The sequence below is a fragment of the Malania oleifera genome, chromosome 10 (assembly GCF_029873635.1).
Source record: "Malania oleifera isolate guangnan ecotype guangnan chromosome 10, ASM2987363v1, whole genome shotgun sequence".
NCBI lineage: Eukaryota > Viridiplantae > Streptophyta > Magnoliopsida > Santalales > Ximeniaceae > Malania > Malania oleifera.
Genome location: NC_080426.1, coordinates 29004018 through 29148196, shown reverse-complemented (window position 1 = coordinate 29148196; position 144179 = coordinate 29004018). Strand labels below are relative to the sequence as shown.

Here is a 144179-nt window from a genome sequence, read left to right as displayed (position 1 = left end):
TTATGGTCTGTTAGAAAGAACCCTTGCTAGAATTTTGTAAAAAAATTCTAACTAGACTTGTTGGCCTGAGGTCGTTGATGTTTTTTGCTTCGCCCTTCTTTGGGATGGTGACAATGAAAGTGGTATTTAAGCTTTTTTCAAATCTTTCTTCGGTTTGAAATTCCTTAAAATCAGTAATGAAATCTTCCCTTAAGAATCCCTAGCATTTCTGAATAAAGGAGATGGTAAACCCATCTAGGCCAGGTGATTTATCCCCATTCAACGATGATATGGCTCTCCATATCTCGTTTTCTAAGCAGGGTCTCTCGAGATCTTCCTTGTATCTACTTGACAAAGATGCAATCCCGTCCTCTTTTGATCTAGGCCTCCACACACAGGGCTCTTGTAAGAGGTCATGAAAATATTTTGTGATCTCAGAATTTATTTCTTGTTGGTTTGTGCATACCTTATCCTCAATGACCAGCCTTGTGATGAAGTTCCTTTTCCTGCGTAATGAAGCCATTGTATGAAAGAAACTGGTATTTTTGTCACCAACTTTCAGCCATATTTCTCTTGACTTGATTCTTTAGGACGCTTCCTCCGGATCTAGCATTTGAAGAAGCTTTATGTTTGCTTCCTCTTTTGCAGCTTTGTTTTCTTCACTTAGCTAGCCTTGCTTTGCCTTTCTATTCCAATAATCCACCTGTGATAGTCCTGAAGTTTTAAATAGGTGTGACTTAGATGTCATGTACTACTTGCTCTATTTTTTCATAAGAACCTTCATGGTCTTTAATTTTTTAGTCAGCACATACGAAGTTGTGCCACTAAAAGTCATGGCCTTCCACCAAACCTCCATTTTCCTCCATAGTTGTTCTATCAATAACCAACTATTATCAAATCTAAAAGGAGATTTTCCCCATTTCATGCCCCTGCAATCTAACATGATATGATTATGATCTGATCTGCATCGAGTCAAAGCCATTTGATAGGGAAAGTTTGTTAGTTAGTCCGGAGTAATCAGGATTCTATCAAGTCTAGACATAAATACAATCATTTTAAAACATGTATTTGATGTAAGATGTAATAGTACAAAATTATTTAATATTTACATATGATACTATTTACAAAACTATAAATATGAACATCTTTCAATCTTCTTTTAATAGTCTCCCACTAATTTTACTATGTACTTTTTAAAAAATACAAAAAAAAAATTAATATGTAAATAAAAGAATCACATTAAGATTTTTTTTTTTCATTTTTAATGTGAAGTAATACCCTAAACATGTATTTACAAATAAGACTTAATCAAATAAAAAAATAGTATGATAGTGAAAGAAGATGAAATGGAATTTAAAAAAAAAATTAAATGGTAAAAAGTTATCCAAATTCAAATAAATAAATTAGATAGAATTATTGAAATTTTAAAAAAATAAAAAGTTAATTTTAAAATTATTATATATTAAAATAAAAAATGATCCTCATTTAAACAAAGAAGTTTATTAAAATTATCAAAAGTTGAAAGAATGAAATTATCTATATTAAAAGAATGAAAAATTGAATTTTAAGATTAGAAGAAAATTGGACATGTTAATAATTTTATTTTTATTTTTGCAATTTTTAAAGAAAAATATAGTAGCACTTTTTTAACAGAGAAAATAGTAAATACTCACACACGAAATATTTCAATTATTAAAAAAATTAATTAAATATATATTGTGAAAAAGAGTAAAATACTCAATTGTTCTTGCAGTACTCGACCGGAATGATAGGGGATTCTCCATGGCTGCTGGTAACTATGCTCTTCTCTAGATCTCTGACTTCCCCCACGACTTATATAACAAAAAATATAGTTGAAATAAATTAAAATGTAATGGAAGAAAATATACCGAGTGTAAGTTGATGAAAATTAGGAGTGTAACAAAACTGATCAAAACTGATGAAATCGATCGCACCGAACTGAAATTAGTCGATTTTGCAGGTAAATCGGTTTGATTCTGTTTAGGGAATGGGAGAATTGATACTTTCGGTTTGGTCTTTGATTTGAATATTTGAAAAATCAGCAGAATTGATTCTGATATTGGTTTGTTACAAATTAAATTCATTAACTCAAGTATGAAGTATTCATTAATTTATTATTTATAATGAATTATAAATGCAAATTGCAAATGACAAGATCATGCAATCAATTATTTGATAGATTTTTTATTTTTTAAAATATTATACTAAAAGTTTAATTCAAAAAATTCATGATTTAAGAGACAAATTTAGTTGTTGTTAGAATAACAATTTAATAGGGCAAATTTATTAACTAAATTAACTTAATTTTAAGAAGTTCTTAATTTTAACAAGCATAATTAAGGCCTACTAAAAAGTTACCAAGAGGCCCAAATCGACTAGCAAAATTAAATTGAATCAAGAATAGACAGTTTGGTTCAATTTAGTTTAGGCAATTTCAGTTCAATTCAATTCATAAAAATTGCAAATCGACAAAATTGTTTAGGTATTGAGCTTGTCCAAAAACCAATCAAATTGATGAATGTAGAAATATAGAAATTGTGAGATATTATAGAGGGGACTTTCCCCTCTACGTGTCTACGTGCCTGTTTTCTTAATGTTAAATATGTATTAAATTGGTCCTATATTTATTAATATGAAAGAGAAATTAATTTTCAGTAATTGTATAATTAAGTAAATAAATAAACACACGTGGAGGGGGATTGAGGTCCCTCGTATAATTTCTCTAGAAATGGTATTATATATAAACACTATTTCCACTCTTGATGAGATTCTAATGAGATTGTAAGTTCTTTATTTATATCTATATTTTAAAATATTTATTTTTTAATAAATAAAAATATTTTATTTGACATCAATTTTGAGTTTTAAAAATATGACATCAAATAAGAAATATATAAAAATATATAAGTAGACAATGAATTAATTAATGAATCCTCTTTTCCGCTTCAATGGCTTAGTTTCCAACCCAAACCCAAACGGGAAAAGAGGGTCGTAGTCGGAATCACCGACGTTCATGGGCAGCTGATCAACTCTCCGGAACCACGTCCTGGCGAGCTTTCCTGTGAAGCCGTAGTCCCCAAAGAGGGCGTCCGCCACGCCCTGCCCTTCGCTGCCGGGGAGCCATGCCGCCACCAGAGCATCCACCAACCCCACGTACGGCTCCACCACCAGTGGCCGCCCCGACACTATGATCACCGCGCACTTCGCCGCCCCGCACACGTTGGCGATCGTGATGGGGCCCGGCTCTGGGAGAGTGAGGTTCTGGTTGTCGCCCTTGGTCTCCGCATACGGCTGCTCCCCCACCGCCACCACTGCGTAGGAGAACCCGCCGGCCTTCACGAAGTCTGCCGCCGGGTTCTCGCTGAAAACTACTTGGGTCGATGGGTCCACGGCGGCCCTGATGGCGTCCAGGATGGTGGTTCCTGTTCGTCCAAACACAGCGCATGCATGGTTAATTTTCAATCAACGTGCATTTAACCTGGAACCTTGCCAATTTATTAGTGCATATGTTCATGAGAAATTATTAGTTACACTTAAATCATTCATTGTCTAATTCAATAAAGTAGTGATAACTAATTAAATAAATCATAATTAACTTTATTTTTAAAACAAATTAAAAAAATCCATGAAATATCACTCTTTTATTATATTAGTATATTAGTTCATGGATGACATGGAAGATTTCGCCCTTACCTAATAATCTTTTCTAAGATATGGAGAGAAAATGTTAGGTACATCAAATATATATAACAAATTTAATATAATTTAATTAAAATACATATCCATGTATATAATGTATTGGATTTGGTGTATATATCTGGTATATCTAATACACCAAGTGCATACTTCAAAATTAACATGATTCCACCATATGCGTGCATTTTAACTAAATTAAAATGTTAAAATTATTTTTATATACTATAAAATTATATCGGTTTGGGTGCATATGTATATGCCCGATGTACCTAATAATTTCTTGGGTGTAGGCTGGTAAATGTACCTGTGGTGAGGTTGTTGCCGCTAAGTCCCTGCCACTCGATAGTCCAGCCGCCACATTGGTAGCCCAAGTTGTGGGCATGGGTGCCAGCGACAAGGATCTTTTTGGCCTTCTTCGGGAGGGGAAGCAATGGGCCTTCCACCGTAGAGTTGCCATTCTTTAGCAGCACCAGCGATTTCCTCACGGCTTCCCTCGCTAGCTCTCTATGCTCCTACATACGTACATATACACATAATTAAACAATAACTAAACATTAGTCATTTCGAAGAATAATAATCTTATGCATTAAAATATTACATATGTGTAGAGAGAGAGAGAGACCTTGCAGCCAAGCTTGGGAGCGAGAGAGTTATCGGCAAGAGGGTTTTCGAAGAGACCCATGGTGAACTTGACCCGCAATATCCTTCGAACTGCATCGTTTATACGGTTCATGGGGACGACCTTCTTGTTTACCAGATCCGTGACCCCGTCAATAAACTCCGTATAGTTATATGGAACCATTACCTGCACGCTCCATCACCCTCATCTTAATTATAGTTCACCATTCATATTATTATGTATGGTCCCTCTCTTTCTCTCAGACGATGCATGCGCGCACACTCATTTGAAAGAATACTTACCATGTCAATGCCAGCTAGAAGTGCAGCTTGAATAGAATAGGTGTAGTTGGAATGGGGAGGAGAGGTGATCCTGTCAATCCCCTGCCAATCCGATATCACAAAACCCTGTAATGTATTTTTAAGATCAGCACGCAGTTAACATTGCCCCATTACAGAAATGTCATACCTTTTAAATATTCCATTTTTATTTACCCTCTACTTACTGCATATTACATTGTGTGAATATTGGTGCAATCATATAAAACTGTGATTAAGTAAAAGGGTAATGTTTAAGTGATAACTAAGTATAGTACTGTTGGGTGGTCAGGGTCTTCTTAACCCCAAAACTTAACTCATGAGGTGAGGTTTTCCCTCACACTTAATAAGCGACCACCAGCACCTTCTACAACCAATGTGAGATAAGCTCAATAATCTTCCCCTCACACATTGGGCTCAAAATCGGCAAGCACCTCCCGACATCTGGGGAGAATATTGAACCATGACTCTGGTATCAGTGTTGGGTGGTTCAAAGCCTTCCTAACCCCAAAAGATAGTTCATGGGATAAGGTTTTCTCTCATACTTAATAATTAACCACTAGTCCCTTCCACAACCTATATAGGATAACCCCAACAAGTACCACTCTAAAGATATAGAGATCGAGAGACTATTACATTAAATTTGAGGGTTTTTTTGAGGAAGTTGGTGACCATGTGGCGGTTAGCATGCATTTTGATGCCGTTCAAGCTAGAGTAGGAGATCATGACGGTAGAAACGCCCTTGGAGATGGAGTCGTAGTAGGCGGGCATGTGGATGCCGAACAGCATTTTGGAGGTCGCTATTGTGTTGTTCTCGTTTATCCCGTTCACCGTCCCTCCATCCCCTACGAAGTGCTTCGCACACGCTGCTACCTTCTCCCTACATTCCCACACAAACATGTTATACACACGCGCGCATGCACGCAACCAAAAAACACATAGTTTGCATCCTTGCAAGTTCGTACTTTCCAGAAACGTAAGGCGTAGAGTTAGTAGCATTGGGGGGAAGATCTCCTTGCAAGCCAGGAATGATGTCTGTCATCATCTGCACAATCTTGTGGTCTTCGCTGTAGCTCTCGTAACACCTTCCCCACCTTGGATCTCTGCATACCTGCGTGTTACCCACATACACAGACACATATATAGATCATTCCATATGTATATATGGTGACAATCAGTAGAAAATTAAGATGGAACAAGAAAAATTTGAATTGCATATGGATAAATCCTCAAGCTCATAAATATTAATTAATGAAGGAAAGAGAAGTGCTAGCATTAATTGGTAGTGTTATATATGTTGAATTAATTACCGCAATGCATGGAGCAAAAGCATACTGAATGCCCGTGGCTCTTACTTCAAGTGCAGTAGCTGCACCAATCCTCTTCACAAGATCAGGATCCCTGCATGCATGCGCACATGTTTTTAACGTACAATATGAATTATTGTAAGACCACTTTCTTTTATTACAGTACCCTAGTCTTATGTTGAGAAGAAATACGGGTGTATACACTATATTTAATATAATTTTATTGTGTGTATAAATAATTACCTAAAATGCTAAAATTCATATGCATGACAAAATCATATTAGATGTGATATGTACATAAATTACATCTAGTGTACCCTCTTAGAGCCCCTGCATGTTCTGCGCAAATTTTAGGCATGCCACACATAAATTGTATACTCCTTGATCCAAAGATAGAGAATATACATACATACATATATATATATATATACATACATATATATATATATATATATATATATATATATATTAGGTACACTGGGTGTATATACCAAATCCAACATGATTATGTTATGTCCATACAAAAAGTTACCTATTTAATTAAAAGACATATACATGACAAAATTATTTTAAATTTAGTGTACACGCCCAATCTATCTAATAGTTTCTCCCAAAAATATAAAACACAATTAATCATCTTAATTTATCCTATCTTGAAATTAGATTTATCCATCTATATATATGGTACGATGCATTTTAGGTGATACAATAATATTAATTAAAAGGTTACTAGAAGAAGAATCATGGAAATAGTATGGCTAGATATATATATAATTACATGTGTTTTTTTTTAGTAGGTAATAAACGAGGTCACTCTTGTGAATGAAAATACTTATGTTATGAAGCTTCAGCACCTCTCACCACCAACCCCCTCTAACCCCAAGACCCCAACCAATAAAAAAATAAAATAAAATAAAATAAAAAGAAGAGCTAGCAATTAAGACATGGGAAATCTATGACCTTGTGGGATTGTTCAACGGTTCAAGCCAACCCACAGCATTGATCCCATTCTCCATTTATCCCCCTAGAATAATAAGAAAGTGTTGTAGGAGTTACCAACTTGTTACTAATCTTAATTTTAAAGATTGAGAATTTTATGGGATAGGTTTCGGTTTTAATTTTTAGGAGAAAAAGTTTATATGATTTCAAGTTATAACACTTGCAGCATTAAGATCAAAAGTGAATCTCAAACGTTCACGTCTCAAAATAGACTCACATCAACACTTACATATATTGTGATTTAGGAAAAGTTATACAAGTACCTCATCTCTTTACGTGTCCATATACTTATTTTCTAGTTGTTAAACATGTGATAAATGGATTTTACATTAACTCATTAATATAAGAGATGCAAAAGAGTCTGACATATTTGTCACATGTTTAACATATAAAAAACAGATATACAAACAATATGAAGAGACAAGTATTCTATATAATTTTGATGATCTAGGACCACCTAATAAGTTGTATGTGTAATTAATTGATGAGGCCTAATGGAGATTTCTAGTGAAATAACAAAAATAAATGAATAAGAAGAAGAGCAAGAAAACCGCACAATTTAAAAGGAAAATGTTAAAGGATGCAACATCGTAATGACACAGACTCATGTAATAAGTGTCAGTGAATGAAGCAATATAGGCCCCACAATATTGCACCTATTGAACATTTACCATAGGAATTGTGTTCATGAACTTGTGTCAGTGTCTCATATGGGATGTGTATTAGAGAGATCTTAGACTTATAAGGTAAGTTTGGATCTTAACTAAGTAATTAGTCTTCTATAGGACAAACTCATGAGTCTAATGGGTCAAAACTGATAATAACTCATCATATTTGGACCAAGAACCATTATTTGCGTTGCATATGATTACCAAATTTAAAATAGGAATGGAGATGGACTTGCCTGGTAACTCCAAGGCCGACATTGTGCGGGAAGATGGTGGCCCTGTAGACGTTGTTATGCCCATGCACCGCATCTATTCCATAGATGTAGGGTATTCCCAGTCTCGTCCCCAACGCCCCCCTCTGCAACTCATTCACCATCTTCACCCATGTCTCCGGCGTTGCCTCCGGCTCCGGCACGCTCCCCCCAGCACTCAACAAACTCCCTGAATGCACACACACACACACACACACACACACACACACACATATATATATATATATATATATATATTATAATAGCATACAAATATAATTAATATTATTCAATCTATGAACTACTACGTACCCATTAACACAATCAGAGAATCAATAAAAAACAAATAGTTGTTAACGCTTGCGTTTGAAAACCAATTTGGGACTCTACGAATTTGATTAATTTCAAATTTTACCGATGAAGTAGTTTTTCATGATATCGGCGGTGACGTTAACCCGATCGATTTGGACCATCTGGCCGATCTTCTCCGGCAGAGTCATTCTGCCCATGAGATCCTTGATGCGTTCGTCGATGGGCTGCTTCGGGTCCTTGTATTTCATGTATTTTCCTTCTGCTGCCGCTGCCGTTTTGGAAGAATAGTCTCCGCAGCTACTTAACAATATCAGAATTATTCCCATCCCCATCAGTGATTTCCCCATTTTGTCGTGTTCAATCCTGCATATTTAACGAAAAGAAAATTCGAATGGTTCAATGCCGGCCGGCCGAATTCGAAATCTGCGATTGAAGGGGCAGCGATCAATTTATAGGGCAAACTTAGTTGAAACTTCAGATCAGAACACGAATTGAGATCGATCAAACGCGTCGGTCATGACTTAGTGTTAATTGCATGTTCATCTTTAAAGAATCAAATATATATTACTGTTTCAAGAAAATCCAAAGGTGTGGTATCTGGAGAGAAACTCCAAAAGCGTGATTGATAAGATAAACACAGATTCTACCAAGGAAAAAAACTAATGAATAAAGCTAGCTAGCTCTGTTTGGTTGCAGAGAAAATGCACGTATATATATAGGAAATTAAAGGAGAAGCAAATTGAAAAACTAAGAAACAAGATTAAATAAAATGCATACTTTTCCTGTGAAATTGGAGAGAGAAAGAAAGAAGTAAGACTGTGTTTGACGCGGATGCATGGAGAACAAAGAAGGAATAGAGGAGGTATTTATAAGAGACAAACACAGCTTGAAAGGGATGAGGGGAATTTTTGGTTTGATTTGGACCATGTTAACTTTTGGGAATGTAACCCGCTTAAGGAAAAAAGCTTATTGTCATAGGCATGTCATCCAAAAATTATTAAATAAATTAAATTTAACAATTAGCACAGGATTTTGATTGCAATTCTAAATTTATAAACCGGATTCTAAATATTATTGGGACTAGTTTCTGAATCTGAATGTTAAATTATTTTAAGTGTTTGGTAATTAATCTCTCTCTCTCTCTCATATATATATATATATATATATATATATATATATTTCAGTTTTAATCCTTTAAATTATTAATAGAAAACCTGTCTGTTAAAATTAATAAACATTTTTTGAGATCAATTTTTTTTATATTGATAAAAAATAATGTGTCTCAAATATAAAGCATAAAAATATTAATTGAAAATATTTTCTAACGCAAATACTTTAAAACATAAAATATTATTTATTGTGAAACATAATAAGAAATTATGTTTCCTAATTAACACTTCAACTAAATACTTGTTTTTTTTTTTTCCATTTTTTTACCTTTCTTCCTCAAAAATTTCAATTTTATAATTTCCATCAATGGAATTAACATTTTGATACTTCATACATACAAAGAAAAAATTTCGTAAATGTCTACAAAAGGAAGTGGAAAGTTAAAAATTTATTGCATTGCATTCATAGGCTCTTTCTGTTGTGGGTTTGCACTCATTAGAGAGTAGGGTTTTTTTTATTATATAAAAGAATATTTGAGTCTTTCCAAAATTAAAAGTCATACTGATCAGAGAAAATTCAAAAGAAACTCGTCTTCTTAAATCATATTTTGAGATATTGTACAATAGTAGATACAAAGCATAACTAGCAATTTTTTTTTTTAAATAGAACATAAATGAAAAGGAAGAAGGAGGAAAAGAGGGGAAAGAACTATTGAAGATTAAACTTGAAGACCGGCAGCCCACCTCCATTGAAGACCGGCAGCCCACCGTTGTGGACATTGGAGATTTGCAGGCAACCTACTCCACCTACCAGCCCACCTCTATTGAAGATTTGCACCCACCATTGTTGATTATTTGATTTCTATAATTATTATAAATAGCTGAGTTGTGTGTGAGTAAATGTGAGCAAAGTGTGGTGTGTTGAGAGTTGAAAGCCAGTGAGTGAGCTAGAGATTTTGTTGTTTGAATTCCTCTGTATTATTTTTCAGATTGAAATATACTTGTTTGGTATTTATCCTCATTGAGTTTCAGTCACATCCAGTGACTAAGTGTTCCTCTCCACCCATCAGTGGTAACAGAGCTATGTCCCACAAGGCAGAGGACAAGGAAGAAGAGGAGGATATAATAATCGCTCGAATGTAGACAAAAGAAACATTCAATGTTACAATTGTCACAAGTATGGACACTATAGCAATGAATGTTGGGGGCGACAACAAGAAAAAGTTAGCGAGGAGGTCAACCTTGCCGAAACTGATCATGCAGATGGAGAGTCATTGATGCTGATGGCACACAATGCAACTCCTCAGGACCAGAGTGTTTGGTACCTTGATTCTGGAGCCAGCAACCATATGACTGGCAGAAAGAACCTATTCTTTGAACTTTATGAGAAAGTTCAAGGGGAGATATCTTTCGGCGATAATTCTAAAATCCCAGTCCAAGGGAGAGGAGATGTTTTGATCAAACAGAAGTCTGGAGATCATGCTTACATCTCCAACGTCTATTATGTGCCAGCCATGAAGACTAATATACTTAGTCTCGGACAGCTCGTGGAGAGAGGCTATCGAATTAGCCTCAGTGATAAGCAGATGGTGATAATAGATGCTCGAGGAAAGCTTGTTACTCGAGTTCAAATGGCAAAGAATCGAATGTTTCCGCTCTCCATCCAACATGATACGCCAAGGTGTTTGAGCGCTATCATTAAAGACAAAGACTGGCTATGGCATCTAAGGTATGGGCATCTAAACTTTGAAAGTTTGAAACAATTGGGAAGCAAGAAGATGGTGAAGGGCTTACCCAATATTCATCATCCAAATGTGATATGTGAAAGCTGTATTTTGAGTAAGCAACATAGAAACAGCTTTGGAAAGCAAGCCAACTGGAGATCAACCATGCCGCTCCAGCTAATACACACAGATGTGTGTGGTCCACTAAGACCATTTTCGAATGCACATAATCGATACTTCCTCACCTTCATCGACGACTACAGCAGGAAGACCTGGGTTTACTTCTTGAAAAGGAAGTCAGAGGTGTTTGACAAGTTCAAAGAGTTCAAAACTCTTGTGGAGAAACAGAGTGGCTTCCGCATCAAGTCACTCCGATCAGACCAAGGAGGAGAGTACAAAGACGAAGCTTTCCTGGAATTCCTTAGACAACAAGGGATTCAGAAACAGTTCACACCATCATACACTCCCCAGTTGAATGGTGTAGCCGAAAGGAAGAACCGCACAATCCTTAACATGGCTAGAAGCATGTTAAAGGATAAAAATGTGCCCAAGAGTTTTTGGGCAGAAGCAGTGTTATGTGCAGTCTATCTGCTCAATAGGTGTCCGACGAAGAGTCTTGATACAAAGACACCATATGAAGCCTGGAGTACTCACAAGCCCAGTGTGAGTCATCTTAGGGTGTTTGGCTCCATAGCCTACGCCAAGATCCCAGAAGCAAGAAGGACAAAGTTGGATGATAAAGGAGAGAAGTGTATCCTTGTAGGATACGGTGACAGCACCATGGGATATCGACTCTACAATCCCATCAACAAGAAAGTCTTTCACAGCCGGGATGTCATCTTTGAAGAAAATGAATCCTGGAAATGGGATCAAGCTGAATGTTCCAAAGATGCGGAATTGACACTTGAAGTAGAAGAACCTACACAGACAAAAGAAGTGGCTATCGAACCACAAATTCCTGAGCTGCAGACACCTCCACATGGTTCACCACAGACAAATGAAGCTCCATCACCAATAGAGCGTGAAATCTCAGACATGAGACCTAGAGGAGCTCGAAATCTAGCCGATCTGTATGAAAATACAGAGCCAATGGAAGAATATATTGCTCTAAACTGCCTGTTGCTATCTAGCGACCCAATTAGCTTTGAGAAAGCTAACGAAGAAAACAAATGGAGAAAAATGATGGATAAGAAGATTCAATCCATCAAGAAGAACAAGACTTGGGAGTTGACAAATCTCCCGAAGAGTCACAAAACTATTGATGTAAAATGGGTCTACAAGACCAAGAAGAACACTCAAAGAGAAGTCCAGAGATACAAAGCAAAACATGTCGCCAAGGGTTACAGGAAGAAAGAAATAAAATTGATATCTTGCAGAACGTATGATCGGATGAATAATATTTTCACAAAACCACTCAGACATGATATTTTTGCAAGACTGAAGACAATGCTCGGAATGACAAAATTAGGAGAGTCAAGTTTAAGGGGGATGTTGAAGATTAAACTTGAAGACCGGCAGCCCACCTCCATTGAAGACCGGCAGCCCACCGTTGTGGACATTGGAGATTTGCAGGCAACCTACTCCACCTACCAGCCCACCTCTATTGAAGATTTGCACCCACCATTGTTGATTATTTGATTTCTATAATTACTATAAATAGCTGAGTTGTGTGTGAGTAAATGTGAGCAAAGTGTGGTGTGTTGAGAGTTGAAAGCCAGTGAGTGAGCTAGAGATTTTGTTGTTTGAATTCCTCTGTATTATTTTTCAGATTGAAATATACTTGTTTGGTATTTATCCTCACTGAGTTTCAGTCACATCCAGTGACTGAGTGTTCCTCTCCACCCATCAAGAACATGTTGGTGTTGGAGGAACAAGGAGAATGTCGAAAGAAGAGAGACAACACCAAAGGTGCCTTGTTCAACAATGGAGAAATTGGAGACGTGAGGGTTTAGAGAGATAGAGCATGTGTTGTTTGAGTGATCATGAGAGGAGAGTTGAGGTTGTATAATTTGTATTAGTTTTTAAGAGTAAAAAAAAAAAAAAAAAAAACTTCTAATTTATGCTCTTATTGAATCAGCACAAGGGAGATTGTTGATTATCTTAGAGGCAATTTAGAGCTATTTACCAAACAATATTAGTTCACTGACTTTTGGATGGTTAAGAACCCAACCTCTTTTTAGAGGCCATTAAGCGCAAACAAATGATCCCTATATCAATAAATCTTAGTCAATTATTTCTTTCAAAATAAACCCTATTGTTTTTTTTTGTCTTTTTATGTATTTTAATTTATACATTTTTTAAAAGAAAAAATCACATTTATTTTTTTAAAAAAATTTAAGTTTAAGACATAACATAATCTTATTTAGTTTAAGAAAATAAAAATAAATAAATAAATTATATTACCTAGTACAATAGATCTAAAATTGAGAATATATTTAATTGCTCGAAAAAAAAAAGAATAGAAAGTTAACTTAGAATATTAGTAGATTGTGTAACAATACAATATAATATATATATATATATATATATATATATATATATCTTCCTAATAATTGTGTAATTCTGATGATATGTACAATATATTTTTTATTTCCTAATAATTCCTCATTAGGAAATATATTAGTAGATTTTTTGTTATTATTTATATTATAATATTATCATGACATGACACATAACAAAGAGTTAAGAAACCTACTTACAATCTACTTATATGTCGACTTCATGTTGTAATTTTTTTCAGGTAAATATATACTCTCAACCTTAATTAGACTTATTCTACCAGGCTACCTATTTTATTTTTTTTCATAAATTAATTATTTCCCCTTTCTTTTCAAGGAAATAAGATCAAGGTATGCCCCAAAATTAATTTTTTAAAACTTTTCTATACTCTATTTTAATATATATATATATATATATATATAAATATGTATGTATAAATTTAAATATATGAGAAAGTCAAAAGATGCATTTACCTCCTAAACAATAATGGTTATAACTCCCTTTGAAGTTGTTCAAACCCTCCCGAGTTTGTTTCGGCTCCTGAATTCCTAAAATTTACCTCCCTTTGGAATTGTGGGATCGACTTCAAGGGGCGTGGGATTAGTCACGTGGACCGTAAAATGAACACATGAAAACCTGGTGCGTAATCTAAAAAAATAATAAAATAATGGTTATAACTATGTAAAATAACATTGTAGTTTTTTAAGAAATGGTTAAGAAAGTGCTTATTCCATTTTAAAAGAGTTATTGATTTGTCAACTATAATGAAGTAACATAAATACATGTTTACCTTTGATTAATTTGGAAAAAAAATTAAAATTTATAAAAACATAATAGTAATTATTAAAAGTCGTTTTTAATGAGCAAAGCTTTGTTTGGCTGTAGAGAAAATGCATATATTTTTTAAAAATAAAAATAATTTGAATATTTAATTACAACATTAAATGCATACTACTTCTATGAAATTATAGGAATAAAAGTAATTAAGATTGTATTTGACATGAATTAATGGGAAACCATGAGGAATTTTCATAAAAGACAAACACAATTAGAAACAGAGAAGAAATTTTTGACAAATAACACTCTGTTTGGAGTGATGTGAGCTGTAATTCATATGCTCGGAAAAAAAAAAAAAGAACTCATTTATTTAAGAGACAGTTATGAAAGTATTGATCTTTAGGGTTAATTGCAGTCAAGCAATGACATATATAATGAGGGTGCTTTGAATTTTGGTTGAATTGAAATAAAATATTTAACTTGTAAAAAATATAATAATAATTGGTAAAATGAATTGTTATTAATGAATAAAGCTCTTTTCGATTGTAAAAAGAAAAATATGCATATGGGAACAGGAAAAGAAAGGAAACTAATAATAAAAATAAAATTAACATTAATTCCTTCTATATTCAAGGGACAAAGCAAGAGTGCATTTGGCATGCATGTATGGAGGGCAATGAAGGCATTGTGTACAAGACAAAGATCGATAACTTGAAATAGGTAATAAATTATTTGACGGATAATATTCGATTGAGTTTGATTTGGATCATCATCCATACTTTATATTTAGGTCTAGGATGAATAAAGTTGATCTAAGATTAATTCAATTTATTTAATACGACTTATCCTAAACCAGTTAGACCACGCGCGTGTGTAGATTAGTTGATCTCAACCTGGCCACAAAATAAAAGAAATTGTGGAGATAATAAAGCCTAAACCTTGCATTAGCAAAATAAAGGAATTATAGAAAATTTACACATTTGCACCACAAAATTGCACATAACACATGCACAAAATTGCATGCTCCCGCTTTTTGTCGAATTAAATAATTTTTTATTTTAAAATCATTTAAAAATTTTAAAACAAATTTAAAAAATTGTAGAAAAATTAGAAAAAATCAAGAGAAACATTCCTCGAGTCTTTTTGGCTTTAAGGGACTGAAAAATGAAAATTTTAAATATTTAAAATAAATAAAATTGGAATAAATTCCCTAAAAATCTCAAAATTGTAGAAAAGTCTCGAAAATTTCTAGAAAATTCTAAAAAAAAAAAATTTAAAAGTTTGGGAATGCTTTGGAGATAAATTTTACTTGAATTTGGTGCATTTGCACGACTATTTGACCTGTTTAACATTCAAATGCAATATGTTTTGTGTGTAACAACCCGAATTTTTAAATGAAATTTAAACTAATAAAGAAAGGGGAATGGAAACAAAAAATAAAGAGGGACGCTGCCAAACTTCGTCGATGAACACAGGGTTTCGTCGACAAAGGCTTCAAGGATTTCGTTGACGAACACAGGGCTTCGTCGACAAAGAGATACCGAGAGGGGTTTTTGAGCTGATTAAATTTCGTTGACGAGGAGTGGACTTCGTTGACGAAATTTGTGAAGAACTCGTCGACGAAGGTCGGGCTCGTCGACGAATTCTGTCGCTATAAATATGAAAAATCTGATTTTTATTTCATATAAGCTTCCTTCTCTCTCTCTCCTCTTCGGCTCTCTCACTCTCTCTCTTCGATTTTGGGCTAGTTTTACGTCGGATCGAAGATTTAAGGCTACCACGATGCTCCTAGCGAAGTTCTCCACAAGTTTGCCAGAGTGAATTGTCGAGAAAACGAAGTTGGAAATCATCTCAAAGTTGAAGTAAGACTTTTTAAGCCAAATTAGACTTTGAGGTAGTTATAGAAATTGATGTACGCATGAAAATATGGACATTTAATACTGGGAATTTTGAGTTTCAGGGTATTGAGTAGGAAATCCTACGGGGGTCAGGCTAGGAAATTTGAGGAGCTTTCTCAGTAGTCAGGTAAGGGAGTAAACTAAAGCAGTTCTTTTCTATGCAAACTATTATTGATTATAAGTAGTTTTATTTTTAGAGAAACATATGATATATTCGTTTATTATGAACGAAATTTACGATTGGGAAAATACTGCTATGATGCTTAAAAGGTATATGTATGTAGGAGATGTCAGAAAATCATGATTTTAAAATTTGAAGTATGACTTTTAATAGAGCATGTGTGGCATGAATATTATTTTACGTGAAATGAGATAAGATATTAATGCTTTTACGAGTAAAATACATTTTCAGGTATTTTGGAAAGATGGGTTATGTTATATTGAGTTGACGAATATATGATAAATGAGTTATTTTCAAATGTAAATACCTGAAATGTATTTGGTGCGAGGCCATATTTATGTTATCGGAACGAGACCGTATTTATATGCTTTTGGCACGAGGCCGTATTTATGTTATTGGCGCGAGGCCGTATCTATGTTTTCGGCATGAGGCCATGATGATGTTATGTATGTGCATGTATTATATGTTATTACAACCAGGATGTTAGTTTAGTTTAGACCAGGAGCTCGGTACCGTAACTATGGGTAGATCAGATTTGGCATGAGGCCGTATTAGTGCTAACCATTCCATGAGGGGATGGGAGATGAATAGTTGATGTGACTTTTAGTAGAATGTGGATGTCCACCTGGCAGTCCGGACCAGGGTGTGGTGGGTCCATCGTACTTACAGACATATTTGATTCGGCAATGGTCGACCAGCCATTGTCGGCTCCCGCCTTCGGGCTGCACAACCCGTCATGTGGGGTAATATATGACATTAGCTAGCTATTCATCTTGGGTATATTTTCAGTATTACGAGTTATAACAGATGTTTATGTATGTTATGATTTATTAACAAATATGAAAATACATGATTACCCAGCATAATATTATGATTATTTCCAGAGTTATGAAATATACTGTATATGTATAAGCACTCTAAATATTCATGTTACCATACAGTTGTATTTAGTTTACTTTCCCTTACTGAGAAGTGTCTCACCCCCAACATTATTAAATTTTTCAGGAGCCCCAGAGAGACCGGTGGGTTAAGGCCGCCGTTGAGTTAGTAAGATTACCTGTGAGAAGGGTAAGATTTTGTACTAGGGTTAGAGTTATTTTGTGTGACCCTAGAGATATTTTGATGTATATGGATATGTACAAAAGTACAGTATTATTATGTTATAAAAGCTCTGGTATTATGTTTTATGGATGGATGTATGGATTTTTATGTTTACTGCTGCTAGGTTTTCCGCTGTATATGATAGGTGTCCCCGTTACCCACGGGTTCGGACTAACCATTTATTTATTATGTTGTATTTTTATTGAGGGATGTGACATTGTGTGTGTGTCTATGTATGCGACCTGATGATAAAACAAAGGATAAAGAGGTGTTCAGACCTTACTTATATCAACTCTTATGGGAGTTTATCTAGTAAAATTTCCTCTTTTAAAGGTCTTCTTAGATATTTCTAAGTCACATTGATTTTTGCATTTTGTTGTAATATGGATCGAATAATTAAGATGTACAACGGAATAAACACAACAAGTAAATGAAACACAATGAGAACAAGAACAACAACAAGATTTATGTGGTTCAGTAAAGCCTACATCCACGAAAGCAATGACACACAAATTTCACTATATAAATCACAAAGTACACAACACACTTCTCTAGTGATCACTCTGTTTCTCAATACATGCCTAGAATGACGTATATAACACTCTCTCGGAGGTTTCCCTCCGATTACCCAACCACCCCAATATTCAAATTTAAAATTCAAAAAAATTGCTTGCAGCCCAGAACTTCTCGTCAACGAGAATAGGAGATTCGTCGACGAGACCAAGAAGAACACACCTCGACGAATCATTCTACTCGTCAACGATCCTATTTTTCTACTCTCAGTATCTCAGAAACTCTGAACTTTTGGGCCTCTCGAGATGTAGATAACCAAAAAATTATAGAAATTAAATAATAAAAAGAGGGAGAAAAAGAAAATTTTAAAAGGGTTCACAGCAGGATCTAGTCGACGAACACAAATTGGGATTGTCGATGGGGACATGTGTCTTGTCGATGAGAAATTACTGAGAGGGGTGTTTCAGGGCCTGAAATTCATCAACGAGGAGTAAGTGCTCATCGACGAATCTCCTTCTTGCGCTCGTCGACGAGTCTACATTTTATAAATATGCTGAACTTGGGTTTATGGCGAGAAAATTTTGCATGTAAGGTTTCTTTCTCTAAATTTTTGCCCTCCTCACTTTCTCTCTAGCTTTCTGGCTTGATTCTTCATCAGATCGGCGATCCAAAGCCACCACGCTACTCCTAGGAAGTTTCTTTTCATTTTTGTAGGAATGGATCATTGGTTAGGCTAACTTGGGAACCATCCCAAAATTTGGGTAACTTACTTAATTTCAGTTTTATTGGGTATTTAGTGTTTTTGTACTGAGGAGAATATGTTAGGAAAGATAAGACTGAAGTTTTGTAGGGGAAATGTTAATTTCAAGGTGTTGTGCTAGGAACACAGCAGGTGTAGGATTGAGTGTTTTGTGGGCTTCTCAATAAGTCAGGCAAGGGGATAAATTAAGTTAAAATTTTTCATGAAATTATTTATTATTCTAAAGCATTAAATTTCAAGAAAATACGTATATTATATAATTATGTTTGGGAAATACTGTTATGAATAGGGATATGAATTAAATGTGTTTTATCTAAAAATATGGTTTTGGAACAGATTTTACATTTAGGAGGTTACCCACTTCTGTGTGGCATGAGTTTAAATTTCCATATAATTATGTATGTCAGAATAATGTGTTTTTCCCAGAATAAGCATGTTATTACAATTTTTAGAAAGATATTAAAAACGATACAGGGATTTCAAACTATGAATGTCATATGATATGCTATGTCGGCGTAAGGGCCGTGGTTTTTATATGCTATGCCTACGTAAGGGCCGAGGTTTTTATATGATATGCTATGCCGACGTAAGGGTCGTGGTTTTCATGTTTTACTATGGCGGCGTAAGGGTTGTGTTTCACAAAATACAATTGCCGGCATAAGGGCCGTGATTTATACATTATGAAATGCAAAAAATACATGAAAACATTATTTTGACAAATGTTATTGTGAAACATCTATGTATCGTTATTTGAGATTTACTATATGTTATTAAAATCCGGATGACTTGATTTAGGCTTTTAGGAAGCACGGTACCGTAGCTATATGTTCAGAATTATAAGTGCTACCACACAATCGATAGTGTGGGAGATGGCAATCGATGTGGCTTCAGTGTAGAGTGAAGAAGTCGCCCTGGCAGTCCGGAACCAAGAGGGGCAAGCCTATCGTACTATAGATTTATGTTTGATCTAGCATGGTCGGCCAGCCATTCCTAGGTCCCGCCTTCGGGTTACATAACCTAGTCATATGGGGGTAAGACATGACATCAGCTAACTATCCATCTTGGGTGTTATTTCAGTATTGTATAGTTATATAAGATGATTTTCATGTATAGCAATCTAGTATGCTTTATTATGATATGGCAAATCATGTTTTACTTAGTTATGCTATAGATAGATATTATCAAATATGCTTATTATACTGTTTATGTAAAGACCCAAAATTTACTATTATTATTATTATTATTATTATTTTCCACGTATGAATTGTTCTAATACCCCTTGCTATGAAAACTCAGGCCTCAGAAGGCATCGGGATAATCTTGTATACAATAAACATACCTACATAGCGGAAACATAACTATACAACTTTATATACCATACAATACCAGTAATCAATATTTTCAGACCATGGCTACATAACACATCTTTCTCCAGAATCAACCATCCATAAATACAACCTCTGTACAAAACTTACCCTATAACTAGGGCAACCAATTAAACTCTCTATCTGTGAGTCTGATCCGCTCACCTAATAGGCTCACCTGAAAAATGTTAAAGTAACGGGATGGGACAACGCTCAGTAAGTGGAAATATACTGTTACTAGTGTGTGGCGACTGAGTTGTATAGTTATAATAACAATATTTAAAACTGTATAATTTGGCAAATCAGTAAAACACATATATCACATTTATAGTAGCTTAAAATATATATGTACCATCTGAACTTTCTATCATTCATATTGCTAATATCATACTATATTTAGAAAATGCTATAAAATTGTATACAAATACATAACGGTGCTCTTTCCCTGCAACTCTGTATGTCATGATTTGACCCCTCATAATAGGTATGTGCGGCTCGTAGGTGGGATTTAACGCTGGTCAACCCTCTAGGTAAGTCACTATACTTTACACTACCTCAGTCCGGTCAAACTGCATCCACTCCTAGGCACGGGACTGGCTGCTATCTCATCAAAACTGGCCCCCTCAACCCAGCGAACTGGGGAGCTGCAGCCACTCCGAGCACGGTTTGACGGTACCCACACACTATCTGAGATATGTGGTTGTACTCTATTCTGTATATAACAACGGTACCGTGCTCTGTAAATTGTATCCGTACGTAATATTTTCCCAAGGATCTGATAATATATATATATATATATATATAAATTATACTCTTTTTACTATTTTCATCATGTTTTCAAAATAACCATAACATTATAATTCTATATCGTAAATACTGTAATATCTGAATAACTGTAGCATCTTGATGTTATAACTGTATAGTCTGTCTGTATAATCTATCTGTATAATCTGTCTATATACTCTGAGTGTTATGGCATTTAGGAAAACATAACATTCTGTAAATACTGTATATACTGATTAGAACAAACATCTGCATACAGTTATATATATATATATATATATATATATCTGTCTATGTAATTATCTAAATAAAAACTGTATATATACATACATCTGTTTGTACGATATCTGTGAATAACTGGATATATCTGTATATACTGTATAACTTGATATACTGGAAAACTGTATAAAATTTTATATCAGATATTATCTACTCAGGCCACATATATTTTAAAACTCATATTCTGTAAAAACTGCATAATAATTGATATACATAAAATGTAACAACCTGGAAAATTTTAAACAATTTGAAATAATAAGGAAAATGGAAGGGGAAGAAGGAATAAATTCGAACGGTGGCAGCAAGCATTCGTCGACGAATAGACTGGTTTCATTGACGAATGTTCTTGTTAGCTCGTCGATGAGGGTACGTGTCCCGTCGACGAGGAATTATCAAGAGGTGTTTTTCGCATAACTGAAATTCGTCGACGAGTTGGTTGTCTCGTCGACGAACTGTGCACTAGGACTCGTCGACGAATCCACGTGTCTTGTCGATGAGTCCCTGCGTATAAATAATGGATTTCTTTCATTTCTGCAAGAATTCTCTGCATGTTTTCTCTCTCACACACTAAAATTCAAAACTACCACCTTCTCTCTTCGATTTTGGGCCAGATTTCTACTGGTTCGACAATTTGAGGTCACCACAACACTCTTGGAAGAGTTATCTACAAATCTACTAGAGTGGATCGTTGGTGGGACTAGTTAGGAATTCATCCCAAATTTAAGGTAAGGTTTTTTATGTAAAATTTGGCTTTACCCTAATTGTAGGAAATATTATATGCGAAGAAATACTGAAGTTTAGTTCTGGGAGATGTGGTTTTCGGGGCGTTGAACGAGAAACCCTGTAGGTGCAGGATTGGTTATTTTAGGAGGCTTTTCAGGAATTAGGTAAGAGAAAATATTTCATAATAGCTTTTTAGTAATTATTAAAATGACTAATTTTGGGTAAAAATCCTACATATACAGATATAATTTCTCTGAACTAAATTGATATTGAAAATACTGTTTTAATTATATAAATATTAAATTGGGGAAAAATTGTGTGGTTGAAATCATTTTGATCATTAAATGATTGTTGAGCTTAGTGGAATGAGGAATTTTTTAAGATTGAGAATGCCATTGGACTAAAATTCTTGTTTGGTTGAATACACTGATTGGATTGTGAACATTGTTTGGTTGAAAATACTAGATGATTGAGTATACTATGGCATTTGCATAGACATGGTTGATTGGTCAAGTTTAAAATTGATATGTGGTGTGGTTCATGTAAATGACGATATAACATTGGCAGTGGTATGAGGAGGTCGTTATGTCGTACCTGGTATAACCGTCATATAATGTTGGCAGTGCTATGAGGAGGTCGTTATATGGATGTTTATACTGGGAGGTAGACATTGGCAGTGGTATGAGGAGGTTGTTTACCTATTTACCATGAATGGGGTGTTTGTTTTGTAATCTGTGTGGATTGATTATGATATGAGTGTATGCATGAAATTCTATGAAGCGATTGTGTCGGCTGTGTATGAATGTTAATTGATTAAGTATTTAAGATAAAGTATATTACTCCACCCGAGGGCTTGCTGAGAAAAGCGAATACGCTGGTAATTAATTGTGGGTACTAGAGTAGAGGGAAGCCATTTGTATGAGCGGGTGATCTTCCCTATTCTCGATAACTTTACCTGAATACACAATCCGAGGGCTTACTGAGAAAGGTGAGTGCCCTAGTGTTAACACTAAAGCAGAGGAAACCCACTTGTATGGGCGAGTGAATTTCCCTATTCTCAGAAACTAACATTAAAATACTGATGGTTATGGGTATGTGATTGGATGATAAGGACGTTGATCTTGTGCGATTATGGGCATGTTATCTGGCTTCTTGTGAACTATTTGTACACTTTAGATGGATATTTTAATTGTATTATAAACACTTCAGCCACACACTATTATAAATTATTTCTTCCTTACTGAGAGGTGTCTCACCCCGTCATATGTTAAATCTTTTAGGTTATCCAGGTGATCGAACTTAGATAGCTCAAGGGCGGGATAGTTTTGTGAGTTAAATATAGCAGATCGGATATGTATTTAGTTTATGTTTAATATGTATTAATTCTGGATTTATCATATGAAGGATTAGGTTGTAATTATTATGGATCAATGTATGTAAATATAGCACTCTGGTATTTTCTGTTAAATGTATTTATTATTTTCACTGTGTGAATGGTATCAGAGACGCGTATCGGTCTCTTAACGCACCGAGCCCCACGGGGCGGGTTTGGGATGTTACATAAAATCTCTGATAACATAATTAAGTCTCCTAACATAGCATATTTCTCTTACTTGGTTTTTGAAAAGCCTTCACTAAACTTTAGCCCTACACCCGCAGGGTTCTCCACTCAACACCCTAAAAATCATATCTCCTAGAACAAAATATCATTATTTTTCTATGTACAACGTTTCATACAACTATGGGAAAGGCAAAAACCCAATGAAATGCCTTACCCTGGAATTTGGATGAATTTCAAACCGTCTTCGCTAGTGATCTGCTCCAGCAGACTTGCAGAGAACTTTCCTAAGAGCGTCGTGGTGGCCTTAAATCGTCGATTCGGCGAGAAATGGAACCGGGATGGAAGAGAGAAGGAGAGGGAGACGTTTATAGAGAGAGAGAGAGAGAGAGAGAGGGTTTTCCTGTGCCAAAAATTAGTCAAAAATCTGAGTTTTTGTTATTTATAGAGCCAAACTCGTCGACGAGACACGTCACCTCGTCAACGAGTCCCTAAAGGAGTTTGTCGACGAACCTTTATTCCTAATCGACGAATTTCAGGCTACCATAAACTCTCTCTCGGTATCTTCTCGTAGATGAGACGTGCCTTCGTCGACGAGATCCTCAAGAACCCTCATCGATGAAACCCCTATGTTCGTCGACGAGGCTCTGAAAAATATCTTCGGTTATTATAGTTTATATGTATAACACGAAAATGCTCATAACGCCACACACTGATATTAGTTTATTTCCCTTACTGAGAGGTGTTTCACCTCAGCTATATAAACATTTCAAGAAATCCAGGTAGAGGAGCAGATAGAGCTTCGCGTCAGTAGAGTCAGACCGAGCTACCCTGTCAGAAGGGTGAGTTGTAGACTCAGGGTTGGATTTATTCAGGAGGTGACCCTAGGTTAGTTTTGGTCTTTTTGTGGATGATTGTATATACATATATAACAATTTTAGTAGGACTCTGGTATTGTGGTTGGTTGTATGGTATGTTGTAAATTACGTTTCCTGCTGCTTAGGTATTAGAGTTGTATTTTGGTATATCCTTGGTACTCATGGGTCCAAGTTGATTATATTTTAACAGCTGAACTGATTTATTATATTAAATGATATTAAAAAGGGAAAAAATGGCAAATTAGGCAAGTTGTTACAGTTTGGTATCAGGGCCTAGGTTGCTAGGTTCTGTAGACTATAGAGTGCAGCTGAAACAATACTAGAGTATAGGAAGAGGATTTGAGGTTTTGTTCTACAGGTTAGAGACAAGACTTCCATGGTGGTTTTTATGTCTTTCTTGGGGTGATGATTTTATAAAATCTATAGTAACTATTGTCGGGTTGTGTTTCTAAAGTGTAGGACTGAATCTTGAAATAAAATAAGGATGTCAAGATAGGGGATTTTGGTTAGATGCGTAAGATATAAGGATAGGGTCCCTAAGTCATGTTTATTGTCTTTGCAGGATGGAACCTAGAGGAGGTAGCGCCCATGCGAGCGGTAGTGATGGTGCAGGGCCCTCGAGTGCAAGCAGGACTGACTCTAATGTGGTATTACGCAGTGTGGCTCAGCAAGTTATGACTGAGATCGTTAGGTGCTCCAGAGAATAGGGGGGCCATCTATAGGGCATGGGTGCACGAGAGAGAAATTTACCAAGATGAATCCTCTGACACTTTCAAGAGGAGTTGATCCTGCGGCCGCCAAGAATTGGATGCAGGAGATCGAGAAAATTTTGGCAGTATTGCAGTGTATGGGGGAGCAAAGGGTTCTCTTCGCCACCTATAAATTGATAAGGGAGGCCGAGAGGTGGTGAACTGCGGTGAAACTAATGGAGCAGCAGAGAATGACACCGATAGTTATGACATGGGACCAATTTAAAGAATTATTCTTTGATAAATATTTCCCAACCACTATCAGGGAAGTTAAAGTGGAAGAGTTCCTGAATTTGAAGCAGGGACAGTAGTCGGTCCAGCAGTATGTAGTAAGGTTTATCGAGTTATCAAGTTTCGCCCCATATATTGTTCCTCATGAAGTAAAGAAGGCGAGACAGTTTGAATGGGGTTTAAGGCGTGAGATCTATAGGAAAGTTAGGGTGTTGAAAATACAGGATTTTGCTGAGTTAGTTGATAGAGCAGCTTTGGCTGAGGCCGGTGAGTGGTTGGGTGTGGAGGATTAGGGACAGAAGAAGAGGTCCACAACTTCAAGCTTTCAACAGGGTTTTGATCGGGGTCAGTGGAGAAGAGGAAATTACGATAGAGGTCAGAGACAGGAGACTGGGGGCCGTGAGGTTTAGGGTACTCAGACCTACCCTGTATGTTAGATATGAGGAAAGAGACATCTGGGGGAGTGCCGAGCAGGTAGATGTGTATGTTATCATTTTGGAGGATCAGGGCATCTGGCACGAGATTGTCCTACACCTATTAGTACTGCTCCTGCTCCTAGGCAGTTCAGGGGAGGCTACCAGGCGCCTCGTGGAGGTCAACAGAGGAATGCAGCCCCAGCGAGGGTTTATGCTTTGATTCTAGGTGACGCTAAGACTGTCACAGACGTCGTGACAAGTACCCTTACTGTTTTGTCATGTCATGCTATTGTTTTATTTGATTCAGGTGCTACTTATTCTTTTGTGTCTACGAATTTCATTAAATTGTTTGGAGGCGAGACCTAGTTATTAGATGTAGAAATGTCAGTAGCTTCACCGGCTGGTTCAGTGGTAAAGTGTCGTACGGTGCTTAGAGGCTATCTAGTAGAAATTCAGGGGAGAGTACTACCTGCTGATCTAATTGTACTTGACATATGTGGGTTCGATGTAATACTGGGTAAGGACTGACTGACAGTTAAATATGCTAATATTGACTGTCATTTGAAAAGGTGATCTTCAAACCACCAGGAAAGCAAGAATTTAGGTTTGTGGGGTCATAGGTGTGTTCCACACCTCAGTTAGTGTCGGCTATGCAAGTGAGAAGGCTACTCCTGGATGATTGTCTAGGGTTTGTAGCCCTTGGCGACAAGTCTTGCTTTGTATCTCTGAACTTCTCCTTGAGCGTTCTTCTTGGTCTTTTAGACCCATTTCACACCAATTGTTTTGTGGCCCTTCGAGAGATTTGTCAACTCCCAAGTCTTGTTCTTCTCAATGGATTGAATCTCCTCATCCATCACTTTTCTCCATTTGTCTTCTTCATTAGTCTCCTCAAAGCTAACCGGGTCGTTGGTCAACAATAGACAATATAGTGTAACATACTCTTCCATTGGTTTTGTAGTTTTATATAGATCAGCTAGATTACGAGCTCCTCTAGGCGTCATGTCTGAGATTTTACGATCAATTGGTGATAGAGATTCATTCCTCTGTGGTGAACCATGTGGAGGTGTCTGCAGCTCGGAAACTTGTGACTCATAGCCACTTCTCTTGTCTATGTGGGTTCTTCTCCTTTAAGCGTCAATTCTGCATCTTTGGAAGATTTAGCCTGGTCCCACTTCTAGGATTCATTTTCTTCAAAAATGACATCTCAACTATGAATGTCTTTCTTGTTGATGGGATTGTAGAGTCGATATCCCATGGTGTTGTCACCGTATCGAAAAAAGATATATTTCTCTCATATATCTTCCAACTTTGTCCTTCTTGCTTTTGAGATCTTGGCGTAGGCAATAAAGCCAAATACTCTAAGATGACTCACACTGGGCTTGTGAGTACTCCAGGCTTCATGTGATGTCTTTGTATTAAGACTCTTCGTAGGACACTTGTTGAGTAAACAGACTACACATGACACTGCTTCTGCCCAAAAACTTTTTAGCATATTCTTATGCTTTAACATGCTCCTAGTCATGTTAAGAATCGTACGGTTCTTCCTCTCAGTTACACCATTCAACTAGGGAGTGTAGGTCGGTGTGAACTATTTTTGAATCCCTTGTTGCCTAAGGAATTCCAGGAAAGTTTTATCCTTGTACTCTCCTCTTTGGTCTGATCGGAGTGACTTGATGCGATAGCTACTCTGTTTCTCCACAAGAGCTTTGAACTCTTTGAATTTGTCGAACACCACTGACTTCCTTTTCAAGAAGTAAACTCAAGTTTTCCTACTGTAATCATCAATGAAGGTGAGGAAGTATTGATTTTGTCCATTTGAAAACAGCCTCAATGGACCACACACGTCTGTGTGTACTAGCTAGAGTGACATGGTAGATCTTTAGTCGGCTTGCTTTCTAAAGCTATTTCTGTATTACTTGCTCAGAACACAACTTTCAAATATCACATTTGGGTGGTGGATGTTGGGTAAGCCTTTCGCCATCTTCTTGCTTCCCAATTGTTTCAAACTTTTAAAGTTCAGATGTCCGAACCTAAGATGTCATAGCTAGTCTTTAATGATGACGCTCAAACACCTTGGCGTATCATGTTGAATGGCGAGTGAAAACATTCGATTCTTTGCCAGTTGTACTCGAGTAACGAGCTTACCTCGAGCGTCTTTTATCACCATTTGCTTATCTCTAAGGTTAATTCAGTAGCCTTTCTCCACAAGCTGTCCAAGACTAAGTATATTAGTCTTTATGGCTAGAACATAGTGCACGTTGAAGATAAAAGCATGGTCTCCATCCTTCCTCTTGATTAGGATATTCCTCCTTCCTCGAACTGGTACTTTAGAGAGATCACCAAATGATATCTCTCCCCGAACTTTCTCATCAAGTTCATTAAATAGGTTTTTTCTCTTTCGATTTTCTCTTTTTCTGCAAAATTAAAATTTTCATTTACTTCGTGATTTTGAGGATTACCTCTGCAGTCATTACTGTAGTATCTGTACTTGTGGCAGTTGTAGCACTGAATGTTTTTCTTGTCTATGTTCGGACGATTATTGTATCCCCCTTTTCTTCCTTGTCCTCTGGCTCATGGGACATAGTTTTGTTGATTGCGTCTTTCTCTAGTGGGACCTCTTCTGCCTCTGCCGCTTTCTCCAGATTCAAAATTTCCTGAACCTCTTCCACGAGATCCTCGGCTTCGTCTTTTTCTCACTGTGATGTCCCCCATTTGTCGTATCTATCTGTAGTGGGGGCAACTTCGTTTGGAGGGCTTGCTCCAGTGCTTTATCTTCACTCCTTCTATTGACTTTCTGCTCATGGGCTTGGAGTGAGCCCATAAGTTCTTCTATAGACATGGTTTCTAGATCTTTTGTTTTTTCCATGGTCATAGTTATATAATCAAATTTTGGATCTAAAGATCGTAAAATTTTCTCACAAATTCTTTCGTCGTTAAAAGTTTCTCCATTTTTTTTCAATTGATTTGATACTACCATAACTCGTGTATAGTAATCAGTAATCTTAAAGATTCGAAATCACCTCATAGTGTTTGAAGACGAATCTTCTTCACTTTGTCTGCACCTTTGTGTGTTCGATGGAGAGAGTCCCAAACTTTTTTGGATGTCTTGGCGGAGGTGATGATTTTGAATGTGGCCTCATTAAGGCCTTGGTAGATTATGGACTTCGCATTGCAATCCTTCTTTTGATCGACTCGCAAGATCGTTGTTTGAGCATCAGACATAGATGCTTCGGCTTTTTTTATAGGGCTTCTCTGTACCCATTTTCAACAATGTATATGACATGCTGAACACCTAATAGGGCCCTCATTTGAATAGACCAGTTGTCGTAGTTCTCCTTTGTCAACTTTGGAATAACTGCTTGTGCAGTACTGTTAGCCATTAGATTTAATATATCAAAAAATAGAGTGATGGGGATAGATTTTGCCAAATCTGATACCACCAATGTGTTCAGAAGGTTGAAAAACTTTCGAAACTGATTTTGGGTTGCAAAGCCAGTTTCAAAATCATGGAACTAGCCAAAAAAAATTCTGGACCGGTTCAACTGGGCTGGTCTAACTTAATGGAGATTAACGGAGTCAGTGATTACCATTACGCCACATAGCAGAATCTGGGCGTGCCGTGTGTCAGCGACTGGGCGTGGGTCGATCAGCCGGGTCGAGTCGTGCTCGCGAGTCTGGATCCGGGTTGCTAGTTGCTGGGCTGGGTTGCAGATCGGGTTTTCGATTCGGATCACATCAATTAGGCGAAGATAGCGCATGAAAGTGCAAACGGAGCGTGAGGTTGCCGGTCAACTCTTTTGCCGGCGCGTGAGGCACGTGTGGATGACGTTGTTTCATCTGTTTGTGCGTGTGAGCGCGTGTAAAGGCTCTCAGACTCCGTTTGAGATGCGGTTTTCACCGTTGGAATCGTATTAGTGTGAATTTCAGAATGCTATACTCAATTTTGGATTTCAAGTAGCTTTGGATCTGAAACTTTTTTTTGAATTTCCTCTGTCACCTTTGTTTGGCGAATTTCAACGACCTGAGCGCTCTGATACCGCTGATGGGTGGAGGGGACTCATTCAATCACTGGTTGTGATTGAACTCAGTGAGGAATTGTACTCAATTGCAAACAACTCTTTCAATTTTAATAAAATCTGAAAATTACAAAGGAGAATTCAAAATACAAAATAGCTATACTCTCATTGGTTAATGTCCCTCTCTACACCATATATTACATTACACACACACACATCTATTTATAGCAATTGCTAGAACAGTAGGTGGGAATTGACTTCAACGGAGGTGGACTGGTAGGTAGAGTAGGTTGCCTGCAACTTAATAATTTTAACATAAATGGCTGGGTTGGTGGAGCTGCCACCGTCCCACCATCAAGTTTAATCTTCAACAATTACAATACAAACAAATGGTACAACAAACAATTGATAGCAAGGTGAACACATAAATGCATACACAGAGGGATGGAAATGATGACCACCTTTAAAAAAAAAAAAAAAAAGACAGTGAAAGCAAAGTCATGGTGCAAATCTTGGTGGAGGCAAAGTCTTGGTATGTGCTTTGTTCCCCCCGCCAGGGGTCTCGTCTGCACATCGTAAAGGGGGTCCACAAGAGGAGAGCCACATCCCGAATGTCCGACCTGAGTGTGTATAATCATTGACACAATTAGTATCGAATGAGTAATATGTATGAGTGAGTACCAACTTGTCTCAAAAGTTTAAGTATATTGGGTTTTAAGCCCAAGCATGTATATGAGGATCCATCATCCACTCAATTTTTTTAATATGAGACAAATTCACAAGTAAAGTTCTCAACATACACATATGTACATATTCATAAAATTTTTCTTACTTAATTTGTGAAATGAACTAAGTTATGAATATAATTAATTGAAAATTTGAATAGAAATTAAAATAATATATATTGTAGCCTATCTTGTTCTTCTAGTTTATTTATGTTTTTCTTGCCGGTCATTCGGACGGCAAAGGGTACGTGTCATGCATGCAAGACATGCATATATGCATGCATGTCCCATCATCACAAGCCAAAGCAAGCTCCTGCTGCTGCCATAGCATTGGAAATGATTAAGGAATACTTTCTACTTCAATTTTCCAAATCAAACGTCACCAAAAACCAAAGCAATCAAACAGGAATGGTTTCATCAAAAAGCAAACGCGCAATATGCAATAATAATATTATTGATATGTGTGCATACATATATATATATATATATATATATATGTCCAGCAGTTCCCTTTAAACATATTTCAGATAGTTGATTTTGCTTGTAATTAACGAAAGAAATTAAAGCTAGGTAGGTCGACGGCTGGCCGCAGATAGATAAAATGGCTACCGGAAAACAAAGCGGCGGTGGTAGACCAACTCCGGCATCACAAGCTAATTACCCGAATCAAACCGATACGGAAATGTCCACCTATGACTGGATACAAGAAGAAGGAGCTTATACCCTTCTCTTTTCTCCTCCTCCTGGTTCGTTTATTTATTACCTTTTAAAATTAATTATTCCTATCGATCCATTATATATAATGTTCACATGTAATGGCATTCCATCCAACTCTAAAGAAATATTATTCATTTTTTTGACCCGCTGAACTCACGAATTTGTTTTATATAATCTATCTCATATTGTTATTATCCAAATCAATATTATAAGTTTATAATTTTTCAAATAATAATAATATCCAGAATTTTTTATTTTTGCACTAAATCATTCATCACATATAATTTTTAATTAAATTTAAAATAAACAACGTGAATTCAAAATATAATAAAATAAAAATATCCATAAAGTTTTCCAAATTTTAAAAAACTAAGAATCTTTTAGGAAAATATATATATATTTTCTATTTTTCAACTATTCTTGTTCTAGTAAAAGAATAAATTTTAAAAAATATATTATAAATTAAGTAAAATAATTATAATAATTTCTATTCATATTATAATTTTTTTTAATTTGTATTATTTTTTTACTTGTACTCTTTTAATTATAGTTTAAAGCTTTTATTTGATTCAAGAATAAAAATGAGATTTTTTTTTTCAATCAATTTGTATCATTTTTCTATTTTTATTACTTTTAAATTCTTATTTGATTCAAAAATAAAAATGAAAACTTTTTCAATCAAGTTTTTAATTAGTCTAGTTTTAGAAATATTAATCGTTAGTTTTCAATTTTAATTTAAGTTTACTTTTAATTTTTGTTCATAATTTGTCATAATTTATAGTAGTAAATATATATTGACATGCATCTCAATACCTTGGATCTTACATCACAAATGATATATATATATATATTGACATACATCTCAATATTTTAGATCTTCCATCTAGGTCTAATGTCTAAACTAGCATTAATATAATATTTAGTCTGTAGCAAATTCTAATTAAGTCTTACATAAAGTAGTCATTTCTTATAAGTGTTTATTATTATTATTTGAAATCATGGTATTTGAAACATTTAGGACACTCAACTAATTCATCGGCATGATGAGTCTACCTCTCTACCCATCTCTACTTTTCCGTTAATTTTGTTAACCAAAACTAGCAAACAAATAGACAAACAAACAAACAAAACCTATAAAGCTAGCTAGGTAGGCAGTATATATTATTATGAAATAGTATATTTACTTCTCAATTAGGTTTATTAATCAAATAGACTTACTTAAAATTTAAAAATCACACTAAATTGTCTATCTTAATATTTAAAATGTGCCTTAACATTTAAATAGACTGTTTAGTGCTGAGCTGATGCATTAAATTCTTTCCCCTACCCCCCACCCCTTCACAGGGTTTAAGAAGGAGCACTTAACGGTCACGCCTGAGTGTGTCCTCAAGATTAAGGGATGGCGCCCTACTGGCCCAAACAAATGGACCTTTTTCAACAAGGAATTCCCAATTCCAAAGGACTGCATCATAGAAGAAATTACTGCCAAGTTTGAGAGAGGAATAGTTTCTGTTTCAATGCCCAAGACTATTATTACAACCACCGTCACCACCACCACTACCACCGCTACTGCATCTACTATTAATACTATTGCTGAAGCCATTAGCTCCAAAGTTGTAGCCCAAGCACCCCAGTCAGACACATCTCCAAGCCCCCAGTCCCCTGGTAATGCATCTACTATTAATACTACTGCTCAAGCAATTAGCTCCGAAGCTGCAGCCAAAGCACCCCAGTTAGGAACATCTCCAAGTCCCCAATCCCGTGGAGCTGACACAGGCCGTATTAATCCAATGCCACAACGCGACGGTGGTAGAGCAACTCCGGCATCACGAGCTAATGACCCGAATCAAGCCAATACGGAAATGTCCACCTCTGAATGGATAGAAGAAGAAGGCGCTTATACTCTTCTTCTTTATCCTCCTCATGGTTAGTTTATTTATCCCCGTTTTTAATTAATTATTCCTATCTATCTTTCATATATAATGTTCATACGCAATCGTCAATGAAAACGCTAAGACGCCAACTCTAGCAACTATTGGGGAATTGGACTTACTCTTATAAGGGAGACGACTTCCAAGGAAGCAGTTGGAACTCAGGGAGAGATTGTTGAAATTTTCATTTGTGAGTTTGTCCCACATTAGAAAAATTGAGTGGATGATGGGTGGTCATACACATGGTTGGGCGCAAATCCTAATAAGTTTAAGTTTTTGGTTTAAATTGGTGTTCACCCATGTGTATCAAGCCTATCCATCAACTCCTTTGGTCTTAACAACAGCATTATTCACTTTAACTTAACCTCACCAATTTGTTCTATATAATGTATCTTACATAAATAGAGTCTAAATCAACCTTACAAGTTCAAGATTTTTTTAATATACATCCCATATAGAGTACTTCTAGTTTTGCAAAATACTCACAATAGCTAATGGTAAAATTTTTGCTATGTATCATTTTCTTTTTATGTTTTTTGTTTTTCTTTCTATATAATTAAGAAATAAATTATGATAATGTATCTATTTATGTGTCTAATTTTCTATTTATAGTTTTGATTTTAAATTATATTTTTAAAAATAAGAATTTTTTTTGCATTAAATAATTCATTATATATAATTTTTAATTAACTTTAAAATTAAAAAAGTGAATTAAAAATATAATAAAATGAAAAAATTTATAAAGTTTTTCAAATTTTTAAAAATAAAATGTCGTTTAGGAAATATATATATATATATATATATATATATATATATTGCCCTTTTTCAACTGTCATAGACATTAAGATTGTTCTTGTTCTAGTAAAAATAAATAAATTTTAAAAAATATAATAAATTAAGTAAAATAATTACAATAATTTCTATTCATATTATAATATTTTTTTTATTTGTATTATTTTTCATTTTAATTATTTTTTTAATTTTTTATTTGATTCAAGAATAAAAAATGAGAATTTTTTCAATCAATTTGTATCTTTTTTCTATTTTTACTATTTTTTTTAATTCTTATTTGATTCAAAAATAAAAATGAAAATTTTTTCAATCAAGTTTTTAATTAGTCTAGTTTTTGAAAAATTAATCAAAAAGATTTTTGGTTTTCAATTTTAATTTTAATTTATTTTTAATTTTCGTTCATAATTTTTCATAATTTATAGTAGTTATATTAAAAGATCCCTTAGTGCTCGGACCAACACAAATGATGTATATATATATACGTGCATTTCAATACTTTTGATCTTGCATCACTTTAATATATAGGTCTCCCTCCATATGTTCATGTGCTTGTATTTTAGATGCTAGGTATTTGATAAATTAGTCTCACATTCATTAATATTAGATATGTAAAAAGGGGATCTATTTTTAATATATGTGGAATTTAGAAAAGAGTCACAAAGGTTCTAACAAAGAAAAAGAAATGCTGAGTGGATGCATCAAATTCTTCCCCCTACCCCCACCCCCTCGCAGGGTTTATGAAGGAGCACTTAACGGTCAGTGCTGAGGGTGTCCTCAAGATTAAGGGACAGTGCTCTATTGGCCCAAACCAAGGAATCTCTTTCAACAGGGACTTTCCAATTCCAAAGGACTGCATCATAAAAGAAATCACTTCAAAGTTTGAGGGAGGAAAAGTCTATGTTTCAATGCCCATGACTACTACTACTACCACCACCACCACCACCATCACCGTTACTACGGGTACTACTACTAATACGAATACTAATGCTGAACTCATTACTGGTGGTGAAGATAAAACCAAGGAAATGAATAATTTGGGCGCCACAAAGACTACTAATACTATTACTCAATCCATTACCGGTGGTGAAGATAAAACCAAGGAGATGAATAATTCGAGCGCCACAAGGACTACTAATACTATTGCTCAACCCATGACCAGTGATGAAGATAAAGCCAAGGAGATGAATATTTCGGGCGCCGCAAGGACTACTAATACTATTGCTCAACCCATTATCGGTGGTGAAGATAAAACCAAGGAGATGAATAATTCTGATGCCATAAGGACTACTAATACTATTGCTCAACCCATTATCGGTGGTGAAGATAATACCAAGGAGATGAAAAATTCGGGCGCAACAAAGACTACTAATACTATTGCTCAACCCATTACTGGTGGTGAAGATAAAACTAAGGAGATGAATAATTCGAGCGCCTCAAAGATTACTAATACTATTGCTCAACCCATAACTAGCGGTGAAGATAAAACGAAGGAGATGAATAATTCGAACGCCACCAAGATTGCTAATACCATTGCTCAATCCATTACTGTTGGTGAAGATAAAGTCAGGGAGATGAATAATTCGAACTCCACAAAGATTACTAATACTATTGCTCAACGCATTGCTGGTGGTGAAGATAAAACCAAGGAGATGAATAATCTGGACGCCACAAAGATTACTAATACTATTGCTCAACGCATTGCTGGTGGTGAAGATAAAACCAAGGAGATGAATAATCTGGACGCCACAAAGGGAAGAGACACAAGAGATGCAACAACTACTGGCAGAGCTTATTCCCTCGCTTTGAGCTTGTTTGATGTCCATGGAAGAGATGATAGGCAGCCGTTGGTGAACATGGGTGTGGCTATGCTAGTAGCAGCAGCTGTTGGTGCTTTCCTCACCTATTGTTCTACGTCCTCTGGAAGAGCCAGAAACTAGTTCTTTCTTCAGGATAGAAATGGCACTGAATAACATTATTTGTATTTGTACAGCAATTGGTCATGCACCCTGTGACGGTTGTCAATTGGGACTTGTGAGGTGCTGAAGTCCATGGCGTAAATTAACCAAGGGCATGTAATATTGAGCACTGTATTCATGTATAGAAAAGGATGGGGTACTGCTTAAATATTCAGATTAGGCTAAATCCATGGTGTAAATGTATGACAAATAATTGCTCAATTTAGTTTAACTCCATCAAATCAATCAAAGGATTTCTTAATTGTGTTACTTTAGGAGACGACTCAACGAATAAATTTATTACCTTCCAAAATGAGTTGATACAAAAATCCCTCTATGGTTGGGTAGTCAGTAAATCCATGCACTTATTCTTATAAAAGTGCCTATCTTACCATTTTCAGTTCGATATATAATAATCTTATATTTATTCAAGGCAACAACCAATGTACAGACATGACATGCGTGTGTCTCGCATGTACAATCTTACATGTTTGTGTATTTGTGAATGAGTAAAACTGAAAATTTTGTTGATGAATGTGAAAAAATTGCTACTTCTTTTATTTTTGGCACAAACATTTTAATTTTAAAATAAGAATACATCTAAAAAATGATATGCTTTTTAGAAAAGGTATGCTATAATTGAGTGAAGTTTTATCAAAGCCCTGTTTAGGTCAATAATTTTACTTGGGAAAAGAAAATGAGAGGAAAATAAAGAGCAATTAAACTCATTTTCGCTTAACACTGTGTTTCGAACTTGGAAAATCTTTAGAAAAGGAAAGTAAAGGAAAATATAAAAGAATCTATTTTTTTTTTTATGTTTGGTTATCAAGAAAAGTAAGAAAAAAAACAAAAAATATTTCAAATTTATGAACAAAAATATAATTTTAGACACTATTTACATTTAATTTTTCATAATTTTTAACGATATTAAAATAAATTTTCATTTTTATTAGTATTTGAACCGAGGGAAAATATAGTGGAAAATCGGTTTCCTCCTTATTTACTTTCCTTTCCTTTTCCCAACCAGAATCATTGATCCAAACGGAACCTAAATATTATCTAAAATGAAATTTTATTTTAATATGATTAAAAATTAAGAAAAACATAACTTTAGTGATGTGTAAACTCGAAATTTTGTTTACAAATTTGGTTTTTTTTTTTTTTCTCAATATCCTCAATAACTAAAGATGAAAATATGAATTTCTTAATATATTTTTTCTTTTTTCAATATTTTTTGAGTTCAAATGGAGTCTAACTATTACCGCTAAAAATAAAAATATACTAGTAGAAGCAGAATTATTATTCATTACTGTTGTGGTTATTGTTGTAATGCCTTTTCTCGATTATTTAATTAATAATGCGCTTCAATGCTTGCTTAGCTGTTGATTTTTTTTTATTTTCTTTTCTTAAAATAATCATAAAAATATACCTTTTTCTCTAGTAGTTTTATATAATTCCCCTATGAATATGCTGAATTTTTTTTTAAAAAAAAGTATGATATTTTTATAATTATACGATAAATTACAAACATAAGGTAAAATTTGGGATCTAGTAATTACATCAAACCTGGCTAGAATTATTTCTTTCAAAATAAACCCTATTTTTTTTTTCTTTTCTATGTATTTTAATTTATACATTTTTTAAAATAAAAAATCACATTAAAAAAATTTAAAAAAAGTTTAAGTTTGAGACATAACATAATCTTATTTACTTGAAGAAAATAAAAATAAATAAATAAATAAATTATATTACCTAGTACAATTGACCTAAAAATTAAGAATATAGATAATTGCTCGAAAAAAAAAGAATATAAAGTTGACCTAGAATATAAGTAGATAATGTAACAATAATATCACAATATAAATAATAAATGTATATGTCTTCCTAATAATTGTGAAAAGAAGTTGATATGTATAATATATATTTTATTTCCTAATAATTCCTCATTAGGAAATATATTAGTAGATTTTTTGTTATTATTTATATTATAATATTATCATGACATGATAGCATCATAAAGAGTTAAGAAATTTTTATAATTTACTTATATGTAAACTTTATATTATTTTTCTTTTCAGGTAAATTATTTTTCTTTATTATTTATATTATAATATTATTATGACATGACGCAACATAAAGAGTTAATATTATCATGACATGACACATCATAAAAAGTTAAAAAAACCTTTATAATCTACTTATATGTCAACTTTATATTATTTTTCTCAATCTTAAGACTTTTTCTACTAGGCTACCTATTTTATTTTTTTCATAAATTAATTCTTTCCCCTTTTCTTTTCAAGAAAATAAGATCATGTTATGCCCCAAAATTATTTTCTTTTTAACTTTTCCATACTCTTTTTTAATATATATATATATATATATATATATATTTAAATATATGAGAAAGTCAAAAGATGCATTATCTCACAATCTAATGATCAGCTCCTACAGTCTTAAAGAGAATGATCTTACGAACCTTATGGCGGTTCCGAATCGTCAAACCAGGTCAAATCCGGCCCGAAATCGAAGAGAGAAGGCTGAGAGATCGTTTTCTAGAGAAAGAAGAAGAATTTTCCCGAGTTTCATGCTAAAAAATGAAAGAATTTCAATTTATAAGTAAGGTTTCATCGACGAGACACGTGGGTTCGTCGACGAGGCGCTATAGAGGCTTCGTCGACGAGAAGATACCTTCGTCGACGAAGTTCAGAGTTCCAAAATTCTCTCTCAGGATTCTTTCATCGACGAGTAACAAACTTCGTCGATGAGATTAGAAGGACATTCGTCGACGAGGCCTGCTTTCCTTCTTAAATCCTTCCTTTATCCCTTATTACCCATTAATCCATTTTATTCATTATATTTTCTAATTATTTTAAATTCCGGGTCATTACAGGCACTATCAAGCATTATACATATTATAGTCCAACTGATCCTCCTCCACCTGGTCCATTAATTCACTAGTGGCCCTTCATGCCAGTCGACTATCTCGATACCCACACTGAAAACGCATATGTGTGGTTGCACTGTACCTAAATATAGCAACGATACCACGCTTTAAGATTTTTAAGGCTTCTCCTAGTAACAAGTTGCGCTCCCAATATCATATATACAATTTATAATAAAACATACTAACATGTTTCCAATTCATAAATCATCTGTACAGTTCCAGTATTTTTACAAACTCATTCATTCATACTGTGGTATAAACCGACACACACATTTTCGGTTTAATCCTTTTCACATATAGAGTTCGGTATCTAACCAACACCTGTTTTTAGCATTTTCAAATAACAATTTGGAACTCCAGTTCGCATATTCCATAAACACACATCTCAATTCATTATAGTTCAATTTCATAACATATGTCACACTCATTTGATTCAATATACTATATTATAGTAAATAGTTCATAACATATCATTTAGATTGCAACAAGGATTTTAAGCATCTCCTATATTAAGTTTAATGCAAATAAAGTAGTTTTGAAAAGTTTGGAGATCATACGTCAAAACCCGATTTTTTTTCAAAATCGTAAAATCGTAAAATCGACATTTTTACCTGGTGAAACTTTACAAACAAGAAGTCAATACGTGCATATAAACATAAGCTATAGTTCTAGCGGTTTACTTTTCTAAAATAACTGATGTAAACAAATCCCCTTACCTATATCCTGAAATAAACTGAACGCTTGAAAACGACCCTTGACCTTTTTCACGAACTCAAGAATCTACTCAATTAGGATTGAAGATCTTAGCTCCTTGATCCTCGTGGTAACCTTCGATCGTCAAAACGGGCGACGAACAACAAATGATCAAAGAGAGAGAACTCGCCAGTTCTAGAGAGAGAGAGAGAGCTTTTGTGATTTTTTAACCATTAAGTAACCAAAAATGATATTTATAGACCACTTGAGCCAGTCAAATTCGTCAATGAATTGGTGCCTTTGATGACGAGCCACAGAAGGCTCTTCGTCAATGAACCTCTTCCCTCGTCAACGAACCCTAATATGATATTTTTCTTGTCGGTCGGGATCTCTTCATCAACGAGGCTTTGAATTTTCGGTGACGAAGCACAGAAGGGCCTTCGTCGCCGAGAACATGGACTTCGTTGACGAAGCCTTCAAAAATTCCTTTTTTTTTTTTAGCCTTTTTCTTATTTTATGGGTTCGGGTCTCTGCAGCTTAACTCCTCCGTGGGCTGGACTTCTCCTCGCCTCATTTCCCCCCATGGGCTCTCATCGCCTCATTTCCCCCATGGGCTCGAGGGGGAGTATTAATGTCCGTCCAATCTCATATCGTCTCTGTGAGCAGTTCCAAAACCAGTATAAGATCTTCTTAACTCTCTCTCCGTGACACCTAGGTTTTGAGGATGAGTTCTCTAACAATTACAAAGCAAACAAATGGTACAACAAACAATTGATAAAAAAGTGAACACATGACACATATATGCACACACAGAGAGACGAAAATGATCACCATAAGTTGAAACAAGGATGGTGAAAGTAGCCCCCAGGGCATTGGCACGGTGGATAAGTGCTAGCAATCCAGTCAAGGGATCATGTATTCAATCCTTGGGTGTGCTACTCGCAGAGCCAACAGTGATGCAGAGGCTGAAACTGTGTCCTGTGGTTGGTAAACGAGAGATGTCCCATGCTCAGGTTTGACGAATGCCTAACCGACGCCAAAAACTATTACAGCATCCGATTAACTTGGCCGGCGAACCAGGGGGGAGGGCCGCCAACCCATGAGTTTGATTCCACATTGGGAAGGGTCCGAAGAGTAGCTCGTTGATGCCTGTAGTTCTCATGATAATCCAAAATAAAAACAAAAAACAAAAAACAGCGAAAGCAATGGAAAAAATCTGAATGCAAGCAGGTGCAAATGGCCAAAGCACAAATGTTTAATGCTTTTTTTTTTCTCTTTTAATAACTCGAAACTCTAACTTGAGCAAGCCCATCGAATCCATCTAAGCGGCACTAAACCGAATACGTATAAGTGAGCACCAACTTGTTCAAAAAGTTCAAGCATATCAAGTCTTGGGTCCAACCATGTATATAAGAACCCATCATCCACTCAATTTTTTCAATATGAGATTTTGAATAGAAATTTTATATATATATATATATATATATATATATATATATATATATATATATATATATATTGTAGCTTATCTTGTTCTTCTAGTTTATTTATGTTTTTCTTGCAGGTCATGCAAAGGGCAAAGGGGGTGTGCATTGCATGCCAAGACATGCATATATGCATTGGAAATGATTAAGGAATACTCTCTACTTCAATTTTCCAAATTAAAGGTCACCAAAAACCAAAGCAATCAAACGGGAATGGTTTCATCAAAAAGCAAACGCACAATAATATATATCCAGCAGTCCCGTCCAAACATATTTCAGATGGTTGATTTTGCTTGTAATTAGCCGAGGAAATTAAAGGTAGGTAGGTCGGCGCCCGGCCGCAGATATATAAAATGGCTACCGGAAAACGAAGCCGCTGTTGTGGAGCATCACAAGCTAATTACCCGAATCATGCCAATACAGAAACGTCCACCTATGAATGGGAACAATCAGAACGAGCTCATACTCTTATCGTTTCTCCTCCTCCAGGTTCGTTTATTTATCCCCTTTTTTAATTAATTATTCCTATCCATCATATATAAATCTAGTTCGAGTGCGATATTATTCACTTTGATCAACTGGTCTCACGAATTTGTTCTATATAATATATCTTACGTAGTAGTTAGAGTCCAAATCAATATTATAAATTTACGATTTTTTTAATATACATCTTATATATCATGTTTAATTGTAAAATTTTTGCTATGTTAGAATCTTTTTTGTATTATTTTTATTTTTATTTTTCTGTTTGTTTGTTTTCCTTTCTATATATTTGAGAAATAGATTATGAAAATGTGTTTGTTTATGTGTCTAGTTTTCCATATATATATATATATATATATATATATATATATATATATTATTTTAAGTTATTTTTAAAAATTTAGAATTTATGATTTTTAGTTGTTTTTTTGGCACTAAATCATTCATTATATATAATTTTTAATTAAATTTAAAATGAACAATGTGAATTCAAGATATAATAAAATAAAAATATCCATAAAATTTTTCAAATTTTTAAAAATAAGAAATCTTTTAAGAAAAAAAATATATTTTTTTTCTATTTTTCAACTGTCGTGTACGATAAGACTATTCTTGTTCTAGTAAAACAATAATTTTTAAAAAAAATATATTATAAGTTAAGTAAAATAATTATAATAATTTCTATTCATATTATAGTATTTTTCAATTTGTATTATTTTAATTATGGTTTAAATTTTTTGTTTGATTCAAGAATAAAACTGAGAATTTTTTCAATCAATTTGTATCATTTTTCCTATTTTTATTATTATTTTTTAATTCTAATTTGATTCATAGATAAAAATGAGAATTTTTTCAACCAAACTTATAATTAGTCTAGTTTTAGAAATATTAACCAAACAGATTGTTGGTTTTCAATTTTAATTTTAATTTTTATTCATAATTTTTCATAATTTATAGTAGTAACATTGAAAGATCCCTTAGTGCTCGGACCAACACAAATAATATGTAATCAGTAGCAAGTATTTCTAATTAAGTCTAACATAAAGTAGCCATTTCTTATAAGTGTTTTTCATCAATAATTTTTTTTTTGTTTTGTTTTTTGAAATCATGGTATTTGAGACCTTTAGAACACTCGACTAATTCATCGGGATGATGAGTCTACTCCTTTACCCGTCTCCACTTTTCCGTTAATTTTATTAACCAAAACTAACAAACAAATGGACAAACAAACAACAGGGCCGACTCTTCACAATATGGGGCCCTAGGCGAGATTTAATCAGGGATCCTTAATATTTTGTTTAATATATTTTTTTTCTTTCTTCTTTTCTCATCTCCGAATTCATATTTTTTCGTTGACATAATTAAATTTCAAAATTTACACTAACTATAAATTGACAAATTATGTAAACAAATAAAAATAAATTTAATAAATCTATAGAAATATTATATCGAAACAATATAACCTAATTATTATTATTATTATTATTACAAATCGAATGGCGAGTAAGGCTTTAGAGATATCGGATTTTTTCCGAGTACAACGCAACCTCAAAACTTCCAAAATCTAAGAAAAAATAGAAAAAAAAATCAGAGTGAAAATAATAGAAAAATAAACATTGAAATCAAAATTAGGGTTGATGAAAATTATAGAAAATCAGAGGTCCGAAGATGATGAACGCAAGAGTCGGAGTAAAAATCATAGAGATACCAAGAGATGAGAGTGAGAGAGTGTGAGAGATGGAAATATTTTTTTAGAGAGGTTAAGAGAGAGAGATGAGAGTAATAGATACTTAAAAATATAATAATGTTGTTAATTGGGAAGTCAATGGGACTTGAAAAAAAAAAGAATTAAATTGAATTTATTTTATATTTTAAAATATAATTTCATTTATTTGTTAGTTGGAAGTCAGTGTATAGGAAGAGAGCATAATAAATAATGTTAACATTATTTAATTTTAAAAAATTTGAGACCCAAAAATATATTATTATATTAAAAAAAATTTGGGAGCCCAAAAGGCAAGCACTTCGGCCGCCTAAAGGAAGAGCCGGCCCTGACAAACAAACAAACAAAACACACAAAGCTAGTATATATTGTTATGAAATAGTATATTTACTTCTCAATTAGGTTTATTAATCAAATAGGCACACTTAAAATTTAAAAATCACACTAAATGGTCTATATTAATATTTAAAATAGAGTAACATTTATAGTAGACGCATTAAATTCTTTCCCCACCCCTTCACAGGGCTTAAGAGGGAGCACTTAACGGTGACAGTTGAGGGTGTCCTCAAGATTCAGGGACGGCGCAGTAATGACCGAACCTCGACCCATTTCAACAAGGAATTCCCAATTCCAAAGGACTGCATCATGGAAGAAATCACTGCCAAGTTTGAGAGAGGAAGAGTTTCCGTTTCAATGCCCAAGACTATTACTCTTAACACCAAAGCCACCACCATCACCACAACTTCTAAATCTGCCATTGAGACTACTGCTCGAGCCATTACCTCAGCCATGGCACCCCAATCCCCTAGAGCTGCCACAGGAAGCCGCGGTGGTAGAGCATCACAAGCTAATGACCCGAATCAAGCCAATACGGAAATTGAATGGATAGAAGAAGCAGGAGCTCCTACTCTTCTCTTTTATCCTCCTGATGGTTAGTTTATTTATCCCCCTTTTTAATTAATTATTCCTATGGATCGTTTCGTGTATAATGTTCATATGTAATGGTGTTGGATCCAACTCTGATGAAAGCATTATTCACTTTAAACTAGCTATTGACCTTGATCACGAGTTTGTTCTATATATTAATATATCTCACATAGATAGAGTCTAATATTACTTCTAATTTTGCAAAATACTAACAATAGCTAATGGTAAAATTTTTGCGATGTACCATTTTCTTTTCATGTTTTTTGTTTTCCTTTCTATATAGTTAAGAAAGAGATTATGAAAATGTATTTATTTATGTGTCTAATTTTCTATTTATAATTTCGATTTTAATTTATATTTAAAAAAAAAGAATTTTTTTTGCATTAAATCATTCATTTTTAATTAAATTTCAAATAAACAAAGCGAATTTAAAATATAATAAAATGAAAATATCCATAAAGTTCTTCAAATTTTAAAAAATAAAAATGTTTTTTAGGAAAAAAATATATTTTTTTGCCCTTTTTCAACTATCACGTACATTAAGATTGTTCTCGTTCTAGTAAAAATAAATAAATTTTTAAAAATATAATAGTTTAAGTAAAATAATTATAATAATTTCTATTCATATTATAGCATTTTTTTTAATAAAAAAATTGCATTATTTTTCATTTTTGTCAAGTGTTACATATATAAAGTAGCCATTTCTTGTAAGTATTTCTCATTGATATTTTTCTTTGAACATTCTCCTTTATCCGCTTGTCAATTTGATATTCTTGTATTTTTATTATTTTAATTATACTTTTTAATTATTATTTGATTAAAAGGAAAAATAAACATGAATTCAATTACATTAAATTTATTTTAGTTTTGTATGTATTAAACAAAAATGTTGTTAGTTTTAAATTTTTAGTTTTTGTTTCCATAAATTTTAACAATGACACTAAGTGCCAAGTGACCCTTAATTCCTAGAATTTTTATCTTTGATTACTCTTACCAATAGGTCAATTAAAAACCTTCATACATTAGAAATTATAAAGGTGACCTCTCCTTCCACATGTCTGTGTGCCTATATTTTCGATATTAGACATATGATAAATTGGTCAAGTATCTAAAGAGGGGATGTGTTTTCAATAGGAAAGAGGCACAAAGACATGTAGAGGGGAGGTTCTAACAAAGAAAAAGAAATTTTGAGTGGATGCTTCAAATTCTTTTCTCCTACCCCCCCCCCCTTGGCAGGGTTTAAGAAGGAGCACTAAACGGTCACAGCTGAGGGTGTCCTCAAGATTGAGGAACAGTGCTCTACTCGCCCAAACCAACGGATCTATTTCATGGTCTTTCCAATTCCAAAGGATTGCATCATAAAAGAAATCACTTCCATCTTTGAGGGAGGAAAAGTTTATGTTTCAATGCCCAAGAAAACTATTACCACCACCACCACCACCATCACAACTACTGTTGGTGCTACTACTAATACTATTTCTCAAGTCATTATAGATATTGGTAGTGAAGATAAAACCAAGCAGATAAATAATTTGGATGCCACAAGGGCTACTCGTACTATTGCTCGACCCATTAATGGTGATGAAGATAAAACCAACGAGATGAATATTAATTCAGACGCTACTGATACTATTGCTCGACCCATTAATGGTGATGAAGATAAAACCAACGAGATGAATATTAATTCAGACGCTACTGATACTATTGCTACACCCATTAATGGTGGTGAAGATAAAACCAAGGATAATATTGCAGCAAAAGCAGACCAGTTAGCACCATCTCCAAGCACCCCGTCCCCTGCCACAGGCAACCTGCCGGCGCCTAATTCGTCTCCGAAGGATGGCGCTCCATCGGAAATGATTACTGAAAATTGTGCTGAAAGGGGCACCAAAGAGACAAAGGGAAGGAGTGGAACAAATGGGAAGCCTACCGAATTCGAAAAGGCTCCAAGTGCAGCGCTGCAAGACGGTGACAGGAAAGTAAATGGTGAAAAAGGCAAGGGATCATCAGCAAATGGTGTCACAATGACCCAGAGCAAGAAAAATTTGGAAAGGGGTGATGGGTCAACTTCTTTTCCCGGTGGTGAAGATAAAACCAATGAGATTAATAATTCTGGCGCCTCTGAGGGAAGAGACACAAGAGATGCAGAAATCACTGGCAGAGCTTATTCCAGCGCTATGAGCTTGTTTGATGTCCATGGAAGAGATGATAGGCAGCTGGAGGCGAACATGGGTGTGGCTATGCTATTAGCAGCGGCTGTTGGAGTTTTGCTCACCTATTGTTCTACGTCCTCTGGAAGACCCAGAAACTAGTTCTTCCTTCAGGGAAGGAATTGCACTGAATAACATTAATTATTTGTATTTGTACAGCGATTGGTCATGCACCCTGTGACGGTTGTCAATTGGGACCTGTGAGGTGTTGAATTCCATGGTGTAAATTAACCAAGGGCAAGTAATATTGAGCACTGTATTCATGTATAGAAAAGGATGGGGCACTGCTTAAATATTCAGATTAATTAGGCCAAATCCATGGTGTAAATGTATGACAGATAATTGCTCAATTTAGTTTGTCCATCAAACCAAACAGGATTTCTTAATTGTATTACTTTAGGAGACTACTCCACGAATTAATTTACTACCTTCCAAAATAACACTACAACTCCTTGTTTTAAAGCGTCGATACAAAAATCTATTGAAATAGTAAACTTGATTGGAGATGGCCGGTAGCCCACCACTGTTGATTTCTCTCTAATTGGTAGGTAACCTACTCCACCTACCAGCCCATCTCTGTTGAAGATTTGCTCCCACATTTGTTGATTATTTTGGTTTAGTATCTGCTATAAATAGAAGTGTGTGTGTGCAATGTAATGTGGTGTGTTGAGAGTGTAAAGCCAGTGAGCGTGAGAGAGTTTTATTTTTGAAGTTCTCTGTATCCATTTTGAGATTGAAATACATTATTGTTGTATTTATTTTCACTGAGTTTCAATCACAACCAGTGACTGAGCATTCCTCTCCACCCATTAGTGGTATCAGAGCGTCCAGGTACGCCAGCATTCACCAAACAAAGGCGAGGAGAAATTCAATTTTCTTCCCAGTTTTGAAGTTGCTCAAAATCCAAAATTAAGCCTACCCTACCATTGTGCAATTCGACTCGATACGATTCCAACGATGAAAACCACATCGCAAACAGACTTCGGGAGGCGTTGCATGCGCTCACATGCGCCTCATACGGTTTCAGCGCTTTTCCCACGCCGCACTCGCCGACGAAGACTCTGGCTGCCGGTGACACGCACCCACGCGCTCTGCACGCATCTTCCTCGCCCGCTTGGTGAGATCCGACCCGACCAGCAACCCGCGACCTGAATCCGCGACCAGCAAACCGGATCCGTACTTGTGGCCTAACCCGCTTCTGACCTGCATCCCAACCACCGACACGCGGCACGTGCAGACGCTGCCATGTGGACTAACGGTAAGTTTTAACGCCGTTAAAATAAACCGGCCACTTTAAAAACCACCCGAAAATTCCTGTAGCTGGTTCAGTGTTTTTTAAACCAGTTCTTTGCAACTCAAAACCGGTTCCTAAGGTTTTTCGACCTTTTGAACACATTGGTAGCATCAGATTTGCCAAAATCAGTCCCCATTTTTCTGTTTTTATATATTAAATTCAATGGCTAATGGTACTACCCAAGCGGTCATTCCAAAATTGACCCGGGAGAATTATGACAACTGGTCGATTCAAATGAGAGCCCTTCTAGGTGCTCAAGATGTCATGGACATTGTTGAAGATGGGTACAGAGAAAGCCCATCAAAAGAAGCCGAAGTAGCTATGTCAGATGCTCAAAGAATGACCTTACGAGCCAATCGAAAGAAGGATTGTAAGGCGAAATCCAAAATCTACCAAGGCCTTGATAAGGCCACGTTCGAAATCATCCCCTCTGCCAAGACATCCAAATAAGTTTGGGACTCTCTCCATCGAACACACAAAGGTATAGATAAAGTGAAAAAGATTCATCTTTAGACATTGCGAGGTGAGTTCGAATCTCTAAAAATGAAGTCTATTGAATCTATTGCTGACTACTATACATGAGTTATGATAGTATCAAATCAATTGAGAAGAAATGGAGAGACTCTCAATGATGAGAGAATTTGTAAGAAAATTTTATGATCTCTAGATCCAAAATATGATTATATAATTGTGACCCTAGAAGAAACAAAAGATTTGGAAACAATGTCCGTAGAAGAACTTGTGGGCTCACTCCAAACCCATGAGCAGAAAGTCAACAGAAGAAGTGATGATAAAACACTAGAGCAATCCCTCCAAACGAAGTTGTCCCTCACTGCAGATAGATACGACAAAAGGGGGACGTCACAACAAGGAAGATGACGAGGCCGAGGATCTCGTGGAAGAATTTTGGAAACTTTGACTCCAGAGGAGGTGGCAGACGCGGAAGAGGTCCCACTAGAGGAGGACGAAATCAATAGAACTATGTCCTACGAGGCAAAGAACAAGGAAGAAGAGGAGGATACAATAACCACTTGAATGTAGACAAAATAAACATTCCATGCTATAACTGTCAGAAGTACGGACACTATAGCAATGAGTGTTGGGGATGACAACAAGAAAAGGTTTACGAGGAGGCTAACCTTGTCGAAACTGAACATGCAGATGGAGAATCGTTGATGCTGATGGCACACAATTCAACTCCCCAGGACCAAAGCGTTTGGTACCTTGATTCTAGAGTCAGCAACCATATGACTAGCAAAAATAACTTATTCTTTGAACTTGATGAGAAAGTTCAGGAGGAGATCTCTTTTGGCCATAATTCTAAAATCCCAATCCGAGGGAGAGAAGATGTTTTGATCAAACAAAAGTCTGGAGATCATGCTTACATCTCCAACGTCTACTATGTGCCAGCCATGAACTAATATACTTAATCTCGGACAGCCCGTGGAGAGAGGCTACCGAATTAGCCTTAGTAATAAATAGATGATGATTACAGATGCTCGAGGAAAGCTTGTTACTCGAGTTCAAATGGAAAAGAATTGAATGTTTCTGCTCGCCATCCTACATGATACGGCAAGGTGTTTGAGCGCTATCATTAGCGACAAAGACTGGCTATGGCATCTAAGGTTTGGGCGTCTAAATTTTGAAAGTTTGAAACAATTGGGAAGCAAGAAGATGGTGAAAGGCTTACCCAATATCCACCATCCAAATGTAATATGTGAAAGTTGTATTCTGAGTAAGCAACACAAAAATAGTTTTGGAAAGCAAGTCGACTGGAGATCAACCATGCCACTCCAGCTAATACACACGGATGTGTGTGGTCCACTAAGACCATTTTCTAATGGACAGAATCGAAACTCCTGACCTTCATCGATGACTACAGCAGGAAGACGTGGGTCTACTTCCTAAAAAGAAAATCAGAGGTGTTCGACAAGTTCAAAGAGTTCAAAGCTCTTATGGAGAAATAGAGTGGCTACCGCATCAAGTCACTCCCGTCAGACCAAGGAGGAGAATACAGGAACTAAGCTTTCCTGGAATTTCTTAGGCATCAAGGGATTCAAACATGGTTCACACCAACCTACACTCCCCAGTTGAATGGTGTAGCCGAAAGGAAGAATCGCACAATCCTTAACATGACCAAAAGTATGTTAAAGGATAAGAATGTGCCCAAAAGTTTTTGGTCAGAAGCAGTGTTATGTGCAGTTTATCTGCTCAATCGGTGTCCTACAAAGAGTCTTGATACAAAGACACCATATGAAGCCTGAAGTCTCACAAGCCTAGTGTGAGTCATCTTAGGGTGTTTGGCTCCATAGCCTACGCCAAGATCCCAGAAGCAAAAAAGACAAAACTGGATGATAAAGGAGAGAAGTGTATCCTTGTAGGATACAACGATAGCACCATGGGATATCGACTCTACAACCCCATCAACAAGAAAGTCTTTCACAGTCGGGATGTCATTTTTGAAGAAAATGAGTCTTAGAAATTGGACCAGGCTGAATGTTCCAAAGATGCAGAATTGACACTTGAAAGAGAAGAACCTACACAAACAAGAGAAGTGGCTATCGAGCCACAAGTTCCCGAGCTGCAGACACCTCCACGTGGTTCACCACAGAGGAATGAAACTCCATCACCAATAGAGTGTGAAATCTCAGACATGTGACCTAGAGGATCTCGAAATATAGCCGACCTGTATGAAGCTATAGAACCAATAGAAGAGTATGTTACTCTATACTGTCTATGGTTGACCAGCGACTCGATTAGCTTTGAGGAAGCTAACGAAGAAGACAAATGGAGAAAAGCGATGGATGAGGAGATTCAATCCATCGAGAAGAACAAGACTTGGGAGTTGACAAATCTCTCGAGGGGCCGCAAAACTATTGGAGTGAAATGGGTCTACAAGACCAAGAAGAATGCTCAAGGAGAAGTTCAAAGATACAAAGTAAGACTTTTCGCCAAAGGTTACAAGCAAAAAGAAGTGATTGATTATGGAGAAATCTTTGCCTCGGTTGCCAGACTTGAAACCATCAGATTACTAATTTCACTATCAGCACAAAATGGATGGAAGATTTACTAGTTGGACGTGAAATCAACATTTCTGAACAGTTTTTTGGAAAAAGAGATCTATATCGACCAACCACCTGGATATGTGAAGAAGGGCAAAGAAGATAAAGTGTATAAGTTGAAGAAAGCACTCTATGGCTTGAAGCAGACACCTCGTGCGTGGAACATGAGGATTGATGACTACTTCCAGAAGAATGGATTTGAGAAGTATCCCTATGAGCATGCGCTATACATGAAGATGGAGACAAATGGAAGCATGCTGATAGCCTGCCTATATGTTGATGATCTTATCTTCACCGACAACAATCCATAAATGTTTTCCGCTTTCAAGAGGAGCATGGTCAGGCCAAATGGCTCACTTCCTTGGCATAGAAGTCGTGCAAAGCGAGAAGGGAATCTTCATCTCCTAGAGCCACTATGTAAAAGAAGTACTGAAGAAGTTTAGGATGGACAAATGCAATCCTGTGACAACTCTAGTTGAAAATGGATTGGAATTGAGAAAAAATGAGGAAGGAGATGTTGACCCCACATATTTCAAGAGTTTGGTTGGAAGCTTGAGGTATTTGACGTGCACCAGACCAGACATACTCTATGGAGTTGGACTTGTTAGCAGGTATATGGAGACTCCTGACCAGTCCCACCCGAATGCAGCAAAAAGGATACTCCGATATGTCAAGGGTACCATCACCGATGGTATGTTCCATTCATCAAGAGGTGATTGCAAATTTATCGGCTATTTAGATAGCGATTGGGGAAGAGATCTTGATGAAAGAAAAAGCACGACGGGATTCACATTTTTCATGAGAGATACAACGTTTACATGGTCTTCGAAGAAGCAACCCATCGTAACGTTATCATCATGTGAAGTTAAGTATGTTGCTGCCAGCTCAACTGTTTGTTATGGTATATGGATTATAAATGTACTGAAGTATCTGAGATTTCTTCAAAATAATCCCATAGAAGTCTACATCGACAACCGATGAGCGATTGCACTTGCGAAAAATCCAGTTTACCATAAAAGAAGCAAACATATTGATACTCGATATCATTTTATTAGGGAGCATGTAAAGAATAAAGAAGTGGAGTTGATATCTTGCAGAACATATGATCAGATTGCTGACATTTTCACAAAACCACTCAAGCATGATATTCTTGCAAGACTGAAGACAATGCTCGGAATGACAAAGAGTCAAGTTTAAGGGGGAATGTTGAAATAGTAAACTTGACTGGAGATGGCCGGCAGCCCACCGCTGTTGATTTCTCTAGAATCGGTAGGCAACCTACTCCACCTACTAGCCCACCTCCGTTGAAGATTTGCTCCCACATTTGTTGATTATTTTGGTTTAGTATCTGCTATAAATAGAAGTGTGTGTGTGTAATGTAATGTGGTGTTTGAGAGTGTAAAGCCAGTGAGCATGAGAGAGAGCTTTATTTTTGAAGTTCTTTGTATCCATTTTGAGATTGAAATACATTGTTGTTGTATTTATTTTCACTGAGTTTCAGTCACAACCAGTGAGTGAGCGTTCCTCTCCACCCATTAAAATCCCTCTATGATTGAGCAGTTAATAACTTCATGCACTTATTCTTATGGAAGTGCCTATCTTGCCATTTTCAGCTTGATATATAATAATCTTATAGTTATTCATTTGCAATGTTATATTTTATAATTTATTTACATATAAACGCAACAACTTATGTGCAGACATGACATGTGTGCGTCGCATGTACAATCTTATGTGTTTGTGTATTTGTGAATGAGTAAAACTGAAAATTTTGCTGATTAAAGTGAAAAAATAGCTACTTCTTTTATTTTTGGCACAAACATTTTAATTTTAAAAATAATAATACATCTAAAAAAATGATATGTTTTTTAGAAAAAAAGTATGCTATAATTGAGTGAAGTTTTATCAAAGCCTAAGAGTTTGTTTAGGTCAATAATTTTACTTGGAAAAAGGAAATGAGAGGAAAATAAATAGCAATTAAACTCATTTTTGCGTATATTTTCCTTCTCTATTAACACTGCTTTTGGAACTTAGAAAATCTTTAAAAAGGAAAGGAAAGGAAAATACAAAAGAATTTTTTTTTTTCAAGGAAAGTAAAAAAAAAAAACAAAAAAATATTTCAAATTTATGAACAAATATAATTTTAGACACCATTTACATTTAATTTTTCTTAATTTTTAACGACATTAAAATAAATTTTCATTTTTATTAGTATTTGAACCGAGGGAAAATATAGTAGAAAATCGGTTTCCTCCTTATTTCCTTTTCTTTCCTTTTCCCAACTAGAATTGTTGATCCAAACGGAACCCAAATATTGTCTAAAATGAAAGTTTATTTTAAAATGATTAAAAATTAAGAAAAACTAAATTTAGTGATGTGTAAACTCGAAATTTTGTTTACGAATTTAGTTTTTTTTTCTCTCTTTTCTCAATAACTAAGAATGAAAATGTGAATTTCTTAATATTTTTTTTCTTTTTTAATATTTTCTGAGTTCCAAATGGAACCTAAATATTACCCCAAAAATAAAAATATACTAGTTAAAGAAGAATTTTTTTTTTGGATTAATAATGCTCTTTAATGCTTGCTTAGTTGTTGAGATTTTTTTTAATTTTATTTTCTTAAAATAATCACAAAATATACCTTTTTCTCTAGTAATTTTATATAATTCCCCTATGAATATGCTGAAAAATTTTAAAAATAGTATGATATTTTTATTATTATACGATAAATTACAAACAGGAGGTAAAATTTGGGATCTTGTAATTACGTCAAACCTCATGGAGCCGGGCGTAAATGTAATCCTTTTTGCACCGTAAAACGACGCCGTTTTAGAAGGGTCTCCTGTTTTGCTTTCATTCCCCGACCATCTCCTATTCCCCCCTCGCTCTCAGACAGGCAGTGTGTGGAACTCCGACGCCGGAGGTCCTCTCTCTCTCTCTCTCTCTCTCTCGCTCCCCCTAATCGCGTTTCGAAGTATCTTTTTTGTGTCGATTTATATACAATGCGTTGGCTCAGTAGTTCTGTTTTTTAAAGGTGGAGCCATGCTCAGGAGCCCCTTGCTAGAATGCGGCAGTCCAGGCTAGGGTTTCTTTTGCTGTCTGCTGCTTCTTCCAACCACAGGAGATTGCTGACGACCCATAATGCTTACTTTGCTGCCCTTCGAACCACGCGCCGCAGATTCTGCTCCTACGCCGCCGAGCAGTTCTCCGACGATGAGTACGAGTGCGACTTTGAGACCCATAGTGTATGTTTGCCCTTTTAATTCAAATCGAGCTCCTCTCCAAAGAGGAAAAGAAGTGAAAAGAAACGAATTTTTTTAGTTCTGATTGGGTAATTGTTTCTTAGGTTGGGAATGGAGAAGTTCAATGCTTTATGCCCTGTTTGTTTGGTGACTAGGCGATGTAGAAAAGAAGAAGGAATGAATTGGATATGGACTAAATATAATTATTTGACTTAGTTGATGAGATTCTGATGGCTGGAAAACACGTTTATATCAGTTCAAATGTTTGGATTCTTATCATGTGTTTTTTTTTTTTTCGTTGCACCATTTAACAACAACAACAACAACAACAACAGCAACAACCAAGTCTTAACTTGTTCCGGCCATATGACTTTTTTTTTTTTTCTGCTAATTTACACGATATTGCGTAATATCCTCTAACAAGTAGAGGGCTTTTAAATTTAGCATAATTTTTTCAGTTTTGTTTTGTAATCATCAATCCATAGGGTGGTGGGTGGTGCACATGTTTTGTTCCATCAGGAATAATTGTGGAATTGATAGCTTTACACAAAGTTGCAGATACTTTGAGGTTTCCATGTGAATTCAAAAAATAGCTTTTTGTATATTGAAGTTTGGTTTCTATGATGGGTTTTGAGTTGCATAAATTCCAGTTCAGATTGCTGTCAATTAGAAGTTTAAAAAAATCAAGAAATTTGTAAAGCTGAAACATTATGTGGATGGCAGGCATCTTCCTCAGTGGCCAACATTGATGAATGGAAATGGAAACTCAGCTTGCTGTTACGCAATGAGCATGACCAAGAAATCGTGTCAAGAGATAAAAGAGATAGGAGAGACTATGAGCAAATCTCTAACCTCGCCAATAGGATGGGACTTTATAGGTAAAAGCACTTCGTTGTATTGTATTTATTACTGGTTGAAAGAATATGGTTAACCTTATATCATACTTGGCTGGATGTTTAGTGAAATGTATGGTAAGGTGGTGGTTGCAAGCAAGGTTCCACTCCCCAACTACAGACCGGATCTTGATGATAAGCGACCACAAAGGGAGGTAAGAACTAGCGAGTGATCTCTAGAAAGCATTTCATTCAATGTTTTTATTTTTTTTATTTTTTTATTTTTAATTTTGATAAATATATAAATGAAATGGAAAGAGAATTCTATTAAAAGAGAAAATAAAAATATGGCCTAGAGAATATGCCATCTTCCAGTCTGAGAAGAAAGGATACCAACAAAAAGAAAAAAGGAAAAATAATCATAGAACAATGTTAATGAAGTAAAGCAATCCAACCTTAGCTGCCTCTAAAAATGCCATTTATTGAACACCGAAGTGATGCAAAAAAGGACCACCTTACTACAAGCCATGCAGGAGTAGTACCATTATTATTGAAGATTAAAATATTCCTCTCCATCTGTATTGCTAAATAATTGCAAGAATTGTGCACCTCCAAAGAGTCTTTATCTCATTCTCCTTCCCCAACTATTTCCAAAAACACCAAATGGATTATTCTACATACTTGAAGTAAGAACAATGTGTACAAGTCTCTCAACTACCAAAATACAGTGCACACTAATGGTGACAGTCTTATTTTGCTTTCTTCTCTAAAGCAATCCATTGTACTAAGTTTATTTAAGATTGCGGTTTCAAGTGAAAGCCTTTATTTTAAATGGAACTTTAAGGCCTTTTTAGTTGTGGAAAAAAATTAATTTCATTTTCCTTTTTGAGTTTTCCCAAAGGATTACAAAAGTATCACCTTGTTGAATGGTTTTCCTGTATATGTAGAACTTATAAAACAATAAATGATGTTTTCTAATTTTTTTTAAAAAAATTGGAAAATTGAAAAACAAGGTGACATTTTTTGTATTTCTTTGGAAAATTGAATTGGAAAATAAAATTATTTTACACAAGCAAACAGGCCCTTAATTTCCAAATAAATTAATGTAAGGGAAAAATGAGTAGCTCTAGGCTCATGTGTCAAATGATTGGAAAAAGGCTTGAGAGAAAAGTTTTTGAAAAAATCCTAATCCCAATTCTTTTATCCCTCCCCAAAGATGTACAAAAGGAACTAAGGATATCTGATGACGGGATTAGTTCATTCATCTCTCCCCCTGTGAGTTGCTTAAAAAAGTGAAAAAGTGAAAATTCCATGATTCCATGGTTCGCAAATTAAGAAAAAAAAAATAAAAAAATCAGAGGCTAGAACATCATGAAGGCTAGACAAATGAAGAATATGGGAAAAAGCTCGAGCTAAAGGAGCCTCCCCACCCATTTCTCATCTTAAAATCAGATACTGTTCCTATTACCCCAAACCCAATAATAAACATGTGGGGAAAAAGATTGGACGTTTGTGAAATTAATTTCTAGGGACTTGCACAAGTCATACCAGATTTGACTTTAGCATCCCACATACCCACACATTCTATTAAATGGTAGTCTTACTATGGATTACCTTTTTCCAAGGAGAGAGTCAAGCTCCAAAATAAAAAAAAAGAGTGCTATTACCCCTTCCTCACTAAGAAAATCTACTTGGATACCAAATTACCTAGATCCAATCCTCCCTCCGTCTCTCCCTCCCTCCTTCTAAGAGTTTTAGACCTACTCACCTATCAATAGTCTCCCATCTCACAAGATGATTCCTAGTTTTGTGACTCCTATCAGACCATTAAATTTTTTTGATGAACAAAGAAAGTTATTAGAAGAGCGCAAAATGTATGACACAAAAAAAGAAAAAAGAAAAGAAAAAGGGAAAAAAAAAAACAAGGAGAATAAAAAATCGTCCCTTTACATCAAAATGGGGAGAATAAAAAGTCATCCCTTTACATCAAGAGAAACTAATTACAAAGATCACAATCTAAACCCAAAAGCAAACTCAATGCTGTAAAGCCAACCAATCCCTCTTCCCAGGTCTTCCAAAGAAACCCAACGAAAGAATCCATTTGTTGAGAGGCCTAAGACTCTCTACAGTGCAAGATAAATCACTCTACTCCAAAGAAAATTGTTAGCAGTATCCACACTTTCAAATATTCTGGTGTCCCTCTTCAACTAGACACACCAAATAAAAGGCATAGAGTGCATTGCCATAAAGCTTTTCTATCCTTACCTTTACCAAATTCCCTAAACGTGATGGCACAAAATGGTTTCAATGTGTAGGGACAAACTTGGTCTTCACAAATATACCAAATAATTTATTCTAAATAGCCAACGTGAAAGAACAATGAAGAAATAGATGTGCGCAAGTCTCTTTTGAAGAAAATCATTGGTGTTGATTCTTTCAAGTATTGCAGTCCAAATGAAAGTTTTTATTTTTGAGGGAGCTTTCACTTTCTAAATCAATGGGTACAAAGCAAAACTATCTGCAGTAGTGTCACGAATCAAGTAAGAGAAAAAAGATTTACAAGAGAATTTCCCCGAAGTATCTAAGCTCCAAACCCTTTTATCGCTCTTCAATTGAACATGAAAAGAATCGAGCAACTTGGTCAAGAGAGCCAACTCATCTCTCATTAAGTTTCCTCCCAAAATGGAAATTCCAAGAATGGCTATCTTCTTGGAAAAGAAGAAAAACTGAAATAGTGGTATCATATTTCTTTGATCAGTAAGGAGAAATTTATATTAGTAGTGCATCAAGGGGATGCCATCCTAAGGTACAAAACATCAACCGCTTTGTAGGGGTATTATGAAGATTAGATAATCGAAAAAGACGAGGTGATGCAATAGACAAAGGCATCTCCCCCACCCAATGGTCTTCCCAAAAGTGAGTTTGCTCCCCATTACCCACTAAATACTAGACTTTAGGAGGAAGTAATCATAAATTTGAGATATAAACTTCCAAGGACTTGAATAAGTAATGTTAAATCCCACTTTAAGATCTCACCCATTTTGTAGTATTTCTAATATACTATGAATTACCTTATGCCAAAGAGAATTAGGTTTTAAAGGAAAGCGCCATAATCATTTACTCATCAAAGAAATGTTTTTGGACACCAAATTACCAAAACCCAAGCCTCCCTCGCTTTTAGGCACATTGTCTCCCAACCTACAAGATGATATCTACTACCTTCTCCTGCACTCAGCCATAGGAAATCCCCTCATTAACTTCTCAGGCGCCAATCTTGCTTGGATTCTAAAAAGAAAATTATAATACAAAGGGATAGAAGATAAACAAGTGTGGATGAGGGTAATATGACCCCCTAGAGTGAAGAACGCTCCTTTGCACCTGTCCAATCTCCTAGCCACTCTCTCAAAACAGGGTTCCAGCAAGAGTCAACATTGGGGTTACCACCTGGGAGGACACCTAAATAAGTAATAGGCCAAGTCAAGACGGCGTTAACCAGCTAGTCTAAAAAAGGGGTCCACATTAATACGAAGACCCACTAGACCAGTCCTAGAGAAATTAGTTTTCAGCCTAGACGCTTTCTTAAACAACTATAAGATTGTCAACAATTTAGAGAAGCAACCGACATTATTTTGATAGGAAGAGAATAGTATCATCTGCGAACTAAAGACACAAAATGATGCAATCCTTATAAACCTACCTTGATCCCCTCCACCAATCCTCCATTTATACCTCTCTTAGCCATCCTACTCAAAACGTCCACCACAATACTAAACCAAAAGGAGAGAGGGGATCTCCTTGTCTTAGACCCCTAGACGCACGAAATCAAGACGTAGCCTTGTTGTTTACTAAGATAAAAAAGACTACAGAAGATAAACACCCTCTAATCTATTTCCTTCACCAGAGGCCAAGGCCTTTTATAGCCATATCCTTGTCCAAGAAACTCCAGCTCACCCTATCATAAGCTTAAATACTTGACCATGAATAATCGCTCTCTACTTTTCTATCTTATAAAACACCTGCTTAGGAATTTTATATGAAGATAGGTAATACAAAGGGACAAGGAGAGATGAGCTTGAATAAGATTAGTATGTGCCCCTAATGTAAAAAACCAGCCCTCTTGAAAACATCCAACCTCTCAGCATGGGTTTAAATAAGGGCAATGGTCATGGTGTAATAGTTGCAACTATTGTAGACACTATATCATGGGTAATGACACCATATCCATGAATTCATTTTTTGCATTAAACTTGTTGATGACTCATAGATTCACTTGTTTTGATCCCATAATCCTATATACTAATTCTTTAAATGATTTTTAATTAATCAATATGAATATAACATATATTACTAGTATTGGATCATATATGCCATCTTGGCTGCTTTAGTTGCCATTGGTGAGAAGAAACATGCATTTGCTACTTTTCAATTTTCACTACTTTATTGATTATAAATGAAGTTTAAACTAAGAACTCATAAATATAAAGAAATATAAAATATACAATGCCATCTTTTGCACATTTTTAGTCTTAACTAGATTTTTTGTTAGCAAAAATAAAAAAAAAGAAAATTTTCATGTACAAGGTCTTAAATTTTGATTTTGACTCAAATTTCGAAGATCCAAAAGTACAGAAATTTCAACAAAAAATTCAATTTCAATGTCAATTTTGATTGGAAAAAATAATGAAAATCAGTAGGAAATCATGGAATTCTTTGTGAAATTTTAGAAATGGTTAACAGACATAATAATGTAAGTTTTAAGACTAATATATTACAAGTTAAATAGATTTATGTTGTGTATGGGGTGGAAAAGTTGTAATATAGTATGTGTATCAAAGTTATATGTAAGATAATGTGTATTAAACATATTCAGATAATACAAATGAAATTCTTTGTGAAATTTTAGAAATGGTTAATTGACATAATAATACAGTTTTAAGACTAATATATTACAAGTTAAATAGATTTATATTGTGTATGGGGTGGATAAGTTGTAATATAGTATGTCTATCAAAGGTATTTGTAAGATAATGTGTATTAAACATATTCAGATAATACAAATGAAATTATTTATCATACAAATAATGATAATTTAGATATGAATGGATAAATAAAATGTTGTTGTAAGTTTATTTTTTCCTATCATTTCAAAAGCACTTGTAATAATCTTTTGTTCGAAAAAAATAAAAAAATAAAAAAAATTAAGAGAGAAATTTCATTTCCCTCCTAAATCTCTCATTTGAATTCTGAGGAAATTTCATTGCATAGTTAAAATTTCGACAAGTTTCGCTAAAATTTTGAGATTTTGATAAATTTTGGATGATTCTTTGAAATTTCAATGGAAATTATGCGAGAAGGAAATCGATTGCCATTTCGATTTTGAGGGTGACGGAAACCTGAAATTTTGACAAGTTCGTGGAATTTAAGACCATGTTCGTATTTTAAACAAGAGCAAAAAGAAAAATATAGAGTGAGTTGGAGCTTCCTGGATATGGTCTTTGTGAAAAAGGGTTTTGGTGAGCATTGGCCTGGGTGGAATAGGGCTGTTTGTCGAATTTGTGGTTCTCTGTTATTGTGAATGGTGAACCCAACTCTTGGTTTACTGCTTGGAGAGGCATTAGACAAGGAGACCTGTTATCTCCCTTTTTGTTTGTCCTTGTAGCTGATGTCTTGAGTGGGATGGTGGATAGGGCAGTTGATAGCAGTTTGGTAAAGGGGTTAGTTGTGGGGACGGAGGGGGTGGTGGTTTCTCATGTTTAATTTACTGGCGATACCATTTTCTTCCTTGATGATCATAGCCCTTCGTTTAGGAGAAATTTGGGTAGTCTTTATGTTTTTGAGAGGGTTCCTGGATCAAAATTAATATGGGAAGTGTGGGTTAGCAGCCTTAAATGTTCCCGTCCAGAGAACTAGTGATTGGGTTATATAGATGTGGGGTGTGGTTTATTGTATTGGCCTTACTTATTTAGGGGTTCCTTTGGGAGGGAGTCCTAAAGCGGCTGATTTTTGGAATCTAGTGGTGGAAAATGTGACAAAGAGATTAGATGGTTGGAAGGGGGTCCTTTCTCTCTTGGGGATAGAATTGTGCTTATTTAGGTCTGTCTTTCTAGAATTCCGCTGTATCTCTTCTCTGTTTTTAAGATTCTAGTGGGGATCGCTAGTAAGCTTGAGAGAATCATAAGAAATTTCTTGTGGTCTGGTGTGGGGAGACTAGGGAACATTTAGTGAGTTGGCAGAGGTTTCTAGGTCTATAAAGGAGGGGGAGTTTGGTCATGGTAATTTGGTGTCCAAAAACACCGCTCTTTTAGCTAAATAGTTATGGCGCTTCCCCTTAGAAGATAATTCCAGTGGCATAGAATTATATGAAGCAAGTTAGGGTTGGATGAGAATGGGTGGGATACCAGCTAGTTTGAGGTTCTTTGAAGAGTCCATGCAATTCTATTTCCCAGATTTATTCTTTACCCCCCCTCACACTAAATTAGAGATGGGGAGGGGTCCCTGGGTTCGTTTTTGGAAAGAGCCATGGCTTGTGAATGTTTCTTTCTCCACTTATTTTTCTCATCTTTTTAGATTATGCTCTGAGCTGAATAGAGTTATTTTTTTTTTCTGTTGACAATGTGAGTAGCTCTTTGGTATCTTGGAATCTCATCTCAGCAGATCTCCAAACGATAGGTTGATGGTGGACTTGTCTTTCTTGTTGTCTCTTATTCAACAATTGCAACTTATCCTTGGGAAGGGATGTTTGTTCTTGGTCTCTGGATCTATCAGGGGTGTTTTACATGTAAATCGTTCTATGAATTCTTGACCTATTCCAATTCTCCTTTTCCTCTCTATTTTATTATTTGGAAGGTCAAAATTCCTCCCAAAATACAAGCTTTGACTTGGTTGATTGTGCTTAGTAAAATTAATGCCAATATCTTGCTGTAGACTAGGAAACCTTTGAAGGCTCTCTCCGCATATGTTTGAGTGCTTTGTTTTAGGAATTCTGAGACAGCATTCCATCTCTTTTTGCATTGCAATTTTGCATGGAGGATAGGGAACAACATACTTGGTATTATGGAAGAGAGTTGGGTATGCCCCTTTTCAGTGGAAGACTTGTTAGCCATCTCATTCATTGGCTTTGGGAGAAGGAAGGATAGGACACTCTATGGAAGAGTGGTAAATTTGCGGTCTTATGGGGTATACAGCTGGAGTGTAATGCACGGATATTTTCTGGGAAGAAGTTAGATTGATTACTGGTGTGGGAAAGATTCAGTATATGGCTTCTTTATGGTGTGCTGGTTTTGAAATTCTTAGGGAAGCTAGTTTTCAGAATTTAAGTAAGGATTGGAGGAACTAGCTTGTATTGTCTCCAAGTTAAGTGTAAGGAAGACACGAAAACTGAAAGAACTTAGAATATGAACATGTCTTATTTAATGTGAAAAAAAGTTGGATTTATTTGAATGGTAGCTATTAAAAGGTATAAACTAAATGTCAAGGAAAATGAACCGAATTTTTTTTTTAATAAAAGCACACTAAAAAATAAACCAACTTAAAATTGGTTCTATGTTTTAATAAAAGGAAAAGACAAAAAAAGGTGTAGAAAAAGGACACAAAAACCTATTTTAGTCATTCACAGCCAATAATATAATGGTCCATGACGGCCTGCCCGCTGCAGCAGCATAACAGAGCCTAGGAAACATGGACACTTCTGGAAGCCTGAAGTGTCTGTGTCTGACATTTGTCAGATACCGACACATTCCCAACACAGAAATTAATTAATTTATATTTTTGGACACGGCTAAGACACTTTGTGACACGGCAAGGACACCTTCAGGATACTTCTTGCATTGAATAACTGCATTTTCCTTTAATTCTATTAACACCCCTCCCCTCTCCCGAAAAAAAGAAAAAGAAAGAGGATAGGTTAAGATTGAGAGTTGGGTTCTTTGACACTGGTGTGGTTGGACTTTGGAGCCCTAGCCCCACTACATCAGACTTGTAGATCATCGTTGGACCTCTCAACCCCCAAAATTCCCCCACTTTGTAAAGTCACTGTCATTTTGCCACTCTTTGTAAATAATCTGTTGTTGCTCATCATCAGGCATGCCTTTGAGTTGTTTTTTGGTTATTCAACCAATATTCTATAATGTGATTGTAGCTGATAATTGTACAAGTCTGGCTTGTAAAGTGTGTAATTGTTTATTTTTGCATGAGTGGTGCTTATATTTCATTTTGAATCAAAATTTCCATCTTTTGGGGTGCTTGGAAAGAACGAAATAAGAGAGCCTTCAAAGCAGTAAATTGCTGTTGTTTCCAGCTTGCTTAGTAATGTTCTTAATGTAATGCTTGATGTTAGTGGTTGATGTTTTGTAACTTGAGATGGCATCCCCTTGATGCCCTGCTAATATAAATTTCTCTTAACTGATAAAAATTAATTAATGTATCCCTGCATGTTGTATCCTCATTTTTTTTTTTGAATTTTTTGTGTCACCGTGTCAGTATTGTGTGGTATCCATGTCTTGTGCTAGTGTCAGTGCTTCCTAGTTACTGACCCTAACGGCTATAAGGGTTGTGAATCAAAGGACCTCATTGATATCGCCTTGTAAGCCACCAAAACCATTACATAATGGCCTTAGTAGCTGTTGTGCACCAATTTTTAAAACTATTCCTTGTGGAGACTCACATAGATGGGTTCCCAAAAAGACTCTATGGGATTGCCACCTAAAGGAGCATCAAGGTAATTAATAGACCAACTCGAGGTAGGACAATTTGCCACCCTAGCATAAAGTGGAAGAACATTCAATTATACACCCAATCCCCCTGCCCACTCCTCAAAAAATTCATACGCAAAATTATAAGAACTTATTAAAAATCCACAACATGGTAAACACATCAATGAAACAATCCATATCTTCCAACAAGAAAAGAATGGTGTCATTTTCAAAGTGGGATATACGCATCCCAAATCCTATCTTATTCCCCTTGACTAAACCTCAATTCACCCCTCTCATTATAGACATCAGCCACAAGAGTGAAAAGAATTGAAGAGAGTGGGGAGGGAGGAAGGGAAGGGAGGACTGAAAATAAGTAAAATAATAATTAGAAATTACAAAATAAACATAATTTCCAAAATTTGAACTTGAAGGGCAGTGGCCAAGTGGTTCTACATTTCACACATCCAATAATAATTAGAAACTACAAGTTAGAACAGTTTCCAAATTTGAACTTGAAGGGCAGTGGCTTGGACATTTTTTTTCCCAGTGCAAGATATCTCATTAGACGTTGAATTGCAACGGAAATTTAGGTTTTGGCTGGTTTGATTCTGATTGTTATGTTGGTGCAAAAAACATCTGGGAAAATGGTGTTTGAAAAGAGGGGCTGAACAGTTGCAATCTGCTTTTCTTACTTATTGTTATTATTATTATTTGTTAAACCTTTGCGCCTTCCTTTACACAGATAAGCAATACCATTCAAAAGATAGGTAACTGATGAACTGATAAAATGAACAGTTGTTCCCAATGCAATTTCTGTGTCAGCTATGCAGGATGATAACAGTAACGTCAGTTTGTACTAATTCTCCAAAGGTTCATGCTTGCAGCAGTTGAAGGCTGTGGGAATGGAATTGGGTTTCCTTTGATTCCAAATTTTGATATAGAACAACTGGTAGAAGGGAAAGTAGAGAGAAGAAGAAGAAGAAGAAGACAAACATAGGAAGGACGTTTCTAATTGAATTCAAATTGCACAACTGGTGGTATATTACAAACATGCATATTACTTAAATTAGCTATAGTTAAGTAAAAACATATTTAGATAAATGCTGTAAGTAGAAATTATAAAACAAGCATAGTTCTTAAATTTAACTAGTAATTCCTAGCTTCCGCCTATGCCTAAAATAAGTGTGCCAAATAGGCAGCCTAAGTGGCGGCAGCAGTCCTTCATTAGCTCTCCAGTTACCATAATGGAAAAGATTGCAGAAGATAGACAACCTCTATTCTTATCCAAAAAATAAAAAAGGAGGTAGATAATTTTTAATCCACTTTCTCCATCTTATCCAAAACCTTTCTCTCTAAAACTTTATCTACTCCAGAAGATATCCATTTCATTTTTGAGTTTTAGAAAATTTTTTGTTCTATGGAAGACTTGAGACTTTGTTGCTCCATTTGTGCAGGTGGTTATCCCACTAAGCTTGCAAAGGAGGGTGGAGGGTCTACTTCAGGAACATCTTGATAGAATGCAATTAAGTTCTGGAAAGGTTGGCCTTGCTGATGCTAAGGCTGTTGATCCTCCTGAAGATGAGAATCCAGATTCTTTTCTAGATGGGTCTGTCATGGAAAAGATTCTTCAACGAAGGAGTCTGCGGATGCGTAATATGCAGAGAGTTTGGCAGGTGTATTTCATTTTTTTTTTAAATTTTTTTTAACTATGTAGATTTTCTAATGTGTTTTAAAACATGCACGCCCTTTAAGAATAAATTAGAGCATTTAGGAGTAAAATTTTGAATCTTTGATTTTTCATCATTTGGACCAAAAGTGCACAAGGTAGAACGTTATATTTAAAACATAATAACTGATTTTCTCCTAAATATTCAGAGTTTTAGACATCCGCAACCTTGATGCCCTCCTACTCCTATTGTAGTGCAGGTACAAGAAAATTTAGAAGTGCAAAAATGGTATTTTCTTTGTAATATATAATTGGAACAGGATGGGATTGGTTGTTCTCCAACCCCCTCTCACCCTGTGCTTGACTACCTTATTCAGGTATTCCTTCTAAGCTGAAGCCTGTCCTATTCCATCTTTAGGTGTGAACAGTTTTTGCTATCATTTTATGCATTTGTTTGCGGAGTTTCTTTTTCCAAATTGAGGTTCTGGAAAAATGAAGTACAGAAATGGGGTGCCTGCAAAACATAATACAGAAGGGTTTTTCCCTTTTCGAAGATGCAGACATGAGTGGAGCCCGCAAAAAATGGCCGGATTCTTGTCTGCATGTTCAACTCTTGGACATTGGAAACGGAGCTAGGCCCCGGTGGTGGGTCCCATTGAATGCTGAGGGGAGGTTTGTCAAGTCAAATCGTTGGGGGTTGCCGGGGTTGGGTCAGGGAAAAGAATAGAAGAAGCATTTGACTCCTTCATGCATGCTCCACTTGGCTCGGGGGGGATATAGCTCAGTTGGTAGAGCTCCGCTCTTGCAATTGGGTTGTTGCGAAAGCCTATACAGAAGAGTGTGTTGGCTGTAGCTAGTAAGCCTATATAATTATATGCAAATCATATATATCATATTGATAGACAACTCTTCTTTCTGAATCTTCTAGACTCTCCATTATTTAACATAATATATTTATAAGAGCTAGCATATAAAAATATGCAAATAGAATAAATACAATAATATGCACACACACACATATATATATATATTATATTATATGCATATATATATGTTATATATGTGAATTAACACATAATATGCACATATACAAATACAATAATATGCACATAATTTAATGTTTGTGAATTAACACACAAAATTGAAATTTCTTATTTTTAAAATATTAAAGTGATTTTATTAAAATTTTGGCAACGTACAGAAAGTTTAAAAAATAGAATTTCAAATTCACACAAAAAATCTAGATTTATTAATTTCAATTTATTTTAAAATTGAAAATTACAAATTGAAAATTATGATTTATAGATGTAAAATTTTTCAAATTGAAAACAGAATTTCAAATTTACACACAAAATCTAGATTGAAAATTTTTAATTTATTTCAGAATTGAATATATAAATCATTTTTCAAATTAGAATTTTAAATTTTTAAATAAATTAAAAATTTTCAATCTAGATTTTCTGTGTGTGAATTTGAAATTCTATTTTAAAAATTTTTATTTTGCCAAAATTTTAATAAAATCATAATATTATAATATTTTTAAAAATGAAAATTCAATTTTGTGTGTTAATTCACAAATATTAAATTATATGTGCATATTATTGTATTTATATATGTGCACATTATGTGCTAATTCACACAATATATATATATATATATATGTGTGTGTGTGTGTGTGTGTGTGTGTGTGTGTCCATATTATGTGTATCTATTGCATATTATTGTATATATTCTATATGCATATTTTTATATGATGGTTTTTATAAGATATATTACAATAAATATATGATATATATTATATGTATATAATTATATAGGCTTGCTAGCTACAACCAATACACCCTTTTCTGCACAGACTTACAGCCAACAGCCCCACTTCTTTTAAAATAATAATTTAAACCTCCAACATCAATCCGCCCTCCCCAATAGATTTGACCTGCCAACCCTCCCCTTGGCATGGCATGGGACCCACCACTTGGGCCTTGCTCCATTTCCAGTGTCCGAGATTAGAACATATATAGGCTTGCTAGGTACAGGCAATAGTCTAATAGTGTATAATAATCATCTTGTGTCTACTCGTTCATTAGTTGTATCTGAAATATCAATGAGATAGGCATAATCCTTCTGAACTCCTGTACGTTTTGATCGGGTGTTCGCGCCTTCCATGAAAGCATTGATTGTCGCCTCCATTGTTTGTCAAAATTCAGGGAAGACAAAGATCGGCTAAGAATGTACTTGCTACAGTTGGGTATGGCTTAACACTGTGACACAAACTCACGTGAGGCATGCAGCACTTAGATCATGCCCCTGCCACCAATGTCCTGGTGTTTCTGACAACAACGAAAAGTTGGCTATCACCCACTGCTTCATCAGATCCGTCTTGGGCGACAGAAAGGCTCATCGATTCTGCATAGGCTTACACCCAACAGCCCTCATCCCTGCAAAATAATAATTTAATCCTCCAACTTCGATTCTCCCTCCTCCAATGATTTGACTTGCCAACCTTCTGCTCAGCATGCCATGGAACCCACCACCTGGGCCTTGCTCCGTTTCTGGTGTCCGAGAGTTGAACATGTGGACAAGAATCCGACCATTTTTTGTGGGCCCACTCATGCCCGCATCTTCTAAACAAGAGCAACCCCGCTTCTGTATTATGTTTGGCGGGGCACCCCATTTCTGTAATTTCATTTTTTCATAATCCCAATTTGGTGAAAAAATCATTTGCAGGGACTGCAAGAATTTGCAAGGATAATGCAACTTGTATTTGTATACTGCTTTGGCATATGGAGTGGGTGCCTTGGTGTAGCTAATGGCTTTTTTTGGAGATATTTCATTAATCAATATGCTTTGTTTTTGTGGATGCGTTGTTTCATTAGTTTTGTTTTGTGGATTTTTTATTTTTTCTATTGTTTGTACGATTCCTTAACTTCCATGTGCATGTTTCTTTTTTCTCTTGATGAATTTCTTTGTTTATTGAAAAAACAAAAAAACTTCCGTGGATCTATTTTGATAAGGGTGGAGCAGGTTGGGTTGCCTGACTAATGCACACCGTTGTCATCACTATCCGTAATTGTTGCTTCCCTTCCAACCAGTCTCAACTTGCATAAATTTGAGTTGACCTAAGGACCAAGGTTGTGGTTAACATCCCAAGCAACTTCCCAAGGATTGAACACCTCAGGCTGAGACTTTGATTAGTCCATTTGCTGATTGTTCTTGTTCAAGAGACTGGCCTTAGATTTTTTCTCATCCCATAAAGTTCCATCCTTTTTGATATTTGCTGGGGTGATGACATGAACCTTGTGGTGGGTATTCAACTCTTATATTCCTCCATCAATGCTCTTCAATTGTCCAGCAAATATCAGCAACACTTTGCAGTGTCTGTTTATGGAGCTTGTCTTTATTTTTCAAACATTATTTTTTCCATAGTTTTATCTACCATTCAATATCGTTGCATTTCTTCCTTTCCTTCTTTATTTTTTGATAGAAGAATCAATTTATTAAGAAGAAAGGAAAGGTACAAGAGACATGATACCACAAGAACTGTAAAAAATGTAATAATTATGAATGAGCTGCCTTCCAATAACAAGTAAGCAGGTGTTGCTTGAGCCTTGAATTTCGTAGCATTCCTCTTCACCGTAAAGTCCAAAAAAGGCATCTTAAGTACAATTCAACAACACTTGCCCTTTCTTCTCCCAGACCCTCAAAACTTCATCAATATAAAACCATCCACTGCTTGAGGAGTCTCACATGCCACCAGTGAAGGAGAAAATTTTACTCCAAAGTTTCCTAGCACCTGAGGATGAAGAAATAAGTGCTCATTAGTCCCATCAGAAGCCTAGCACATCACACATATAATTGCTTTATTAGATCTCCTCACTTGCAGCAAGCATTAGTATTAATATGGTCACCTTTCTAAAGGAACATGCTATTTTATACATAGGAATCACCTGAAGGAAGGAGAATGCTAGATTTTCGGAGATCTCTCCCTGCATTCAAGGAGAAGGAAAAGCTGCTCCAAGCAATTGCACAGAATCAGGTTTGACATTTGAACTAATAGATTTTCCTGGTTGGATGTTCAGCCTAGCATGTCAAACAAAAAGCAGTCTTTATGTAGACATATACATGCTTTTGTTTTGCGGAATGTTCTGCATGGCCCTTTGTCTATTTTTTTCTCCAACTCATTTCTCTTTATGTTCTTGGTCCATTGCATGTTTGCATGGGATCTGTTTGTTTATTTTCGTCCCATTTTAAAAGCTTTTACTACTGCTTTATTTTCAATTTTCAAATAAGACAGTTGCTTCTTACATTAAATTTTTCTTTGGCTTGATTCATCTTAATTGACTGCATTTTCTATATGCGGGAAGGAGAAAGATAATTAGAATGATTTATGAGAAATGTTTCTACAGTTATATAAGTTCTCCATACTTTTGGTAAGTTGCCAGATGTGTAATAAGCAGTGATAGTCCTTATGAGCGCATGGAGACACATCCATTGTTGGGATACTAATATGGGCCTTAGATGCTCATCTGGTGCCCATGAAGGTTCATTTCGCAAGTTTACTCTCTTTTTAGTGCTCTAACTAAAGATAAATTGGGAAATGATTCTTGTGAATGATTCTGGGAGCAATGGTGGACCCAGAAATTTTTTATCAGTGGGGGCAAAAAATATATAAATTATTAAATGCCTTTTTTGTATTTTTTAAGCAAAATAATTAAAATGCATATACATAATATCTTAACATTTAACACTGCCCAATTCCCAAATTCAAATATTAGAACAATATTTAGCAAAAAAAAAAAAAAAAAAAAGAACAATAGAATGTAAAAGAAATTAAAAATTCTAACATTGCAAGCTTTAATTACAAGCCACTGGCCTACTGCCTAATTTTTCAAATAAAAAAAAATTTTTGAAACGTATCTAACCGAAAAAGGAAAAAGAAAAAATAAAGAAAAAACAAAAAATAGTGGACTAAATGTAAAAAGACAAAAACACATATAGTAAATTAAAATATTAAGCTGTTGTCCATGAGCCTGTGCCAAGAAAGGTCCTAAGAAGCATGCTTTACTTTTCTAAAATCTGTAAGAGAGAGAGAGAGAGAACAGCGGTAACTGTAGTCTGTAGCTGCAGTGCCAGACAGTGAACATTGCCAACTACAGCTGTTGCCTAAGGCCTTGAAGTGCAAAATTAATTTGGCGCAAAGGAAGGATGAAAGGTTGGAAATTTAAATAGTGAAATTTCCTTGTTTGTCTGGGTTAATTAGTAAGGCTTTGTCTCTCTCTCTCTCTCTCTCTCTCTCTCTCTCTCTCTCTCTTTTTTAATTTGCATAAAATTGTTATTTTTCATGTTTAATATATTGTAAGTGGGGGAAAACTTTGTATTTTCAGTGAGGCAGCCTTCAATTTACTATATTATCCCTTTTTATTTCCAAAATTTCAGTGGGGGCGAGCTCTTACTGGATCCACTGATGTCTGGGAGGATTGCGGGGCTGTCAGCATTGTTAAATATTTTTCCTCATCTCTATCATCTTTCTTCAGCCCATAATGCCATTATTTCATCATCTTTGCTTTCACCATGATATTAGATTGTCTTTTGGATTTCCATTTTAGAATGGGGTTTAAAACTTTGAATGATAGGGACTTGGAGGTGCTTTATTCTTTGCTTTGTGTGTTGAAGAACTGTAATGTTCCTAATAGGAGGGATGTTAGGGTGTGCCTTTTGGAATCCTTAGGTGATTTTTCTTGCAAATCCTTTGTTTGCCATACTATCAGGTCTAATATCTCTTCCATTCTTGGTCATCGTATTTGGGAGACAAAAGTCCCTTCTAAGGTCTATGATCAAGGCATTCTTTGGTTGGTGGCCCTTGCTAGAGTTAAGCACCAACACTCGATTGCAGAGTATTGGGCTTTCAAAGGCATTGCCCCTGTTCGTGTTTTAACAGTTCAGAGATTGTATCTCATCTATTTATAGCTTATCCGTTTTCTCACATCGGTGCATGTGGAGTTGATTGGATTGTTTGGAATTTTGGATTATTTGGAGATGGTTGGGTGTACCCAAAGATGGTGGAAGTTCTATTGATTTTTCTTTCTCTGGGTTTGGGAAAAGTAAGGATGCTGTAACTTTGAAGAGTTGTGAACTCTTTGCTGTTATGTGGGGGATTTGCTCAGAGCAGAATGAGTGTATTTTCACTGGAAAGAAGTTCTCTTCAACTTTACTTTGGGACAGGATTTGGAACTTGGTATCTCTTTTGGGCTTTTAGTGCAGTTTGTTTTAAGAATACATGTTTGGAGGATTTTCAGCAGGATTGGAAGACTTTACTGCTATAATTGTATTTTATTTCTTTCTCTTAACTAGGGTTTGTTTTCCTCTTTATTGTATATTCATTTTCGCTATACTATATTTGTTTGGTGTAATGGTTCTTGAGTTTGCACTTGGGATAAATATTGGGTGGATAACATTGCATTGTTTGTCTTCCTTCCTCATATTTATTGTTTGTCCTTGGAGCAAAGTGAGGGGGATAGTCGGTCGTGGGTTTTAGATTCTTTGGGGTTTATTCTTGTAAATCTTTTTATGATCATTTTATTGGTGCTAATATGGTTTTTATTGACTTAGAGAAATGTATGATAGGGTACTTAGGGAAAAAAAGGGCGTATGTAGTAGTATACTGATGTCATTAAGGATATGTTTAATGGAGTCTGACTAGCTTTAGGATTTCAGGTGGGGAGGCTAGGGAATTTCCAACCACAATAGGTGTACATCAATGTTCTGCTTTGAGCCCTTATCTCTTTACTCCAGTGATGGATGAACTTGCTAGGAGCATCCAAAATGAGGTTCCTTGGTGTATGTTGTTTGTAGATGATAATGTCTTGATTGATGAAATTAGGGGCGGAGTAGAATCTAAGTTAGAATTACGGTGAGAAACTTTAGAATCTAGAGGTTTTGGAATAAATAGAAATAAGACAAAATATATGAAATGTAATTTTAGCCATAGTAGGATGAATATTGTAGAAAAAGGTTAAACTTCATGGTCAAGAAATCAATAACACTAGTAGATTTTGATACCTTGGATATATTATGCAAGTTGAAGAAGAAATTGAAAAAGATGTAATGCATAGAGTTAAAGTAGGTTGGGTAAAATGGAGAAGTTCTTTGAGCATGTTGTGTGATCGTAGAATACCCTTATAATTAAAAGGGAAGTTTTATAGGACGAGTGTGAGACAAATTATGCTATATGGATCAAAATGTGGGGCAATTATGAAACAACATATCCAAAAACTAAAAGTTGCCAAGATGAGAATGCAAAGGTGGATGAGTGGTATAACGCTAAAAGATAAATTAATGAATGAACATATTAGCATTAAGTTAGGCGTAGCTCTTGTAGAAGATAAAATAAGGGAGGGGCAATTCGGATGGTTTAAGCATCTATGGCCAAATAGTGTGCCAGTGAGGAGGATTGAGCTAGTTATTGTGAGAAGTAGTTGAAGGGATGTGGCTAGACCTAAAATAAATTGGAATGAGATAGTGAGGAAGGATTTAAAAGTCTGAATTTGTCGGAGGAAATTATCTATGATCATGTAAATTGGCGGAAAAAGGATTCATGTAGCCAACCCCACCTAGTTGGACTTGAGGCTTGGTTTGTTGTTGCTCTTGTTGATTAGTGCTAATATGTCCTTTCTGCTCCATAGAAGTATATGGAAGGCCAAAGTTTCCTCAAATATTATGGCTTTTATTTGATTGGTTGTTTTTAATAGAGTTAACATCAACAATCTGTTGTAGAGTAGGAGAACTTCAAAGGCATTACCTTAAGATCTGTGTTCCTTATGTTTTGATAGTTCAGTAAAAATTACTCATAGTTTGTGTTGTGCTTTTTCTGGGGGAATTTAGGATGAGTTATTTGACTTATTTATAGAACAATGGGGAGTCAGTGGAGGATTTGTTGGTCACATCCTTTTTAGGATTGGTAGGAGTAAAGATGCCTCTGCATTGTGGACGTGTTTTTTCCGTGGTGTTGTGGGGAATTTGGATGGAATGGAATGTGTGCATGTTTACAAAGAAAAAATTGACTTCTTTGTTATGGGATAGGATTCATTATTTGGCCTCACTTTGGCCTTTGCTGCTGATTGTTCCAAAGGCGCATGTTCTTTAGATATTCAATGTAATTGACAAGCATTGATATTTTGATTGCCTTTTTACTTTTCTTTGATTTTTTTATTGTGTAGGAGGACCTCTTATTCTCCTTTTATATATATTCCCTCTTTTCTAATGAAATTCTCTTGTTTTTCTTATTAATTTTTTTTTTTTTCTATCTAAAATAAATAAACAAGTACTTTTGCTGTCCAATGCTGAGTTTGCTTATGAACCTGGCTTGTAAATTCATAAGTAGACAATTATTGCTGAACTGAAAAAGTAATCGAATAATATTGACAGTTCTTCAGCTGCCCTGTGAAGCAGTTAGGTTTTTAGGATAAGGATGTTAGCTTTTATCAAATTTTGTTTGGTAGACTAATGAATGTTTAGAGATTGACATGGCAGTGAACTTTCAAGCCTTCTTCATGGAATCAAGTCCTAAAAGTCTGCCTGCAAATTTTTTTTTTTTTTTCAGGGGATAAAACAAGAATAGTTAATTGGACAAGAAGAAGAGGTATGTTAAGGATGATAAGATATCATAAAAAAAAAAAAAAAAAAGACAAAAAAAGTATGGGGTGAGAAGAAGAAGGAAAGAGAATAACATCATCCTAATGCAGCTCTCTGATTGCACCGAAAATCCTCCCATATCTTACAAGGGGAAAAAGAGCTTTATGTGGAGTAATTTTCATTCTTTCTCAATTTGGTGGGCTTTAATCATTAAACTAATATTTTTTAGATGGAAGAACTTCAACTTGGAGTACATACTTCATTTAGGTTCCCATTGCCCAATTGTGATGAGCGTGTCACATTTTGTAAAATCATTGGTGAGACGTAGGCCTCAAACTTTTATCTTCTTTCATCAAGAGTGATAAATACTTTTCTTTTATCACAAGTTATTGACACATACGAATAAGAGAACAATATGTATCAAGATATGGAGCTTTTGCTTGTCCTTTAGGATTTGAACTCTTGTGCTTGTAGAGGGTATATATAACATTATCATATTAGGACTTAAGCTTAATTTTTTGTTTTATTCATGCTCATCATGTTACAAAGGAAAATAAAAATCGAAGACATAATTACCCTTTTGGTTTCACCTTATTGGTGCGACATTTAGAGATGAATATGTACTCCTTTATATTATATTTGTGCACAACTCTATCTTGAATTTCTCTACATAGCACTATTGAAAGACTCTGGGTTGGAACCTGATGATAAAAGGTTTCCATCAATGGATTTTGGCTATAGTAGGGCATGTTTGACTTTGAGAAAATGTCCATTATTCCATTTTGCAACTCCATTTTATCGTGGAGTGTGGGCATAAGATGAGTGATGGATCATACCAGAATTAGTCATATAGGTACTATTTAATTGGGTACTGAAGTACTCTGTAGCATTATCACTATGAAGTATCTTGACTGGTGTATCAAATTGAGTCTTTATTTGAGAACAAAAGGCACAAAAGATATGAAACAACTTAGAACGATCTTCATTAAGTACAACCAAGTCATTTTGGAATAGTCATGTAAAATATAACAAAGTATCGAACTCCTAATTTCGATGTGGTATGACCAAGACCCCAAACATCAAAATGGACGAGCATGAAAGGACTAGTTGCCTATTTGTTGACTTGGGAAGCAAAGGGAACACTATGATGTTTTCCCAACTAGCAAGACACACTTAAGACTAGACACAACACTCATGGTAGGAAATTGCTGTTTCAATTTGTCCAAGGATGGATGACCAAGGCGACAATGAATATGAAGTGGTATGGCAGCAATTGTGTGGTAAATAGGAGGAGAGAGTGACTCAAAGTAGGAAAGTCCATGAGCCTCATGTCCTGTGTCAATTGTCTTCCTTATCTTCAAATCAAATAACCATAGAATCAAGAAAGAAGGTTACAAAACAATTTAGTGACTTTGTATGCTTACTAACATATTCGCAGTAAGTTAGGTGTAGCTCCTATAGAAGATAAGATAAGGGAGGGACGACTTAGATGGTATGGACACTTGCAACGTAGGCCTTATAGTGCACTAGTGAGGAAGAGTGAGTTAGTTACTGTGGGGGACAGTAGAAGGGGTAGTGGTAGACCTAAAATAACATGGGAGGAGATAGTGAGTAAGGATTTAATATCCCTTGTTGGCCCTAGAGTCGAGTCTAGAGGGGGGGTGAATGGACTCTTTTTCGTATTTAGGCTTTCCTCTGCAAAATAATAAATCTTGGCAAGATACAAGCAATTATATCACAATATAAAGAAAATAAATCATGCACAAGACGTAAATCAAAGACTATAGGGAAGAGAAACTTGACAAACAATATTAACGTGGTTCAGCCCCTTGCCTACGTCCATGCCTTGAGACACACTCAAGGATTCTCAATCCACTATCAACCTCCTTCACCAGCGGAGAAGCCTTTACTCGTTGCTCACCCAGAGCCTTTCAGCAAGGTTCACCAAGAACCCTTGCAATCCGGTTCACCAAGAACCTTCACACGGGAACCAATCCCTATTGCACACAAAGAGCCCAAACAAGGGAACCAATCCCTTTAACACTTGGTTCACAAAGAACCCTTACAAGATGAAAAAGAATTACAAACAAAGCTCCTTTGATGAGTGGATATTTCATACATCACAAACCTCCCACAAATCTCTCAAGTAATGAATCAACACAAGATTAGAGAGCAAAAGAGATTTTGAGTGCTTGAGATGATGAACTAAATGCAAAGTGCTTGTGAATGATATTCTAAAGATGTTAATAACTAAGATCCATCTTTAAACAAGTCTTTGGACTTGTATTTATAGGCAAATTGGGCTACTAGCCGTTATATGACCGTTGGCTAAATAAAATATTTGTTTACTTTGAAAACTAGCCGTTTTATGGTAGTTGGGGTTTAGAACCCAACGCAAACCGTCGACGGTTTCCCCAAACCGTCGATGGTTTCCTTAGGTAAGAAAACCATTTAGCTCTCTGCCTGAAACCATTGATGCACCTTGACGGTTTGCCCTGTTTGTTCATTATCTAAACCTTCTCATCTGTGAAAGTCTTCAACACGAAAGTTGTGGGATTTTTCCTTAGCTTTCTGTTGATACCAAGATCGCCCTTTTTGGAGTTCTCTAGCAAAAGTTGTGCTCCAAATACTGAAGTGTGTTTCAGGAAATTCGAGAGAGGAATTTGAGTGGTGCATAAATGTGGCTTCAAACCCAACCAGGACCAAGTCTTTAAAAGATTATAACACTAATATGATTTAAAACTTGTCCTATATAAAAATACATTTGAGTAAAGGATATTATAAAACTCTTGTTTTGACTTTGAAAACTCATAAGTATTGAACTTATGACTTGGTGATATCCTATGTACTCGTACGAACTATTATGCACAGGCAATTTTCTCCTTTTGCTAAATAAACTTGCTTGAATAAGAACTACAAGTGTTACAATCAACATTACCTCAAACACTCCCCCATTATACATATGACTTTACATTTGCTTTGATGGTTGTGCTTGAGTCATTTCGATTGAGTGCCCTCTTGATCTTTGCCTAATTGTTTGTCCACTCGATCTTTGCCTATGAGAATGTTCACTTGATCTTTGCACAAAACCCGTATCTGTGTGATTTTGCCACTTATATTTGCCACAACTTAGTCTGCAAAGATTAGTTTAACTAAGAACCACTAATGGTTATCATCAAAATACTACAATTAGGATCATGTAGCCACTTAGGCTAACATCCCTGAATTTGTCAAAAGAAATGGTGCATGATCGCATAAATTGGCGGAAAATGATTCATATAGCCGACCCCACCTAGTGAGACTTAAGGCTTGGTTTTGTTGTTGTTGTTGTTGTATGCTTACTAATTGACATGAGATTGAAAGGTGGGATTTAAGAATGTGCAAAACAGAAGAAAGAGAGACGAAGGGAGTAGGATTAACTGTTCCTATCACCTTAATTGTAGTAATGGACTCATTAGCAAGGGTAACTTGAAGTGGATTTTTGGGATATTAGAGGGTAGGAAAGAAGTTGGTTACACTTGTCATATGGTCAACAACAACAGAGTTGATAATCCAAGGATTGGTGGGAGAGAAACCAGATGACATAAAAATTGTAGGATTACCCTTTTAAGCAAAAGATGCAATGTGATGAGATTCTCATTGGGATGCTTGATACTATAGGAACCTTGAGTACTCTTTCTCTGAAATAGTTATAGCATGTTCACCTGAACAAGTGCCTGAGGAGGGAAACACACTTTTGAGATTTGAGGATGCCATCCCAATACACACAACTTTGATAAAGCAGCAAATAAAAAATGCATAGTGAACAAAATGCTCTTGGGATTCCAAAGTGAACTTTTGGACAAATCAAAACATACACAAGTGAACTTCCAAAGCAACCGAAGCAACCTCAAATGAGTCAATCACTGATTCAACAACGAATGAGTCACCAACAACTGGATATAGCACTGCCACAGCCCTACGAAGTCATTGTCTGAATGCTGCCACTGTTCCAACTTCCAAGAGACTCACCAATGAACTTTACTAATACCAAACAACAACACCGGATGGCCATGAGTTCATGGTTGAAAAAGGTTGGATTTGTGAACAAGAAACATGCCCAATAGCTTGATATTATGTTCTTTGGAAGTGATCAAGACATTCTGCAGAAAAAAATGCAGAAAAGGTTGCCATAAATCGTCTCACTCACCGGCGAGTGGGGTCAGTACCGCTGGCAGTCAGCCGGCATGTAGGGAAGCGTGAGGAGGTTTCCGGCTCCGTTGGTTAAACAATTGTTTTTGTGAAATATGGAAGGATTTGAAGGTTTTAAGTGATGTTGATCCTCTTATATTGACTGATTTGCATAGGATGGCTTGGTTTAGGGTTTGGTTTGGTGGTAATGGTAGAGTTTAGCTCTGATACCATATTGAATAATTCAGTAAAATGAAAGACCTTACTATGATGATGGGTCTCTCTTTCGATTTATAATATATCTCAAGTACAATGCCAATTACCATAATTCCCTCACTACTCACACTTGCTAACATAACTTTAGCACGTAGTAACAATGCTGAATGACCAAATAACCATTAACAGTGCATTTCCTATTGGAGGGCTGAAAGGCTTTCCTATTAAGGTAGGTAGCAACTTGGGCATCCTCTGCATTTTTTTTTTTTTTTTCCAGGGTGTAGGCATCATCAGTCATTGCTTAGTTTGTTTGCCTAACAATGACTGATTTGATGCCTAATCCATGCAACTTGTGGTTATTTAGATTAGTAGATTTTATAACTTAGCTTGGTGAGTTTTTGGATGCTTGCCTATCTGTGCAATAACTGCAATATATTCCTCTTTGGTGAGCTCTTATCAATGCCCTTAACAAATATATCACCTCTCTTTTGACTGATGAAATTCATAGTTCGCGAGAGGCTCTCATGGAAAAAGTTTGACCATCTACATTTTTGTCTGAGTCCTAGTTTGGCAGCCTGACAAGGTGCTACATACTAAGGCCCATGATTATATGTTTTTTTCTTTTTGTCAAACTTGTAGTTCATGAACAATGCTTACTAAGCATCTTCGAAGCTGTGTGTGCACCAAGGGTTTCTGCTATAAATGTTTTCAACTTCTCTTTTGCAAATGCAATTTGGAACATGGAGTTAATGTGGTCTATGGCCACTGAAGTTATCAATCAAAAAAAAAAAAAAAAGGAAAAAAAATGTGGAGCTAACATGCTAATAAATAAATTAAATAATAATCACATTTGGATAGATTTTATGGATAGCTGTCTTGACAGATGAGGATTTGTTTTTGTCTTTTGTACATGGGTGGCTTCCTTTTGGGTGCTTTTAATGAAACTATAAGTTATTTATTTGTTCTTTAAAAACACTGGAATGGAAACCTCAAATCTGCAAGATCATGTAAACTTGAAAGGGCCTATAATTAATTTTGTCTTCTTGCAGCGGTTCAGGTATAGTGACCCTAAAATACAACTGCGGGGGAGAAGTCACCATGTAGTCCATTTATTTACCATGTTTCGGGTGCATATACTTCCTGACAGCTCTGATTGGCGTTCAGGATTAAATTTTGGTGCATTGAATCTGCCAGCTGTGATTAACGTTCAGGATTAAATTTTGGTGCATTGAGTTGAAACTCTCTCTCTCTCTTTCTGTGTGTGTGTGTGTGTGGCATAGACATGCTACTGAAAGTGTAAGAATCTTGCTACTGCTTCAAGATAATTTGCTTTAGGCTCTGGAATAACTGCTGACTATGGCTGCATAAATTATTGCTTCTTGGTTAGCTTGTGAACAGATATTGTAGTAGCTTAGGAACATTATGCATGTTTAGAAGTTACATATTTCATGAACTAAAGAATAATTTGTTACTGCAATGATAGGTCATTGTGATTTCTGGAGAGACTGGGTGCGGTAAGACTACACAACTACCTCAATACATAATGGAGTCAGAAATTGAATCTGGCCGTGGAGCATTCTGCAGCATAATTTGTACACAACCTCGAAGAATATCTGCCATGACCGTTGCTGAAAGAGTTTCTACAGAGAGGGGAGAGCCTCTTGGTGAATCTGTGAGCACTGGTTCCCTCTTTCTCCCCCCCCCACCCCCACCCTCCCTTCTATGTGTGCATGTGAGTGTTGGATTACTATATTGATTGTGTTTTTTTAAATGTGTTTCTCCATTGATTTATCAAAAAAATATGTTTTCTCATTTTGGAGCTTTTCTTCTTAGGTTGGTTTCAAAGTTCGTTTAGAGGGAATGAAAGGGAAAAATACGCATCTGCTCTTTTGTACCAGTGGTATTCTGCTTAGACGGCTATTGAGCGACCGTAACCTTGATGGCATAACACATGTGTTCGTCGACGAAATTCATGAGCGAGGCATGAATGAAGGTGCATCTTCTAGCAAATTCAGTTTAATGCCTTTGCATTTTTGAAAAATAAAAAAATGACTAGTGAAAATGCAATTCTTTTGCAGTTTAGTACAACTCTAACTCCTCTTTTTTCTTCCTTTTGTCACAGACTTTCTATTGATTGTACTAAAGAATCTTCTTCCAAGACGTCGGGATTTGAGATTGATTTTAATGAGTGCTACTCTGAATGCAGAGCTTTTCTCCAATTTTTATGGAGGAGCACCTAAAATTCACATACCGGTAAGCTAAATTTAGTTTGTTCTAATCTTAAATTTGTGCAGTTTAGTGAACCTCATGTCCACAAATTACGAGCAGCTATTTGATCTGAGTCTTTAGTGGAAGAAGATAGAAATTGTCAAGCGGAATAGTCGAAGGAGCAGGGTTTGCTAAGTGCTGATCGTGAGAACCTTAAGAAGGTCCTAGGTAACTACTCTTAAAATCATGAGGTTTGCACAAAAGATAATCAGGGGAATTCTGATGGGTGAGAGATACATTTATTAGGGATAGAAAGAGGTCAGTTAAGGCTGGGATTAGCACAGTCTAGACATGTTAATTCCATGCAGACAAGGGCTGAAATGATGAATTTTTTTTGAAGAGAAACAAACTACTTCTCACATGAAGATGGCAAAGACTCAGTGAAGAGATACTGAGCGGCGGTTATGTATAGTAGAATGTCCAGTTGGTAAGCAGAATGTCACAATTGGGAAGAAAGGTGAGGGAGTTTGTTCTAAGGAGATGAATAAATCAAAGGATATGAAGAATTGGGTGAGGTATCTGAGAGAGAACGATGTTGATACCGAATTCAGTTGTGGCGATGAATTATTAATGGATGAGGTCTGGCCGTCTGGGAATAATATGGGTATGCTTCAGATTCATCTGATTTAGTTGGGGATATTTCTCATGTGCCTCCAACTCCACTTGGATGTCTCAAAGGTATTCTTATTTTTATTGATGATGTTATGAATAAAGAACAGGGGGGTCTCAAGCCGGCCAGGGATGGCATTTTGCCCACCCCTAATTTGCCCAAGGAAGAGATAAAAGAAAGGATATTGAAGCACAAAAATTGTTGGATCAGATGGGATTGTGGTTGTCTGATCCTGCTGGTCAAGAAGTTTGTTTAGATGAGGCAAAGAGTAAAGTGAATAAAGGTTGGTGGGAGATAGTTAATTTAAAATGATCAATTAATTATGATAGAAGAGGTTTCAAAAAAGTGGGGGGGGGGGGGGGTTGTGTTAGATAGTGTTCGTCTGTTGTTTTCCTTTGTGTTTATTCTTTTCTTATTGTGGGTTCATACTCTATTGTAATTTATTTCTTTGGTTCAATATATTTCTTTAGTTATCAGAAAAAAAATTTAGAAAATTTGCTCCAGTATCATCCCATGGTGCAAATTTGGGGAATAGAATAGACCCTTAAGATATGCAAAAATGACATTTGAGGAATTTTTTTTTTTTTGAGTTCCCCCTTGTATCTCCTATCTCCTCCCTTCCGCTTCCGTCCCATCTTCAGTTTCTTCTAATCTCTCTCATGGCTGCAGATCCTTGATGCTGCCCCTGCATTAATGAGTTTTGATAGTGATACTAAAAACACCCTGGTTCACATGAACAGTTTGGTCATGAGGTACCAAAGGCTTGTTGTGGAGGCCTAAAACAGGATGTTTACAGTTATTTTCTGGCTTTTGGGACTTGGTCATCTTGTTTTTAATGTGCATAACTAATTTGAATAAAATCAAAATGCAAATCAGAATGCTAAATTTGGTCTTTGCATGCCTAAGTGGGGTTACATGTCACTTGTAAATGATACTGGAAGACACTATATATCTCTGTTGAGACAATTGAACTGTTTCTCCTGATAGACCCCCAGTATTATTTGCTTTTTCTAAGGTAGTATTTTATGAGAGAAATTTATAATTTAGTACTTCTATAACTTTTAAAAGAGTGTGTTGTATTTGTCTCATCCGTCTAATTGCATGTTATTGGTCAATGTCATGTGAATAAATTTACAGATCAATGTCTCATGTTATTTTTAATCTCTGAAATCAGTGGATTTAGTTAATGAGATTGGAATCTCATGCACGGTTTTGAATGAGAGAAAATAGGATTCTGGAAAAATCTTATGCGGTGGAATGCAGAAGATTAACTTACGCAAATTTTTTATCATATAATTTTAACAGTATTTGTATCTTAAATTCAGGGCTTCACATATCCGGTGAGAGCTCACTTTCTGGAAGATGTGTTGGAAATGACTGGATACAAGTTGACCTCATTCAATCAAGTTGATGATTATGGCCAAGAAAAAATGTGGAAGACACAAAAACAGCTAATGCCAAGAAAACGGAAAAATCAGATCACTGCTCTTGTTGAGGTAAGGAATGAAGATGGAAAATTTGTGTGGGGATTTTGGAAATCATTAGAAATAAAGTATCTTTTTGCTTGAAATGACATTATTCATGGAATTATATTCATATGGTGATATTTGAACTCTGAATTCTCTAAAGTGATTAGAAGGTTTTGATGCTTTACTTTTTGTTGTTTTCTTTCCTTACCTCTATCTAGTTCTGCCCCTGAAGGGTGTAAACTTGTCATATTGCTGACTTGGCAAATCGAGGATGTTTGACCACTTCCACCGCACCTTTCTCATTACTGGAACTTGCACCATCTTGATTCCTGATGCTAACAGCCCTAACATTATCCTCTGTATGAACCTCTTGACAGCCATCCTCTGTAGAAAATCCATTGTTAAGCTTATCAATCTTCTAGCCTTTCCTTCCCTCATCTCCCAGCCCCCTGGAAAAAAGATGCATGTTGTTCATTTGCATTGACCACCCTTGTCTGAGAGGAAGTACCACAAAGCTGTTTCTCTTTCACCTGCTCGTTTTTTACCAAGACCAAATCTGCTGTGTCCAATCATTTTGATACCCATTGCCGCGCAATCCTCTCCCACACTTCTACTCTGCTGAAATAAAAGTTGAGTGTCAGGTGTGTTTCGATGCCCTCTTTACTTGTACTTTGGGTCCCTGAGTTTAGATGGACATAGGCCTGAGAAGTGAGGCAGTCTCATTATGGCTCTACAAAACCCCTTGTGTGTTACTGGTGTGCTGTCGCAGGCAACCAAATATAAAACCTATACTCCTAAAAATACATGTTGTGGTGTGAGCAAGGATCATTCCCACGGATAGTATCTAGCCTAGTTTTATGCTACATGAACAAGGATTTTGGGGGGGGGGGGGGGGGGAGGTTTGAGTATAACAAAAACATTTTTAAGAGAAACAACGAAGGAACAAATTAAATTAAAGTATTGAAATCAATCAAAAGAACAAACCTTGGTCTAAGTCTACATCTACCATCAGAATTTTACAATTGATCATCGATCAAGTATATATCAATTCACACTTTGAAAATTCACCGTTGGAACTATTTTCCTAACTCTCCTTAGTCACAGTTAATTAGAAAACAAGCGATCTAATTAACCCTAACTACTAAACAACCCAAGACAATCGCTAAAGGTTTAATCTAGTAGCGGCCTTAAGAATTAGAGAGATCGATAAATCTAAACAACACAAGCACGAGCGGTTGCATTTAATTTAGTCGGGCGTTCTTCCTAAGATCTAATAATTTCTGATGTAGCAAATTGTTAAAGCTTAGTTGCTTCACAAAGTAGAGGGATCAAACAATTACGGATTTGATATCTAACCTAGCAGTAGATTGCAATGAATAATAAACTAGTAGGCCTCATGGTAAATAAACGAGACAATCATGAAAATAGGCACAAAAGAACATCCGATACTCAAAGCATAAATTGAACAATAAAAATAAATTAGATCTCACAGTTTTATTGATTTCGAGGCTTCTGTTTCCTTCGACCAATTATAAAAGCTTAGCCACATAGGGCCATGATGAAAACTCGAAGGAGAAATAAGAGAAGAGGGGAGAGAGAGGCGTGTGTGAAGAGGGGAGAGAGAGAGAGGCGTGTGAGAAGTCTGATGATTTCTCCCCCTTTTACACGTTTATTCCCCGTATTAGAAGCCTACCAAATTTCCTAAAAATATTCTAATAATAATATCCAAATCTCCTAAAATATTCTAATAACAATATCCAAATCTGACTTATTAAGGAAAATATTAAAAATACAGTAAAGTACTAATATAACTAGGAAAGTGGTTTACAGCTGGAATTTTTCGTGCACCAGATCTATAAACTTCCGAAAATAAACTGCGTCAGATCCGCATATTAGAATTGCAGGCTAAGGAACGTTCCAGAGCGTCAGCAGTGCAGGTGCAGCAATTTCAAGCCTGATTTCGACCTTGATGCAGCCAGTATATCTCAAAACTCAAAATATGAAAGTTGCAGAGCTTTTTCTTGGCGTTCCATAGCATCTCGAATCATATCATCTCAATCGGAGCTCGGATGAGAGAGTTATGCACAGATTACGAAGCGATGTTGAAACTGTTCAAAATCGCACAATTAGCTTCGTTTTGCACTTAACGCCTCCATTTGCATCCTAAATCAAAATATAAGAATAATGAGTACATTTAGGCACCAAATAAGTACAAAAGACTAAACATTAAGGGAGAAAAATATGACATTTTGCATTCTCATCAGTTACAAAACCTACAAGCCGTAAGAAATCCCTAAAATGCCCTTTGATATCAGTTAGGCCTCTATCTCTAATTACATTTTGTAGATTGGCTACATCACCCTTAAAAGCCCATGACTTGTTCTTTGATACTCAGGCCAGATTAATTGTAATGTTAACAACCCCTGGCCCACCCATTCAAAGCCCACCTCACCCTTTGGCTGCACACATGGTCATCCTTTTCCCCTCACAAACCCTAGTTTCCTTAAGCCTCCCGGGGCACCAGCTGCTACTGCTCCAATGCTCACCGATTGATTGCTAACTTCCACAATTCCTGCTGCACTATCCACCCTTTGCTGCCTCTAAATTACTAGAAAGAACCCCCCTCCAACTTTGATGCTCATGATTCCCCGAAGGTTGACCCTTGCCTTTGCTTGTTTCTTCCAGCCTTACAATCGCCTGTTACTTTTTCCAAAATCTACACCAACCTTTCCCTTCCATGCCACTAGGAATGAAGATCAAATGACCCTTGTTGTTCTGTCTTAGACCCAGCTCTAGAAAAAACCATAATTATTTAATTAAATTGCCACCCAATATTGTATCTTGCTGAAGTTCCTGTAACAATTGACCTGCCCCAACCTCAATAACAATAAGGACAAACACTTGCTCAGATTAGTATTTGTTAAGATGATGTTACTGTTAAAGAGCAAAAGGGTAGTGATGGAATATTGCCACCCCTGTTCAAGAGACTTCTGAGGAGGATCTTCAAGCTCAGATTTTGTTGCATAAAATGGAACTTCAATTGCCTGGTTGTGGAGGAAATGAAGCTTGGCTTGATGGTGGTAAATCTAAAGCTAAGAAGGGTCAGAGGGAATTAGAAAACTTTAAATTTTTTTCCTGTTTTATTTTTAATTTTGTTTTTTTATTTTCTTCTTGAGGATTTCATATCGTTGCCCAGATTGTATATTCTCTCCCTCTCTTAATATATCTTCCTTTTCTTTTCAAAAAGAAAAAAATAATGACAAGCACTTGCAATTTGCAACCCATCTAGTTAAGGTGATCCTTATCCATCAGCTGCGAATTCGAGATTTCTCCTCTAGTGCCACAAAACTCACTATCTCCACCTTATCCAAGTGTTTTCTTTCAATATGTACCAACTTGTAGGATTTCTCTTCCACTGATTTGTGGAAGTTTTTTTCCATTTGTAGTTTTGAATGAATCCACAAAAGTGAACCACAAAACCTAGAAAGAATGGGAATGAGAGTGGCTGCAAGAGAGAGTCATGTAACAAATGAGTAGAAAAAACTAGCTTATGACTTTTTGTATTATGTTGTGTATAATGTCATTACATACTTTTGCTTTTATACATAAAGTCAGGTGCCTATAAAAATTGAAAGAAATCAACTCACACTCTATACAATTAATTCTAGGAAATTATGGCTATTTAGGCAAATCTAATTTAGGACACACTAATTGTGATTCTCGGAACATTCTATATTTAGAGTTGAATGGTAGCTTTCCATATGGGCAGATCTTCAACACTCCCTCTCAACCTGGCGAATAGATGTTAATCATTCCAAGCTTGTCCACTAGAGCTTCATAAGTCTTCATGTCTAACCCTTTAGTAAACTGATCTGCCACTTGTTGAGCTGTAGGGATATATGGCATACACACTTCTCCAGACTTACATTTCTCTCTAATGAAGTGTCTATCAATCTCAATTTGTTTAGTTCTTTCATGTGTACCGGATTGTGAGCTAATGAGATTGCTGACTTGTTGTCACAGTAGAGCTTCATGGTTTCGTTGATGTTCATTCACAGGTCCTTTTGGATTAGTTTAATCCATAATGTCTCATCGAATCCTTTAGCTAGGGCTTGGAATTCTGCTTTTGTACTGGATCTAGCAACAACATTTTGCTTCCATGTAACTAAGTTTCCCGCCATATACACACAGTATCCTGTAGTGGATCTTCTATCATCCAGACATCTTGCCCAATCGAAGTCGGTATAGACTTCTACATTCTGTGTATCATGTTTTTTGTATAGGATGCCCTTTCGTGGGCATGACTTCAAATACCTTAGGATTGATTCACAACTTCCATATGTTCTTTACCAGGACATCCGCTGATATCTTCCCTTATCAACTGCTTCACCCCCTTCATTCACTCTTAGCTTGGCATTTGCTTCAATTGGAGTTCCTGCTGGTCTACTTCCTTCTATCCCAACTCCTTTTAATAGATCCAGAACATATTTCCTTTAGTGATAAAAATAACCCGTTTAGATCTGGCAACTTCTATTCCCAGAAAATACTTTAGATTTCCAAGGTCTTTGATCTCAAATTCTTAAGCCATCATCAGTTTTAATTCTCCATTTCTTATTTATCATTCCCTGTTACAATAATATCATCTACATACACAATAAGGACAGAAATCTTGTTATCTGTAGAGTGTTTGATGAATAAAGTATGATCACCTTGACTCTGCCTATAACCCATTCCTCTTATGAGCCTTGTAAATCTCCCAAACCATGTTCTAGGTGACTTATTAAGTCCATACAAGGATTTCTGAAGATGACACACTTTCCCCTTTACATCTTACCCTGTTAGCCTTGGTGGAATTTCCGTGTAGACCTCTTCCTCAAGTTCTCCATGAGGAAATGCATTCTTAACATCATACTGTTTCAGTTCCCAATCCAGATTTGCTGCTACAGGCAGTAGGATTCTAACTGTATTAATCTTAGCCATCGGAGAGAAAGTTTCAAAGTAATCAACATCTGGAGTTTGAGTATATCCTTTAGCTACTAGGCGTGCTTTGAACCTTTCAACACTTCCATCTAGTTTATACTTTACTGCAAATACCCATCTGCAACCAACTGCCCTTTTTCCTCTTGGTAGTGTGCACAAATTCCATGTCTGATTCTTTTCTAACGTTCCCGACTCTTCAAACACTGCTTTCCACCAATTGTCCTGTTGAAGCGCCTCTATGACATTCTTTGGAATGGAAAGACTTGTTAGGCTGGTAGTGAAAGCTTTAAACACTGGTCCAAGTCTATATGATAGGATACATAATTTGACAGTGGATCTTTAGTGCATGTTCGAACCCCCTTCCTAATAGCAATAGGCATATCAAGTTCACTGTGTAAATCTAAAGCTGAGTTTGTACCTTCAGATATACTTTATTGCATCTAAGGGATCTTATGAGGAATGAATGGGTTCAATTGTGCCTGGTTCTTTGTCTAGTATCGGTAGTGCCTTTCTCCTTCTCTGGTATGTCAAAAACTCTGCTCTTTTTGGCAATTTATAAAAGTCGGTCTGCTGCAGGCTGTCTGTGGGTTCAGGTTCAGGTTGCAGAGTGTCTGGTGGTAGGATGTCTCCAGGTGCATGTTCAGGTTGCAAGAGATCAGGCCGCAGGTCAGGGTGGTTAGGCTGTTCAGGCTGCAGGACAGGGTGTTCAGGCTGCAGGTCAGGCTGTTCAGTGATAGTTTCATATTCCTGCATGTCAGTAGGCATAGCAATTGGCATAGAGACTTGATCTAGACCTTGATTAGGACTCCAGAACTGCACGGGATTGACCCTATTCTCCCCCTGCTGAGCGGTAGGGAGGTAAAATGGGACCAACTCATGGAAGGTGACATCTCTACTAATAAACAGCTGATGAGTCTGTGGACAATAACACCTGTACCCTTTGTCATCGAGTACCCAAGAAAAATACACCTTGTTGCACGAGGTTCTAACTTACTAATATTGCTTGAGGCATTCTGAACAAAGGCAACAATCCTGAAAACACGTAGTGGGGGATCAGAATAGAATTTAACCGTGGGCTAAATAGCTTTGAGCTTGTCCAGTGGAGATTCAAAGTCTAAAACTCTAGAAGGTATCCTGTTAACAAGAAAGGTAGCAGTTAAGAGCGCATCACCCCAAAAATGCTTCGGAACATTATGATTAAAGAGTAAGCTGCGAGTGACATCTAGAAGCTGCCGGTTTTTTCTTTCTGCCAGACCACTCTGAAGAGAGGTGTGTGCACACGACATATGGTGAATACCACCTTTTTTGGTTAAGAATGTTTTGAAGTCATTATTGACATATTCTCTACCTTGGTCACTATGAAGTATTCTGATTTTTGTGTCAAAGAGATTTTGGATCATGTTGTAAAAAATAACAAACAGTGAAAAAATCTCAAATTTGTCACGCATTAGATACACCCACGTATGTCTAGTGTGCTCATCTATCAATGTTACAAACCAACGATGACCAAAGACAGAAGATATGTGACAAGGTCCCCACACGTATGAACGAATAGCTGAAAAAGGAGTAGATGCTTTATTAGTACTTGATGGATAAGACACCCTATGATGTTTAGCTAATTCACAAGTAGAACAATGAAACTGGGATACGCCATTGGGCTTTATTAGGCTAGGAAACATTTTACTAAGGACACGAACAAATGGATGACGAAGTCTCATATACCACAGCCAAGCTTTAGGAGGATCACCAGGTTGTTGCATTCCATGAAAACTTGTGGATCGTATGTTTTGTTGGTGCCCGTTGTGCATCTTCACCAGGTACAACCCATTTTCTTCCTCACTTAGACCACTCTTCTGCATTGAGGTTAGATCCTGAAGAAAACAACCCGATTCAGAAAAACACACTAAACAGTTAAGTTGCCTACCTAACTTTTGAACAGAGATTAGGTTTGCTGATAGTCGAGGCACATGCAGAACATTAGGTAATGTCAGTTTTCCTCAAAGATGAACTGTTCCTTTTCCTGCAACTACTGATGCTGAACCATAAGTAATTTCAACTTTATCGTTACCAGGGCTAGGTTTATATGAGATAAAAATAGAGCTATTTCCTGTCATGGTCTGAAGCACCTGAATCAACAATCCACATGTTACAGTTATTTGTAGTAGTAGAGAGAGCGTAGGAAGTTTTACCACCCCCTGTGGAGTTAGCAGTCTTAGCACAAATTTCTATAAACTTCATTAGTTCTGCAAGCTCCTTGTTGGTAAAAGCTGACTCTGTCTCCTCCTGTTGTTGAGCACCTTCAGCCATATATGCTTTACACACCTTTTTTACCTTTTATCTCTATTAACTCCTGGTCTTGCATGTGTCTCCCAACAAGTGTCAATGGTATGCCTCCATTTATGGCATCAGTCACACCAAGGATTGTCCTTGTCGCCCCCTTTCTTCCTCTTATATGGAGGTCTATGATCTCTGTTGACTGCCATAGCCACAGATTCTCCACTCTGATCCTTAGTCATGGCCTTTCTTCTACTCTCTTCACTTCGTACCATCGAGAAAGCTTCACTAAGGGACGGAAAAGGAGTTATACTAATCACCATGGAGCACACATTATCAAATTCAGATCATAAACCAGCCAAGAATTTATACATCCTACCCTTCACCGTAAGGCAAGTAACTCTAATTGGCACATGAGTATTAGTCTTAATTTTGATAATTCCAATTCCATCCATAATCCCTTTAGAGTACTGAAACAGGAGTTAACATCGGAATCACCTTGTTTAGTGTCTTGGATCTGATTCTCCAACTCATATATTGAACCATCATTACCTCCACTTGAAAATTCCTCTTTCACAGCTGCCCATAGATCGCTTGCTTTCTCCATGAATAGACAGTTACGTCCAATGTTTGGCTGCATAGTGTTGATCAGCCAAGCCAACACCTGTGAATTCTCATCTTCCCATCTCTCTGCTGCAGATTCATCTTCTTCTGGTTGCTTCTTAGAGCCATATAGATATCCCAACTTGCTCTTCCCTCTGATGGTCATCTCGACTGATTGTGCCCAATTGACATAATTGGTGGAATTCAGCTTCTCAAACACCATCGGAAGGTTGGATTGATCATGCTGGCTGTTGAATTGCATAGCTGACACGAGATGTTTACTGTCAACATACATGGTGATTTGTGAGGTTTATGGTTGCAGGTGGGTAGGGACGTGCGGCAGCTAGGGTTTTGCTTGAGAAGGGGGTGGCGGCTGAACTTCTTTCTCAGCCTGAGAGGGTGGCAGCTGAACCTTGTGGCTGGACTTCTTTCTCGGCCTGAGTCTGTGTGCTCGAGAAGCTGATGGTGGCTTGGGTTTTCCCAGGACTGTGAGGCTAGGGTGTTAAGAATCTTAGGCTCTCATACCAAATAGAAAAAAATAACGAATGACTTTTTGTATTATTGCGTATAATGTCATTACATACTGCTGCTTTTATACATAAAGTCAGATGCCTATAAATTTAAAGAAATCAACTCACACTCTATACAATTAATTTTAGGAAATTATAGCTAATAAGGCAAGTCTAATTTAGGACACAGTAATTTTGATTCTCGGCACACTCTATATTTAGTGTTGCAGAGAATGGTAGCCTTCTATATGCGGCAGATCTTCAACAAAATTGAATAATCCACCACACGTTTCAACTTGGGCTCCAATTTTTAAGAATCCTTTATTCCCTGCAGTGGTTCAACCATCTATTTTCCACTACAGGTTGAATCCAAGGGAGCATACTATTGAGGATTTAGATAATACCCAGCAGCGCTAATATGTATAGGGCGATGAGGTATTGGAGCCCATATATGTCTATCATCTTCTTCCCAAATGGTCCATAGTTCTTCGAATTTCTTAAAATATTAGTATTAAGTTTTTTCTTTTTTCTAAATCTATCAACTCATAGATAACCCCCATGGCAGCTCTTTCCTCAAAATTAGCTTCCCTTAGAATAAACAAGAGGGACATAACTCTTGATAAGGTAAGCAATATGAGACCAAAAACGGTGGCCAACCACAGAGATTGAAAGAGCCCTGTACCTTAGTTTATTTTCACATAAGTAGACATGAACTACATCTTAGAAGAGAATGTAGTTCTAAGCTCCGCGCTTTGTTTGTAGAGATTTCGGAGTGTCAAAAAGGCAATTGCAAAGCATTTCACTACCATTCAAATGAGTTCTTTGTTGGTGAAATTCTTAATCATCAGAGCAAGAGCATAGGATGATTATCATGGTCTTGAATTTCCAAGAAATTGTTGAAATGTCTATCAACAAATTTTGCTTTCCACCACCCTTGACGTTGGAATGGTTGTCGATTTCCGTTTTTACAAAATTTCCATAAAAATTCCTAAAAATATTCTGAAATTTACAAAATATTAAATTTTTTGAAAAATGTCTAGAAATTTGAATACTAGAATGAAGGTTTTCTTTGAAATTCAAATTTGAGATATAGAACCCCAATTGAAAATTTTCTCTTAGTTTCTCTTCTTTTTATATTCAAATTATAAATTATTCTAAGGAGGATATGAATTATAGCTTTCAAACTTTTTGAAATTATAAGAAAAACTAAACTTAGTTATTAGCTACAACATTCTATTCGACCTTTTATGCCTAAATTATCTATATTTGTATAACAAATAATATTTGTCGGATTATGAGTTTCACTTATATTAATTGAATATGTTTAATTATTGTATTAAAATTATTGCGCCTTGTACCCCACACACCTGTCCATGATGTATTTTATTTATAACATTTTAGTTCTAAATCGGACACTTTTATATCCGTTAATAGTTTCTAATGTTTCAAAAAAAAAACAAAAATCTGTGCTTTATTACTTATTTCCACCATTTTTTAAATTCAGAATTAAAATTGACATTGACATTGAAATTTCATAATTTTGAAGCCATGGAATATTAATTGAAATTGAAATTTAAGACCTTGTTTATAAATAAATTTCACAACTTGCACTTGGATGGAGGCAAAAGTCGAAAGTTGATGGGACAAAGGGAATTGACAAAATTGAAAAGCTTGGTATTATGTTGGGAAAGGGTTGAAAAGGGGTTTTCTTGGCTAAGGTTGGCTAGTGTTTTTTGTTTTTTGTTTTTTTTTGGTTCTGTTTTTTTTTTTTTTTTACTTTTTTTTTTATTAGGCGGTTTTCTTGTTTTATTTGGTGGACCCCTTGTCCCAGCATGTTGTCTCTTCCCTTCTTTCTATCTAATGTAGCTTCTTTTTTTATCAATAAATAAATAAGTAAATAAATAAACACATTTCACAACTTGCTTACCTTTTAGGATTTTGTGGTCATGTTAATCTTCAATTTCGAGATTTCTTTCTAGATCCAAGCTTTGTGTAGTTCAAGGAGTCCAATACAAACTTCTCCCTTTGTTTTTTCCACGTTTTTCCACCACTTTCCATGTTCCTTGTATTAAATGTTATCACCTGTGTGACATTCTGGTCACCTACTTCTACAACCCCCTCATCAAGATATGCAAACATCAAGTCACCAATTTTTATAGTATCAAATGCATAAATTGATTTTATGAATCATGTATTTACGAGACTATTTACAAGAAAGCTTATAAGAAACCTTTATCTCCGACCATCATTCGTAGTAGAAGTGTAGAACATCCATATTCCTTCCAAGCCTTTTTATGCTCTTTTAAACATGCCATCTATGCCTTTAACCTCATCTCTAGGGATCCATGTCCTCATCTAAGGTGGCTTGAAATCTTGCCCATAATTGGCAGTCCCATCCACCATAACACATGTCAATATGCATCATCCATCAAACTGAAAGTGAGAGCATTGTTGAATACAAAACGCTTTACTTTCCTATAAACCAAATTCCTCTTTTCTTCCTTCTATTTTGCGTTTAGTGTAGCTTGTGTGGCTTCAGAATATGTAGACTTAAACCTCTTCCTCTAGGACTAACGCGATCTGCACTCTTTTTTGCCACAAATCTCACAGATGGAGAAGATACGCTCTTAGTACCTCCTCCTGGATCCATCCCAACTTCTCCAAGAAGATAATTTCTTTTAGCTTTCTCTTCTTGAAATCTTTCATTAGCAATCTTACACTGGTTTCTAACATCATTAGGAACCGTCGGACAAGGTTTCATCCCCTTTCTTGTACTGGCTAGATTATGCTTAAATCGTGTCACAATCCACGACAACATTGATTACAGCTTTGCATCTAAAATTTTTTTCTCCATCAAAATTTTATGGACTTCTAAAAATCCTTTTTATGACCCTTCAATTAATTCTGAGAAAATGTTTTTTGAACCCTAAAATGGTACAATCAGCTGCAGGCTGCTGCAGAAAATTGAAAATTATTGAGTGAGAAGAGAATAGAATAAAGCAGTAGCCAATTTGATAATGCCAGGGGAAAGCAGCTCCAAACTCTTTAATCTTCAGCTATGAAAAAAAAGAAAAGAAAAGAAAAAAGAACAGAGAAAAAAAGAAAAAGCAGCTGAAGGCAGTGAGAAAATGACTCAAAACTCTCAGTGTTCATCTTTATTAATGGAACATTGGGTGGGGGGGAGGGGCGGGGCACAGGGAGCAGCTGATCTGACAGATTGAAAGTAGTAAGCTGCTCAAAACTATTCACCAAATTGTGGTAAAAAGGCTGCAGCAGCTCAATTATCTTGAGCAATAGGAATTTTATAATAAAAATGAAAAGAAAGCTGAGAGTTCGTGGTGATGTGCTGAATAATCAGTGAACAGTCTGTCACTTTTGGGGGGAAAGTCACCCTAGAAATGGAAAATACAAAAAGAGAAAAAAGAAAATAGAAAAAAAGGAGAGGAATCTTTGATGCGTAAATGAAAAAAAATGAAGAACCAACATCAAATTTGTCAAATGGAGAGAGTTACAGACTTAAAAAGAGATTGTCAAGGAGACTGTGTGAGTTACAGTTGTTTATTTCAAATTATGCACTGATCCCTTTTAGGCAGGAAAGGCACTGAGGTGCACCCCATAATGCCCTTTAAAACACTGATGAGAGAAGTGTAGAAGCACTAACTCACCTTTCTCCATTCTTAAAACAGTTTACACTTCAATGTTTTGTGGATTCCTATGAATATAATGTTTTACCTAATCTTTACATTGCGCATAATAAAGACCAACAGGCCCAAAATCAAAAGGAACAAGAACTGAAAATTCTTCTGGGTTGTTCACTTTTCTGGAAAGTTTGCAGTAGAAGCTAGTAGGAGATCTCATTTTTATGCTTCATATGCTATTTATGTTTGGACTGAAGTTTTTTCTTGTTATACAGGATGCTCTTAATAGATCGAGCTTTGAGAATTATAGCTCCAAGACACGTGATTCTCTGTCGAGTTGGATGCCTGATTGCATAGGATTCAATCTTATTGAGGCAGTTTTATGCCATATATGTCGGAAGGAACGCCCAGGTGCTGTGTTAGTATTTATGACTGGTTGGGAAGATATTAGTTGTTTAAGGGACCAACTTAGAGCCCATCCCCTTTTAGGAGACCCTAACAGGGTTCTGCTGCTTACTTGCCACGGTTCAATGGCAACATCTGAACAGGTGAGGCCTTATCCCCTTCTGCTTTTTCTATGAGGATTTGAAATTTAACATTATTTCCAAAGTTTGGGATTTAATTTCTGTTGTAGGGTTCTATACAGAGTTTAAACCTAGACTGGACCAGCTGGTCAGTTTAGTGGTGCAGGCTACATAGCCAACTCGGTTCTGAAGTAATTTGGGGTTGTATCCAGGTGACCTGGCTGGACCTGGTGAATCAGCAGGGTCAACCCAGATCCCCTCAAAAGCATTGTCTTATATTCCCATGAAATTGTCAAATTTTCGTCAATTCCCACAAATCACCAGAAATTTATTGAAATCTCGAAACTTTGACGAAATTTGTTGAAAGTTTAACTATACACTAAAATTTATTGAAGTTCAAATCTGAGAATCAAAACTTAAATTAGAATTTCTCTTTTAAGTCATCTTCTTTTCTTATTAAAACTAAACATTATTACAAGAAGGATATGAATAGCTTTCAGACTTTTGAAATCATTATATGAAGAAAATTAGACGTTGATATTAGCTGCAACAGTTTATTTGATTTTTTTGTTGAAATTATTACCTTACACCAGCTATCTTTGATGTACTTCATGTGTAATATTTTAATTCTAAATCTTGCATTATTATGTCTGCCAGTGAGTTTCTAAAGTTTCATAAAAGAAGTCCATGCTTTATTGCATATGTTCATCATTTTTCAGAATGGAAATAGAAATAGAAATGGACATTGACATCAAAATTTCCATAGAAATTTCCTTGTAACATAAAAAATTTCATAGAGATTTCCTTACTTTTGAAGCCCAGGATAAAAAAACACGCTGCTGCCTGCTTTTGGTAGGTTTTTGAACCATGGACCTCAAGGAATACATCGTCGTGTCTAACATGGACCAACTGAAGTTGTTTGCAACCTTCTTGTGCAAATAATATATATGCATTACATGTAACATAAAGGAAAGGCAACCCCCACCCCCACTGCATGCACACACACTCAAAACTTAATTAAAAAGTTCAGTTCAAGCTGACATTTTCTCCTTATATTTCAATATATATTTGATGGCTAATACTAATAATAATATTATTATTAGTTTTTTAAAAAAAGTTATGATGAAAAAAAGGAAAGTAGTACAAATTGTATTGTTGTAGCTACTTATTGTTTTTTGCTTTGATTAGCTAATGGTCGTTTATGACTAGTCTCTTTGAATTACAGACATGGTCTTAAATTTCTACGAAATTGTCGAACCGTCGAAATTTCCGATTTCCGTCACCCTTGAAATCGAAATGGTAGTCGATTTCCATCTTGCATAATTTTTGTCGAAATCTCAACGAATCATCCGAAATTTATCGAAATAGAGAAACTTGTCGAAAATTTAACTATTCGACGGAATTTCGTCAGAATTCAAATGAGAAATTTAGGAGTGAAGTGAAATTTCTATCTTGATTTATTTTATCAAAACAAAAGATTATTACAAGTGCTTTTGAAATTATATGAAAAAATAAACTTACAGTAATATTTTATTTAACCATTCATGTCTAAATTTTCATTATTTGTATAATAAATAATATTTAAATGATTTATGAATTTCATTTGTATTAACTAAATATGTTTAATGTATATTATCTTACAAATATGTTTGATACACATACTATTTTACAACTTTTCCACCTCATACAAAACATAGATGTATTTAATTTGTAGTATATTAGTCCTAAAACTTATATTATTATGTTTGTTAACCATTTCCAAAGTTTCACGAAGAATTCCATGCTTTACTACTAATTTCCGTTATTTTTTCGAATTGAAATTGACATTGAAATCGAAATTTCCATGCTTTTGGAGCTTTGAAATTTGAGTCGAAATTGAAATTTAAGACCTTGATTACAGACACACACACATACTCTCTCTCTCTCTCTCTATATATATATATATATATATATGCGTGTGTGTGTGTGTGTGTAGAGAGAGAGAATACCACCTCTTGGTTGCTTATCTCTAACAATAATTTATCTCAACCATCAAAACTAAACTAATCTTTACTATACAAAATGAACTTGTTAAAATAAAATAGAACTTCAGATATAACTGGAAATAAGGATCCAGAATATCCTTAACATAGAACCCATATTGAAGTAAAAATAACCCCAAAATACCCTTGTAAAGACTTCTACAAGTACTCATAAATAGTGCTCGTGCTGCAGTACTTGGGGACTGCTATAGTGCCTTGGAACAGTGCTTGACTATGGTACTTCGAATTGTATTTTCAATTGAACTCCCAAATCAACCCTTGCAATCATCCCACCAAACAAAATCTTTTGGGTAAGAAGTTTGCCTTTTTTTGCTTCTTTTGCCTGATTGCAGAAATTGGTTGGAATTTCGATAAGGGAATGGGAGGAAGGTGTTAGTGAAAAGTGCTACATTTGCGGTGATGTTGTGCATTTATTTAGAGCCCAATGTTAGAATTTTCAGGATTCTGTTGATCATTTATTGTGTAGGAAGTGTTCTTGGCATCACTTTTGTTTGCAACAATGAGTTTTTTAGAGGAATATCTCTAGCTGATTTGCAACAGGAACAGAGAGCTACTCCCTGGCACGTGCAACCTGTTTGCATGTGGAGAGATAAACAAACAATGAATAACACCCATGTTTGGCAACAAATAATTTTTTAATAAACTTATATTGAATGCGGGGCAACAGAACCAGGACCCAGGACCTCCTGGCAACCTGGCTCTAATGTGTTAGATTACAACTTTTACCTAAAAGCTTAAGCTATTAGGCTCTGGACCAACATTTTATATCAAGCCTTAACAATCTCCAACAATGAAATTTGTGCTTATGGGCGTGCAATCAGTTGGTTCAGTTGGAACAGTTAGGAAATTGGCAGAACAAAAAGTTTTCATTTCTGTACATATTTGAAACCTGACTGACCAAACCTCTGCTTCATAACAGAAACCCAACAGGATAATACCAAACTGATTAAACCTCTGTGTCACAACATGCGTCCCCAAACACCAGAGAAAGAGAGGAAGGGAAAGCAGAAGAACCAATAAAATTTACCAAGACATGCTAAATCTTGATCATCTTAAAGCTCAAACTCTCAAGCCCTTCTACTGATATCCATCAATGTGTCAACACAAAGCCTCATCCCAAGCCCCACCTTTGCCAATTTCATCCAGCATCTCGGCCTTATCCCTTTGATTAAATCCAAACCATATGGCAAATCTGTTACAACAGCAGCAGATAACAAGTAAAAGAGAAAAAGACGAATAGAGAGTGAAACTACATGAAATGAAGACTGATCAGATGGTGGGAACTTTCCTCCATATCATTGCCATTGGCAACCCTGCAATCGTGCCAATAATCTATTTTCACAAAAGAAGGGATTCCCCAGCTGCTACAGTTTTCTCTCTACTGTTCCTTGCTTCCTGGGAAAGCAAAGGCTGTCACTATGAGCGAGCAGCTGAACATGAGCAGGGAGCTTTGTTGCCCCAGTATCTTGAAATTGCACATAGCTCTGCAATGTTTAACAAATGAAATGAAAGAGGAGAAAACGGCATCTTGTATACCTATGCTTTTAAAATAAATAGGAAAACATAAAATGCTCAATTGGTTTATTGGGCCACTTTTCAGTAACCAAAAACCGAAACTGAACCAACCAACCAATCTTTTCCGAACAAAACCAACAAACTCTTCAAACTAAACTGATTCAACCAATAAATGTTCCCTTAATTGTGCTTGCAAGTTTCAGTATGTGACTGATTCTGGCTTTTGGATTGCAGCGCCATTGGCATTAGGTCCATTATGTTATGATGGCAATATCATCGACACTTTATTCATAGTGCTAATAGACAATTACTTCAATTTTCATGGATATCATATAATTTTATTCGTCACATTGTTAGATAAAAAATATTGGATGCATCAATATGGAAATTTTTGGTACTGTCCCTGAGATATCTTTTCTTACTATAATATCTTGTTTTGACTGCCCATCATCAACAGTTTATTCATAGTGCTATTATACGTTTACTTCAATTTTCATGGATATCATATCATTTTATCCTTCACTTTGTCTGTCTTTGTTTGCAGAAACTTATATTTGAGAGACCACCTCCTAATGTACGTAAAGTAGTCCTTGCTACAAATATGGCGGAGGCCAGCATTACTATCAATGACGTTGTTTTTGTTGTTGATTGTGGAAAAGCAAAAGAGACCACATATGATGCTTTGAATAATACCCCTTGTCTATTACCTTCTTGGATATCACAAGCTTCTGCTCGGCAAGTAAGTTGACTTGTACATTGGATCATGGAAATGAAAGGGGGTGTAATAGGTTTCTTTCGATTGGGATCATTATGATATGTTTTCTTGTGTCGGCTGAGAATGCATGTTGACGAGGAAGCAGTGTAGATTACATTTTTTTGAACAGATCATCAAAGCATTAATTTCTCTTTAAGTTAAATTTTTGAGATTGAAGTCGCCTGATTTGGTGGTATGGTATCACATTGATATTTTGGAATGCTTGGTGTCAGTGTGTCACGCTGATGTTTTGGAGTACTTGATGGTCTATTGATGTTTTGGAATACTTTTGTTTAAGCCTATTTATTGAAACAGTGATCGGATTGATGATAATAGTATCCAGGGCCATGAACAGTTGACTAGAATAGATTAATTGATCTGATACATTTTCGAAAAAAGAAACTGTAAATGACTGGAATTACTTCTGATTTTTTCCGTCCTAGTATCTAAAGAAATAGACAAGGGAGGAGCATGGGGTTCAATTCCTGATTTAATGTATCCTTCGTTTGCTTTGAGAAAAAATTCCTGCCTTTTCATGGTCTTAATGAATCAAAATGAATTTTTTTTTTAAAAAAAAAAATATGGTTTCAGTAATTTCAGATGAAATTGAAATGGATTTTCATTGCATGGTTATTGCCTGAAAATCCACATATATGTCCTTGGCAATTGAGACTTGTGTGACATGAGGATTATTTGCATGTGGTTATGTAGTAGTCAGCAACATAGTGCACGTAATACAAGGACTTTAGTGTGCTGTTGGCATCTGTATTGCATTTCCCATCATGTCTTTGTAAGTGGTTCACACAAATAGGGATCTTACATCATATTGTGTAAACTTGTGTTGCAGAGAAGGGGTAGGGCTGGCCGTGTGCAACCAGGTGAGTGTTATCACCTATACCCTAGATGTGTCTATGAAGCTTTTGCTGAATATCAACTTCCAGAACTTCTGAGAACTCCTTTGAACTCTCTCTGCTTACAAATAAAATGTTTGAAGCTTGGAAGTATTGGGGAATTCTTGTCAGCTGCTCTGCAGCCACCAGAGCCTTTAGCTGTAAGTGGTTTGCTAATCTGGAATTCACAGTTCTATTTGTTTTTATCTTTTCTTGAGATCCATGTTTTTTATTCAAATGATATGTTGTTGTTCTGAGATATCTTGACTGTTGCTTTTACTTACAAGTGTTTGTGTAAATCATGTTTATTTACATATTTTACATGATTTATACCAACAGGGGAACCAATTAGTACTTTAAGAAAAACCAACACTTTCTTTATTGGAGCACCTGTATTGAAAAGTTGTAGGTGTTCAACTTTTAATGTATGTAGATTATACAAAAGTAATGAACAGAGCGAAGGAAAGCAAAATCAAGAGGAAAAAAAAAAATTAAGAACCCAATAAATCATCAGAGAAATGCACATTCAAGACTGCTAATTCTTGGTCCGCCCATCAGAAGTGGACTGAACCGGCTTGTACTCGTAAATACCAGCAAGGTGTTTGCCAGCTCCCAGAAAAAAATTTTTGAAGGAGAAATCCAGGGGAAGATGGTTCCTACAACAATAGCTTACATTCTCCAAATTTTTTCCTCAAATTTTTAGGTTATAAATGGTCAAAAATTGTTGCCATGAAGCTTATCCTTTCATCTTCCATATTTTCCAGGTTTCTCATTGCCATAAATGTTTCATATGTAGGATGCTTCTGTCTATTGATAATTGGTGTTTTGGGCACATATTTGCTCGACACAGGGCCTGTGTTTACCCTTTTTAAGACATTTATCTGGGCATTATGGAGATCTCCACCCTATTCTTTTGAAATGCATGCAGCAAGGTCCATAGTGTTGAGGAACTTATTATGTAATTTGTTATCTATGTATTTGTTTTGTTATCATGATTGTGAAAATACATTTTGGACTGGAAGACCACATGATTTTGTGATCCCAACAATGTGAGGCTTGCTAACTCACTGAAAAACTCAATTGGAGTGGCGTTGTGGGTTAGATTGTTAAAATAGGTAAAACTGCCTGTTTAGCCTGATTTTTAATTGTTTTATTTGGGCTGTGGTTTGTAATTGAGGTCAGTTCTTTTTTATTTTGTTTGGGCCTAGTCTGTAAGTTTCAGCAATCCATCACACATAAAAATAAGAAACAGATCTATAATGATGCTTTTTAGAGAATTGGGGCTCGTTTTTGGATCAAACATTTGACTAGGATTCACATTTTTGCATTTTTGCTGCGATAGCTCATCATCTCTTTCACAGCTTGCCTCCCCCTGGCTGCAATTGAGCTCTTTTCTTCTCTCTCTCTCTCTCTCTGTTCAACTTGGAGCTTAAAGGTTTGACTTGAACAGATCACTGTCTTGTTTGGATGTTTGGTGACGGATTCTTCAAAATTTTGCGTTGCAGTCAGCTCCAATGCTTTTTGATCATGCAGAAACTCCCTTTGCTTAGTGCTTTTCAATTTTCTTCTTGTTATTTGATTGTGCAATTTGCAAGTCTGAGGTGATTGGCTCTACCTTTTTTTTTTCCCCTGCAAATTTGCGAGGCCAGAAATAGGTAGCTGGCCCGAAAAATCAAGGGCAAGGCTGCCTATCTATTTCCTAATCTGTTGAAATTTTTGGTGTGTAGAGCAGGGTACCCTAATGGCTTGATTATTCTAGCTCTGAAGAAGTGTCTTCTTCCCCTCCTTTGCACCACTTGGTTCCTTTGTCATGTGTGCTGTGTCCTAGATAGGTGTTTGAGAACCATGTCTTTGAGCTTGTTCAAGCTCAATTCGAAGTAGTGGATCGGAATGCACCGCAATGGAGTAACCTTTGGGGTTGGAGATGAATGTTGGGGGGGACTATTTGGAAACCAATTCCATTTTCAGGGGAATCCCATTGAAATTTTCAAGCATTGCATCATTGTGGTCCATTGAGACGGTGATTTTGTGGTCGTTTGGTGCTATGAAAGCTTGAAATTGGTGGATTGAGGTGGAGGCAGAAGGGGAAAGCTTGGTGCCTTTGTTTTATTAGTGGTGCTGTGGTGGCAAAGAGGCTGCTGTTGCTGAAGACAGGGAACTCTTTGACAATGAGGGTCAGGTTGGTGGAGGAGGCAAGGAGGGTGTGGAGCTGGGAGAGGAAGAGGTGAGGGAGCTCTGGAGGGACAAGGTCTTAGCCGAGGGAGTGAAGGAGAAAAACAAAAGGTGGCAAGGGATGCAGTGGCGGAGATGGTGGCATATTGTATGACTCAGAAGCAGAGGATTCTGAGAATTCCTGTATATTGTTAATTTTTGGTATTATTTTGGAAAATGAGTATATAGTCAAGTTTGCAGCATTGTTATGAGTATTTTAGAGAATAAAAATTTAAAGAAAGTATATATTTTCCATTAAAATATATTTTGGGCTTTTGAATGAATATACTGTCCAATGTTTGTCATGTCACCTCCCTATCCAAATCTGATGGAGACTCCAAGCCTAGAGAAGAAATGTTTTGTAAAGCCATTATTGGAATGCAAGGCAAACTAAGAGTGAGTATTTGATAAACACAATATAAAAAAAAAGAAAAAAGGGCCGTACCCAGTGCACAATATGCATACATTTATTTCATAAAGTAACCAAAAAAGTTTTATTTTCATTGATAAGCTCTGTACATTGGGCTGTACTTTGCACACAACACTTTTTAACCCTCCTAGACTAAATACAGAACTCCAACCAAACACAAGCTTAATGTCTTCCTGCTGACCTGTTGTACATGTCAAAAGTAGCAATCTCTTGGAAAATTTAACAAATGGAGCTTGATTCAGTTCAAACCTGAAAATTTAAGAAGTAGGGTGAGCAACCACATGCTCAATAGACATTCTAAATTTCCCTAATTCATATATGGATTTCAATACTCTAAAAAATATGATATCTTCACTTATTTCAACATAGTAGTATTGTCTCAAATGTACGCAATTCTTGTCTCAACAAGTGCCAATTTCCAGCTTTGCCAACCACTGAATATCCTCCACAGGTTTAGGGTCTTTACCCAAGGGAGATACAATCCCTACTAGCTCCCACAATATCACAGCCACAACAGTACATGGTGCCACTTATTTCACACAATAGCAATTCAACATATGCTTACACAAGCTATGCCATAGCTAGTAAAACCACCATCCTTATGAGATGAATACAGATCACATGAAAATTTCCCAACTGAACAATATATACAAGTATGATAACCAAAGATAACACATATGCAGCCATATCAAGCAATTAGAAATAGCAAGCTTAAATCTTGCGTAGAATGGATTCAATTCCATGCAAGTTTCTACTCCTATTCTTTTTGAATACCCTGAATCTCTAGATGAATATATGAAAATTAAGTGCATCTATCTTGATTATCAGCTTCTCCAGTTTGTTTTAAGGTTCCTCTGGGTTTTATGTATTTTCTTCTCAATTTGCCTGAATTTTCCTGATGTTGCTTGATTTTCTGCAATGTCTTGTCTCTTCCTCTCTCTCTCTCTCTCTCTCTAGAACTAGGGATTCCAGAAATTTGCAAGGTGTGTTTTTATTTTATTTTATTTTATTTTTCTGGTATTTCTCATGATTAAAAAATTGTAGCACAGCAGCTCCTACAGTGCTGGCAGGTGTATTCTAGTTGTTTTCTGCTGGAGTGCAATACTTCCAGCTGCTGGTGTTTGCTGGTCTGTATTTCTGCCAGGCGCCACACCTGGTCTGGCACGCCCCAGCTTTTTTTCTTTTTCTTTTTCTCTTTGTCCCAACTCGTATGTGGTTTATGTTTTGGGCATGTCCCTCTTAATTTCCTTTTATCTGTGCGCCCCCTCCTCCCCACCACCCTCCTAATCCAAACTAATAACCTGAATAAAATTCCCAATTCCAATTAACATAACTTAGTTAATGCACAACAGGTTCTGTCAGTGTCAACTCATTCAATAAAGAATAAAGTAACGACCATGCAAATGTTATGATTACCATGGCTTAAAGGGTGTGGCTATCACAATTCACATGTTGCGCCAACATCGTACTGTATACAGCTGCAGATAACTATCATAGCTAATCATGTTGTGCAAACCTTAGCTATCGAAACTACCAAAGCAAGCAAACCCTAAGTCTGCCTTGCCCTTTTAACAATTATGGTGGTGTGCTGCTTTTGTTTTAGTGATCATTGTGACAAAATTGGGTTACTTCAATTTATTGCAGGTCCTAAATGCTGTTGACTTTTTGAAGATGATTGGAGCACTAGATGAGATGGAAAATCTTACAAATCTTGGTCAGTCTATCACTGATTTTCTATTTTCAAAAAAGATATGTATCGATGAAGCTTGCTATATATATTTCTGCTGGTTTGGTCTTCAATTTTTTTTGGTGGGGGGGGGGGGGGGGACAGGTGAGTTTTTGTCAATGCTTCCAGTAGATCCCAAGCTAGGGAAAATGTTAATCATGGGTGCTATCTTTCGTTGCTTTGATCCTGTTCTTACCGTTGTGGCTGGACTTAGTGTCAGGGATCCTTTCCTTCTGCCCCAAGACAAAAAGGATGTAAGTTTGATCATTTATATATCTCATGTTCTGCATTATTTATTTTTATTTTTCATAGAAATATCACTTGTAAGTGCACTGTGCACCTATGTGCTTTCTTTTGAGCTCTTCAGATTTTCACCTCCTTTTTGGTGTGCCTTGAAAGCACTACTTCATGTTTGAAATTTTAGCATTGTACTTTATAAATCTTTAAAAAAAAAATGCTGTGATGTATAGTTTGGAACTTAGGATTTTAGGAGAGTACATAAATAGGGTAGACAACAATGTTAATTCCCCATTTATAATTTGAATCAGTGTAGCTTCCATGACATAGCTACAGTTACCAGTTTTTGCTTATAGAGGACCTTGAAGGGAACTCTTCATGAGACTTTTTTTTCATTGCCATCTTGATGAACCTTTTCATCATGTCCATCATAATTAACTGGGATTAAGGCTTAAGATGTCATATTTCATAGAAAATAGCTTATTGTTGTAAGTTCATCCTAGTTAAAAACATGTATTTCATTGCTGAATCTACCCAACTTGCTTTCATTCACAGCATGATCTGCTTCCTAGAGATTTGCTGGTAGCTTTCCTTGAAATTTAATCTTCTGTTGCAGTGTAGGATGTTCTTGTTCTTGCTCCAGCTGCGAGAATCCTAGTACTAAATTATTTGAGAAATTTATTCTTATTTTACTTTTCCTGGTGTGGACTGTTTTCTTCCTGAACTAACACGAATTTCAACTTTTAAGGGTTTGCAATGATTTTTGGGGAGAGATATTTGTAAATAGTTTCTGTCAAGAAGTATTAGTTCGTTAGTGGTCATTTATAAAACACCACATTGGTTCTATAAATGCTTCATCTGCACGGTAATAGTTGGCATTTTTAAATAATAATTTGTGGGTTCATAGAGGGGAATATCTTAGGTGATTAATTCATCTCCAAAGTTTGCTTTTGAGGTGGCTAGTTGAAGCGTATGATTTTAGGTTGAAGATCCAACTTCACAACTTTCATGGCTTTTAGTTTTGGTTCATATTCACATTTAAGAAACTGTATCTAAATAATACTGATTCTCTAACATGATTCATGGAAGAAATTCCTTTGTGCTTGTTTAAGAGACCTATGTGCCTCAAATAGAGCATTCTGTAATAATGGTATTTACAGCCATTTTAGTCTTTGGAAGTCTACTGCCTTACACATCTCTTCAGTTTCCTCCCATTCGCCACTGACATTGGATTTGTGTGCATGTTGGAAATAGACAAATTTTGACATTCTTCTCTCTTGGGAGGCATCTGCAATTTTAAAATATATTTTCATTTTGAGCTCTTATTGATCCTTCTTTGATTCTTTCATGATGCTCTTTCAAAACGTGATGAACTGAAATTATTATTTGTTTATGTTATGTATCAACAAAAGAATTATGATTGTAAAGAAAAAGGAACTGCAAAAATGCTTTATAAACTTGTTTATGTTTACAGCAGAAGTGATGTTCTCAGAACATTGGAGAGGACGAGGCATAATTATAGAAGATGTGTATATACATCCAGGCATGCACATGTAATGTCATATACATGAATATATGATAATTGTCATCTAGGATACAGTTATATATGTAGCATATTTATTTGTCATTGTAGGGCTGTTCCTACATGCCTTACTTCTTCTGGTTTGTTGTCTTTCTTGCTTTTTCTTCTCCTATTTTACCTGTGTCTGTATCCATCTAGATGGTAATTCTAACTGTTCTTTGCAAAATGATAGCTCCATAACTACATGTGATCAACTCATAAAATGCAGCATTGCACACCTTTGTGATGTTCATTGCCAGGATCCATCAATGTGTGCTAGATTTCCTCTAGGAAGACACATTTTGACAGATTTAACTTTTCCATCTCTTTCAGTTAGCAGGGACCGCAAAATCTAGATTTTCAGCAAAAGACTACAGTGATCACATGGCTCTTGTCCGAGCATATGAAGGATGGAAAGATGCAGAAAGAGAAGGATCAGCATATGAATATTGTTGGAGAAATTTCCTTTCTGCTCAAACTCTACAGGCTATCCATTCCCTAAGAAAGCAGTTTACTTATATTTTAAAAGATGTGAGATTACTAGATACTGATGGAAGCACAAACAATAAATTAAGCCACAACCAGTCATTGGTTCGAGCAATCATTTGTTCAGGCTTGTTCCCTGGCATAGCATCTGTTGTGGTAAGCCATCTTTACTTATAAACTGGCAGAGTTTTGTCCATATTATTCTCTGTTTAGCTTACCTGCACTATTTCCTCTATATTGCCAGCACAGAGAGACGTCTATGTCTTTCAAGACGATGGATGATGGCCAGGTTTTACTATATGCTGTAAGTTTGGAACTTCCCAAAAAAATTCCTCATTGATGGCATGGAAATGAAGTATTTCAATTCAGTTCATGATTGTTCTTATGTACTACCTTGTGTCTGGATGGTGCTACTCTTATGGTGAATTTTGAATTCGTAGTCTACTCATAATTCAACACACTTCAATATGAAATCAAAATTTAATATGAGGAATGCCAGATTATACATGATCAAGGTTTTATTGAGCATACAACTTACTCTGGTACACAAGTTTCCTGCTATTCAGAACTTACCAAGCTATATGCAGCAAAATGCTTCATTGTTTAAGGACCACTGTAATATAATCAGGCCCAGCATTGCCCTGTTATGTGAGGATCTCAATGTAAGTGGGACTCTGCTTGAGCAACTTGCTGGCTTAGAAAGTGGTCCTGATCATGTTTTCTTTTCAAATTGATTATTGTGAAGTGAACCCATGTGCATCACCTTTTAGATTGCATCCTGTTATATATATTATTCAGCTAGTGTTAACAAAGCAAAATGATTCTTTTGCTTGGTTGGTTGACAAAAATTAAAGAGCGAGTTGTGCTAAAGTCTTTGTTAGACAGCGTTGAATTTTTAATCTCTTAAGATTAATTTGAGTATGAGCAAATTGATTTCTATGGAGAGGGTGTTAACAAAGGCTCTTCACAGAAGTCAATAGGGTGTAAAGATGGGTCTCTTCCTTGAACATATTTGGGGCTGTAGTTGGGATCTAAATTCAAGGAGAAAGGTATTTGGAATCACATTTGAAAAGTTAGAAAAGACACTTGTAGGGTGGAAGGGCAAGTACTTGCTGAAGGCAAAGATATTTATTCTCACTAAAAGTGCTTTATCAAACTTTTTACTTTTTTTTTCTTTCACTTTTTGATAGAAAAAGAAGCTTTCTTGAAACTACTTAAACATTGAGTAATTGGAAGACCTAAGCACAATGGGATCTCACCCTCTACTTATAATATATGTCAAGTATATAACACCCTTACTAACTTATGCCTACTAACATTGCTATAACACATGCTAAATAACCATAAAAACCAATAACATCCCCCTTCAAGCTATAGCATTGATATCATATGTCCCTAACTCGTTACAAATGAATTTGACACAAGCAACACCCCCTCCCCCCAAAACAAATTGTGAATTTATATTAACAAGATGGAATGCAGACTCCATATGAGTGTTTGTAAGCTTTTGTGCAAGTTCCTCTTGGACAAAGTGACAATCAACTTCAATGCGTTTTCTGCTTTCATGGAAGGCTGTGTTAGAGGCAATATGAGTTGCAGCTTGATTATCAACATCAACTCCATAGATAAAGAATGTGGTAAACCAAGTTCTTCTAAAATGTTTTTTAACCAAACAAGTTCACATGTAGTATTAGCCCTAGCCTGATACTTTGACTTAGCACTTGACTTGCCCACTAGAGTTTGTTTCTTACTTTTCCAGTAACCAAGTTCCCACCAACATAAGTACAACATTCGGTTGTGGATCGTTTGTCAAAAGGTGACCTAGTGTAATCTACATTGCATATCTCTGAATATTAGTATGACCCTGATCCTAATATAAGAGACCCCTCCTAGGTGCACTTTTGAGTTTCTCAAGATGCTAATTACAACATTCTAGTGACTTTTGATTGGAAAATCAAGAAATTGGTTGACGACATTTGTTGTGAAAGATATATCCGGTCAAGTAAGTATGAGATAGTTCGACTTTTTCAACAAGTCTTCGGTATCAACCTTTGGCTAACAAACCACCCATATTTGTCACTATCTTGTCATTAGGTTATTGGTTGGCCTTTTACCTCTAACACAAGTCATCCTCGAATTTTGCCACATACGTGGTTTGGTCCTCCAAGGCCTATTATAGCTCTCTCTGACATGCTCATGGCTAGATTGGTTTTGTGTCAAAGAGGAAGAACTAGAAGATTCCACTTTTAGAAAGCGCATGCACCTAATTTGTTCCTATTTCCGTGATGACCGTCATGCGAAAGGTACGTTGTTAGAGTGTGATTTACTATTAGAATATCACTAGTTTGAATCCTAGTAACCCATTCTCACCCAAAAGGTGAAGTAACATACTTTTTTTTTAAGAAAACATTCTTATTCGAGATCTGGATATTTCTATGCCCAAGAAGTATTTCAATGGTCCTAAATCTTTGGTATGAAATTTAGTTAGTAGAAAATTCTTTATGTGTTGGATGCTTGGATCATTCTCACAAGTAATCACAATATCATCCACATGCTTAATGAGCAGAATCCTATTGGATGCAATATGACGATAAAATATAGAGTGATCTATTGTGCATCAATGAAAGCCAAACTTAAGTGCTATTGCTGAATCGTCCAAATCACGTACACATACACAATGAGTAGAATCTTATCGGATGTGATATGATAATAAAATACGAAGTGGCTTATCATGCACCATAGAAAGCCAAAGTCAAGTATTCAAGCACTCAAACGTCCAAACCATGCTCTTTAGATCATACATTGATTTCTTGAGCCGGCAACCCAAGCCCGACTCCCCTTGAACAATAAACTCAGTGGTTGTTGTATGGAGATCTCCTCTTGAAGATAACCATGTAGGAAGGAATTTTCACGTCTAATTGATGTAGAGGCCAATGATAGGTGGTGGCTAAGGGGATGAACAATCAACTCGAAGCAAGTTTGTGAACTTGGGAGTGTGTGTCGGAATATTCCAAATCGTACACCTAAGTATATCACTTAGTAACAAAGAGGTGGGCCTTCAAATGAGCCAAAGAACCATCAGGATTGACTTCAACTGTATACACCAAACACAACTAACCACAAAGTTATCATTACCAATTCGGAATCATCATTATCCTGTAATGCACGCATCTCTTTCAAGTTTCAACCATTACATTCCTCCATCTAGAATGATCAAAGGCTTCAGAAACATATCTATGAAAAGTGACAGAAGATGAATTACTAACAAAACAAAAATATGAGCGACAAGAAATCATAGCAAACTAATTTATCTTTCTTGATAGGAATTGGAAGATCAACATCTTGAGAGTTAGGATCATCAAACAAGAAAACCAAAGGCATAGTGGTAGTAATTGTAGGAAACTCTCCTCTCTTGAGCTGCCATCATGTATATTCATGCAAATTAGGATGATTAAGGCAATGGGAAGGATTCAAACTAGATGAAGATGCAAGCAGATGATTGGGCAGATGTATAAGATAGATCACAAAGGTTAGGTAGAGGAAGGGACTCATTAAGATCAAAAGTGCTTAAGCATTCAAAATATATGCTGTGGAATCAAAGAAGGTAACATCATTAGATGATGCAAGGAAGGACTATAACAATGATGTCCTTTTTTAGTACATGAGTAGCTCATAAAAGCACATTTTATAGCACAAGGATCCAATTTATCCATCCCAGGATTTAACTAATGGCCGAAGGACATACACCCAAATATACAAGGAGGTAAACAGAATAAATATGATTTGGAAAGAGAACAAAGTAGGGAATTTTACCACCAAGAACAGAGGATGGCATTTCGTTGATAAAAGAGCAGACAGTGAGTACAACATGGTTGGAAAACATTTTAGGAACATTCATATGATAAATTAGGGTATGAGTGACTTCAAAGATATGTCTATTTTTCTTCTTTGCAACTCCATTTTGTTGTGAAGTATAGGCACAAGGTGACTCATGAACAATACCAAACGTAGTTACATAAGTAGTGAATTGGGTACGAAAGTACTCTGTAGTAATATCACTATAAAGTATCTGAACAAGCATATGAAATTGTGTCTTTATTTCAGAGAAAAAGGCACAAAAAATATGAAACAACTCAAAATGATCCTTTATTAAATAAAGCTTAGTCATCCTTGAATAATCATCAACTAAAGTGACAAATATTGAAAGCCCAACTTTGACACAAGACTGGGACCCCAAACATCCTAATGAACTAACATGAAAGGGCTAACAGACATAAGATTGAAAGGGAAACTTGGGAATATACAAAAAAGAAGAAAAAGAGAAAGATGAAGTGGGATTTACTGTCTGTATTCCCTTAATGGTAGTAATGGACCTATTAGCAAGGGTAACGCAAGGTAGGCTTTTAGAATACTGAAGGGTGGAAAGGAAATTAGATATACCTGTCATATGATCAATGGCAGTTGAATATATAATCCATTTACTGGTGCAAACACTGGACGATAGGCAAGTTGTAGGATACCTATCTAAGCAAAAGATGGTGATGGGAAGAGAAGCTTTCTTGGATGCTTGATCATACTTGAACTTGGAAAACTTTTGACATGGATATAGTATGCTGCTCTGTGCTCGAGCCTGAAAGTGTGGAGTATGTTGTGGCTGCATTAGCAATGTTTGGTGGTTTATTATGAAGACTGTAGCACTGCTTTGTTGTATGACCTCTTCATCCACAATGAGTGCACTTCCAAAGGGGGCCTTTACCACATCCATCCCTTCCACCATGACCACTCGAACCAACCTAAGAACTTTTGCAGTTTCTTGATGGAATATTAGAATTACCTTGTGTATTGAAAGCTGTCTTCTTAAAGCTAGAGATTGAAACACCGGAAGCAGTGAGTCAGTGACTAAGGAATTTGTTTTGGATGAAGCACAAAGGAACACAATAATTAATTTCGGTAAAGGATGGGAACTTTTCATTACTAAGATTCGGGATGGGATTGCCTCAAACTTGGGTTCAAACCCACTAGGACCTAAAGAATTGATCAACTCCCTTTGCTTTTGCTTCTCAAGAACATTGGAGGTTATACCTGCATGATGTTAAGTTCTAATGCACTTCATCTGTGCAAAGTACTTTGTGACACTCTTGTCTTCCTATTGTAACTGGAAATATTCCAAGTGTAGATTGTATATTCGTATAATTTACTATTATAAGAGGTTGACATAATCCCAAATCTCCTTGCAGTCATCCAAATGCATGAACATCATGCAATATGGGCCCCCAATTAGTTCCACCATAGGGTGAGTGCATCTTGTTCAATCCATGCTTCTTTCCTTTTGTCGTCACTGAGTCCAGATTGAAACAGATGAATTTACCTAAGCCTATTAAATAGATCTCAACTGGCTTAGACCACTGCACATAATTCTTTCTATCCAATTTCTTGGTTTTTATATGTGGCAATGATGAAGGAACTATACTCTCAGGATTCATGGACTTCATCCAAACACTCACAAACGAGACCAACAATAAACAAGGTTAATGGCCAGAACAACCATGAACAAGGTGAACTCCACAAACGAATCACAAATAAATGAACACAACGCTGCTACAGCCCCAAGAAACTAGCACACAGAAGAAACCAACACATGGCCCTAATAGTACCAACCAACCATTAACAAAGTGCTTCAAGTGAACAGCTGAAAATGGTTAATCTTTGGAGAAGCATGACCAAAAACTTGATATTATGGAGTATGGGGCCATTTAAGGCATTCGGGAAGAAATTGGAGCAAAAACCGGGCTTAACGATCTTCCATAGCTGGAGTGTGGTGTTGAGCTGCTGGCTGTCGGCCTGTTGGTGGGGTGTGTGAGCCGTGAGGTATCCTCCACGATGAAATTTCACAGCCTTATAGATTGGCAGGTTGTGACTATTTATGGGGTTGGTTTTGCAATATGGGGATTTTGAAAGGGCAGCAAGGTTTAGGAATTCTTCCAACGACTGCTGTGTTTTTCAGTGACTCCTAGACTTGCTTCTGGTCTATGGTCGATGATCCTCCTATTGTGGCAGGTTTGGATAGGATTGTGAGGTTTGGTTTGGTTTGGCTGCAGCTATGTTCTTAGAGTTTAGGTCGGATCTTGCTCTGATACCATGTTGAAATATTGAGTAAATTAGAAGACCTAATCAAAGTGGTTGATCTCTCCCTTTATTTGTAATATATGTCTAATAAATAGCAATGAACATAATACCCTTATTAACTTATGCCTATTAATGTTGCAATAACACACACTAAATGACCAAAAGAATTTGTAACAGACACTAGCAAGAAACGGACACAATAGTGGAGAACAAGAAGTCCGACTTCACTCATGAACACGGAAGAAAAAAATCAACTTAATAAAATCCACTCAATTTCGCATGACATCCTGAAAACAGTGGCACTTAGAACAGCCTGGGCTCTAACCCCAAAGAAAAGCCAAATACCATAGTCTGTTCTAGAAGAGCCCCATTGATAATCTCTTTCCCGGAAAAAATTCTAGCCTTCCTTTCCAGCCGCATTCCCCACAACACAGCAATATAGCACATCTCCACAACCTTTTAACATCCTTTTTTTAATTAAAAAAAAAACAAAAGATAAATTAAAAAAGAGAGAGAATATACAAACTAGGTGAGGATGTGAAATCCTCAATATATATATAAACTTAAAAAGTAAGCTCTTTTGATAAGGTATGCTCTTTTTAGTTCCTGCATAACCAGAAACGAAAGAGGTGTATGCTGGAATGTGAACTTTGAGATTGGGAGCTGGAGTCTTTCTTCAATTTCTGAGTTCATTTTTGGGATGGACATTGATATGTAGAGGGAGGATAGAGCAAACTGCTTGCAGAATAAAGATGCAGTTTCACTATGAAATCCTATTACGAGGAGATTGTTAGGGCAGAAGAGAGAGGGGGCAGCATAACTTTCCTTGGAAGATGATTTGGAATCGAGCAGCCCTTACAAGGTTGGTTTCCAAGGGAAGAGAGGTGGATATTGTCACATCAACTAAAATATGCTATCTTTGCATGGATGATGTGGAATCAGTCCAGTGCTGCCTTTTTTTTTTTTTTGTTGGCATTGGTGAGGGTCAAAGAAGCTGTTGTATGTGATTTTGAGTATGTTGAGTCTGCATTGGGTTTTCTTTTTTGCATTGGTGGGGGACGAAGAATCCGTGAGATGAGATTTTGAGTATCCTGGGTCTGCATTGATAAGGATCTTTAAGTGCTTTGCCCTTAGATAGGTGCAAACGCTTCTGAAAAACTAAAGGAAATCTTAGACTTATCCCCCTTTTTCATTTGTTGGACTGTGTGGAGGGAGAGAAACTGGAGGGTTTTTTAGGGCAGTGAATTGTCTATTCTAAGATTTATAAAGAAATGGTTAAATTGCTTTTCTTTTTTTGGTCTGATGGAGAAAATGCTATAGATGATCCAAAATATGATGGTGCATTGATTTGTTGTAAATGAGTTGGTGGCTCCCTTGGTGCCCTTTAGTATTCTTTTCTTTTACTTAACCAAAAGAGAATATTGATTTTTTACTGAAATGTACATGTATTAAAAAGCTTGCAAAGGTCTCTTTGATTAAGGTATTAACCGGTGGGACTGCATGATTCTTTTCCAATTTTTACTTACCTTGAATGTTCTTTCAAGGAGGACTATTTGGAATGAAAATGCTATAAAATCACTGTAAAGAACACTATATTGCTTTGAAGTATGCAATTTATCTGAGAAATAACTTTCTTATGGACCATGAAAGAAATGCCCCACCCCAGCAATAAGCTTAAGTTCTATTTCTTTTCTGATCAATTTCTCAATTGCATATATTTTCACATTTGACACTGCTAATGATTTTTTTTTTTTTCTTTTTGTCAGAATTCTGTGAATGCACGTTATCAGACAATCACTTATCCATGGCTGGTCTTTGGCGAAAAAGTAAAAGTCAATACAGTCTTCATACGTGACTCCACTGGTGTATCTGATTCTATACTGATCCTTTTTGGTGGCACCCTCAGCCATGGGGTGCAGGTATTTTCAATCTTGAAGCATACTCTTTTTGTTTCCGGTTTGTTCGAGGGGTATTTATCTATCTGAGCGAAAGAGGTTCTGTCAAAGGCTATGATTAGTAACTTGTTTTTATCTTTCAGGCTGGACACTTTAAAATGTTGGAAGGATATATTGATTTCTTTATGGATCCTAGTTTGGCAGAATGTTATTGGAAGCTTAAGGAGGAACTTGATAAGCTTCTCCACAAGAAGGTGAGTTTGGAAACAATGGCTACTTGATAAGGACAAATTTCTTAATTCTCAAGACAAGTTCCTTCACCATATTTGATTCTTTGTTTCTTTCACCGTTCTACTTTCTTACAGTGTTTGAAAACCTTAGGAAAGGGTGATCATATTCCTGTTAATGCAATCAGCATATGGAAAGAAGAATAGATTGACTAACCTCTCTTTGGTGTTTGATCATGTGAAATCTAAGTTTCAGGAAGGACGACATATTCCTCTTAATGCAATCAGCATCTGAAACAAAGAATAAATTGACTAATGATATATCAAAGAGCTAGATTAAGCTGCTTAAACTCCGAAACTCAATCCCAAGCCTGCTGTAGGTGGCTGAAAATATTGTTAATCCCTAAAAAATTACTGAATACAACCTGTAAAATCCCTTTCTTAGTTTAGGGCTGCTGGCCATCCTCAAAACATATACCTTTAAAATAACCTGCACTAAACCCCCAAAGAGATGCCAAATACCGAATCCTATCCCAAAACATATTAGAAGACAGTTTTTACCCATTTAAGATTCGTGAATTTTGCTTCAACCAGATCCCCCACATAACTGCAAAGAGCGCACACTTCCAAAAAGCTGCAGCAGCCTTCCTATTCTCAAAGGATGAACCCAATAAAAGGAACAATCAAAAACTCATGCCCCATCTTTGGACACACCCATTCCTCTCCAATAAACAAGCAATCTACTCCACATGCCCCCAATAAATGGAAATATCTAACCAAATGGTCATTCTTCTCTCTCCAACCCTTGACCAAAGGAAATCTCTCATTAACTTTCTCAATCTTGTTATTCACCCCCCCCTCTTATGTTGGGAGTCTAAATAAAGGAAAACATATATATATATATATATATAAAGAAATGGTAGCGAGACAAGAATGAATAATAGTGCTGTGCCAAAAAACAACTGCCTTAACCTCTGCTTCCTGAAACCAAGATTTTTTAACACAAATGGGATTCCAATCCAGCCCCTCAATCATAGGCCTAAGAACACCCTCCTGTGTATAAAGATTACTAAAAAGACTAGCAACCTCATCTGCTATTAGCCAAGCCTCCCTCACAACCTCACCTTCCCTCTCCTTCCCTCTCCTTTCCAACTTTGTTCTGTAATTGTGTAGCAAAATACCATTAGCTTGGAAAACTTAGTATTACAATCCCCTTCCATAATATCTATCCTCGAAATGCTAGTGGTACTGGATTCTCTTTCGGATAGGCCCTAAAAGGAGTAGGCCTGGTTCACCAGGTTCTACCAATGCCAATCACTAGCACATCCAGGGCCCCGGCGCCCTGCTCAGCTGGAGAGGCCTAGCTTGATATGAGAAGTTGGTTTGGATAGATTTCATTCAAGGATGCCGTTGCCCCTGGGGAATCAATAAGAAAACAAGTGCCAAGTTTCAGATCGATGAATAACCCAAAATGAAAGAACAGACGTTTCCCACTCTCCTAAAGAGCACTATGCTCCGTTTCAAATGAAAGTTTTTGGTGGAACCAGCAAACCATGCGAGCTGGTTCTATGCGTGGGACAGAGGGCTCGTAGTACCTGCTAGCGCAGCACCCATCTAAATTTAGTATTTTGCCTACAACTCCTAATGTGCTATCCCCTCTAGTTCATTTATCAAATTCACCTGCCTAGCTACCTCCAACTCAGATAAACCCTCAACTTCCTCTTCCATCCAAAATATCAAAAATCACTCACAATTCTGGTCTTCCTTACCCTAACATCTTCAATCACCTCCAAATTCCACTTCTTAAGAACTTCTTCAAATTCCTAAGGTTTTTCATAAAACCTAAATCCCTCCCGCTCTTTCACTAAGCACTCAGCCCAAGGCTCCCTAACCAATGAGTGGAAGTAATAATGATCCATCAACATACTTTCAGAAATAAAAGTAATGCCAAATCTGAAAAATATAAAATTGAAAAGGTTACGTGCTTGCTTAATTTTATAAAACAAATTTCATTTTCCATTTTTAGTTTTCCAAATAATTTCAAAAGAGTTTGCTAATATTTCAATTTTACAATTTTTGTGTGAAAAATGGAAAACATTTAAAATATTTGTCTTATTTGCTTGTGGTAATAGTTTTTTTTTGTTTCTAGCTTTTTTCAAATAATTGCAAAAATGCCAACTTATTTTGACATTTTCTAAATTATTTAGAGAAGTTGAAAAATGTCTTTTGATAATATTTTTTTATATTTCTGATTTCTTACTCTATGGTGGGAGCATAAAATTCAGATTTCAGATTTTGGAGTTGGATTTGTGTGGATTATAAATAAATATGGTATAAACTTGTATTAAGCTTCTTCCAAATCCACATAAATCCAAATGCAAGCCCCAAATTCATGATTCCAAATACACACTTCCAACTACAGTTCTACACTCACTGAGCAGCTTGTCAGCCTTGCCTTTCTTCTTTTCGAAAGCCTGCTGACTGGGTTTGGTGCTTTAGATATGTTAGCTAAGTTCTTTTGTTTTGTTTTGTTCTGTATTTTTTTCCCGGGGTGGGGGGAGGGGGGGGGGGGGGAGCTGTTAATGCCAGTTAACATATCAATTTCAATGAAGTTGATTTCACAATTAGTTCCCTGAAAAAACTGCCTTCAGCTCTTAAAAAAAAATGAGTAGCATATTTGATGGGTATTGCAAGCTCAAGCCAATAGCCCAAGTTTAAATATTGTATTTTTTTGTTTATTTTTTTGATAACAAAAGAAATATATGAAGAGACAAGAAAAAGAATTGCAACCTGAAGGAGGACCAAATTCTCAAGAAACAAAATAATTAAAAGCAACAAAATGAGAAGCCTAATGCAACCTAACTAAAGAGTCCCTTAAACCCTTCCTTTTAAATTACCTTGCTTCCACCGACCCATTCTCCCTTGTTCTTAACCTCCATCCAAATGAGCTTCTTGTCCTCCAGGATTGGACAGCCATAAGATCATCTTATGTTACAGATTACAGTTTCTGAGATTCAATATCATTCAGTTATCATCCCATACGCGAAGCAGGAGTAGGCAAGTCCCTAACCTAGTCTTTCACCTGCTGCTCGACCCAAATTGTTAACAAAATCATCCAATAATAAGCCACTGTCACAAACAAAATCACTATCAAGATCACTCCCATTATCAGACCCATCATTCCATTTCTCTTTTCCCCACCAATTGTGCTTTCGTTCCTACCGGATTTCGCTGGCAACTCCTCCTGAATTTCAGCAATACACAAGCTATCATTATTATTCCTGTTTTAAAGATTTAGACCACCGCACATTAGAACCAGCTGAGATTTTTTCAAACTGACTCTCTTGTATTGCTGCACATCAAGTATATACTAACGTAGACACTTTCTGATCAATATTTTCCATACCACAAAAAAAAAAAATATTTTCACCATTACTTCGAAAGAAGAAACGATTGGAAAAAATATTTCTTCATTATTTTGTTCTTACGTACAATCCAATATATAATACAATTACCTATTCTAAACAAGGAAACAATTTCCTATTGAATAATATCAAATCCCCCATAATTACCCACTTTCCTAATTTGTATTTTATTTACAAAGATATTCGGGGTTGACATTTTAACACTCCCCGTTAAGTTGGATCATAAATACTAATCATCTCCAACTTGCTAATAAGATCATCAAAACTCCGTCGTCCCAAGCCTTTAGTGAGGATATCTGCAGTTTGTTCCTTGGTTGGTACATAAGTTATACATATAATTCCTTCTTCAATTTTTTCTTTGATGAAGTATCTGTCTACCTCCACATGTTTAGTCCTGTTATGTTGGATTAGATTAAGGGAGATGCTAAAAACTACCTTATTGTCACTGTAGAGTTTGATAGGAAGGTTCACCGGTGCCCGTAGTTCCTCCAATAGTTTTCGTAACCACAATCCTTCACAAATCCCTTGAGCAACTGCCCTGAATTCAGTTTCAGCACTACTACGAGCCACCACATTCTGTTTTTTGCTTCTCCAAGTCACGAGATTTTCCCAGATGAATGTACAATATCCTGTGGTGGACCTTCTATCTTCCACTAATCCTGCCCAATCTGTATTTGTAAAGATCTCTACTTCCTTGCTTTCACATTTCTTAAAGAAAAGTCCTCTTCTCGGGGATCCCTTGAGATATCCAAGGATCTTTTATACAGCATCGAAGTGAACTTCCTTTGGTGAATGCATGTGTTGACTTACTACACTAACTGCAAATGCAATATCTGGTCTAGTATGTGATAAGTAGATCAGTTTGCCAACCAATCTCTGATACCTCTCTTTTTCTACTGGTTTTTCACAATCTTCAACCCTCTTTACTGTTTCTATTGGGGTTTCGCTGGGTTTGCACCCTAGCATGCTAGTTTCAACTAGGAGGTCGGTGACATACTTTCACTGAGAAACACTAATCCCCTTTTTCGTTCTTGCCACTTCCATGCCCAAAAAATACCGCATCTGTCCCAAGTCTTTAACTTCAAATTCAGTAGCCAGAACCTTCTTCAATCTCTCCATTTCTACAGTATCATCACTAGTAAGGATTATATCATCAACATACACTATTAGAATTGTTTTCTTACCTCCTTCAGACTGTTGGAAGAATAGTGTATGGTTTGATTGCCCTTGTCGATACCCTTGATTCTTTAGTACCTTTGCGAATCTGTCTAACCACGCTCTCGGAGATTGTTTGAGGCCATATAACGATTTCTTTAGTTTACACACTCTGTTTTCTTCACCTGTTCTATTGAATCCTGGTGGTATAGTCATGTAAACTTCCTCTTCTAATTCTCCATTTAAGAAAGCATTTTTAATATCAAGTTGTTGTAGTGGCCAATCTAAATTGGCTACCAGGGACAAGAGGACCCGAACTGTATTTAAGTTTGCCACTGGTGCAAATGTCTCAGTATAGTCAATGCCGTAGGTTTGTGTAAAGCCTTTTGCAACAAGTCTGGCTTTATATCTTTCAACTGTTCCATCAGATTTACATTTCACTGTGAAAACCCATTTACAACCTACTGGCTTCTTCCCTTTCGGTAGATCTGTCAACTTCCGAGTTCCATTTTTTTCTAGGGCTTGCATTTCTTCCATGACTGTCTCTCTCCTTTCTGGTATTTCTAGAGCTTCCTGAATGTTTTTTGATACTTTCATCCTGTCAAGATTAGAGACAAACGCACGATATCCTGTAGACAAGCTTTTATAAGACATGTATTTCGACCAAGGATATTGAGTACATGACCTGGTTTGTTTTCTGATTGCAATAGGTAGATTGATATCATCAGGTGCAGAATTATCAGAGGAAGACTCAATTACCAGATCAGGATAAGTCAAGGGCTCATGATTATTCGGAGCCATCACCGGTTCCAACGCTCTTGGTGCCTCAGGTATGAGATTCTCCCTCTCCTTTGTTTTCGGCTTTCTTGAGTAAACCAGTATGTCTGTGTTGTTTTGTTCTCCTGCATCTCCCCCTGAGGGTAAGTGTTCAGTTGTGTTTGGCAAGTCGGGAAGTAATGTAATGGAAGACTCAATAGATGGGCCAGGGAATGAAGTAACTGGAGTAATTGTAGATTCAGTAGTAAAAGGATCAAAGAACCGATCTTCACTCCTCCATTTCTCCCCCTGAAGAGAGGGCTTTGAGAAATAAGGAGTGGTTTCAAAAAAGGTGACATCAAGACTAACGAATAGTCGTTTTGAGATCAGATCATAGCATTTGTAGCCTTTTTGGGTAGGTGAATAACCAATGAAGACACATTTAATGGCACGAGGATCCAATTTATCGCAATGGTGTGCATGGACATTAACAAAAGCAGTACAGCCAAAAATTTTCAGTGGGAGACTGGAAGGGAGTCAAGAGGTAGGAAAGTTTTCCTGAAATTTCTGAAGAGGAGTGACAAATGAGAGTGCTCGACTTGGCATTCGATTAATGAGATGTGTGGCTGTTAAGATGGCATCGCCCCAAAAATAATGTTTCATGTGGGTAGTAAACATTAAAGCCCGGGCTACTTCAAGTATATGTCTATTTTTTCGTTCAGCAACCCCATTTTGTTGAGGGGTATCCACACAAGAACTTTGATGAACAATCCCATGATCTCGAAGATAAGTTCCCAGGATGGTATTGAAATATTCCGTACCATTATCAGTACGTAGGATCTGAATATGAGTCTGGATCTGTGTATGAATCATGGTATGAAAATTGATAAAAATGGAGCGGATTTCAATTTTGTCTTTCAGTAAGTAGGCCCAACAAAGACGAGTATGGTCATCGATAAAGGTCACAAACCATTTTGCATTGGTGCGATTTAGGGAACGTGAGGGACCCCATACATCACTGTGAAACATAGCAAATGGGTGAGATGATTTGTATATGGATGATGGAAAAGAAGTACGACGATGTTTAGCAAGCTCACATACTTCACATTGAAACTCAAAAGCCATTTTATTTGAACAAAGAGAAGGAAACAAACGTTTTAAATATTGAAAATTGGGATGACCCATCTGTGAATGCCATAACAAAAGTTCACTATTTCTAGAAGTAGATGCAGAATCACAAATTGCAGTATTACATAGTTCACTCAAACTTGCCTCCTCAAAGTAGTAGAGTCCCTCATACGCTTTAGCAGTGCCAATCGTCTTCCCCGATGATAGGTCCTGAAAAACACAATGGGAGGAAACAAATTTAGCGGAACAATTCGAGTCTTTTGTTAACTGACTGATAGATAACAGATTGCACGATAACTTGGGGACATGTAAGACGGATTGTAGAGTTAAGGAATCAGATATGCGAATACTTCCTTTTCCAGCAACTGCTGAGAGAGATCCATCTGCAATTTTTACGTTCAAATTCTCGGCATATGGGGAGTAGGATGAAAAATATTGATACGACCCAGTCATATGATCGGATGCACCCGAATCAATTATCCAAGGGCATTTGTAACAAAATGTGGTTTTTAAAGCTAAAAGATGATTACCTTGATGAGCTAGAGAACCAGAGGAAGACTGACCCGATGTTTGCATTGATGAAAACATCTTCTATAACTAATGCAACTGTTCAGGGCTGAAGACACTGCCAGACGGGGTATCATTGTTCTCTCCTTGTGATCTTTCAGTTGATCCGTCAGTGCTGGCCTGGTACCCATGATTTTTGTGGTATTGTCTCGGTTTCCAGTCTGCCGATTTTCCATAATTTTTCCAGTAGGTAATTTTTGAATGACTTGTTTTCCGACAATGTTCGCACCATATTTTTCCTCTTTGTGGTCGTTGACTAGGTCCTCCTAGGCCTTTTAATGCAAGAGTCGAGGCATCCGGCCCAACGTGTAGCCCATCTAATTTTTGGGCGGATCCATGTACAGCCGAGTCCAGCCCAGCGGATTCATTTTGGGGCCGCAACATCACCCACCTCCTGTTCTCCTCCCTCCTGACCTCTGCGAAGACTTCTCAGGTTGAAGGGAGAGGTCGTCAGCCAAGGATCCGTCCCCTCACGTCGTCGATCTCTCGATTCAGGCTGGCAAGAAACTCGAAGACCCTCTTGTTTTCGAGCCTCCTTCGGTATCGTGTGTTATCGCTGGAGCACTCCCACTCTTCGTCGATGCTCAGATCGAGCTCCTGCTAGAGATGACTCATCGCCATGAAATACTCGGTAACCCCTCTCTCGCCTTGCCTCATCTGCCACAATCGGGTCTTGATGTCGAAGATTTGGGAGTAACTTTCGACATTGGAGTACGTCTCACGTATGGCTTCCCAGACCTCCTTCGCCGTTGGCAAAAAAAAATAAATATTTCCAATTGATGGTTGCATCGAATTGACAAGCCAAGTCGTGACCATGGAATTTTCGGGCCTCCATCTTTGCAAGGCTACGGGCGTCGGAAGGATCTGGTTTCCTTCGCTTACCGGTAAGGTAACCAAGCTTTCCTTTTCCCTCAATCACCAGTTTCATGGACTGGGCCCATTCACGGAAATTTTTTCCGTTTAGTTTTTCCAATGAGAGTGGAAAGAGTGTGTTATCATTTGTATTCCCACCGGACGTAACTTCTAAATCACCGGTAATGTTTGCAGAGGAGGTAGAGTCTCTGCTATCAGCCATTGTTTAGCTGGGTTTAAGAAACCCTAGCTCTGATACCACGAAAGAAGAAACGATTGGAAAAAATATTTCTTCACTATTTTGTTCTTACGTACAATCCAATATATAATACAATTACTTATTCTAAACAAGGAAACAATTTCCTATTGAATAATATCAAATCCCCCATAATTACCCACTTTCCTAATTTGTATTTTATTTACAAAGATATTCGGGGTTGACATTTTAACACTATTCACATTTTTTAGGATGCTTGTCTCAATGAAAGTGCTATGGCTATCCTCACCCTTACCCAAACTCCACAACTACTGACTCCCATTTTATTACCCCCCCCCTCCCCCCCCCCTCAATGTTCATGGAAGGAATAGTACTGGTGATGCAGGGGCAGCATCAAGGTTTTGAAGCAATGGGAGAGATTAGAAGAAAAAGAAGAGAGGGAGGAGAGTGGAGATTGAGCTCACGTTCGTAACTCAATTCAAATTAAACAATAACTGTCTACAACATGGCTCCACTATTTATAAGAAAGCCTCTACACATGAAATTACATGTATATCTCTAAAACAGCATGAATTACAAACAAACCCCTACATTACAAAAATATTACAAACAAGCCGCCCAATAGACAAAATAGTTAACTAATAATAAACCACTAACTAAACCCAACGATCCTCAATCCAAGACTTGTTAAGTATTCTCCAACAAGGATCTTCACAAGGTTTTTATTCGTCCTACATCAACTCTCTCCTAGTTAGAAAAAATTTGGCCTCGAATTTTGAAATGTTGGAGCATCAAAAGTGAGAAGCAAACTTGGATTCTTTGAAAGCTAGTGCTTGAGTGATACAAGAAACCACAATCCTCATCAATAGACGCTTTGGAAATGACACGCTGATGTAGGACGGTTCTAAGTAGCCCTAGTCTTACGGTTGACCCTCTTTGTAGCACAGACACAATATCACAATCTATGTGAAGAATTGAATTAACCAAGCATGAACATCACAAACATATTCTAATGATCACAAGTTGTTGAGATTTTGAAAACATATATGATTTGGTTCAAAGCCCTTAGTTGATCATTTCATTCAAGTAATCAAGTTCACTTTAAAAGATATTATATTAGAGGTCTTAGATCACAAGTCCTAGCGTACAAATCAAATATCCCTAAGCATGAAACTAGCAAGCATGTTCATGTTGAAAATCTAGGAAGATTCAAAGAGAATGAACAGGGCTTTTCAATCAAGGCTTCGGGTAGAGTTTGAAGGCTTACAAGGTACTTTTAGGGGCTGTTTTAGATGGTCACAAACAAGGAATTGAAACGAGCTTACCAAAAGGGTTCAAAATGTCAAACACCAAGACACGTAGGTACTTGATCGCACCACGAACAAGCTTGTTGATCCTTAGGAATCTTGAGACAAGAATGCAGCTTGAGGTGGTTGTGGCTGTGAGCTATGAAAGAGGTGTAGGTGTTTAGTGTTGATGATGACGTTGATGTTTTCGTGGTCTCTCACCACCCAATCTCCAGGGAGATAGAACGTAGCCTCACACTACTCACTCACATGGAGAGGAACAAGATTCACAAGTTCAAGCAAAAACTTCTTTTTTTAATTGATAATGCATGATGCCTTTTACAATACAAGTGATGACATATTTATAGCCTTATATGCACATGACTTGCACATGGCTTCTTAAAAGATTAAAGAAAATACAAGAGTAAAATAAAACATTTAAATCATAGGTATTGAGGTTCCTAGGAAATAGTTTGTTATAGAAAATAGGTGCCTAAGAACTAGAATAATTATGATAGTGGAGTCTAGGAATGTAAAATGAAATAAATGCTTCTTGAAACCCAAGACTCTTTGACTTGCAAGTAGTCATCCTATTTCCAAGCTAGCTTCTAAGAGAAGTTTCAATTGCTACAAATGAAGTTCACATCAATGGTGGACTTCGGGTGGTCGTTCACGTGTCACAATATCCTCAAAAGATACTTGAGGTGCATGTTGATCCCCATCATCTCTCCCCAACTGAAAGAAATTCTCCTTTGGAGAATTATGTCGAAAATACTTATACAGCTCTGGGTTGAGACAAAGGACATAATCTTTAAGAATCCATCTGCTTTCTAATAGCGGCTTCCCTTTCCATTTGGCCAGAAACTTTTGGTACGTTCCAGCTCGTGTGTTTGTTGTTTTAACATCCAGAATGTCTTCAATTTGCTCAAGTTTCTTTGGTGGGACTAATGGTGGTGGCAAAGGTAAAATTGGCTTGTCTGGTGCAATTGGAGTTATGAATAGAGTAGGTTCATCTACAGGGTTAGTAGGGTTAGGTCCTGCAAAAGAATTATCTCCACAAAAGGCGTTAGATCTTCAACATTAAATACATTGCTTATATCAAAATCATCAGGAATATCTAACATGTAAGCATTAGAACTTATTTTCTTGAGAGCTTTGAATGGTCCCATCTTTTTGGCATGAAGCTTTCTTACCTTCCCGAAGGAATCCGTTCGGGGCGAATTCGAACCATAACCATATCGCCTTCTGAAAATTCCTGCAACCTGCGATGTACATCAGCAATAGATTTATAATGCTCATTGCTTAAATTAATTTGCATTCTTATCTGAGAGTGTAAATCATGTATGTGCTTTGCAAATGCATCAGCATGCTCACTCACTCTAGACTCAGGTGGCAATAGAATGAGATCTACAAGCTTCCTAGGATTATATCCTGTAACAACCTTGAATGGGCTAAGTCCTGTGCTCCTATTCACTGAAGTATTGAATGCAAACTCGGCCCTAGGAAGGCATAAATCCCAAGCTATGATGTTCTCACGTACCAAACATCTCAATAAGTCCCCAAGGCTCCTATTTACCACTTCCGTTTGCCCATCAGTTTGTGGGTGATATGCACTAGAAAATTTGGGCTTGCTAACTAGTAATGCCCATAAGATTTTCCAGAAGTAGCTCACAAACTTCACATCCCTTTTTGGGAAGACCATGAAGTCTCATTACTTCCCTGAAAAATAGTGCTAATCCTGTAGGCATCATGTATTTTATTGCATGGAATAAAATGTGACATTTTTAAAAATCTGTCCACGACAACAAACACTGAATCATTTCCCGTGGCAGTCTTGGGAGACCTAACACAAACTCCATACTGATATCCTGACATGGAATGTGTGGCATAGGCAAAGGGGTATACAATCCTAAGTTTTGTTTCCTACCCTTCGCTGCCTGACAAGTACGACATTGTGAAACAATCTTAGCAACATCTCTCTTCAGACTAGGCCAGTAGAACCTATCCTCAATCGTAGCTATGGTCTTATCTCTACCGAAGTGACCAGCAACACCTCCAGCATGTAATTGCCAAATTAGCTAATCACGTAGAGATGTGGATGGGATACACAGTCTAGCCCCTCTAAAAAGAAATCCATCATGAATCACAGAGTCTGGGTGAGATCTAGGAACTTCCTGCAGCAAATCAAAAAAGATATCACAAAAGTCTTTACACTGAGAGTACTGTTGCTTGATGCTATTGAAGCCAACAACTTTCACCTGAAGAGTTTGTATGATGGCTACAACTCGGCTCAAAGCATCAGCAGCCTTGTTCTCAACACCAGCTCGGTGTTTGAGTACAAAGGTGTACTGCTATATGTACTCAACCCATTTCATATGTCTATGCCCTAGCTTCTTCTGAGTATGTAAATAGTAAATACCTAAGGGCCTGGTGGTCTGAGTACAAGACAAACTCCTGAGGAAGGAGGTAGTGTCTCTAGTGTCGTAGTGACTGTATTACAACATAAAATTCCCTGTCATAGGTAGATTATTGCTGTTTTGCCTCATTCAACTTCTCACTAAAGAAGGCTATGGGTGGTCCCTCCTGTCTAAGTACTCCTCCAATGAGCGTCACATGCAACCTCAAATAATTTCTGGAAATCTGGGAGGTGTAGCAATGGTGCCTTAGTCATCAAATCTTTTATATCAAAAAAGGCTTTGGTTGTAGATTTCGACCATGTAAATTTTCCTTTCTTGAGGCAGTTTGTAATGGGGGGTATGATGGTGCTAAATTTCCTGATGAACCTCCTGTAGAATGTGGCTAACCCATGAAAACTTCTCGCATCATGTATGTTCTGAGAAATAGGCCAATCTCTAATGGCTTTGAGCTTATCAAGGTCAACAGAAACGCCATGCTTTACACAACAAAACCAAGGAAGATGACATGTGTAGTCATGAAAGTACACTTCTGCTCCCTCAAAACCTCAAACACTCTCCTCAAATGGACAAGGTGCTCCTTCTTAGTCTGGCTATAGATCAATATATCATCAAAGTAGACTACAAGTAAGTGTCCAATAAAAGGCCTTAATACTTTCGTCATAAATTTCATGAAAGTGCCCGGTGCGTTAGATAGCCCAAATGGCATGACTAACCACTCATATAACCCATCCTTTGTCTTGAAGGTAGTTTTCCACTCATCCCCCGATTTGATCCTAATATGATGCTATCCACTTTTGAGGTATATCTTTGAAAAAATCTTGGATCCTACCATCTGATCAAACATATAATCTAGTCTAGGTATGGGAAACTTATACTTGATGGTGATCTTGTTGATTGCTCTACTATCGATGCACATCCTTCAAGTGCCATCATTCTTGGGAGTGAGGAGAGCAGGGCAGGCACATGGACTCATGCTCTCCTGAATAAAGCCCTTTTCTCTTAGTTCATTCACCTGTTTCATCAACCCCTCATGTTCTCTCGGGTTCATTTGATAATGTGGTAAATTAGACGGAGATGAACTAGGAACAAGGTCAATGACATGTTGAATGTCTCTCATGGGAGGTAACTCACTAGGTGTCTCAGAGATGACATCCTCAAACTCGGAAAGTATGGGTGATACTTCTAGCGGTGTTTCATGCTCAGGAAGGGGCGCCTCAATCTCCCTAGTAACAACCACACACACTACATGTGTATCTCGACTCTCCTGCTCAAATTGCTTTTTACTCATGATATTTAATGATTTTCCACTAGTTTTTGTCTTTTCCTTCTTCTTTTTCTCACCTTTCGGCTCTAGTGGACTCAAAACAATTCTCTTGCCATTACACCTAAAGGAATACGTGTTGGCACGCCCATTATGTGAGACATGCAAATCATACAACCAAGGTCGTCCTAACAAAATATGGGCAACGTCCATGGGAAAGACATCACACCAAATCTCGTCCTCATAATGGCCAATCTTAATGGGGACTAGACATCTATGGCTCACGGGCATGGTGGTGGCATCAACCCAAGCTACCTTATATGGTTGTGGGTGTGGCTCAATATTCAATCCCAACTTCTCAGCTGCGGATTTAGACACAACATTCATACAACTACCGCCATCTATGTTCATCTTGCAACTTTTACTCCCACACTTGATGTAAGTATGGAAAATAGAAGTGCGATGCGATCCTTGGGAATGATCATATTGTGTCTCATGACACTCAATTGGACACTCTCATTTGGCTCGCTTGACAACTCATCCTCACTAGGTACAACTTTAGGAACATGTACTTTATCCTCCTTAGGCTTGTCCTCACCATCTTCCTTATCAAGTGCCAAGTTCCTGGTGGGACATTTTTTGGTAAAATGTCCTTGGCACCTAAAACACACTGCATTGCCAAAACTCTAGCGAGAGGGTCCAGTCATGGGTGCTTTTCCCTTGTCCATAGGTTGTTGGACTGTGGGATTGCTCCCTCGGGAGGTTTCTTGGCCTGATTTCGCTGGTCGGAACTTGTCATAACTTTGTACCATTCGAGAGTATGACTCATTTGAAGAGGCACCAAACCGTTTTTCCATGGGCCCTTTATTCATTTGCTCAAAGTCATGAGCTAAATTATAGGCCTATTCAAGGGACTCAATGTGATGGGGAAACAGTTCTTTCCTCATTTCAGGCTTTAATCCTATGCGTAATCAAGAGATTTGCTGACTAACAATCTCATAGACATCATATCTTATGGACAACTCATCGAATTGATTCATGTATTCTGACACGGTCATGCTACCCTGACGCAAACTGTAGAGCTGATCCATAAGGCGCTCTCCATAGCTAACAGGTACATACTTCTCCCTCAACCTATCCTTCATTAGGTCCAAATGCTCAATGGACCTATGATCTAATCTCACCTCTTGCCTCTCAACATTCAACCAACGGAGCTTGGCTTGCCCCCGTCCACCTCATTTTTGCAAACTTAACCCAATGAGGGCCAGTCATCCTATACTAGTCAAAATAGGAATCCATCTCAGTCAACCAATCTTGGAAGACTTTAGGGTCCATCTATCCATCATAGGTGGGGGCCTCTATCTTCACTTGCCTCAACACATCCTCATAAGGATAACAATGGTCCCTACTATAAGGTCTCTTACCTTGAAAGTCATCAATGTCATAGTCCTCATCACCCCAATGTTGGTCATAGGGCTCATGACGTGGGGGTCTCCTAACAAAGTCATCCTGGCAATTGACTCGTCTTTGTGGAGAAAGAGGTCTTTCTCTGGGAGGCATAGGTGGCTCTCTAGGTTGTTCATCATCATTGCCTCGCTCAGTGTGCGGCTCTAAATTGTCTTGGGGTGGGTTATGAACTAGTTGGACTTCCAACCTATCTAGTCTTTGGCGGGTCTCAACTAGCTCTTGATTCAAGTCACGGACTTGATCTTGAAGCTCATCTATTGAGGCATCTCTCTCAACATCAGTCCTACAACCATGGTAAGGATTCCCGGCTTGAGTAGACATCCTAGGGGTTGGGGAAGGATTCAAACAGCACTAGGGCAGCCCTTTGGAATGGTGTTTGGTCACACAAAGTAGGGTCAAATGTGAACCTAACCTAGGCTCTGATACCAATATGATGTAGGACGGTTCAAAGTAGCCCTAGTCCTATGGTTGACTCTCTCTGTAGCACACACACAATATCACAATCTATGAGAAGAATTGAATTAACCAAGCATGAACATCACAAACATATTCTAATGATCACAAGTTGTTGAGATTTTGAAAAAATATATGATTTGGTTCAAAGCCCCTAGTTGACCATTTCATTCAAGTAATCAAGTTCACTTTAAAAGATATTATATTAGAGATCTTAGCTCACAAGTCCTAGCGTACAAATCAAATATTCCTAAGCATGGAACTAGCAAGCATGTTCATGTTGAAAATCTAGGAAGATTCAAGGAGAATGAACAAGGTTTTTCAATCATGGCTTTAGGTAGAGTTTGAAGGCTTACAAGGTACTTTTAGGGGCTGTTTTAGATGGCCACAAACAAGGAATTGAAATGAGCTTACCAAAAGGGTTCGAAATGTCAAACACCAAGACACGCGAGTACTCGATCGCACCACGAACAAGCTTGTTGATCCTTAAGAATCTTGAGACAAGAATGCAGCTTGAGGTGGTTGTGGCTGTGAGCTGTGAAAGAGGTGTGGGTGTGTAGTGTTGACGATGACATTGATGTTTTCGTGGTCTCTCACCACCCAACCTCTGAGGAGACAGAACGTAGCCTCACACTACTCACTCACAAGAAGAGGAACAAAATTCACAAATTCAAGCAAAAGCTTCTTTTTTTAATTGATAATGCAAGATGCCTTTTACAATACAAGTGATGGCATATTTATAGCCTTACATGCACATGATTTGCACATGGCTTCTTTAAAGATTAGAGAAAACACAAAAATAAAATAAAACATTTAAAACATAGGTAATGAGGTTTCTAGGAAATAGTTTGTCATAGGAAATAGGTGCCTAGGAACTAGAATAATTATGATAGTGGAGTCTAGGAACTTAAAATGAAATAAATGCTTCTTGAAACCCAAGACTCTTTGACTTGCAAGCAGTCATCCTCTTTCCAAGCTAGCTTCTAAGAGAAGCTTCAATTGCTGCAAAAAAAGTTCACATCAATGGTGGACTACGGGTGGTCGTCCATGTGTCACAATATCCACGAAAGATACTCGAGGTGCATGTTGATCCCCATCACACACTCAACAATAGGAATTAGATGTCTTCAAAAGCAGTTGCATTTCCTGTAGTGTCTTCAAGTTGAGTAACTTTGACATAGTCACTAATCTCAAATTCTTTGTCTTGGTTGGTTGATTGAGCAGGCTTCAAAATGATTCTCTTCCCATCATAGTGGAAGACATGTGTTCTCATGTTGAGTTGAGTCACACCCAATCATCCTATCAAGGAGTACATGGCCAATATTCATGTGTATGATATAACACCAAACATTATCAAAACAATCATCTATTGAACCAAACATCTTTCATGAACATGTAAGATAGCGTTATCAACCCAAGACATCTCATACAGCTCTGGATGTTCTCAGAGTATGACAAAAGTCATTCATTTTTCTAATAATATCTCACCTTATTGCTGGATTTATTCATATATACTGCAACTATATATTACCAAAAAGCCTTTAACACAATTTTCCCACAAGCTTTGCTCCCAATTTCTCACAAACTATCTTCAAGTCACCTTTGCTGTTGATTGTTGTGCTGAAATGAAACAAATTCACAAAGAAAAATCACAAACACAGCAATGCAACTGATCTTTTATTGCTGGCAGTGACAAATCCATGCTCTAAAATGCTGATGGTATGATAGTTCTTCAATTTCTAGTGTCCAGTCAAATTATCGCACTTTGCTTGCATTATGTTGTGTGCATAATGCAGGGGCAGCATCAAGGATCTGCAGCCATGGGAGAAGTTAGAAGAGATAGAAGAGAGGAAGTAAGGGAAAAGGAGGAGAGAGGAGATACAAGGGGGGAATTCACATTCAATTCCAATTCAAATTCATCAACAACTTTCTACAACATGGCTTTTTCACACTATTTATAAGAAAACCTCTACCCATGAAATTACACATATATCCCTAAAACAACATGAATTACAAGTAAACCCCTACATTACACAAATATTACAAACAACCCCCATATACACATAATCCTAGACTAATTGATACTAAACGCATAATAAAGTGCTAACTAAACCCAACAATTTTCGATCCAATTCTCAAGTATTCTCCAAAAAGGATCTTCCCAAGGTTCTTCTTGTCCTACACCACCTCACCCTTAGGAAAGATTTGGCCTCAAATTTTGAAATGTTGGAGGATCAGAATTATGAAGCAAACTTGGTCTCTTTGAAATCCAGCACTTGAAGGAGACAAGAAACCACATTCCATTGGCAGCACCATAGGCTTGATTTGAGATTAGTATCAATAAACTCATCAGGGACTACAAACTCTACAATAAGAATGTTTGAAAGACTTTGGATGTCTTCAAACACATTCATTGCCTTGCTTGTAGTGTCTTCAAGTTGAGTAACTTTTGACATGATCAATAATCTCAGATTCTTTGTCCTGGTTGGTTGGTAGAGCAGGCTTCAAAATGATTTTCTTTCCATTATAGTGAAAGACATATGTTCTCATGTCCTTGAGTCACACCCAAATCATCAAACCAAGTAGTACATGGCCACTGTTCATGGGTATGATGTCACACCAAACATTATAAAAATGACTACCCATTTGGGTAGGAACTAAACATATTTCACAAACATTTATGGTAGTATTATCACTCCAAGATATCTCATAAGGCTTTGGGTGAGGTTCTGGATGAAGTTGCATACGAGTGACTCCATTTCTAGAAACCACATTGATAAGGCATCTTTTTTCAATGATGAATTTGCATACATTTCCTCCACACTTGAGAAATGCATGGAAAAGCTTGAAATTGTGCCCAAGGTATGATAAGTAGCATTCCTTTGTCCAATAGCTTGTTACCAAATTGCTGGATTTATACTTATATACACTGCAACTATGTATCACCAAAATTTCTTAACACACTTGCCCTCAATACTCAATATAGTCATGCAAAACCATACAATTGACTCCCAATTTTCAAGAGCTATCTTCAATTCACCTCAGATCTTGAGTGTCATGCTGAAATGAAACAATTTCACCTATAAAATTCACAAAATGCAGCAATAGAACCTGGTTTTTAGTGCTGGCAGGGAGAATTTCTCACTTCTCCCAGCAAATTATCACACTTACCTGCAAAATATCAAGTCTGGAACCATAATAGCAGGCTGCAAATCAAACCACAGGAGAAAACACCAATTTCTCATGGCTGGAATCAATTTCTCGTGATTCTAGAAGTAGGAGAAGACTCCGACAGATCCACTTGCAGCTTGCCAGCATGTGGGAAGCATGAGTCGCTGGCAGTGAGACTCCAGCGATCAAAGTTGGGTCGAGGGGAGATGAGGGGATGAGGAGTTTAATGGTGTTGGTGGTGTGATGCGTTTTCAAAGAGACGATGGCTGGAGATGTTTGGCCAGCACGTGTGGGTTCCTCCCGTGGTTGGACGGCTATCAAAAATTGAGGGAAAGCATTTCGGATTGTTCTGTTTTCAATAGGATGGGTAGTGTTGCTTGAAGGGGGTGTTTGGAAAATGGGAACACACTGGAATTTTGTAATTGTTCAGAAACTGCTTTTCAGTGGTTTTTTTTTTTAAAAGAAAAAAAAAAACCAGAAATATCAGCAGAGAGAATGGTTAAAGGGGATGAATGTGGGAATGTGAGTTAGATTCGTGGATGGTTTCAGAATGGAAGATTTTGAGGGAGGGGAGGAAACAAAGAGAAGGGAAAGGGAGGAAGAAGAAGAAGCAGCGAGAGACTGAAGAGAAGAGAGGAGGAAGAAGAAGAGAAGAGAAGAGGGGAATAAATTACAGAATAACAGGAGGAAGAGAGAAATAATCCAGCAAGGCAGAATAACGGAGAGGTTGCTGTACAGAGCAGAGGACACACAAGGAGAAAAGAAAGTGAAGAGAAACAGAGAAGAAGAAGAGGGCAGAAGGCTTCTAGGTGGCAGAGGATGAGGGACAGAACAGGAGATCAGAACAGAGGAACAAAGAAGAAGAGAAGAGGAAGAGAAGAAATCAGAAATAGACAGAGAATTGAAAAGTTAGGAGTGAAAATTATAAGAGAAGAAGAAGAAGAGGGGGACAAGAACAGAGCAGAAGAGAAGGGGAATATGGAGGATTGGGGGATTAAAATGGAAGAATGGAGATCGAAAGTTGGGCTCCAAATGTTGCAGGGACGCATCAAAGATCTGTAGCCATGGGAGAATTTAGATGAGATAGAAGGAAGGAAGGAAGGGGAAGGGAGGAGGGAGGAGATGCAAGGGGGGAACTCACTTTCAATTCCAATTCAAATTCATCAACTGTTTACAACATGGCTTTCACACACTATTATAAGAAAGCCTCTCTACATATGAAATTGCACATATATGCTTAAAACAACATGAATTACAAACAAACCCCTATATTCCAAACTGAGCCCCAAATACACAATCATATACTAATAATGATTGTTCCAAATTGCTTTCCTAGTCCATCAATTGCCATCTCTGATTCTTCGCTCTCAAATGAACGGAACCCCTTACACCCACTCTCCCAGGTCACAGATGAGTGACCTTTCAGAGAGAGAAGTATTGGTTGCTAGTCTTGTAGGGAATTATTATAATTTTATTTGTTTTCATATTTTTCTGTTGCTATTTTAGGGTAAATATTTAGGAAAATATTTGAAAAACATTTAGGCTTTTATTCTTGAAAGTACTGGCTGGGGCTTTTACCCAAGTCCCAATATAGGGTCCTATAAATATGTACATGTAATGATGTCTTAAGGCAGAACTGAATATTTAAGAAATTATGTGTGATTTGTGTTCATGCAGACTTCGTGATTTATTTTGAGGTTAGCTGCTTATCCCTACCCTCCCTCCCTCCCTCCCCTCTCTCTCTCTCTCTCTCTCTCTCTCTCTCTCTCTCTCCCTTCATGTCTCCTCCCGCACACTGAATATTACTTGTTGCATTGTTTTACATCCTCACATGTAACATGTATGGAAGTTGGGTTTACTTCCTTCTGGGGCCACATGGTGCTATTATGTTCATTCGCTTCATCTGACTCCCTTTGGGGGAAGAGGGGGGGGGGGGGGGTTGTCGGGCCAAAGGAAGACTTTTTTTCTTATTTGCCCAAATTAAATGCATATTTTTTGCTTGAATTGACCCAATGCAAAGCGTGAGCACTTCTCTAGCTTAATTTATAGGTGAGGTAATGCTTTCTACTCCAGAATCAGTATTGAGTGATCTTGGTCATGCAATGACAGCTTCAAGAACCAAGTATCGACATCCACAATGAGGGCAAGTACCTTATGCTTGCTGTTCAGGAGCTGGTATCAGGAGATCTGTGTGAAGGGAGATTTGTGTTTGGCCGTGACAGCAGGAAACCAAGGGAGTCTCCTGACAGCAACAAATTTACAAGAGATGGAGCAAACCCTAAGAACTTGCTACAAACTTTATTGATGAGGGCAGGTCATTCCCCTCCAAAATACAAAACAAAGCACCTCAAGACAAATGAATTCAGGGCTCTGGTAGAGTTCAAGGGGATGCAGTTTGTGGGGAAGCCCAAGAGAAACAAGCAACTTGCAGAGAGGGATGCTGCTATAGAGGCATTGGCCTGGTTGACTCACACCTCTGATCGCAGTCAGGAGGAGGATAATGACTCCACACCTGATGTCACAGACAACATGCTAAAACTTCTTGGGAAGCGTAGAAGGTCAAAGCGCCGGACTGGATGAGAGGATTTGTTCAGCATAATTCCAGATTTTCAAACAGATGCGCCGTAGAAAAGACCGATGGATAAGCAGCTGCCCATACTGTTGCCATCTCTAGCATCCCCACCTGGTAACGTAACTGTGTGCAGGATTTGAGATACGCCGTGCTGTTATGTTTCCTCATGTACAATTTATATATTAAGAGGGATAAGGGTGAAAAGGAATAACTTTGTTAGACATCTGCAATTAAGGACCATTGCGTTTGGGCATTATACCATGAGTAGGTGATTCAAAATTTCAAGGTCTGTGAAAAGTTAATGAGGTGCATGATCAAGTTTTCGTAGTACAAGAGCTGCCCGTCGCCTTCATGCCTATACATTTTATTATTATTATTATTTTGCAAGGAGTTGTGCATAGGCCAGAATCTGCATTTGAATATGTAAATGCTGAATGATGTAGAACAAGTTTTTTCAGTTCCCATTTCTGATGTACATGTATGACTGGGCAACGGTTTTCTTGATGGGGAGGGCTGCTCATAGTGTCAACAGTGAGCAATCAAAATAGTTTCACATACAACACTTTATGTATGTTTAGTTCATAGAATACAATGAAGATAAAAATGAAATGGCTATTCTTGTTAAACAATGAGCAGTTAAAATAATTTAAAACAAATATTGTGTTTTGTTTTGTATGTCACTTGTTACGCTAAGGTTATGTTTGGTTTGGTTTGTAGAATAGAATAGTATAAAAGTTAATATAAATAGTTTTTTAAAAGTAATAATGCTACAACATGATAAATAATTGTGTAAAATTCAATGCTATGTTTTTTTTATCATAGTTGAATGACTATTTTTTTATGGTACAAAGTGGCTTTTTACAACAATGGTTTGAACCTATTACCTTTTTATATCATATCTAATTCATTCTACTTTGGTTTCATTTCGCAAACTAGGTTTATTTGCTATGATTCTTTAGGTCTTCAAGCTAAATCTATTGTGAATGGATTATATTCGGTTAGTGAAAAGTTTATTCTTAATATGACTCGCAAGGTAAGAGTTTATGTTTGACTGTGAATGCATAGTGGAAAAGGAAATGCATCTTCAAGTTAATCTTGATATGTGAATTCTTTGATTTATGAATTTTAAATATTAATTTCTTGAATGATATAATTTGAATTTGAGTGTACAGATCTTTTTTCTTTTTAAGTACATTTCATATTAACTAAGTCTATGCAATATGGAATTAAGATCATTTATACAGTGAATGAGTCTACCTTACCAACTACCAAGTTAAGCTGATAAGTTGCTCGGGAGCAATTTTGTTCATTCATAATACTAATTATAGCAGCAGATGAACCTTGAACCTTGAAAATCATTGTATGTCGCTCCACTCACTACCACATTTGATTGCTGAATTTGATTTAATAGACATCTTGGTTAGTGCGTAGACAAGTTTTTTTGGTTCTATCTAATAGATAAGATATGCTTTTTGTGAATAATCTACTAATTTGATCACGATAAAAGTAAACATGAGTGTATCTATATCGATTTCACTACAAAATAAAAACAAATCAACTTTCGATGGTGTAAAGAAATTATAAACTGTAACAAAATTGCTACAGCTCAAATTGGCAATTTGACAATATGATTAATTTAGATCAATAGATAGATATTAAATTTGAAGTTTCATTCTATTAAAATTTCATTTAACAAAGTTGATCAAACAAATATATAACTAAAAACACTCCAAATAAGTAGTTATTTTTCAACAAAAAAAAAAAAAATTATCTATTCTTTGCATTATAATCCTCTCAAGTTAGTACATAAATAAATAGTTTATCATAGAAAGAATAGCCTTGAAGTTAAATGAGATCTAAAACTTAGCGTCCATAGACATGCAATAAAATGTTACATATTTAATTTCATATTTCCTATATATTGACCTGTTAAAATCACATTAAGAAGTTTATTATTTTTAAAATATATATTTAAAAATATTTAAGTTATACATGTCATCAAGGTTTAACAATGAAACTACTGCAAAATGCTTTGTTTAGTTGATTTTACGATTTGACCCAAATCAATACTCATCGCTAATTACTCCTCCCTAAATAACAAATTTTCTTCGGGTTCAAAACTTGAGAAAGGTAATCAAGACATTTACACTAATCAAAGAGAATGTATTAAATTAAATGGCGACATAAGAAAATTTCATATGTAGCAACACAATTAAGAGAGTATTGTTCTTAATTAATTATTCTAATGGGTTTTATTAAGAGCTTTACTGGCCATGTCTTGATCCTTGCTCCATTTAGAGTCCCGCTGAAAGTACAATTTTGCACATGTACTGTGATACCCTATCGATGAAAGACTTAAAAGGATTAGATGTTATTACCCATATCAACAAGGTGCACATTTCTTTTCGAGAGCCTTCCCATAAAAACTTCATAGTTAAGCGTGTTTGACTTGGAGCAATCTTGGGATGGGTGACTACTGGGAAGTTTTATCAGGAAGTATGTAAGTGAGGACAAAACACACTGAAAATGACACATGTTGGTTTGTGGGGACAGTCATTAGTCTGATAAGGCCCGTCCCCTGTTGTCTAGTCCAGGTGGAGGAGGAGAGACGCAGTGCTCCCTGACAGACCCAGGTTGGGGCGTTACAAATGCTATCAGAGCAAACACCCAGCCAGAAGTGTGATTAGATTCACATCGCCTGGATTTGGAAATGTGGATTCGCAACGACGACGTTGCGTTCTATAAGTGGAGGAGAATGTGATACCCTATGGATGAAAGACTTAAAATGATTAGATATTACTACCCATATTAACAATGTGTACCTTTCTTTTCGGGAGCCTTCCAATAAGAACTTCATAGTTAAGCATGCTTGGTTTGGAGCAATCTTGTGATGGGTGACCACTTGGGAAGTTTTCTCAGGAAGTGTGTAAGTGAGGACAAAACACACTGAAAATGACACTGGTTTGTGGGGCCAGTCATTAGTCTGATAAGACCCGCCCCCTGTTGTCTAGTATAGGTGGAGGAGGAGAGACGCAGTGCTCCCTGACAAAGCCAGGTTGGGGTATTACATGTACCCTTTCTAGGACAGCATTTTCTCCATCCCTTCCGAGGCTTCCAACACTAGGGACATAAAAGAGAGGAACTAATATGCAAATTAAAGCCGTGTTTGGAAGGTGAAAAAAGTATTAAAAAAAGAAATAAATGTGAAGGAACACACTTTTTCTTTTTTGGTTTGGAATCATGAGAAAGAAAATAGAGCATATAGTTCTATTTGATTCGCAAAATCCCATTCGTAGCAATAAGATCCGATGAGAAGTACAAAATCAACAATTATTAATTATCTACTAAAAATATATATTCATAAAAAAATATGGTTGAATTTTATTATATCGAAATGGGATGTGCCTCACATATCGTATGTAACACCCCAATCCCAAAAGGTTTGAGATATTAACTTTTCACTATTGATTTACAGCGGAAGTAAATAAACTTAATTATTATTAAACCAGAGCACTAATTATCCATATTACAATCATTTATTTCAAAAGAAGAAAAATTACACAAGCATAAATATCTGACATCATACTAATATTTCTAAACAAATCTTTATTTTTCTATCCCCACCCGCATGTTTGCTAAGCCTAATTTCCAACATGCTCTTCAGAGTTATCTGAAATAAAAATATGATTGGAGTGAGACGACGCTCAATAAGTAAATAAGATTATTATTAGTGTGTGGCCAAAATAAGTTTTTTAAAAATTTCGTAAAACAATATTTAATATTATAACTTCAAAATTTCTTTTAGAATAAATATAAATTTAAAAATTTTTGCATAAAACTTTTATCATCAATTACAACAGTAAAATTTTATAATTATATACTATAACTGTTAAATTAAACTTTTAACTTTAAAACTGTAAAAATATTTAATGATAAACATACATATATTTTTCCTTATACGTTTTCCTTAGATCGTCATTTAAGCACCAAAATGATCATTTTCACGTAAACTTACACTTTTTCTTCAAATCATCAGTAACTTTGTACACGTAATTAAATATGTATAAACATATATTATAAAAACCACCCTTAAGCCTATTTGCCGTAAGTCATGTTTACCCCTATGATTGGGTTGTGCGGTCCGAAGACTGGACTTAATTGGCTGGCCGACCAAACCAAATCAACGTATGTAAACTGTAAGTGAGATTTTCCTTATTAAGTCCCGGTCTGGAACTAGGTGTGCACTCAGGAGAAATCCACTAACATAAATAACCACTCTGTAAATAGTGTGGGTGCACTCTGATCAGTTTAAATTTTAAGCAGCGGTATCGAGCATCTGTAACTTTGAACTTTCATTACCATAAGGGATTTTAAAATCATCTTATTATAATTTATGGAATTTAAAATAATATCGTGAAAATCTCATATTTACTCATATTTTCATAAAAAATGCAACGTAAAAATAAACTCATGCCATACAATTTTTGTGTTAAAAATATATATAATTTTATTTTTGAATAGAAAGAAATGCTGAAAATTTACCCGAGGGGATTAGAACATTTCTTAACCCAAAAATAGATGCAAGTATATTAAAGATAGAACTGGTATAATTAAATATGCGTAAAAATAAACTCATGGAAATTTTGTGGAACTAATTAACATAATTGAAATTTACTTATAAAATAAACTCGGGTATGAATTTTAAATAACAAAAACTAACATAATCAAAATTTACTTACCTTCTTCCTTACGAACACTGTAACTATCTCTAAGAAATGAGATCGGAAAGAGTGGGTGATTGAGAACTTATTCAAAAATTCTCTCCCCACTACAAATTTTTTCACTCACTAATCCTTTTCTTCCTTGGAAAATTGTTGTGAAAAATGAGGGTTGAGAGGTTCCTATTTATAGGAAGATTTTGGAGAAGAAATGAAATTTATAAAAGTGTGGGAGATGGGTGAAATTATATTTTTTTTAAAATTAAAGAATGGGTAAGGTATGGGTTGAGTATGTGATGGGAATGGAGGCCATGTGGGAGTGCTTGCCACCATTTCCATTAAATAAATTTTTAATTAATTACTTACCTAATTAATTAATCAATTAGTTAATTAATTATTTTATTCTTTTATTATTTTTCTTAATCATTATTATCATTGTTATTACTTTTAAACTATTTTTAGTATTTATTTATTTTATTATTTATTTTTTAAAAAAAGAATTAAATTTAAAATTTGAAAACTCATGTGGGCCCCACATGGTCTTGTGGGCCCCACACAACTTCGAGATGCAAATGGATCTTGCGTAACTCCGATAATCTTCATACGATTTTATAAGCCCTACACAGTTTCAAGACTTGTGTAAACCTCCACACGGCTTCGGGACTCATGTGGGCCCCACACAGTCTTGTGGGCCCCGCATAGGATACTAAAATTATTATTATTTTATCATATATTTCTACAATTTATGTCAGTCAAAACATTATTTTATGTACTTATTTACGTGTACAAACAGTGTCTATCCTGTTTATCTTATGAAATTTTATTTTGACTAGGCCAACCTCCAGGGAGCGACTGAGCCGCAATGGTCTCTGAGCACTCGCTAAGACAAGGTCTTTCTTAGACATCAAACATGGAATCAAGGATCCAATAAAAAAACACTTCTGTATTGATATTAACTTAATGATCATTTTTATTATTTTATTATTATTGTGCTTTAATCGTATATATATTTGTGGGTCATCACATCGTAGGTCGATTGCTGTCGTTTTATTGCTGTGACAAATAATTTATTGCATTAAACAAATAGCCATTTTGACATAATATAAATAAATAGATAAAACATGTCCTCATTTAGAAAATAAAAATTATTTTACAAAAAAAAAAAAAAAAGTAAGAACCCATTTAGAATGGTTGTGGAAAATTTTTTTCATTATTTTTTATTTTCAAATTTTCAAATAATTATAAAAGAACTAGATAATTTCTAGTTGTGCATGGTTTATATAAAAAATAAAAAGTAATAAAAATTTTGTCACTTTGTGTGTGAAAATAATTTTATCTTTTATTCTTAATAATTTAAATAATTACAAAAACCACATTATTTTTAAAATTTATATAGGGAAGTTGAAAAATATTTTTTTTACATTGTATTTTATGTTTTTTATTACTTACCTTGCATCTAAGAGCACGAAATTTAGATATTAAATTTAAATTTATATGGATTAACAAAATATAGTATACAATTATGTTGAATTCTTTCGAAACCCAAATAAATCTAAATCCAAAACCTAAAATTTACATTCCCATACATTGCCTTATTAATTTAAAAAAAAAAATAAATCTAAAAATGAAAATAAAAATTAATTTGTACAATGAAAAGGACCTTTTATTTTTCTATCCTTTTAATATGAATCATTGAATACAAAAAAATAAATAGAAATCTTTATAATTATTGGGAAACTAAAAATAAAAAAAAATAAAAATTTCTTTTCACACTGAAGCAACTCTTAAAAAAGATTTTATAAAAAAAATATTTCTTTAAAAATTCAATTTTCTAGTAATTTATGATATTTATCAATGCAAGTAGTTAATTAAATATAATCATATAACTGTGATATGATTATGGATTTATATATCCGTATATATATAATTTTAAAATAAAATAAAATGTTATTTATTAATATAATTAAGTCTAAATATTTAATTAAATTTAATAGTAAAATAATATAGAAACAATATTATTATTATGTATTGAACTTTCAAGTTATTTAAATAAGACTTAACTGTGAATTGCTCGGTGCTCTTTTGCTCGAAAAGATGGTGCATGTGACTCATATATCTATTTTAATATTTTCTTATACTCCAATGTGGGTCCATAATAGTTACAAGTTTGTCGCCTATAACATTACTCGATATTTTTAAATGGTCATAGTTTGACTCATATACTATGAAAAGTCAATATCATTATTAAGTGTGCTGGATCATTTTAAATGATATTTTTAACATAAATAAAATATTATTTGTTAATATACTTAAATTTAAAATATTAAACTAATTATATTAATGATAAATATCTTATAAGTATTTGTAGTTTTATTAAATAGTAATATAATAAAGCAATATCATAACATTATAATTTATTATATAATAGTGTTATATTGTTTTGTATATTATATTGTACTAAATAATATAAAATTAAAATATATTATTATACTTTTATATTTAATGATATAAATATAAAAAACTAGCTGGAGCACCATGTTCTATTTGCGTTTTGGAACTGCGGACGACTGTTTGGCGTTCGCGACTTCAGCAGGCTGACAAGAAACTCATTAGCTTTTAAGATTTCAGTATTTTGAAAGTGCAAACCACCCCACTCTTATAATTTTTTTTTTTATCAACCTCATTTCTATTTTTAGTTTTTTTCATAACCCCAATTTTGTGAAAAACTCATCATTCCTAAACTTTCCTTTAATTTAGTAGAGTGAAACTATTGATTCATTGAAAGTAATTTTAGTTTAAAGATCAAATAATTAGTAATATTATATGATATAGTCCCACCAAAATAACTAATAGATTAGTGATAATATATTCCATTGATTCATATTAACTTATTTCTCGCTCTTATTTTCACATATTGTCGTTCCTAAATTGAAACTCTCGAACCCTAGTCCACTTATTGGTACAATGAGTACCCCTCTTTCCCATGCTAACCTAAGCAACTGAAATCCTCATAACCTATATGTAGCATGGTTGAAGGTTAATGATCCTTCATTTAATGGAAGTGTCAAAAATACAATCCTTTGTGCTTTCTCTTCAATGTCCATGCCTATTCACTTTTAAAAGAAAAAAAAAAAATTCATAAACTTTTCCTCCAAATCATAAATAAGTACTCCACCCTACCAACAAAGATAGGTGAGAAAATATCTCGTTGCATAGAACTCTTGAGGCAATGTGGTGATTGCATAATTATATGTGCATTGGAAAGTATTGTTCACCACACCAACAATCACCCGGGTTTGATACCAATTATTATTCTCAACAATTAGCCCTCAGAAACCAATTATCGGTGCTGAGTATGCGTAGAAGAAGACCTCACATGAACAATCAATGAAACAAGAAAACAAGCACTCGATGATGAACTATACGAACCTAACAATCACTCAACAATAAGGATTAATGAAAACAATAACCAAAAGATATAAGAATTTACGTGATTCGGTAAATTGCCTACATCCATGGGAGTAGCGGTTGTTTTCACTATCAATGAAGCTTACACCAGGCTTAATCCATCTAGGGTTATATAATGATGATTATATATCAATCTAATGCTTACAGAAGACCTATAATTTATAAAAAAC

The 144179-nt window shown here is 36.2% G+C and overlaps 5 protein-coding genes across 5 annotated transcripts; 4 read left to right on the top strand and 1 right to left on the bottom strand.

The window, feature by feature from the left end:
• Positions 1-2919: 2919 nt before the first annotated feature.
• On the bottom strand, positions 2920-8435 carry LOC131166577 (uncharacterized). Its single transcript, XM_058125166.1, has 9 exons — positions 8273-8435; positions 7843-8047; positions 5943-6033; positions 5598-5743; positions 5269-5512; positions 4618-4722; positions 4319-4501; positions 4001-4208; positions 2920-3422 (listed from the first exon to the last, which is right to left on the bottom strand). Exons 1-9 carry the CDS (start codon positions 8415-8417, stop codon positions 2920-2922), a joined length of 1830 nt encoding a protein of 609 aa, XP_057981149.1. The 5' UTR covers positions 8418-8435.
• Positions 8436-31028: 22593 nt separating this feature from the next.
• Positions 31029-36076, top strand: LOC131166203 (uncharacterized protein PB18E9.04c-like). The gene is made up of 3 exons (XM_058124549.1): positions 31029-31199; positions 32515-33096; positions 34626-36076. Exons 1-3 carry the CDS (start codon positions 31055-31057, stop codon positions 35828-35830), a joined length of 1932 nt encoding a protein of 643 aa, XP_057980532.1. The 5' UTR covers positions 31029-31054; the 3' UTR covers positions 35831-36076.
• Positions 36077-41244: 5168 nt separating this feature from the next.
• Positions 41245-46450, top strand: LOC131166218 (uncharacterized). The gene is made up of 3 exons (XM_058124567.1): positions 41245-41461; positions 43702-44109; positions 45342-46450. The coding sequence occupies exon 3, from the start codon at positions 45434-45436 to the stop codon at positions 46415-46417; it is 984 nt and encodes a 327-aa protein (XP_057980550.1). The 5' UTR covers positions 41245-41461; positions 43702-44109; positions 45342-45433; the 3' UTR covers positions 46418-46450.
• On the top strand, positions 41326-44114 carry LOC131166575 (inactive protein RESTRICTED TEV MOVEMENT 2-like). Its single transcript, XM_058125165.1, has 2 exons — positions 41326-41461; positions 43702-44114. Exons 1-2 carry the CDS (start codon positions 41326-41328, stop codon positions 44112-44114), a joined length of 549 nt encoding a protein of 182 aa, XP_057981148.1.
• Positions 46451-53510: 7060 nt separating the features above from the next.
• Positions 53511-136449, top strand: LOC131166365 (DExH-box ATP-dependent RNA helicase DExH3). The gene is made up of 20 exons (XM_058124847.1): positions 53511-53593; positions 53705-53915; positions 54636-54790; positions 54873-54960; positions 64893-65111; positions 69045-69140; positions 79605-79793; positions 79955-80114; positions 80244-80374; positions 82325-82495; positions 94748-95020; positions 99098-99292; positions 100155-100358; positions 104483-104552; positions 104670-104818; positions 106696-107004; positions 107093-107152; positions 114741-114893; positions 115013-115123; positions 135361-136449. Exons 2-20 carry the CDS (start codon positions 53736-53738, stop codon positions 135829-135831), a joined length of 3384 nt encoding a protein of 1127 aa, XP_057980830.1. The 5' UTR covers positions 53511-53593; positions 53705-53735; the 3' UTR covers positions 135832-136449.
• The last annotated feature ends 7730 nt before the right edge of the window (positions 136450-144179 follow it).

Excerpts from the sequence above, each read along its gene's own strand:
- LOC131166577 (XM_058125166.1), bottom strand. The coding sequence starts at position 8,417 with ATGAAATACAAGGACCCGAAGCAGCCCATCGACGAACGCATCAAGGAT. Across the intron at positions 6,034-7,842 it reads GTCGGCCTTGGAGTTACCAG|GGATCCTGATCTTGTGAAGA; the intron begins GCAAGTCCATCT and ends GCATGCATGCAG. Across the intron at positions 4,723-5,268 it reads AAAAAACCCTCAAATTTAAT|GGTTTTGTGATATCGGATTG; the intron begins GTAATAGTCTCT and ends AATACATTACAG.
- LOC131166203 (XM_058124549.1), top strand. The coding sequence starts at position 31,055 with ATGGCTACCGGAAAACAAAGCGGCGGTGGTAGACCAACTCCGGCATCA. Across the intron at positions 31,200-32,514 it reads TCTCTTTTCTCCTCCTCCTG|GGTTTAAGAAGGAGCACTTA; the intron begins GTTCGTTTATTT and ends ACCCCTTCACAG. Across the intron at positions 33,097-34,625 it reads TCTTCTTTATCCTCCTCATG|GGTTTATGAAGGAGCACTTA; the intron begins GTTAGTTTATTT and ends ACCCCCTCGCAG.
- LOC131166575 (XM_058125165.1), top strand. The coding sequence starts at position 41,326 with ATGGCTACCGGAAAACGAAGCCGCTGTTGTGGAGCATCACAAGCTAAT. Across the intron at positions 41,462-43,701 it reads TATCGTTTCTCCTCCTCCAG|GGCTTAAGAGGGAGCACTTA; the intron begins GTTCGTTTATTT and ends ACCCCTTCACAG.
- LOC131166218 (XM_058124567.1), top strand. The coding sequence starts at position 45,434 with ATGGTCTTTCCAATTCCAAAGGATTGCATCATAAAAGAAATCACTTCC.
- LOC131166365 (XM_058124847.1), top strand. The coding sequence starts at position 53,736 with ATGCGGCAGTCCAGGCTAGGGTTTCTTTTGCTGTCTGCTGCTTCTTCC. Across the intron at positions 54,961-64,892 it reads ATAAGCGACCACAAAGGGAG|GTGGTTATCCCACTAAGCTT; the intron begins GTAAGAACTAGC and ends CCATTTGTGCAG. Across the intron at positions 114,894-115,012 it reads CCCTCAGCCATGGGGTGCAG|GCTGGACACTTTAAAATGTT; the intron begins GTATTTTCAATC and ends TTTATCTTTCAG.